At 32.8% G+C, this 144179-nt stretch overlaps 1 protein-coding gene across 1 annotated transcript; it reads left to right on the top strand.

Moving 5' to 3' along the window:
- The first annotated feature begins 34652 nt into the window (after positions 1 to 34652).
- LOC133188211 (mucin-17-like) lies at positions 34653 to 137319 on the top strand. Its single transcript, XM_061323589.1, has 6 exons — positions 34653 to 34658; positions 34924 to 35029; positions 36297 to 36416; positions 128107 to 128271; positions 132154 to 132251; positions 134317 to 137319. Exons 1-6 carry the CDS (start codon positions 34653 to 34655, stop codon positions 137089 to 137091), a joined length of 3270 nt encoding a protein of 1089 aa, XP_061179573.1. The 3' UTR covers positions 137092 to 137319.
- The last annotated feature ends 6860 nt before the right edge of the window (positions 137320 to 144179 follow it).

Raw genomic sequence — 144179 nt, 5'->3', positions numbered from 1 at the left:
TCTATGGGAGTTCCCATGTTAAATGGAAAATTGCACATGTCATGATATCTCCTAAACTAAATAAGATATTCTTGTGAAAATTGAGTGATATAATGACGTTCATATTTTTTCAATCTCTTTAGGGTCTGAAAATGAAATTCTGAAAAATAAGGGATTTAAAGGGGCTAATATTAAAAACAGATTTTCTCATGTAACTTTTTTATTTCTAAATAAATTTTTGAACAGTTTTCGGTTCTGAGTTCAGCATAACGGGTACAAATTGAAAATTAAGGTCCGTGGGGTCACTTTTTGACCCCTTATAGGTGTTTTAGGGACCTGAAATATAGTAACTTTTAGTAATTTCAAAAATAACAATGTAAGAGTTATCTCCCTTTGCAGGGCTCTATTTAGAATAACATACTCTTTAAGTTTCAATTTTCATAAGCTTCTGAAAACTAGATCCGGTCTGATAATTTTTTTATGTTTTTCGTTTTGTTAGAGTTATCGCTCTTTAAGGTCGTTTAAATTTCAAGCGTCGAAAAGCCCTCCGTTTTTGTTGAACGACAAAAAAGGTCTAGTTATTATTATTATTATTATTATTATTATTATTATTATTATACTGAACACTTTTTTCGTTCAGCATTTGAGGAGTACCTTTAGAAATAGGACTTTTCTCTTATAACCACTAAATAGCAAATGTAAATATCTCGCGTATGTAAGGTATTGAACTTCTGATTTAGTCACTTCCGGTTTCTACTAAAGAAAAACTGAAATACCTAAAGAAGCTAAAATCTTTCTCATTTTGAATGTCTAGACTCTCAAATTCAGGATATAAATTCTAGACACCAATACCTACAAAAAAGTCAGCGACGGTGATTTTCGACCACTGATACTTTCTGAGATATAAGACTTCAGACATTCAAAAAGGGGGATGAAATTTTTAAATGTCAAAATTAAGGTTTGAAAATTATTTTGAGCATTGAAATACGTTAAGATTAAAAAGTTCAACATATCCTGTAAGTTTCATATCGATCCGAGCCGAACTTCCGGTTTTACGGGTCTTTGAAAATTGTCTATGGGAGTTTCTATGTTAAATTGAAATCAGTCGTGGCACGTTTTCTCTTAAAATAATCAAGATATTCTTGTGAGATTTTAAGTGTAGAATGACCTTGATACGGTACCGACCTCATTAGGTCATGAAAAGTAAATTCGGGAAAATAAGGGATTTCTAGGGGCCAACATTGAAAACATACTTTTTCCTGTAACTTCTTTATTTCTCAATGAATTTTTAAACAGTTTTCTATTCTGGGTTCAGATCAAAGAGGACAATCTAAAAATTATGGTCCGTGGGGTCACTTTTTGACCCCTTATAGGAGTTACAGAAGACTGAAATAATGTAATTTTTATTTATTTCAAAAAGAATGGAGTAAGAGTTATCTCCCTTTGAACATCAATTAACAGCCTTACATACTCTTTAGGTTTCAAGTTTGGTATACATATGACAAGCACTTCCGGTTTTATGAATCTCTAAATTTGTCTATGGGAGTTCTCATGTTAAATGGAAAATTGCACATTTCACGATATCTCTTAAAGTAATCAAGATATACTTGTGAAAATTTAGTGATATAATGACTGTGATATTGTTTCAACCCCATAAGGGTTTGAAAATGAATTTCTGGAAAATAAGGGATTTCTAGGGGCCAAAGTTGAAAACTGACCTTTGTCCATAACTTTCTTAATTCTCAATGAATTTTTAAACAGTTTTCTATTCTGGGTTTATCTTAAAGATTACAATCTAAAAATTATGGTCCGTGGGGTCACTTTTTGACCCCTTATAGGAGTTACAGAGGACTGAAATAATGAAATTTTTATTTATTTCAAATATGATGAAGTAAGAGTTATCTCCCTTTGGACATCTGTTGGCGGGCTTACACACTCTTTAGGTTTTAAGTTTGGTATGCATATGACAAGTACTTCGGGTTTTATGAATCTCTGAATTTGTCTATGGGAGTTCCTATGTTAAATGGAAAAATGCACATATCACGATATCTCCTAAACTAAATAAGATATTCTTGTGAAAATTGAGTGATATAATGACTTTGATAATGTTTCAACCCAATAAGGGTCTGAAAATGAAATTTTGAAAAATAAGGGATTTCAAGGGGCTAATATTGAAAACTGATTTTCCCATGTAACTTTTTTATTTCTCAATGAATTTTTGAACAGTTTTCGATTCCGAGTCCAGCATAAAGGGTACAATTTAAAAATTATGGTCCGTGGGGTCACTTTTTAACCCCTTATGGGAGTTTTAGAGACCTGAAATATAGTAACTTTTAGTAATTTTCAAGATAACATTGTAAGAGTTACACCCCCTTTGCAGAGCGTTCGTGAGAATTACATGCTCTTCAGGTTTCCATTTTTAAGAGCTCCTGAAGACTTAATCCGTTTGATTATTCTTTTTATGTTTTTCATTTTGTTAGAGTTATCGCTCTTTAAGGTCCCTGTGATTTTAAGCGTTGAAAAGCCCTCCGTTTTTGTTGAACGACAAAAAAGGTCTAGTTATTAGGGCTTTTCGCTTTCAGGCGAAAAGCCCTATTGTTTTCGTCTTTTTTATTAGGGCTTTTCGCTTTCAGGCGAAAAGCCCTATTGTTTTCGTCTTGTTTTATTATTATTATTATTATTATACCTAACACTTTTTTTGTCACGGATTTAAGGAGAACCCTTAGATATATGTATTTTATTTCAGGACCGTTAGATTGCATTCCTAAATGTCTCGCGTATGTAAGGTTTTGTACTTCCGGAAACTTCACTTCCGGTATTTACAAGTAGAAAACTAAGATTTCTTTAGGAGCTTACAAAATTCTTATTTTATATGGAAATCCATTCAAATTTTAGGAATAAATTCTTCAAAGTAAATCCTACAAAAAAGTTAGCGACAGCGTTATTGTACCTATGATACATTTTTGTGCTACAAGACTCCAAAGTTAGGAAAAGGGGGGATGGAAATTTTTAAATTGAAATACTATGTCGGAAAAATATTTTGAAGACTACAAATTGTTAAGAATGATGAATAGAACATGTTCTGTTAGTTTCAACTCAATCCATGCGGTACTTCCGGTTTTATGAGTCCCCTAAAGTTGTCTATGGAAATTTTTATGTTAAACTGAAATGACGCATGTTCCATTATCTCAGATAGGAAGCAAGCAATTCTTGTAATATTTTAATGCATTACTTGCTTTTACATTGTCTTCAGGTGATTAGATGCTGAAAATAAAATTTTGAAAAATTAGGGATTTTTAGGGGCCAGTACAAAAAACAGTTTTTTCCCTGTAACTTTTTTATTTATTAACCAATTTCCAAACTGATTTCGGTTTTGAATTTAGCATGAAGAGATCAATTTAAAATTTTTTGTCCGTGGGGTCACTTTTTGACCCCTTATAGGAGTTTTAGAGAATTGAAATATAGTAAAATTTAGCAATTTCAAAAACGATCATGTAAGAGCTATCTCCCTTTGCACAACTGTTAATTGCCTTACATATTCTTTAATTTTCCAATTTGGTAAGAATCTGAAAAGTACTTCCGGTTTTATTAGTCTCCTAAAATTGTCTATGGGAGTTTCTATGTTAAATTGAAAATCACGCATGTTCCATTATCTCAAAATGGACGCATGCAGTTTTTGTAATATTTAAGTAGAATACTTCTTTTAACATTATCTTCAGGTGATTAGGTGATGAAAAGAATATTTTAAAAAATTAGGGATTTCAAGGGGCCAGTACAAAAAACACTTTTTCCAATGTAACTATTTTATTTATTAACCAATCTTCAAACTGATTTCGGTTTTGAATTAGGCATGAAGAGTACAAATTAAAAATTGTGGTCCGTGGGGTCACTTTTTGTCCCCTTATAGGAGTTACAAATATTGAAATATTAACTGTTTCCATTAAGAAAGAGGATTTTCTATTCCTGTCCTCTTTTTTTAAATTTAAAACGAAAAATGAAGACAGTGCAATTTCAGAAATCGACGATTTTTTTTATTCATTTTCCTGATTGAATAGATTAAGAATTGGTGAGAACACCAATTTTTATGTTAAAACAGATCAATAATGTATCGGTATTCTATTTAAACAGTCAAAGGATTGGTGAATACACCAATTGAATCATCAAATATCTTCAAATAAAGATTGATCTTGGTGGCTCCACCAAGAAAACAAGAGTGAATTTGACCATTCTACAATCCAATCAAAGAATATATGAACTTGACAACAAAACAATTAAATATCTTCATGAGAACTTGGTGATTCCACCAAAATTACAAATAGACAATTTGGCTTAAATTTATAAAAGCGATCTGGTGAAATTCTCAATATTACTTTTAATAATGATGATACTTTTTAAAACGACTTTGGTGAATCCACCAGTTTTAAGACACTGAAACAACCCATTGAAAGAAAATGACTGGTGAAGCCACCAAAAAAAAAAAAAATAAATAAAAAAAAATAAAAAAATAAAAAAAATTAAAAAAATCAACTAAAATTGTCCTTAATACAGAGTCGGTGGACTCACCAAAATGCAAAAATTCAACTAACAAGACATTCATACTTTCTCTTATAAATACTTGGTGGATCCATCAAAAATACAAACAGGAATACACAAGAATACTTGAATGATATACTGTAAACATTACGCGTGTATTTATCAGTAGTGGGAAGTTTGGTGGATCCACCAAAAGCATTAAAATCAAAAGGCATTCATAAGTTTCCTTTACAATGACTTAGTGACACTTCCTTAATATGTTTATATGCACAAGGGCAAAAGCTGGTGGATCCACCAGAAAAGTCAAAAATCTACAAGTAACCCAAAGTTCGACTAAATTGACCTTAAATACAGAGAGGAGTTTGGTGGACTCACCAAACTGTAAAAAAAAAAATCGAAAAAGAAAGCATTCTCAATTTCACTTACAAATACTTGGTGGATCCACCAAAATACAAACAGGAATACACAAGGATACCTGAATGATATACTGTCAAAATTGCCTTTGTATTTATTAAAATTGGGGGGTGGGGTGGTTGGGGGATCCACCAAAAGCATTAAAATCAAAAAGCATTCGTAGTTTTCCTTTACAAATGACTAAGTTCCTTTCTATGCATTAGGACAAAAAACTGGTGGATTCACCAGAAAAGTCGAAAATCTACATCTTTACTTTATGTTGATACATTCGGAATTCAACAATAAGTGGACCTATCAACACATGATCAAAATAAATACGAAATACAATGTCAAAGTTCAAAAACAAATGTGCATTCTCCAATTAAGGCACAATATTATATAAACAATACATAAAAATAACCCTCCATGTGCCTCCATATATACTGTTTTATCTGCACGCTAATAAATAGCTGAATGAAACACTTCTTTAACTGATGTTTTATAAACGAAAAAATACTTTGTTTCTTAAACTCCCCTTGCTATTTGAAAATTTTCCGTGCCTGCACCTACTGCACGTCCTGTAGTGGGGTGCGAACCCACGACGTATGGATTAACACTTAGTGCGTGATACTCGAGCAAACACTCTTACCATTTCGTTATAGGAGCCTCAAAAATTATCTTGAGCTAAACATTTCAATTCATACACTCCTCTGATGAAATCTGTGGGTGAAGCAATCAAAATACAATAACTTAGTATTCTCATATAAATATATTGAAAACGTAAGAAATTAATACTGCACATGTAAAAGGGGCAATGAGCTGTGAGGATCATCACCAATTTAAATAATGAACACCGCACACACTTTACGAATAAAAAAAAATAGACCATGTTTTAGTCTCCTATAGATTATGAAGTCATTCCAAATAGAAGTAAAATTATACATGCAAGCTCAACACAATCACAATATGCAAGAGTAGAAATTATGAATTTTTGTCTTTGTTATCCCTAAGATTGATGGAAATATATTTGTATCCCTTTTCACAACTTTGACATGCTTTGCGAGAGTCAAGGTCCAAATTACTGACTGTTCCAAATTCTGTTTGCGAAGTGGTTTTCCTTGTTCCAGTTCGTAGATAACATTGTGATAAAATCCTAGTGGTTGGGCCTTGATCTGTATCATTTGACATCTGATATGAATTTTCATTTACACGTTTTTAGCAATCCTTCCACTATGAACTGTTGAGTACTTCCCCTGATGTTTCTTGAATAAAAGGACCACTGTTGTTAACCATTTTACGTTAAACCCGTCATCAGATTGTTATTATACCGATGATTTCCTGTTTAATACTGTTCTCTTGTTCTTTATAAATGTATCTTTTAGACATCTATGTGTTTTCTGTTTTTACTCCTTAGACATTTTGGTGGCTGCGGTCCTGCTGGGTTGTTTACCTCCATCTTATGCCCTATGATAGAAGTACATGAACAAAGTCTGTGAATGGTGCACAAAATTCAAATGATTCTTATTTTCTGTTTTTTTTATATTCTATAGAATTTCAAATTTTGAACAAGTAATTAAATTCATTTCCAGTAAACAGAATTTAAAAAAGAGTCCCATAGGCCACATCGCTGAAATCAATTAAGTATTGAAAAGTTTAAATACAAAAGTTGTCCCGACATTTGATCTCCAGTGCATTGCCCTACACCAGGCAGATGATTTGAACACATTTGTATCTACACCACCTGAGGATGCTTCTCAATAAAGTTTACTTATTATACATTACGTATACATAAATTAACGCATTCAAATCGTACATGTGTGTTTGTTGTGGGAGAGAGGGCTACAAAATTATCTTGACAAAATGACTCTGCTTGAGAACACAGTTTTCACAATTTTGTTATTTGATTTATTTTGTTCTTTTTAATGTGAGAACATTAACATGACTACGAAAAATTCTTATAGGCCTGACTGCACCAGGTTTGTTCTCTGCTTTCAAAAATTGAGTTCTGGATTTTAATGTTCTGAAATTTGGTTTATTTGATTTTCACTTTCGAGGAACAAATTGATTTACAATAAATCATCAATTATTTCAATAGAATCTAAGCCAAATTTTATAGTTGGATGAGAATCACTAGCTAGATCTAGAATTTTATCTTTAATTCTAGCAATTTTAGATTTAACAACAGTAGGCTTTGACTCTCAGTACTCATGATCTAAAGTGAACGTACTTTGTTTGTTTGTTTGTTTTTTTTTTCACAATGCATGAAAATGAAAAAAATTCCAATCCCATTCCCTATAGCCCCAATTAAACAAATAAATACTAGTATATCCTGAATTCTTTGTTTTCTTTGAAAACGTTTTTTTTTTCACATTTGAACCCGGAAATCTTTGTGCTTGATATAAAATATACAGACATTTCTCTGGACAATGTTGTTTGTTTTAATCATTTTATGAGTGTGTTTGTCACATGTATCGATGTGTTAATTCAAAAAATTATACAGAAAGTTTTTCTATGATTCAAAAGTATTCGAATATAATTTTTAAAAATCAAATGGGCAAAGTAAAGGACGCGCGTATTAACATGACAATTGTGTGTACCAACACTATAGTAGATTGAACACACAAATAAAAAAAGGAAAATATATGTAGACCTTCATCAAATTATAAACCCATTTTGTTTACAAAAATTTCACTTGTCCCATTTTTTTAAAAATGTTCTTTACTTCTTTATCAACAAAATATCCAACAAGATAGACACACATTCTTCATATTACATTTCTGAGTTTCAAAAAAATGCGACTTACCATTATAACTCCAACAAATTCCATTAAAAAAACAATCAAATTTAAAGACATTTTTAAAATTCAACAGTATATCAAGTCTCAAAGTATCGCTCATCTTATTCCATTTAACTGAATTGTCTATAAATGGGTGGATTTAGACAGACTGTGTCTGATAGCCCTTAGCAACCTACATGTACCCAAATATGTCAAGCTTAAGGACGGATGATACAAACTTTTATCAAAAATTTAATTCATGATACGATTAAGATGAAATATTAACCGCGTTGAATTTTTTTTTTTTTTCAAAGTTTCAAAATAATTTAATTTAAAATGACAGAAATTTGTATAGAAAAATAAGGATGGTTGCAGAAAATGGAATTTTGGACATCGTAGAAATTTTACAATTTCTTAATTATAGCATTTTTTTTTTCAAATCATTAACAGCAAAAATATGTCGACGTCATAAATATATACCAATTTTTTGTATAATTTCTGTCTTTACGACAAGCAAATATTGAAAAATGAAGATTATGAAGAAATAGACAGATACGGTGTTCAAAACATTTTTTCTAGGACAGTTTAACATTCAAATTAAAATTCGCTATAAAATGTCACTAAAAATAAGACCAATTAATTTAATGAAATAATTTTATCTATGTTTCCTCCTGTGCACATTTTTCCTCTGGGTTCTTAATTAACAATGACGAGTACCACGATATTTAAAAAGAAGAAAAAAAACCTAATACTTTTAGTTAAAAAAAATACAGCAATAACTCTTTACTCTGTGCTAGAAAGAGGAGAGATACCTACCAACAGGTAAAACTTCTGACTGGAACTTTGGTGAAGATAAATGCTGTTTTTGTTCGTCAACGTCTCATTTATCTCCGTACTGCTGACGTTCCGCTTCAGTTGCACATGTAGATATGGTCAAATTTGAACTTTTCAAAATACTTTTCCACTATCTTCTCTGTCAGAAGCAGCTTTTGATACTCTAAAAGACTACAGTTTTTAGAGTGCTTTAGCATGTTTAGTAAATAGTAAAATATAACGGAGAAGTTGTTTCATCTTCGAAGAATAAGCAATGTTATAGAAATCCTCAAATAAGATTGCGATGATTCAACACAGAAAACGCGGATAAATTCTAGCCAAACCACTTAAATGCTGCACCACTTGAAATGTAAATCCAAGAATATAATTACATGTTCACTAAAGGATGTACGTGCTCCTTGAAATTCACCATCCTAAGTTCTTGCGTTTTCTTCTGCATTCCCATCTTTGATTTAAATTCACTCCCTGAAAATAGCGCATTAAACAGAAGTACAGTAAAGTTTTACTTCTAGAAGTTTCTGTTTCAACAAATAAATTGAGTCTGGCATCTTTTAAAAGAATTACCTTTAAATTAGAATTATTTCCATTCTCCTTCTGCATGGTCCAGTGGGCACATAAAACGTTATTTGTTGCTCTTGGATTTAATAATTAGTAGAAAGTGAAGACAAAGCTGAACATTTGTAAGATCCGTCCTGTGTACATTTCGTACGCCTAGCCCAGTCGAGACTATCACCAGTCACAGCATGTGGCCATTGCATACACAAATTTCCTGTATTGAGTTGTGTTGAACTTATTCCCACATTACCTAAGTGACTATTTCAGCTCTCGAATTCTCAATATTTACTCAATCTATATTTTATTTTCAGGGAACAGAATATTTTCAGTTTAATGCAGCGTCATTGATGTAAATTCATTTTAATGGGCTGATCTAAAGGGGGGTCTCCCCTGAAATCTGCAGAGTTACTAAATGTATATTATAAAGCAACTAAAAGTGATCTTGGACACCCCACTCCCTTAGAAACGCAGATCCCTGTTAAGTTTGTTAGAAAACTTATACATATGAAGCATAAGATTTGATCCCCCCCCCATGAAATATGTTTTTCACGTATGGAAAGGAGTTCACGTTTTTTGACTTGTCAAGGAATTGTGGTGTTTTTTTTTGGGGGGGGGGGGGTGGTGACCTCCTTGGAAAAAAATTCCTAGATCCGCACCTGTTTTCCTATTTTTTTATGTATGGAAATATTCATATACTTTTGCAACAAAATTGAAACAATAAATACAATTTGATGCAATTTGAGCAAAGAACGGATTGAATAACTAGATTACAAAAAACCAAAGTCTAAACAATTCCATAAATGAATGAATGGATCTTTACCTTGGAAGTTTTTTTAATGAGATTTACTTGTTATCTAATGTCTTGGCGTCAGATATTATAGACTTAATAGGTTTTGTTGGTCAGTTAGTTCTATAGAATTATTGCGATAATCAGTAGCATGAAGATCATAAGGATTAATGACCTAAAGGAAACAGAGCATAAGACCTGATGTCAATATATTTAGACTTTTGAAAGTCTTCACATAGTAGTAGTCATATCTTTCAGACCTTTGATTTCGCAGTACAGTTAAGGCTACACATGAAGATAATATGGTAATGAGGTCATAATGAGGTTTGACGTCATGACAGTTGCTCCGCCTTGATAGATCCATATAAGGAAATAGAGCTCAAAAAAGTCATTTAACGATGATTGCGAGAATTTGTAATGAATGACTGTATTTTCATGTTTAAATAAATAAACATTAGTGATTTTCTTTTATATAAAAACAAAACGTCTTCGAAATAATTCTCTTTTTTTGGTGTCGTTTGGCTGCATTCGGCTTCAGCCAAGCGCTTGCACTCGGTGACACGGAATGTTGTTTACATCTAAAAACGTGGCGACAGCAGCTGAGATATGCAATGGAGAAAAGCAACAAGCAGACAATCTTTAAAGAGAATATGGATAAAATGAGACCTAAGCCTTGTTTATCTCTTTGATAAGAAGATGATGGCGTTATTTCGGGAAATCATGGAAAACTGGGACGATCTGCACCAGCTCCATAAGTCCCTTTCTGTTCATTTATGTAGGTGTGTATGCGCATATGTATCAACATGTAGATATACTAGACCCCTATTGTTTACATCAATGTAAAATAACCGTGTATATGTACAATAAAATGTATTATTACAGTCCGTCACAAACTGTAATGCAGTGCCTTGTGTGTATGACACCCCCCCCCCCCCTTCCACACACACACATTAGGCCCTATAAAAGTAGCATATTTTTAACAATATAATTTGCGAATATACAGAATTCTTGTCATTCAGCTTATTTTTGAAACAATATGTGTAGCCATGGAAACCTGTAATGATACAAAAGTTATTTAATGCCTTAACAATTTAATTCATTTATATTATATAAGTATATTACTGTGGATTACCGTAATAATTTACTTCTTACATGTACAGTTTCAATCATTGATTCATTTAACATACAATGATGTTGTCTTTCGGCATAAAAACCTGTTACATAATATAAAATGCACAGCATGATATGATATCAAATAATAATTTAGATGCAGTCACACTTGTAGTGTATATGTACATGTGAAGTCAAACTGCTGCACAGTGCACAATGTATTTCACTGTACAAATACAAGAGTACAAGAGCCTATTAATTTTAATTTATACCTCTGGCAATCAAAAATACCAATCAAAATATTTATGAAATTTAAGATTTCAGGTTTTTACCAGTGCTTCATATTTTAAATTTATTTTTACAACTTTTATCTATCTGTATCATTAGGCTGTAAATTTGTAGTATTTCTATATCAATGAAGATAAAATATTTGAATTTTCATTTGTCTGACAGCACGTAATTATGTATATACATGTATTTATAAACTGTTTATATGTACAATTTTTTTTATCATTGTAGCTGCCAGGTGTTGTAGACTGAAAGAATAAATAAAACTGACATTTACAACACCCAGAATTATCAAAATAGACGCATCAATTTCTCCACTGGGTATGGACATTACTAATTATAAAAAGCATTTCACATTAATTTTATAATATTTTACATATATATTGTGTTGTAACTACTCCCAAACAATTTAAACAATTCATTCATTCAGGCAGCACATGTATTCACCAATCAAGTAAAAAGATATGCTCCTCATGGCCGTAAGAACCTGGGGGGGGGGGGGGGTTGCCTCCCAATACCGACATATAGAATACTATAAAAAGCATAGCTACAATATGCTTGTGCACCCTCAATAATAAACCACTGATGACCTTTTTTCTAGTTTTTTAAATTTATTTATTTATTTTTTGCTTGTCAAGGAATTTTTGGTAGTTGATAGTGCCCCCTAACTAAAAATGTATGGTCCCCCCCCTGTAATTGCTTCCTACAGGCCTGCTCCATATTAGCAACATGTATAAACATATTATACATATTCCAGGCAAGATTATTGAAATATTTTGATAATAAAAACAGTAGAATTAAAATATATACATGTAATATGCTTTCTATGTTACTCAACACCAATAGACTTTCCATAATGGTATTTCATTTCGTTTTTAGAATTGATTTCATCCAAAGGAACATGAACGAAAATATTTTGCACCTGCTCAGAATTCCCTTCACAACCTGCCTTTGAATTTGAAGAACTGTATTTATTAAAAATATTTTCTAGAAAAATAATGCTTTAACTTTTAAACTGTACAGTGGTGTGAAAGTTTGAAGGCTGTTAAAATGTGCATTTATTTTGTTGTTTGCATTGTTTGGTTTACCAAAAAGATTTATATTTCAGCAGGTATATTGTGTTCACTTGTTTTTTAACAGAGTATCTGTTTCTTGATTAGCCTACAAAATTTTTCCTTTGATTATCTTGTATGTGCATGGATTGATAGAAACTCAAAAAAAGGAGACCCCCCCCCCGTGATTTGTGCAAAAGTACCCAAAGAAGTAAAAACTGATGTTAGCATGGTATAATAATTTATTTTTAACATACAAGTACGGTATATGGTATCAAAGGAGCCAGAAGCAAACTGGTGGTGGTCGGGGGGGGGGGGGGGGGCTTAGATCTATAGAAAGGAAAACAGGTTATCAGGTTATTAATTACAGGTGTAAGCACTCCAATCCCTCCCTCCTGGTTCAACAAAACTTTTAACCTAGTCTAGAATCCCTGTTGGAATTTTTTTTTATTTGTCTGTGGGTGTAGAGCGGGGGGGGGGGGGGGGCTTAAATATTTTAATAATTGATAGCGGTTGTCCATTATTTATTATTAATGATTGAATCTTTCAATATTTTTAACCATGTGCATACATGATGGATGTTGCGTCAAATTTTAGGCCTATTGTGAACCAGGCCTCTGAATTTCTATCAATAAGCCGTTATATGATTGATCAGAGTGATATATATATCCCCTCTATACATGTATATAAATACATATATATGTATTTCTATATAATAGAGGGGATATATATATATTACTTCGATCAATCATATAACATCTTATTGAGAGAAATTCAGAGGCCCGTGCACATTAGTGCATGGAGGAAATGCGGAAGGTGTCAAAAACGTCTTGTGTACAGCGTATAAAAGAATGAAGTGATACAAAACAAAGTAAAGTCAAGGATTTTTTATGCATACCATTTTGATTTAGTGAAAATAGCCCAGCACAGTCCGTAGGTATTATTTGTTTAAACTTTGCGAGGTACACAAACTCTATGAAGTACTAGAGAGTTATCTCCCATGCTGGGTCAATGATGCGTTTGAAAACTATATTTAGAATGAATGTGTCAAGATTTCAATTTTTAATCAAAAAGTGCAAGGGCAAGGCGATAACCCAAGAAGTAGGTTTTTATTTTAAATTCTTTATTTTACTGTATAGTTTTTGAAAAGTGATGCTCATTTCTTTGTAATTCATTAGGTAATTTATAATTTCCGATGAAATTATGAAAATACCCTATTTTTTGAACACTTGTGTTTGTTTTCAATAAATAACTTAAATATATCAGAAATCTAACTGAATGAGCATCAGTTTTGAGATAGGATAGATTTCAAGGGACACACTGAAACATTGTGCCGTTTATTTTTTGTTTTCCTTGCCCTTGCACTTTTTGATTAAATTTGACAATTCATATTTTGACCCCAAATCGGATCCCACGTGACTATATAGGGTCACATGATGACAAAAAATACCGATATGAAAAGCGATGGACATACTCTTCAAAATGCCATTAAGATATTTCAAATAGAGTTTCATGCTAAAAAAATAAGACGGTTGAACTTAAAGTGTCTCATTTTTGGTGCCTTTTGATAGAAAATGTTGCCTTAACTGTACTGCGTTATTCATGATCAAAACTATAATATTCATGTGAAAGATATGGATGTTGATTTTTTTTGTGCTAAAATTCAAACTGAAAGTTGTTAATCTACGTACTAGTTACAAGTTTATTTAAAAAAATATTGCATGTCAACCAAAATCAAAAAAAGTTATAATTCACAAGATTTAGAAGACATATCAATATAAATAAGCTGTTTTCTGTAGTATACTAGACTAAGTATCATATCATGATTATTGGGGGGGGGGGGGCACGGTGATCCCCCTCCCGCTCTGACGCCCGATTTCTACGGCAAATAGAAAAGAAATTACAAGTAACTCTGTATTTAGAATAAATTAATATCTGAGTTTTATTCAATGTTGATGACAATGGAGTTAAACGTTTTCTAGACTCTCTACATTTAATTTGATTACGCTGGATTCAAGTTTGATTCTTCGCAAAATAAAGAATTTGCATTGTTTCATAGCGTTATGTGATACTTTCACATCTGCAGTATCGCTAAGACAGGATTAATGTGAACATTTACAATCGCATCAACCTTTCCAAATTGCATAACATTGATCCATTCTATCTCGAGTGAATTATTTTCCATGGTAATGTATTTCATGCCGAGCAAAACAGCAGGAATGAAGCTGGTCAGGTCAACACGTCCTAATTATCCAAAAAAGATAAATTTATGACTCCCTGCCTTGAAAATTTCACTTTAACTTGCGTAGAAGTATTAATAGTCCTGTGCTTTCTGTCGGGAGCGATTACTCCCATGTTTCTTTTAGAAAAAAAATTCCGTCGAAAAAAAATATTTTAAATAAATCAAAATTATCCTTGTTACCTGGTTTGCCAGTTTTATATCAAGGTGTTTTCCCCTGAATGATATCAGTTTCTACCCTGTTTTAAATTAATTTCATTCAACCCCCTCATTTTCTTCTGTTTTTTACCCATTTCCTTCACATTTGCTTTTAAAATGACAAATATTGACCATATATGAATATTTCTATTCAGAAAGTAAGTAGATGTAAATGAAATTAATCACACAATTTACAACACTCTATCTTCTTCACCTTTCAATAAAATTCATATTTTGAATGTTGATGACAGTGTTATCGTAATTAACATGATTAAGGCCTATGATACAGCTCTACAAAAAATACCAAATACTGCTCAAAATATTAGTCATTTATTTTTTTTACTATAGTTGTATATACACTGAATAAAAAATAAAGATTTACACCGTATTGCTGAAAAAGAAAAGTACGGCATAAAAATAAGTGGAAATTCAAAAAAAAAAAAAAAAAAAAAAAAAAAAGATACAGTCATTACAGTACAAGCCAATCAGAATTCAGCATATATCTAGCGATAAAGTGAGTAAAAATATAGTTAAAATAAGTATAAGAACAACTATGTATTCTAAATCCATGTTTCATAAACGGAGCCCCTCTCCCAAAATATATCTCTTTTACAGGTCATTCACTAGCCTAATAAAATTTATAATAAAACCCATGACAACAATTAATATGCGCCAAACGTTCCTATCCGATAAGTTTTCACCCGCAAATTCCCTAGTGAACGTTTCTCTTGTACATGTGTCAATAAACATAGACGGCCATTTACGATGATAAATATTCGTGTATATGTAGACTCCAAATATCCGGTATAAAATAGAAAAAAAGCACCAAACAACACATTAAAACGGACTTGCATATATAACACCTCACATTATGATGGTACTAGTACATTCTCGCAACAAATATGACATGACATGATTGAAAGACCAAACTCAATAAAAGACGGAAATCAAAACTGAAAAGAAAAAATGTGTCGTGTTAACTTTGTGAAGGGCGGGGAGGGGGTGTATCCTCTGCAAGCGCCAGCGGACAAATTTAATTGTAAAACTAGCACATGTCTGGTATTAATGCAAGCATTTAATCTAGATTATTTGAACCAGTATCTTTCTGTTAAAACAGGTAGATGGAATTGCACTCAAGAAATGAATAATTTGAAATATTCGAAAGTAAACAGATATGAAATGAATTTCATAATAGAGTGTTCAGAGAGTAACGATTTGAGTAATATGTAAATAGATTGTTTGAGAACTTTGTTCTGATCTAAAGCCTATGAATTTTTGAAGTTATGTACTCAAAAATACCGAAAATGTTATTTAAAACCGTGCACATTAATTTTATTCCTAAATTAAGAATAATTGTGCTTTCGAAAAAGTGTTGATCCGTATAATAATCACATAGATATGGCCGACCTTTACCTTCTCTCAAAGTCTCAGGTCGTCACGCCGGCTGGCGACGCTGACCCCCCCCCCCCTTTTCCACTTTTTTTTTACAGCTGAAAATGATATTCTTCTCTTGAAAATTTTACATGTATGTGGTATTTATTCGAGTTTTAGTTTTTCTTTTAAATTAATAGACACACTGTTCTAGTAATTATAAAGCATGCATATCCAAGAATGTCAGCAAGTCTAATTTACATTAAATTGTACAAAACAAAGCTGTTATTTTATTTAAAAATGGGGTAGTTAAAAGAAATTCCATGTCAATAAATCCTGTCTGATTTAAATTTCGGATGAACTCAATAAAAGTTTGGTTTATGTTTATAACAGATGTTTCCTTAAACATTTCCTTACTGGCAATATTGGTGCCATTTTACAATTTTAGTACCTGCAGCTGACCAAAACCCATTGGTGATTTCAAAAAAAAAAAAAAAAATACTCGCAATATAGGTGTTTTGGGTATTTATAAATGGATAGGTGTTGAATAGACAATTCCAGTCAAAAAGATTGGTGTTGATATATTGCGGAACGGAAAACGGCACGGAAGGGAAAACGGAAAATATGACTTTAGAATAAATCAATTAAAATACACAAATTATATCAGAAACGATATACATGTATATCTTATACAAGGATTTTCACATTTAATCCTTCATTGTTAAATACAAGTTTATTTAGTCAAGTTCAGTCTCTTATTCACGACAATCCCTGACAAAGGCAAAGAATAGGGATTAGAAAAGATATACAGAAAATGTATACCTTACATTTAAATGTACATGAAACATGTCGTTGTTACAGTAGTAAAATATGGAATAGTGCAATAACTTGGGTGTGACCGGTCAACAGGTGACGCTTACTCCTCCTAGGCGCACCTGATCCCACCTCTGGAATTCCCAGGGGTCCGTTTAACGGCTCTTCACAGTTTTGTATTGTTGATAGATTTTTTAAAGATCGGTCACTGTAGCAGTTCAATATCTCCGCCCTTCTCATTCTTAATTAAAGACCACCAATATATCAACATGGATGGCAAGTATTCGATATCTAGATGAACCATGGTAAAAAAAAAATGTAAACTAGATGCTGTCATAAGACAGTAATACCCGCACTAATGTGTTTGCCTCTAAATGCAGGCACGTAGCATCGGGGGGGGGGGGGAGGGGGGCAGAGGTGGCCTGCCCCCCCCCACTTTTTTCGAAACATAACTTTTTACTATTGAAAATGTTCATGAAAGGGTGGTTCCCCCCCCCCCCTACACTTTTTGTTGCATTATAGTCAAATAAAAGAAATGTAGTAGCGTACATATAAAATTGGCGTACTGAAAGAAGTTGGAACCCACCCCAACCCCACCCCACCCCACGAAATAGGATTTTTGAGTTTTGAAAAAAAAATTGGTTTGTCAAGTTTTTACAGGTAAGTTGATTTTTTTTTCTCTGGCTGCCCCCTCCCCCTTTCAAAAACGTTGCAACGTCCCTGAAATGTGCTCTGACTGCTCTCCTTCAAAATCTGTTAACCAGGGAGGAAGTACACATTTAAATCAAGCATAAAATGCTCAGGTGAACATGCAGCCCATATGGACCTCTTATGTAAATCAGGTGCGGATCCAGGAATTTTTTCCAGGGGGATCCAACCCAGAAATTTCTTGACATGCACTAAAAAATAAATAAAAATAAGTAAATAAAAAAAAAACACTTAAACTTCTCTCCCATATGTGAAAACCTATTTCATGGTGGTGGAGGGGGGGGGGGGGAGGGGGGTTTGGCTGCTCACTTTTTAAGCTTCATATGTTTAACTTTTCATACCAACTTAACAGAGGTCCGTGTTTTCTAAGAGGGAGGGGGTCCAAGGCCACTTTTAGTTGCTTTCGTAGATGGATTTCGTATATAGGTTGCGGACCCCCCTCCCCCTCTAGATCCGCGCATGTAAATATTTCATTATACCAGTCTGATATTACCTAATAATGTAAATTCTGATAAAGAGAGAATTTTTGCAAGATTTGTGTAAAAAAGGGGGGCTGGTTAATTTTCTACCCATAGTTGGAACTACTTGAATTTATTGTCAAAACAACAAATATTATTATTATTTTAGTGCATAGCTTTTTTGATGAACTTAAAAAAAATTAGATGCCAAAATGACAACTTGTGCAAGTTTTTATCAGTATTTGGGTAGGACTCTGAGAACCCCTTTCCAAATCTTGACCCAATCAACTTTGTCAAATATCAAACCTCATCCACGATTCACCCGTTTTCCTGTCATATTTAGAATAGATAGTACAAACTTATGAAAAAAAAATGTATGTAATTATAATATAAATTTTACAAATGTACACCTTTTTGGAAAATTTCTAGACTCGTGCGTGGAATTACGTCACACTGTGATCACTACTTTTACCGTTATCATTATTGTTTTGCAAATGGTGTGGGTACATCATTATTACCACTGGGATTATTGATATTTAGTGTGTGTTTTAATTGGATTTATTATTCTAGTTATTATTCAAGTTAACAGTACCTATAACAGGCGGTAAGTACATTATGAATATATTATTTTAAACGTTTAGTATAGAAGGGGGTTTGTTTGTTGTTTAACGTCCTTCTCGAGAATTTTTCACGCATATGGAGACGCCACCACTTGCCGGTGGAGGGCTGCAAATTTTAACCTATGGTCGACGTTAAGGTCATTGAGCAGTGAGGGATCTTTTTTTGTGCCAACAACTACTGCAACAAGGGATCTCGGTTTATACAGTCTCATCCGAAGAATTGGTCTCCACGTCCCGCAGAGGATTCGAACCCACGACTTTAATATTCTTATGCGATGATTATCATTTGCCAAGGAATTTAAGTGTGAGTCTTTTCAATATTAATCCTTAAGAATGAAAATCAGAACCCCATTTTTTTTTTTTTTAATTTTTTTTTTAAATAATTTTCTTGCTCTTCTTTACTCTAGATCTCGCGTGGCACTGCGTTTATTTCTGGCCTTGATTATATATATATATATATATATATATATATATATATATATATATATATATATATATATATATATATATATATATATATATATATATATATATATATATATATATCAAGCTGCTATTATTTTAATTGAACAAACGGAAGCTTAACTTCTATAAAATAAAGACTTTAAAAAAATTGCTTTAGGTACGTCTTATCTAACAGTCATAGTTAGATAATTGCAACTTGTAGTACGTAACTTTTGACGTCTAAATATTGCCTGGGTTGTACAACCATTCATCAACCGGTCAATTGTTTTTCTTCAACACTGTAACTTGTAATGATGTGCACAGCCCCCGTCCCCAAATTAATCAATATTGATTATACATGTAGCAAATTCATAACAAATGAAAAAAAAATTGTACAGTTTTAAATAATCACATTTCTGTCTTTACTTATTTCTAAAACTAGTTTATCATTCTAAATATTATATTTACTACCGCATTAATTTAACGGATATCCACCTTTCCGCAGACACAATTTAATGAAAATTCCATGTCCACGCAGAAGGGGAAGGTGGCCGAGGTGGAGGGGGGGGGGGGTTTACAAGTCAAGATGATAAATGTTTAAGCGATTTTTAAACCGCTATTTGGTATCAGTGATAACATCCTTTAAAGGGAATATTGACGACTACCCTCGCTCATCTCGAAAATCTTAAGCAGAATTTAATTCTAATGAATCAATTTCGACTTCTTTATCAAAATTTTCCCGAACTTTTTTTTTCGTAGACCTCTGACTTTTCCCTTAATTCTATAACACTCGGAACTCGTGAGTTACACGCTAGGTGTCGTTTTTGCATCACTTCCGTAATTTCTACTTTGACATTTCCAAATCTTGTAGCATTTTTCACGTTTGACGATGAATACTCGGATTATTATGGAGTGCCTGGGCAATTGAATAGCACGATTAAAGACAAAAATATCTACCGAAACAAGATATCATGACACATTTTGGTGACATGTATTAGGTAAATGATATTTCGGGCCTGATATCCAAGAGGGGTCCAGTGTAAGCAAATGGAAGTGACTTACCTTCTCTATTTTATAATACCTTTGTAATCCTGACAATGCAGTTCATTCTAGAAGGCTGTGCGAATTTTTACATGAATGTTTTGAATTGCGTTCTAAAATAGAGCACAATAATATATATTTAATGCATTAATTAGTTTATCTCTGTCCATATTATACTGTTTATACTATTTGCATAATGATTATGTATAACTTCAAGTTGTAAAAGTAGTTGACTTCACTGATTTGTACACTTGCATGTATGTATGTACTTTAGTATATGTTTTAGTAATCTGAAAACACACTGTATTTTTTTCATTTTGTTTGTAACATGGTTGTATGCCAACATGTTTGGTGAATCAATAAATTGAATTGAATTGAATTAATACCGCGGGTATGATTTTTTTTTATTAAAACGTTAATTCTACATTATTTTTTGGATTTTTCTTATGGAATTCATTGTAAATGTGTACTAGAAGAATAATTTATGAAAAAAAATACATAAAAATATTTTTGACCCGTGGGGTATATTCGGTTGGGGAGGGGAGGGGGGTCCTGTCCACAAGTACCTGTACGTGTTGCAAGTGGATAGATAGAGTTTTGAGTCTTTTCTGTGGTAAAATTAATTTATTGTAGTATGTACACCTTTAATGAACAGGCCCGTAGGAAGCAATTTCAGTTAAGGGGGGGGGGGGGGGCACAGACATACATTTTCTGTTAACAACTGCCAAAAATTTCTTGACGAGCAAAAAAAAGGTCATCAGACGTTTTTATTTAGGGGGCACAAGCATATGGTAGCTATGTTTTCTGTAGTATTCTATATATCGGCAAAATAATTGGGTGGGGGAATGGGGGCTTAAGGAAGCTCTAAACACTGCACACTAAAGAGTACTATTTGTAGGGTAGTTTTATTGAGTTAGAGTGATCTGCCCTTAGAAGAATAATAGAATAAATGGGAATCTACAGTTAATGACACAAATTGTTATGAATTAAAGTATTCTTAATGTTATGTTAGACTAAGATTAAGTAATTAAATACATCATTTCCATTAATTTTTCCGATGTAAGTAAACAACAGATAGTTCATTGTCTTTGAATATTTTTCCTGCAGAAATAGGGCAGGCACCCTATGTTGAAAATGAACTAGATACACTGAATATGTGCACCTGTATCGTGTTTATATGATATATTTTTCTCAAAGTCCAAAAAGCATTTTTATGCCCCCGGATCGAAAGATCCCGGGGGTATATTGTTTTTGTCCTGTCTGTCTGTTTGTCTGTTTGTTTGTCTGTTTGTCTGTCTGTCTGTTGTCAACTTTAACCTTGCCCATAACTTTTGATTGGTTGGAGCTATGACTCTCATATTTCACATGTGTATTCCTTGTGACAAGACCTTTCTTTGGGTACCATCATATTTGACCTTTTGACCTTGACCTTGGAGTTTGACCCACTTTTGCAAAATTTTATGAGACTTTAACCTTTGCCATAACTTCTGAACAGTTGGAGCTTGGGGTTTCAAACTTCACATGTGTATTCTTTGTGACAAGGCCTTCTTTTGGATACCAACCATTTTGACCTTTTGACCTTGACCTTGGACTTTGACCTACTTTTGAAAAACTTTAACCTTGGCCATAACTTTTGAACAGTTGGTGCTTAGGGTTTCAAACTTCACATGTGTATTCCTTGTGACAAGACCTTCCTCTGGATATCAACCACTTTGACCCTTTTGACCTTGACCTAGGAGTTTGACCTACTTTTGAAAAACTTTAACCTTGGCCATAACTTTTGAATGGTTGGAGCTAGGGCTTTCATACTTCACATATGTAATCCTTGTGACAAGACCTTCCTTTGAATACCAACGACTTTGACCTTTTGACCTTGACCTAGGAGTTTGACCTACTTTTGAAAAACTTTAACCTTGGCCATAACTTTTGAATGGTTGATGCTAGGGCTTTCATACTTCACATATGTAATCCTTGTGACAAGACCTTCCTTTGGATACCAACGACTTTGACCCTTTGACCTTGAACTAGGCGTTTGACCTACTTTTGAAAAACTTTAACCTTGGCCATAACTTTTGAATGGTTGGTGCTAGGGCTTTCATACTTCACATATGTAATCCTTGTGACGAGATCTTCCTTTGGATACCAACCACTTTGACCTTGACCTTGACGTTTGACTTTTATTTAAAAAACTTCAACCTTCACCATAACTTTTGAACAGTTGTATCTAGGTCTTTCAAATTCCACAGGTGTTTTCCTCGAGACAAGATCTTTCTTTGGGTATCAACATTTTTTATCTTTTGGCCTGGATTTTGACTTGCATTTGAGAAACTTTAACCTTCGACATAAGCTGCCATACGGGGGCATAGTGTTTCACAAACACATCTTGTTGTTTAGTGTTTAGAGCTTCCTTAAGTATTCTATATATCGGCAAAATTATTGGGGGGGGGGGGGCATGGCAACATAATGAAGCGCTGCTTTTTAAAGCAGAATATCACATTGTTTTCTGTGCTTGTAAAATAAAATTTATCCATCCACAAAAGTTATCTTTCCATTATTATTTTTAGAGAAAAAAAGATAGTTATTTGATTATAAAAATTCTGCATCTGAAATTTCTGTAACAATTACAAGACTTATATGTTCAGGATAGACAAATCTCAATTTTCATAGTATAAAATGTTTTAGGTAAACTATAATAAGTAATTAATAAAAATATTGGCAATAGAAAATATAGTTGCATTTTTTGCGGAGAGCTACAGTTCTGCAACTATAGAAAATAGAAATCATTACTGTACGATAGAACAGATTTGAATGAGTTGGTCTTCATTATTAAGTTCAGGGGATTGCTTGGAATAATTTCCAGGGTAAGTTTTCTCTCTTATCAGAGGATTTACACCTTAAAACAACTGATATCACCTCGCAACGGAGTTGGAGGGGATATAGTAACGCAAACGTGTGTGTTCGTTTGTGAGTGAGTAAGCGCTGTCCGAAACGGAAGTAAAGTTATTTGCATCGGGATCGATTTCAAATGCTGTTTTTGATTTTTTTTTTTTTAAACCTTATGATTACATTTTATTTGTAACATTTGTAACTTTATTCTCTTTCAGCGGACTACCGCTGCCCCACCCCTCCCACTGGATTTTTAGAGTTAAAAATTCCTATGCAAAATTGTGTAAAAGTATGGAGCTCCGACAACTTTAAGAATTACATGTAAATGGTCTTCCCCATAGCAGGTGTTAATAATGATCCTTAAATTCTGAGCAAGGGCAAAAAACAATTAAGAAAAATACTTTTATTTACCCTCATTTGGAGGTATCAGTCTTGTATTGCCGGTTTGCCACTTAATTTTTGAAAAAAAAAAGAATATCGCAGACCATATATAACCCCCCCCCCCGCTTAAAAAGCAGGGGGTATATAGTGATGGGGGTGTCCGTCCGTTTGTCTGTGCGTATTTTCCCGTATTCTGGGGTTATATCTGTATTGTTGGGTTAACCCCTCAATAACAGGGTTATTTATGCTTGATGTGACTGTGCGAGGTTAAAAAAAATAAATATATAGACTTAACCCCATAAGGATTTTCAGACATGTTACGGGCTTGTCTATAGTAGGTATGGACTTGAGGGACCTCATACTGAAATTCAACCCCATTCGGTAATAAATATATGAACATAAAACTGTTGCATGAAAGAATATACAGAAAAATCATTTGGACATATGCACCCTACAATAGACTTAACTACAAACCAGAGGTACTGTGACCACCGAGCTCACTAAATGATACCCCCATATGAGTTGTATAGGAGGAGTTGCAAATAAGAAATTAGTCTCCTTCAATATTATAGAAAGAATGGCAGTGTCCATGTTTTGCTATGGGAAACCCAAAATATGTGTCCTGATCAAAAAGTGAAACAGGAGGTGTACAATGGCACTATGTAACAAAGATTCTGTGAAAGTCTCATCATATCTATCTAATTTCGAAACTGACGAAATGAGTATTGATGCTAAAAATCTTATAGAACGTAGACCTTTACGGACTTCATATTTTTTTCATTTACGAAATATGATAAGAGTCTTTTGCAGACAAACATCCTGGTACGTTTGCTTAATTATGTTAATTTTGATAAATTACTCCTTTTAATAATACATGTAATTGCCAAGAATTATCATACATGTGCGTAATGCTCAACTTGTCCGAGCTATACAGTGAGTTTTGCTAATCTTTTTTACTGACAAACAATTCTATAAAAAATGTAGTGTGTAATGGCATGTCTTTATTGCCAGACCTACAGCTAATACGTAGAATTCACATTTGGCAGTTACTGTACTAGCATTCAGGTACGAAGTGTCGTTTTGGAGGGGGTGGGGTGGGGGGAGCTGTCTCAAGTTAAAAAAGGAAAAATGGTAAAATGTCAAAAATATTATTATATATTATATTATTTATCATTATAATTAGATGTAGTAATATCGTGCAGGCCCGTAGGAAGCAATTTCAGTTTGGGGGGCACAGCCAAACATTTTTCAGTTGACAGTTGAGGGGGCACTACCAAAAATTTTCTGACAAGCAAAAAGAAAAAAAAAAAAAAGAAAAAAAAAAGGTCGTCAACTACCAAATATTCCTTGACAAGCAAAAAAAAAAAAAAAAAAAAAAAAAAAAAAAAAAAAAAAAAAGGTCATCAGGCGGTTTTATTGAGGGGGCACATGCTGCTTATAGTATCTATGTTTACTATAGTAATCTATATATCGGCAAAATTATTGGGGGGCGCACGGCCTCCCCGTGCCCCCCCCCCCCCGGTTCCTACGGCCATGTCGTGTATGTATTGTGCCTTAATGTAGCTGTGTCTAATCCTTCATAATTGTAGAAAGATCTAGCCTGTTCGCGAAGTAAATGTCTCAGTCGGTACTTAAATCGGATCAGTTCGTCCTTCTATCGTATTTTGTGGAACAGAATCGTAGTATCACGCTCCAGCAAAAAATACCACACCCTATGGAACCAGAAGTCTCTGATGAGACTGTAGCTCTACTGGTCTGTTTGTATAACAAAAGAAAAGTAGCACTTGGATTTGAAACATTGCAACATGCAACAATAAATAGAATTATGTATCTTAATGTAGTCTACTTTTGTGACAAGTTATATTGAAATCAAATGAAAACTAGGAGTAGTAGCGTTTTGAAAGTATTTCACGGAAATTTCTATTTTTAGTACCGGTAACCATGACAACACCATTCACCCAAATAAAAAAAACAGAAATACATATTATGTATCGTAGTTTATTCTAACTGTGTGCCAAATTAGATTGAAATCAGACCAAAATTTTAGGAGGAGTAACGTTTTAAAGGAATTTCACAGAAATTTCTATTTTAAGTAACCATGGCAACACTGTTCATCGAATTCAAAAACCAATGCAATAAATTATGTATCTTAGTATAGTCTTCTTGTATGCCTATTTATATTAGAAGCAGACTAAAACTGTAGCAGGAGTAGTGTTTTAAAGGAATTTCACAGAAATTTCTATTTTTAGTAACCATGGCAACACCCTCCATTGAATTCAAAAACCGATGCAATAAATTATGCATCTTAGTGTAGTGTACTTGTGTGCCAAGTTATATTGAAATCGGACCAAAACTGTAGGAGGAGTAGCGTTTTAAAGGAATTTCACAGAAATTTCTATTTTTAGTAACCATGGCAACACCGTCCATCGAAATCAAAAACCGATGCACTAAATTATGTATCTTAGTGTAGTCTACTTGTGTGCCAAGTTATATTGAAATCGGACCAAAACTGTAGGAGGAGTAGCGTTTTAAAGGAATTTCACAGAAATTTCTATTTTTAGTAACCATGGCAACACCGTCCATCGAAATCAAAAACCGATGCACTAAATTATGTATCTTAGTGTAGTCTACTTGTGTGCCAAGTTATATTGAAATCGGACCAAAACTGTAGGAGGAGTAGCGTTTTAAAGGAATTTCACAGAAATTTCTATTTTTAGTAACCATGGCAACACCGTCCATCGAAATCAAAAACCGATGCACTAAATTATGTATCTTAGTGTAGTCTACTTGTGTGCCAAGTTATATTGAAATCGGACCAAAACTGTAGGAGGAGTAGCATTTTAAAGGAATTTCACAGAAATTTCTATTTTTAGTAACCATGGCAACACCGTCCATCGAAATCAAAAACCGATGCACTAAATTATGTATCTTAGTGTAGTCTACTTGTGTGCCAAGTTATATTGAAATCGGACCAAAACTGTAGGAGGAGTAGCGTTTTAAAGGAATTTCACAGAAATTTCTATTTTTAGTAACCATGGCAACGCCGTCCATCGAAATCAAAAACCGATGCACTAAATTATGTATCTTAGTGTAGTCTACTTGTGTGCCAAGTTGTATTGAAATCGGACCAAAACTGTAGGAGGAGTAGCGTTTTAAAGGAATTTCACAGAAATTTCTATTTTTAGTAACCATGGCAACACCGTCCATCGAAATCAAAAACCGATGCACTAAATTATGTATCTTAGTGTAGTCTACTTGTGTGCCAAGTTATATTGAAATCGGACCAAAACTGTAGGAGGAGTAGCATTTTAAAGGAATTTCACAGAAATTTCTATTTTTAGTAACCATGGCAACACCGTCCATCGAAATCAAAAACCGATGCACTAAATTATGTATCTTAGTGTAGTCTACTTGTGTGCCAAGTTATATTGAAATCGGACCAAAACTGTAGGAGGAGTAGCGTTTTAAATGAATTTCACAGAAATTTCTATTTTTAGTAACCATGGCAACGCCGTCCATCGAAATCAAAAACCGATGCACTAAATTATGTATCTTAGTGTAGTCTACTTGTGTGCCAAGTTGTATTGAAATCGGACCAAAACTGTAGGAGGAGTAGCATTTTGAAAAATTGTTTACAGACAGACGGACAGACAGACAGACAGACAGACAGACAGACAGACGGACGGACGACGGACACCTTACTATCGCATAAGCTCTTCTGGTCTCTGACCAGTAGAGCTAAAAATTAAAGACTGACCTGGCGAATAACGGCAATCATGGGTAATCGTAGCATAAATCGTGACAATGTAACAGGGTCTAAAGAAAATAATAACTTTTGCGGAAATTTGTAGTCCTAACGACACTGCAAGAACCCACGATATAATGCAAGTGTCCTTTAAACCAACAAAATGTTTACAATAAAAAGATACGGAAAAAGCCGTGCGATTAGATCAAGTAGGTCTATATCGATGCATACTTATACTCAAGAACGTTTCGTATTTAAGTAAATTTGGAGTGCGATCTGCAGGAATAATGCATTTTTTACAAATGCATTTTAGGTTGTTTTTTTTTTTTTTTAAGTAAAATGCAAACATATGACGTTTCAAAATCATGAAGAGATGACCCAGAGATAGCAAATTTTTAGAAAAACGTGTTTAAAAATGTAACTTTTTGTACCAAATGACTCATCTACCCAATTCAACATCGGGAAAATATTCCCCTTTCCTACTTGACAGGAACCCGATACATAAAAAATGCTAAAATTTTATTTGACAAATCAATGAAATTTTCACTTTTTAAGTGCGCTTATATTCTTACCGAATGCCAAACGAAAGCGCCCTCGTTCTTTACTTCCAATATAACTCGGTCTGGCAAAATCAAAGGTATGGAACGTTTGATTGAATAAATGATAAAAAAAATTAAACTTGAAACCTATGCCTATTGCAAGGACATTTAACAGTTTAAGTACCGTACAGTGCAGACCGTCTCTAGGTTTCTACTTTTTAGGAAAGGGAATGGTGAGAGGGGTCTTGACAGCTATCCCTTGAGCCAGGGAATTTTAAATAAATTGGTACAATTTTTATGTGTTCTTTAAGTTATCCTTTCCATTTAGAATCCATGATTAAAATCTAGAAGTGTTGATTTAATTAAACAAATGAATAATCAATTTAATTTAGTTTGTGAATGTTATTTTCGAAAACTACATAGACAGACAAATAAATTACACAAGATGACCATTATAACTTACTAAATTGATGCAGTGTTTTCCTTAACATGGGGGAGGGTGTGCAGATCGGTAGCTGCATGTTAAATAACTACGAAAAGAGAAGAAACAAAATGGAAAGAGGAATAAAAAAAAACAACAGATGTACATGTATACTTTTTCGTCCCCTATCGATTAAAACGAAGGCACTGTAGGTTTCATCCAAGTCTGTTCGTCTGTCTAGTCTGTTTAGCTGTCCCTTTGTCTGTCTGTTAGTCTGTCTCACTGAGTTTTCCGCACTGTTTCCTTACACGCTGGCAGTTATTAAGGTAATTGTCTATTTTACGAAGTTACACGTACATGTAAGACGAGGTTTAGATTTTTTCCACTTGGATGACTTTTGACGGGATTATGACCTTGTTGAGTTCTAAGATTTTATGTTACATCTTCCGGTAGAGGACTAGTATTGCTCAAGGCAATTTTCAGAAGAATATTTGTTTTATTAGAACTAAATGCATCACTATCAATTTCAAGGGCCGTTTGAAATCACTAAAAATACACTCAATCTTCGAAAGTAAAATAGAAGTGTGGTGTTTGTGTGTGAGAGATATGGAGTATTACTTCGTTGTGGCAAAGGGGCGGTGGGGAAGTGGGAGGGGGGGGGGGGGGCAAGGTCCTTATTAAATAATGTTTTGAGATAAGAGGATTTAGGAGCTGCATACCCCTCCTAGACCTCCCATCCCAATGTTGTTCCAACGTCAATGCATGTTCACAATGTTTTTGACACATTTATTGGACAATCTGATATGATTTTTTTTTTTTTTTTTTTGAAATGGCAGGCTCATATTGGTTTAACATTTACATCAATAACTAACTAAGATCTGTATTCAGTACAATCAACATTAATTAAATATTGCATATTAGAATAAATCTATTCATTAAACTAAATAGTGAAACTTGGAGTAAATATCACATCAAGATAAGTCAAAATGCATGTTCTATATAGTGAAATTCAAATGTTAATTAACATATTTTATTTGTGAAGAAGTTTATAACTCGAAATTTTTAATCGATAGGAAAAAAAATGTTTAATTACTAGTATCTGTACATGCACATGTATTACCTATAAAGTGTGATACAGAAATTGTGGTATAACATACGTGTACATGTACACGTATGTATCGAAAGTTAAAAATTTACGTATTAAATCGTTCAAAATTTTCAAACAAAAAACATTTTTTGTTACATTTTCACCACATTTCTGTGAGTTTTTTTGTGTACCCTATCAATTTAGAGCGAGGAGATTCAGGATTTAAGAAATATGTTGTTCACTATTGTTTAAAAGCGTAAAAAAGACCCACGAAGACTTTGAAAATAATTAAACAAGAAGGAAAAATATTATACGTTTCATCAGTAGCGCTTAAATTAATATCAGAGAGAGAGAGAGAGAGAGAGAGAGAGAGAGAGAGAGATTTCCTCTACTAACTGCTTGGATTCAGTTACGATGAAAGTAACACTCACTCATTCGTGCGTGGGAGAAACTCCACGACGCTGGTGATCTAATCATACAATCTTACAATTTACACAAACTATCGGTCATGTATCGTCGTCTGTGCGCATTGGGTGGTCAGTGAATTCAAAGTGACCATAACCGCGCAGAATGTAGTAAAGTGGTTTTTTTTAACGAACTAGACCATGTTGAACAAATTTACTTTTCATTGACAAAACCGAAATTCTCTGTTTCACAAGTTACCGGAACGATGCAGATTGATGCACATTGACGTGCCACGCATTAAATACGTGCACTCTCTACCTTTAGCAAAAATGAAAACTTTACTGGGTCAAAATGTCAAGCTTCATTGGCTGCTTAAAAAGTCTGCCAATTTGAACCTGCATATCGACTAATTTATGTTTTGGATGCTGCTATTTGTCGTTTTTGCAATTTATTGTCATTGCCCGATAAACTTTTTTCCCGAATATACGACTTTTGATGCACTAGATCTTTTCAACATAAATAAGCTATAAAAATCGAGGAAAGAAGTAAATTAAAAGGCATATTACATTGTATTTAATAATTTAATTCTTTGGAACATATCTTTGTAAGTTTTTTTTTTTTTTTGGAATATTTTGAAAAAGAGGAAACGAGTTAAAAATCAATATCGAAATTAAATATATTTAAGGAGTTACCCATTTTATATGGTACATGCATAAAGTGGTTTGGGACAGTTTACGCTTTAAAAACCGCGAAGTGGTTCATAAAAAAAGCGTTAACTGTTCCAACCCAGTTTATACCGTATAAGTTGGGTACCTATTGAATTCATTCCTCATAATTTAATTTTCATTCATTTAGTGTAAGAAAAATAGTTGATTGTCCTTAAAAAATGACTTCAATTTGTACAAAATTTGAATGTAACGTCAGGAGGATCGATACGTTTTTGATGCAAGTCATTGTGACGTACATGTAGGCAACCCATTTTATACGATATAAAGTAAATGTTTTATCCAATCAAATACAGCGTTACAACCATTACAACCACAATATCTATCTATCTATCTATCTCTCTCTCTCTCTCTCTCTCTCTCTCTCTCTATATATATATATATATATATATATATATATATAATATTCTATTTTGCTTTTTTCTGTTGAATGCAGTTTCACCCCAAGCTAGGGTAACGCTTGAAATTTTAAGAAAAAAAAAATAAATATTTAAGATTCACAGTTTGATTTTTAAGTTTCTAGGAGGTGTAATTAAAGAAAAGCACAATAGTGAAAAATCTCATTTATAAACACACAAATACATTACTTTTTTTAAAAATGTTATGCTCCGTCTAAGCGAGGAATGCGTTGCGCCCATCGATTAATTAACACATTGGTCATTTAGACGAAATTAACAGCTTGTATTATATAATTATGTAGTCGGAGTGGAAATAAAATGAATGTGCAGACTTTTCCAGTGCTGATGCCAGCTTCAAGCTAGGAGCATTAAACCACCTGTAAGAATAATTTCTGTGAGACCATATCCTATCGCTGTCATTAGGTCTTTTTCACCAACAGGAGAGTTCACTGGTTGCCGATGTGCGGACAAATTAGAACCAAATGCGTGTTACCTAACTCAAAGAAATTTCTTTACACACTCCAAAGTATCTGTACATTATTGTGTATTCACTAATAATATATTTTTTGGAGTGTTTTATGTTATATTTTACTTTTTATAAAGTTATTATGTTACATTTTAAAACCATTTAAAACCAACATTTCAGAATGAGAAACACAAAAGCATGTATCCTCTTCGGAATCAAGATAAGTCGATCCCTGATGCATGTACTAAAGCTTTGGCGGATTCTATAAGTATACTTTATTTTGCTTGATGAATGGAAATTTATCACAATAAGTGTGTTTTCTTTTGCTGTACGATTATAAAAACATAAAGTTAGATCACCAATATGACAAATTAAATGATTTTTTGTACGTCATTCCAGAACATCCTAAATGTGATCATTATTAGCTCTTCAAATGCAAAGACTCAAGGAGTTAATGCAATGACCTGGCGTGCTTGCGTAAGCCCCCTGCTTTGTAATAATCATTATGAAGCTTATGTTAATAAATCCTGATCAATACAACTACGGATTGTGTGTTTATGATATCATTAGACTTAGAATTGAATATCTCATTTAAAACCATTTAAGATGTGATTTGAAAGACATTAGAAATACATTTTATTCTTATTATTCTTACAGGCAGCCTAGCTTAATTAGCTATTTATCCAAGTCAACCCAGTTTACTTTACATTAATTAGCGAGAATAAGGAAATACAAGATCCACATCAGTTTATAGCAGTTCCAACTTCTTGCTCCTCGCAATACATATGACTATTTTTTGTGATAATGAATACTTGATACTTACAAGTTCATTTACTACACTCACACCAAAAATCAGTGGATGGAACATTGTTTAGAAAATAGACTGATTTTGTTTAGGGATCAGTTAATATAACGTTAAGGGTGTTGAAGCAGGGAATATCTTTTTGAATGCGAAAGCGTATTATATATTTTTGAAGATGGATTGGAAAAAAGTTAAAATTCAATATTCAAATACCACACTTAACGCAATGTATAATATAGTATAAGGTGGATAAGTTTGTTTCCCCTAAATCGGAGGGAGAGGGGGATCAAGAGGTCCTGAATTTATCCATACGACATCAATGACTTCGTGGCGCAGTGATATGATTGCTGGAATGTAAAAATGGTGATTGCAAGTTCGAGCCCCACATTTTTTTCTATTTATGTGTTTTGATTTTTTTTTTCTTCGTGCATCTTTTCTATGCTTTTCTTTATTATGTTTTATAAATGATTACAAACATGTATGTCTTGAATTGAAAAAGTACATTTATCTATAAATAGAAACAGGTGATTTCCTTTTAAATGCTTGAGTCGGCCGTGTCGTCGGTAAGGCAGCTATGGCTCTTTTAGCTATTTTGTTCAAGTTTATTTGCTTCTACCCCCTCCCCGTGTGAGACGCAAAAAGGTTTTATCTAAGCAGAAAAAAGGTTTTATCTAAGCAGTAAATCCGCCGAAACATGGCTGAAATATTGCCCACTCGGCGTTAAAAAATAAACAATCAATCTAAGCGGTAAATGTACAAACCGCCTTTATTGTTCAAATTTCTATAATAAGACCTCAAATATTGTGTTATGTGAAAAATGCACCATGAAATAAACAAGACTCGCATCTAACTTTTAGCAACTTTGATCCAATCTGATTTCCTGTTTATATTATAAGAGTGGTATGAAAATGTCTTACAGCTGCTAATTCGCTTGTTTTCTTCATGTTTATCTTTCACACTAAGTTACTGTAACAGTTGACCGGAAAGTTTGTTGAAGATTTTTTTTCTCCCAAAGTTATCTTAAATATCCAATTAATAGATAAGTAAAAAGATATACTAATATTTTTCAAATAAAAAATATCATTTGTAACATTTTTTATTCTTACATATACACCTTATAGAACATAATATAAATGTACAAAAGTTATAGAAAAAGAAATTTTTTTTGAGAGAGAGTGAGAATGAGAGAGATATTGAGTGATTGTAAGAGTTAAGTTATTTACATGTTCCAAAAAAAGTTTTTATACTGGAGAAAGGGGGATGAAACTAATAGCAATCTCTGTTGACCATCAGAGCCCGCACGTGTTACAACATCATAATTTGAATCGAATGAGAGTTGGAATTACGCATGTAACAGGAAGTAAGGCTGCGCATGGCATTGTTTATAGTAGACATGGAAGATCAAGTTTATATCTAAGCTTTTTGAATGGAATATACTAAAAACACTCAATGACAACTACCTGAATGATGGCAGAGTTACTGTATACATTGGATCATTAATGCATGCAGATGAAAAGGACTCATTTAACATGTTTAAAAAGATGAAGGCATTTGGAAGAATCAAAGAAGAATTTGTTGGTGTTATAATGGTAAGTCGCATTTATTTGGAAAGTTAGAAACGTAATATGAAGAATGTGTTTCTATCTTGTTGGATATTTTGTTGATAAAGAAGTGAAGAACATTTTAAAAAATATCAAGATAAATAAATGGAACTAGTGAAATTTTTGTAAACGAAATGGGTTTATATTTGATGAAGGTCTACATGTACTTTTCTTTTTTTACTTGTGTGCTCCCTCTACTAGTGTTGGTACACACAATTGTCATGTTAGTACGACGTGCGTCCTTTACTTTGCTCATTTGATTTTTTAAAATTATATATTTGAATACTTTTGAATCATAACAACACATTCTATATAATTTTTTGAATTAACGCATTGATACATGTGACAAAAACACTTATAAAATGATTAAAACAATCCTCATTTCCGATAGAAATGTCTGTATATGTTTTTATTATTATTGTTATTTATTATTATTTTATATTTATTATAATATCAAGCACGAATATTTTCGGGTTCTATTGTGAGAAAAACGTTTTCAAAGATTAGCCCGCTCTTTTTAAGAAAAACGCTTTTGAAATAGGATATACTAGTATTTATTTGTTTAACTGGGGCTGTAGGGAATAAGAATGGCAACCTTTCAATTTCATGTATTGTGAAAAAACAAAGTACGATCACAAATGTGTTCAATGCATCTGGGGGTAGGGCAATGCAATGGAGATTAAATGTCGGGACTTTTTTTAATTTAAACTCTTCAATAATTAACCGATTTAGCGATATGGCCTATCGGCCTCTATTTTAAATTCTGTTTACTTGTTTAGATTTAAGATTCTATAGAATATATATATATATATATATATATATATATATATATATATATATATATATATATATATATATATATATATATATATATATATATATATATATATATATATATATAAATATATATTTATATATAAAACAGAAAATAAGAGTCATTTAAATTTTGTGCACCATTCATAGACTTTGTACATGTACTTCTATCACAGGGTATAAGATGGAGGTAAACAACCCAGAAGGTCCGTAACCACCAAGATGTCTGAGGAGTAAAAACAGAAGACACATAGATGTGTAAAGGATACGTTTATATAGAGACCACAGAAAAGTATTAAACAAGAAATCATCGGTATAATATTCTGATGACGCTTTTAAAGTAAATTGGATATATAAACAATAGTGGTTCTTTTATTCAAGAAACATCAGGGAGAATTACTCAACTGTTCATAGTGGAAGGATTGCTAAAACGTGTAAGTGAAATTTCATATCAGATGTCAAATGATACAGATCAAGGCCCAACCACTAGGATTTTACCACAATGTTACCCACGAGCTGGAGCTAGGAAACCCACCTTACAAACAGAATTTGGAACAGTCAGTAATTTGGACCTTGACTCTCTCAAAGCATGTCAAAGTTGTGAAAAGGAATACAAATATATTTCCATCAATCTTAGGAGTAAAAAATGCATAATATCGACTCTTGCATATTGTGATTGTGTTAGACTTGTATCATTTTAATTCTATTTGGAATGACTACATAATCTATAGAAGACTAATACATGATCTATTTTTTTTTATTCTTAAAGTGTGTGCTGTGTTCATTATTTAAAGGGTGATGATCATCTCAGCTCCTTGTTCCCTTTTACATATACAGTATGAATTCCTAATGTTCTCTATATCTGTATATGAGAATACTAAGTTAATGTATTTTGATTGCTTCACCCAAAGATTTCATCAGGGGAGTGTATGAATTGAAATGTTTAGCTCAAGATAATTTTTGGGGCTCCTATGTCAAAGTATTAGAGCGTTTGCTCGAGAGTCACTCAGTTAAGTGTTAATCCTTACGTCGTGGTTTCCCACCCACTGCAGGACATGCAGACTAGGTGCAGGCAAGGAAAAATTCTCCGATTACAAAGGGACGTTAAAGAAACAAAGAAAAGTATTTTTTCGTTTGAAAAAATGAGTTAAAAGAAGTGTTTCATTCAGCTGTGTATTGGGGTGCAGATAAAACAGTACATGGAGGGTTATTTTTATATATTGTTTATAACTACTGTGCCTTATTGGAGGAAGCACATTTGTTTTTGAAATTGTATACACTTTTTTGACATTGTATTTAATACTTATTTTGATCACATGTTGATAGTACCAATTATTGTTGAATTGCGAACCTATCAACATAAAGAGGGGGTAAGATGTAAATTTTCGACTTTTCTGGTGAATCCACCAGCTTTCTGTCCTTGTGTATAGAAACGAACTTAGTCATTGTAAAGGAAAACTACGAATGCTTTTTGATTTTAATGCTTTTGGTGGATCCACCAAACTCCCCACTTTTAATAAATACACAGGCAATGTTGACAATATATCATTTAAGTATTCTTGAGTATTCCTATTTGCATTTTGGTGGATCCACCAAGTATTTGTAAGTGAAATCGAGAATGCCTTGCTATTTGATTTTTTTACAGTTTGGTGAGTCCGCCAAACTCCTCTCTGTATTTAAGGACAATTTAGTTGAACTTTGGGTTACATGTAGATTTTTGACTTTTCTGGTGGATTCACCAGCTTTTTGTCCTTGTGTACATAAATGTATTAAGGAAGTGTCACTAGGTAATTGTAAAGGAAAATTATGAATGCCTTTTGATTTTTAGCTTTTGGTGGATCCACCAAACTACCCACTATAGATAATTACACGCGTAATGTTGACAGTATATCATTCAAGTATTCTTGTGTATTCCTGTTTGTATTTTTGGTGGATCCACCAAGTATTTGTGAGTAAAATTGAGAATGTCTTGTTAGTTGATTTTTTGCATTTTGGTGAGTCCACCGACTCTGTATTAGGGACAATTTCACTCAGTTTCTCTCAATGGGTTGTTTCAGTGTCTTAACACTTGTGGTGATTCACCAACGTCGTTTTTAAAGTATCATCATTATCAAAAGTAATTGAGAATTTCACCAGATTGCTTTTATAAATTTGAGCTGAATTGTCTATTTTGTATTTTTGGTAGAATCACCAAGTTTTCTTGAAGATATTTCAGTTGTTTTGTTGGTAAGTTCACCAATTCTTTTAATGAATTGTAGAATTATGTATGGTCAAATTCACTCTTGTTTTCTTGGTGGAACCACCAAGATCAATCTTTATTTGAAGATATTTGATAATTCAAATTGGTGGATTCACCAATCCTTTGACTGTGAATATGGAATACCGATACATTATTGATCTGTTTTAACATAAATATTGGTGACCACACCAATTCTTAACTTATTCAATAACGAAAATGAATAAAAAAAAATTGTCGATTTCTGAAATTGCATTGTCTTCATTTTTCATTTTGAATTAAAAAAAGAGGACACGAATAGAAAATCCTCTTTCTTAATGGAAACAGTTTATTGTAATTTTTATTTATTTCAAAAATAGTGAAGTAAGAGTTATCTTCCTTTGCACATCTGTTGGCAGGCTTACATACTCTCTAGTTTTCAAGTTTGCTATGCATATGACAAGTACTTCCGGTTTTATGAATCTCTGTAATTGTCTATGGGATTTCTCATGTTAAATGGAAAATTGCATATGTCACGATATCTCCTAAACTAAATAAGATATTCTTGTGAAAATCAAGTGATACAATGACTTTAATATTGTTTCAACCCTATTAGGGTCTGAAAATGAAATTTGGAAAAATGAGGTATTTCAAGGGCTAATTTTGAAAAATGATTTTCCCATGTAACTTTTTTATTTCGCAATGAATTTTTGAACAGTTTTCGATCCTGAGTTCAGCAAAAAAGGCACAATTTCAAAATTATGGTCCGTGGGTCACTTTTTGACCCCTTATAGGTGATTTAGGGAGTTGACATATAGTAACTTTTAGTAATTTCAAAAATAACAATGTAAGAGTTACCCCCCCCCCCCCTTGCAGAGTTCTAGTGAGAATTACATACTTTTAAGGTTTCAATTTTTATAAGCCTCTGAAAACTTGATTCGGTCTGATTTCTTTTTTTATGTTTTACATTTTGTGAGAGTTATCGCTCTTTAAGGTCCTTGAGATTTAAAGCGTCGAAAAGCCCTCCGTTTTTGTTGAACGACAAAAAAGGTCTAGTTATTATTATTATTCTGAACACTTTTTCGTCTTAGATTTAAGGAGAACCTTTAGATATATACATTTTATATTATAACTGTCTTATAAAACATGAAAATATCTCCCGTATGTAAGGTTTTGGAAATCAGATTACGTCACTTCCGGTTTCCACCAAGAAAAAACAGAAATTTCTAAGAAAGGTAATAATTTGTTCATTTTGATACCCATGCCTCCCAATTTAAAGATATAAATTCTTGAAACCAATATCTACAAAAAAGTTAGCGACGGTGATTTTTGACCATTGATACTTTTTGAAATATACGACTTGAAACATTGAAAAAGGGGGGATGAATTTTATAAAGTCATAATTAACGACAGCAAAATAATTCTGACCATAGAAGTATGTTGAGACTGATGAGTAGAAGATACACTGTAAGATTCATGTCAATCCGAGCGGAACTTCCGGTTTTAGGGGTCTTTGAAAATTGTCTATGGGAGTTTCAATGTTAAATTGAAATCACGCATGTCACGTTTTCTCTTAAAATAATCAAGATATTCTGATGAAATTTTAAGTACAGAATGACTTTGATACTGTTCCGACCTGAAAATATTTTAAAAATGAAATTCGGGAAAATAAGGGATTTCAAGGGGCCAACATTGAAAACAGACCTTTGTCCGTAACTTTTTCATTTCTCAATAAATTTTTAAACAGTTTTCAGATTTGAGTTAAGCATAAAGAGTTCAATCTTAAAATAATGGTCCGTGGGGTCACTTTTTGACCCCTTATAGGAGTTATAGAGGACTGAAATAATGAAATTTTTATTTATTTAAAAAATAATGGAGTAAGAGTTATCTCCCTTTGAACATCAGTTAACAGGCTTACATACTCTTTAGGATTCAAGTTTGGTATGCATATGACAAGTACTTCCGGTTTTATGAATCTCTAAATTTGTCTATGGGAGTTCTCACGTTAAATGGAGAATTGCACATTTCATGATATCTCTTAATGTAATCAATATATTCTTGTGAAAATTAAGTGTTATAATGATTGTGATATTTTTTCAACCCCATTAGGATTTGAAAATGAATTTCTGGAAAATAAGGGATTTCTAGGGGCCAAAATTGAAAACTGACCTTTCCCCATAACTTTTTTAATTCTTAATGAATTCTGAAACAGTTTCCTACTCTGGGTTTAGCTTAAGGAGCACAATCTGAAAATAATGGTCCGTGGGGTCAATTTTTGATCCCTTATAGGAGCTACAGAGGACTGAAATAATGTAATTTTTATTTATTTCAAAAATGATGAAGTAAGAGTTATCTCCCTTTGGACATCTGTTGGCGGGCTTACATACTCTTTAGGTTTCAAGTTTGGTATGCATATGACAAGAACTTCCGGTTTTATGAATCTCTGAATTTGTCTATGAGAGTTCCCATGTTAAATGGAAAAATGCACATGTCACGATATCTCCTAAACTAAATAAGATATTCTTGTGAAAATTGAGTAATATAATGACTTTGATAGTGTTTCAACCCCTTTAGGGTCTGAAATTGAAATTCTGCAAAATACGGGATTTCAAAGGGCTAATATTGAAAACTGATTTTCCCATGTAACTTTTTTATTTGTAAATGAATTTTTGAACAATTTCCGATTCTGAGTTCAGCATAAAGGGTACAGTTTAAAAATTATGGTCCGTGGGGTCACTTTTTGACCCCTTATAGGTGTTTTAGAGACCTGAAATATAGTAACTTTTAGTAATTTTCAAAATAACATTGTAAGAGTTACCCCCCTTTGCAGAGCTCTATTGAGAATTTAATACCCTTTAGGTTTCCATTTTAATAAGCTCCTGAAGACTTGATCTGGTTTGATTATTTTTTTAAATGTTTTTTATTTCATTAGAGCTATCGCTCTTTAAGGTCCTTGTGATTTTAAGCGTCGAAAAGCCCTCCGTTTTTGTTGAACGACAAAAAAGGTCTAGTTATTATTATTATTATACCTAACACTTTTACGTTTCGGATCTAAAGAAAACCTTTGGTTATATGTATTTTATAATAAAACCGTTAGACAGCTTATCTGAATCTCTCCCGTATGTAAGGTTTTGTACTTCCGGAAACTTCACTTCCGGTATTTACAAGTAGAAAACTCAGATTTCTTTAGGAGCTTAAACAATTCTTATTTGATATGGAAATTCATTTAAATTTTAGGAATAGATTCTTCAAAGGAAATCCTACAAAAAAGTTAGCGACAGCGTTGTTGTACCTATGATACATTTTTGTGTTGTAAGACTCCAAAGTTAAGAAAAAGGGGGGATGGAAATTTTAAAATTTCAAAACCATATAGGAAAAATATTTTAAAGACTACATATTGTTAAAAGTGATTAATAGAACCTGTACTATAAGTTTCAAGTCCATCCAAGCAGAACTTTCGGTTTTATGAGTCCCCAAAAATTGTCTATGAGAGTTTCTATGTTAAATTGAAATCACGCATGTTCCATTATTTCAGAAAGGAAGCAAGCAATTCTTGTCATATTTAAGTGGAATACTTACTTTTACACTGTCTTCAGGTGATTAGGAGATGAAAACAAAATTCCACAAAATAAGGGATTTTTAGGGGCCAGTACAACAAAACAGCTTTTCCCTGTAACTTTTTTTATTTCGCAACAGATCTGTAAACAGTTTTCGGATTTGAGTTAAGCACGAAGAATACATTTTAAAAATTATGGTCCGTGGGGTCACTTTTTGACCCTTTATAGGAGTTTCAGAGGCCTGAAAAAACAGTACTTTTACAGTTCTCTTGATTTCATCGCGTAATTACAGTTATCGTTCTTTGCACGGTTGGCGAGCGTAGAAAGCGAAAGTAAGGTTTGGTCCCGTTGGCTGCGTAGCTATACTTTTTCAACAAGCACTCTGCTAGACTCGCCATGTATCCCATAATGGTTCCTTTCATTTTGCTACATCGAATATCACATCAAACATAAGAGATCTCAGTGTTTTAAGATATTTGACCGGGACTTTAGTACGAAACTAAATGCGCTGCCACCTGAAATTCGTAGAACTAAAATACGGGGGTGGATCCTGAAGTGTTTGGTAGACGGACTTTCATAAATTAAAGTCAAATCATGTAAAGTTAGAAGGTATAGGAAAAAAAAACCACATGAATTTCGTTTCATGATCACAAAAAGCATATTTTACAAGATGAATTAATTCTAAATAAAATTAAAATAAATTTGATGTTTGAAATAGAAGATAAATATCTGAGAGGAAAATAACTAATCATAACAGAAGAAACAAATGACATCAAAGATATTTGAAGAAATTCTAGATAAAATGTTTAACTTGTTTCTCCGATCATCAGTAAAGAAATTTTAGGCACTTCTGAATTTCTTGTTCTTGCCGATAAAGATTATATCTTCTGGGTAAATGAGACAATGACCTTTAAACTTTCCAGAAAGTTTTTATGGGGTGTTTTGTAAAGTATCCTGAAATTTTAGGTTAGTACGACGCCTGATTTGGATTTTAAATAAAAAATCTACGTTGCCATTGCGCAGGGGAAAAAAGGGGGGGGGGGGCGGAGGAAAGTAAAGAATGTTGATGTATATAAAGAATATACATTACAGAAATCTTAGCTTACTAAAGGGTTTATTGTGTTCAAAAGGTCAAAGGTCAAAGGTCAAGGTCCTCTGAATAAGAAGGAGGAAAGATTTTTTTTTTTTTTTTTTTTCAGGTTTGAATTATATTAATGGTAAACAATAAAAGGCTAAGGGAGCAGAGTCGAAAAGCACTTCAATTTTCGTTGAACAAGGAAAAAAGGTCTAGTTAGGGCTTTTCGCTTCAGGCGAAAAGCCCTATTGTTTTCGTCTTTTTTATTAGGGCTTTTCGCTTTCAGGCGAAAAGCCCTATTGTTTTCGTCTTTTTTATTATTATTATTATTATTATTATTATTATTATACTGAACACTTTTTTCGTTCAGCATTTGAGGAGTATCTTTAAAAATAGGATTTTTGTCTTATAACCTCTAAATAGGAAATATAAATGTCTCGCGTATGTAAGGTTTTGAACTTCCGGTTTAGTCACTTCCGGTTTCTACTAAGGAGAAACTAAAATACCTAAAGAAGCTAAAATCTTTCTCATTTTGAATGTCTAGACTTTCAAATTCTAGATATAAATTCTAGAGACCAATACCTACAAAAAAGTCAGCGATGGTGATTTTGGACCACTGATACTTTCTGAGATATAAGACTTCAAACATTCAAAAAGGGGGGATGAAATTTTTAAAAGTCACAATTAAGGTTTCAAAATTAGTTTGAGCATTGAAATACGTTAAGACTAATAAGTTGAACATATACTGAAAGTTTCATATCGATCCAAGCCGAACTTCCGGTTTTAGGGGTCTTTGAAAATTGTCTATGGGAGTTTCTATGTTAAATTGAAATCAGTCGTGGCACGTTTTCTCTTAAAATAATCAAGATATTCTTGTGAGATTTTAAGTGTAGAATGACCTTGATACGCTTCCGACCTCATTAGGTCATGAAAAGAAAATTCGGGAAAATAAGGGATTTCTAGGGGCCAAAGTTGAAAACTGACTCTTTCCTGTAACTTTTTTATTTCTGAATCAATTTTTAAACAGTTTTCTATTCTGGGTTCAAATCAAAGAGAACAATCTAAAAATTATGGTCCGTGGGGTCACTTTTTGACCCCTTATAGGAGTTACAGTAGACTGAAATAATGTAATTTTTATTTATTTCAAAAATAATGGAGTAAGAGTTATCTCCCTTTAAACATCAGTTAACAGGCTTACATACTCTTTAGGTTTCAAGTTTGGTATGCATATGACAAGTACTTCCGGTTTTATGAATCTCTAAATTTGTCTATGGGAGTTCTCATGTTAAATGGAAAATTGCATATTTCACGATATCTCTTAAAGTAAGCAAGATATTCTTGTGAAAATTTAGTGATATAATGACTGTGATATTGTGTCAAACCCATTAGAGCTTGAAAATGAATTTCTGGAAAATAAGGGAACTCTAGGGGCCAAAGTTGAAAACTGACCTTTGCCCATAACTTTTTTAATTCTTAATGAATTTTTGAACAGTTTTCTTTTCTGGGTTTAACTTAAAGAGTACAATCTGAAATTTATGGTCCGTGGGGTAACTTTTTGACCCCTTATAGGAGTTACAGAGGAGTGAAATGATGTAATTTTTATTTATTTCAAATATGATGGAGTAAGAGTTATCTCCCTTTGCACATCTGTTTGCGGGCTTACATACTCTTTAGGTTTCAAGTTTGATATGCATATGACAAGTACTTCCGGTTCTATGAATCTCTGAATTTGTCTATGAGAGTTCCCATGTTAAATGGAAAAATGCACATGTCACGATATCTCTTAAAGTAATCAAGATATTCTTGTGAAAATTGAGTGATGTAATGACTGTGATATTGTTTCAACCCCATTAGGGTTTGAAAATAAATTTCTTTGAAATAAGGGATTTCTAGGGGCCAAAGTTGAAAACTGACCTTTGCCCATAACTATTTTAATACTTAATGAATTTTTGAACAGTTTTCTATTCTGGGTTTAGCTTATAGAGTACAATCTAAAAATTATGGTCCGTGGGTTCACTTTTTGAATCCTTATAGGAGTTACCGAGGACTGAAATAATGAAAATTTTATTTATTTCAAAAATAATTGAGTAAGAGTTATCTCCCTTTGAAAATCAGTTGACAGGCTTACATACTCTTTAGGTTTCAAGTTTGGTATGCATATGACAAGTACTTCCGGTTTTATGAATCTCTGAATTTTTCTATGGGAGTTCTCATGTTAAATGGAAAAATGCACATGTCACGATATCTCTTCAACTAAATAAGATATTCTTGTGAAAATTGAGTGATATAATGACTTTGATAATGTTTCAACCCAATAAGGGTCTGAAATTGAAATTCTGAAAAATAAGGGATTTCAAGGGGCTAATATTGAAAACTGACTTTCCCATGTAACTTTTTTATTTCTAAATGAATTTTTGAACAGTTTTCGATTCTGAGTTCATCATAAAGGGTACAGTTTAAAAATTATGGTCCGTGTGGTCACTTTTTGTCCCCTTATAGGTGTTTTAGAGACCTGAAATATAGTAACTTTTTGTAATTTTCAAAATAACACTGTAAGTGTTATCCCCATTTGCAGAGCTCTAGTGAGAATTACATACTCTTTGGGTTTCCATTTTTATAAGCTCCTGAAAACTTGATCCGGTTTGATTATTTTTTTTTTGATGTTTTCCATTTTGTTAGAGTTATAGCTCTTTAAGGTCCTTGAGGTCTAAAAAGCCCTCCGTTTTTGTTGAACGACAAAAAAGGTCTAGTTATTATTATTATTATTAGGGCTTTTCGCTTTCAGGCGAAAAGCCCTATTGTTTTCGTCTTTTTTATTATTATTATTATTATTATACTGAACACTTTTTTCGTTCAGCATTTGAGGAGTACCTTTAAAAATAGGATTTTTCTCTTATAACCACTATATAGGAAATGAAAATATCTCGCGTATGTAAGGTATTGAACTTCCGGTTTAGTGACTTCCGGTTTCTACTAAAGAAAAACTAAAATACTTAAAGAAGCTAAAATCTTTCTCATTTTGAATGTCTAGACTCTCAAATTCAAGATATAAATTCTAGAAACCAATACCTACAAAAAAGTTAGCGACAGTGATTTTCGACAACTGATACTTTCTGAGATATAAGACTTCAAACATTTAAAAAAGGGGGGATGAAATTTTTAAAAGTCACAATTAAGGTTAGAAAATTATTTTGAGCATTGAAATACGTTAAAAGTAATGAGATAAACATATACTGTAAGTTTCATATCGATCCAAGCCGAATTTCCGGTTTTAGGGGTCTTTGAAAATTGTCTATGGGAGTTTCTATGTTAAATTGAAATCAGTCGTGGCACGTTTTCTCTTAAAATAATCAAGATATTCTTGTGAAATTTTAAGTGTAAAATGATCTTGATACGATACCGACGTCATTAGGTCATAAAAAGGAAATTCGGGAAAATAAGGGATTTCTAGGGGCCAACATTGAAAACAGATTTTTTCCTGTAACTTTTTTATTTCTCAATGAATTTTTAAACAGTTTTCTATTCTAGGTTCAGATCAAAGAGATCAATCTAAAAATTATGGTCCGTGGGGTCACTTTTTGACCCCTTATAGGAGTTACAAAAGACTGAAATAACGTAATTTTTATTTATTTCAAAAATAATGGAGTAAGAGTTATCTCCCTTTGAACATCAGTTAACAGGCTTACATACTCTTTAGGTTTCAAGTTTGGTATGCATATGACAAGTACTTCCGGTTTTATAAATTTCTGAAATTGTCTATGGGAGTTCCCATGTTGAATGGAAAATTGGACATGTCACGATATCTCTGAAAGCAAACAAGATATTCTTGAGAAAATTGAGTGATATAATGACTGTGATATTGTTTCAAATCCATTAGGGTTTAAAAATGACATTCTGGAAAATAAGGGATTTCTAGGGGCCAAAGTTGAAAACTGATCTTTGCCCATAACTTTTTTATTTCTTAATGAATTTTTGAACAGTTTTCTATTCTGGGTTTAGCTTAGAGAGTTCTATCTAAAAATTATGGTCCGTGGGGTCACTTTTTGATCCCTTAAAGGAGTTACAGAGGACTGAAATAACGTAATTTTTATTTATTTAAAAAATAATGCAGTAAGAGTTATCTTCCTTTGCAGATCTGATGACAGTCTAACATACTCTTTACATTTCAAGTTTAGTATGCATATGATAAGTACTTCCGGTTTCATGAGTCTCTGAAATTTTCTATGGGAGTTCCCATATTAAATGGAAATATGCACATGTCGCGATATCTCCTAAACTAAATAAGATATTCTTGTAAAAAATGCAGTAATATAATGACTTTGATATTGTTTCAACCCCATTAGGGTCTGGAAATGAAATTCTGAAAAATAAGGGATTTCATGGGGTTTACATTGAAAACAGATTTTCCCATGTAACTTTTTTATTTCTCATTGATTTCTCAAACAGTTTTCGATTCTGAGTTCAGCATAAAGGGTACAATTTAATAATTATGGTCCATTGGATCACTTTTTGACCCCTTATAGGTTTTTTAGAGACCTGAAATATAGAAACTTTTAGAAATTTCAAAAATAACAATGCAAGAGTTATCCCCCTTTGCAGAGCTCAAGTGAGAATTAAATCCTATTTAGGTTTCCATTTTTATAAGCTTCTTAAAACTTGATCCGGTCTAATTATTTTTTTTTGTTTTTCATTTCTTAGAGTTATCGCTCTTTAAGGTCCTTGAGATCTAAAGCATCGAAAAGCCCTCCGTTTTTGTTGAACGACAAAAAAGGTCTAGTTATTATTATTATTATTATTATTATACTGAACACTTTTTTCGTTCAGCATTTCGGGAGTACCTTTAAAAATAGGATTTTTCTCTTATAAACAGTAATTAGGAAATGTAAATATCTCGCGTATGTAAGGTACTGAACTTCCGGTTTAGTCACTTCCGGTTTCTACTAAAGAAAAACTAAAATACCTAAAGAAGCTAAAATCTTTCTCATTTTGAATGTCTAGACTCTCAAATTCAAGATATAAATTCTAGAGACCGATACCTACAAAAAAGTTAGCGATAGTGATTTTCGATCACTGATCCTTTCTGAGATATAATACTTCAAACTTTCAAAAAGGGGGGATGAAAATTCTAAAAGTAAAAATTAAGGTTTGAAAATTATATTTAGCATTGAAACACGTTAAGACTAATAAGTTGAACATATACTGTAAGTTTCATATCGATCCGAGCCGAACTTCCGGTTTTAAGGGTCATTGAAAATTGTCTATGGGAGTTTCTATGTTAAATTGAAATCAGTCGTGGCACGTTTTCTCCTAAAATAATCAAGATATTCTTGTGAGATTTTAAGTGTAGAATAACCTTGATACGCTTCCGACCTCATTAGGTCAGTAAAGGAAAATTCGGGAAAATAAGGGATTTCTAGGGGCCAACATTGAAAACATACTTTTTCCTGTAACTTTTTCATTTCTCAATGAATTTTTAAACAGTTTTGTATTCCGGGTTCAAATCAAAGAGTGCAATCTAAAAATTATGGTCCGTGGGGTCACTTTTTGACCCCTTATAGGAGTTCCAGAAGACTGAAATAATATAATTTTTATTTATTTCAAAAGGAATGGAGTAAGAGTTATCTCCCTTTGAACATGAGTTAATAGGCTTACATACTCTTTAGGTTTCAAGTTTGGTATCCATTTGACAAGTACTTCCGGTTTTATGAATCTCTAAATTTGTCTATGGGACTTCTCATGTTAAATGGAAAATTACACATTTCACGATATCTCTTAAAGGAATCAAGATATTCTTGTGAAAATTGAGTGATGTAATGACTGTGATATTGTTTCAACTCCATTAGTGTTTGAAAATGAATTTCTGGAAAATAAGGGATTCCTAGGGGCCAAAGTTGAAAACTGACCTTTGCCCATAACTTTTTTATTTCTCAATGAATTTTTAAACAGTTTTCTTTCCTGGGTTTAGCTCAAAGAGTACAATCTAAAAATTATCGTCCGTTGGACCACTTTTTGACCCCTTATAGGAGTTACAGAGGACTGAAATAATAAAATTTTTATCTATTTCAAATATGATGAAGTAAGAGTTATCTCTCTTTGCACATCTCTTGGTGGGCTTACATACTCTTTAGGTTACAAGTTTGGTATGCATATGACAAGTACTTCCGGTTTTATGAATCTCTGAATTTGTCTATGGGAGTTCCATGTTAAATGGAAAAATGAACATGTCACGATATCTCTTAAACTAAATAAGATATTTTAGTGAAAATTGAGTGATATAATGATATTGATAATGTTTCAACGCAATAAGGGTCTGAAAATGAAATTCTGAAAAATAAGGGATTTCAAGGGGCTTATATTGAAAAATGATTTTCCCATGTAACTTTTTTATTTCTAAATGAATTTTTGAACAGTTTTCGATTCCGAGTTCAGCATAAAGGGTACAGTTTAAAAATTATGGTCCGTGGGGTCACTTTTTAACCCCTTATAGGTGTTTTAGAGACCTGAAATTAAGTAACTTTTAGTAATTTCAAAAATAACAATGTAATTGTTATCCCCCTTTTGCAGAGCTCTAGTGAGAATTACATACTCTTTAGGTTTCCATTTTTATAAGTTTCTGAAGTCTTGTTCCGGTTTGATTATTTTTTTTTACGTTTTTCATTTTGTTAGAGTTATCGGTCTTTAAGGTCCTTGAGATTTAAAGCATCGAAAAGCCCTCCGTTTTTGTTGAACGACAAAAAGGTCTAGTTATTAGGGCTTTTCGACTTTTGGCGAAAAGCCCTATTGTTTTCGTCTTGTTTTATTATTATTATTATTCTGAACACTTTTTCGTTTCCGATTTAAGGAAAACCTTTAAAGTTATTGATCTCTTTTTATAACCCTTCGTTAGCAAATTCAAATGTCTCGCGTATGTTAGGTTTTGTACTTCCGGTTACCTTACTTCCGGTTTAAATACGCCAAAAACTGATTTTTTGAAAAGAACCTGAAACTCCCTTATCTTACATTCAAACTTATTCAAATTTTAAATATGAATTCTTCTGTTCATTTCCTACGAAAAACTTAGCGACAGCATTTTTCTATCTTTTACACTTTTTGAGATATACGACTCCAGAAATGAGAAAAGGGGGGATGAATTTCATAAAATCTGAAATCAATGAATAAAAATAAACTTTGAGATAACATGTCGTTTAAAATGATAACATTTAGATATATTTTAAGTTTCAAGTCAATCTGACCAGTACTTCCGGTTTTAGGAGTGTCTGAAAATTGTCTATGGGAATCCTATGTTAAATTTGAAATCACACGTGCAACTTTTTCTCAAAAGGAAAGCTAAGGATTTTTATGGGATTTTAAGTGGACTATCACAATACTGTTACAATGATCGGATAAGATTATAGAAGTGTAATTCTGAAAAATAAGGGACTGATAGGGGTCATTGCAGAAAACAACCCTTTTCTTATAACTTTTCTATTTTTCTTCCAATTTCAAAACCGTTTTCTGTTTTGTATTCAGCATTAAGAGTACAATTTAAAAATTATGGTCCGTGGGGTCACTTTTTGACCCCTTATAGGAGTTACAGAAGACTGAAATAATGTAATTTTTATTTATTTCAAAAATAATGGAGTAAGAGTTTTCTCTCTTTGAACATCATTTAACAGGCTTACATACTCTTTTGATTTCAAGTTTGGTATCAATATGACAAGTACTTCCGGTTTTATGAATCTCTAAATTTGTCTATGGGAGTTCTCATGTTAAATGGAAAATTGCACATTTCACGATATCTCTTAAAGTAATCAAGATATTCTTGTGAAAATTTAGTGATATAATGACAGTAATATTGTTTCCATCCTATTAAGGTTTGAAAATGAATTTCTGGAAAAGAAGGGATTTCTAGGGTCCAAAGTTGAAAACTGACCTTTGCCCATAACCTTTTTAATTCTTAACGAATTTTGGAACAGTTTTCTATTCTGGATTAAGCTTAAAGAGTACAATCTAAAAATTATGGTCCGTGGGGTCACTTTTTGACCCCTTATAGGAGTTACAGAGGACTAAAATAATAAAATTTTTATTTATTTCAAATATGATGAAGTAAGAGTTATCTCCCTTTGCACATCTATTGGCGGGCTTACATACTCTTTTGATTTCAAGTTTGGTATGCATATGACAAGTACTTCCGGTTTTATGAATCTCTGAATTTGTCTATGGGAGTTCCCATGTTAAATGGAAAAATGCACATGTCACGATATCTCCTAAACTAAATAAGATATTCTTCTGAAAAATGAGTGATATAATGACATTCATATTGTTTCAACCCCATTAGGGTCTGAAACTGATATTCTGAAAAATAAGGGATTTCAAGGGGCTAATATTGAAAACTAATTTTCCCATGTAGCTTTTTTATTTCTAAATGAATTTTTGAACAGTTTTCGATTCCGAGTTCAGCATAAAGGGTACAGTTTAAAAATTATGGTCCGTGGGGTCACTTTTTGATCCCTTATAGGTGTTTTAGAGACCTGAAACATAGTAACTTTTAGTAATTTTCAAAATAACATTGTAAGAGTTACCCCTCTTTGCAGAGCTCTAGTGAGAATTACATACTCTTTAGGTTTCCATTTTCAAAAGCTCCTGAACACTTGATCCGGTTTGATTATTCTTTGTATGTTTTTAATTTTCTTAGAGTTATCGCTCTTTAAGATCCTTGTGATTTAAAGCGTCGAAAAGCCCTCCGTTTTTGTTGAACGACAAAAAAGGTCTAGTTATTATTAGGGCTTTTCGCTTTCAGGCGAAAAGCTCTATTGTTTTCGTCTTTTTTATTATTATTATTATTATTATTATACTGAACACTTTTTTCGTTCAGCATTTGAGGAGTACCTTTAAAAATAGGATTTTTTTCTGATAAACACTAAATAGCAAATGTAAATATCTCGCGTATGTAAGGTATTGAACTTCCGGTTTAGTCACTTCCGGTTTCTTCTAAAGAAAAACTAAAATACCTAAAGAAGCTAAAATCTTTCTCATTTTGAATGTCTAGACTCTCAAATTCAGGATATAAATTCTAGACACCAATACCTACAAAAAAGTTTCCGATGGTGATTTTCGGCTAGTGATACTTTCTGAGATATAAGACTTCAAACATTCAAAAAGGGGGGATGAAATTTTTAAAAGTCACAATTAAGGTTTGAAAAATATTTTGAGCATTGAAGTACGTTAAAACTAACAAGTTGAACATATGCTATAAGTTTCATATCGATCCGAGCCGAACTTCCGGTTTTAGGGGTCTTTGAAAATTGTCTATGGGAGTTTCTATGTTAAATTGAAATCAGTCGTGGCACGTTTTCTCTTAAAATAATCAAGATATTCTTGTGATATTTTAAATGTAGAATGACCTTGATATGGTACTGACCTCATTAGGTCATTAAAAGATAATTCTTGAAAATAAGGGATTTCTAGGGGCCAACATTGAAAACATAATTTTTCCTGTAACTTTTTTATTTCTCAATGAATTTTTAAACAGTTTTCTATTCTGGCTTCAAATTAAAGAGAACAATCTAAAAATTATGGTCCGTGGGGTCACTTTTTGACCCCTTATAGGAGTTACAGAAGACTGAAATAATGTAATTTTAATCATTTCAAAAATAATAGAGTAAGAGTTATCTCCCTTTGAACATTAGTTAAGAGGCTTACGTACTCTTTAGGTTTCAAGTTTGGTATGCATATGACAAGTACTTCCGGTTTTATGAATCTCTAAATTTGTCTATGGGAGTTCTCATGTTAAATAGAAAATTGCACATTCCACGATATCTCTTAAAGTAATCAAGATATTCTTGTGAAAATTGAGTGATATAATGACTGTGATATTATGTCAAGCCCATTAGAGCTTGAAAATAAATTTCTCGAAAAGAAGGGAATTCTAGGGGCCAAAGTTGAAAACTGACCTTTGTCCATAACTTTTTTAATTCTTAATGAATTTTTGAACAGTTTTCTTTTCTGGGTTTAGCTTAAAGAGTACAGTCTAAAAATTATGGTCCGTGGGGTCACTTTTTGACCCCTTATAGGAGTTACAGAGGACTGAAATAATGAAATTTTTATCTATTTCAAATATGATGAAGTAAGAGTTATCTCCCTTTGCACATCTGTTGACATGCTTACATACTCTTTAGGTTTCAAGTTTGGTATGCATATGAAAAGTACTTCCGGTTTTATGAATCTCTGAATTTGTTTATGGAAGTTCCCATGTTAAATGGAAAAAAGCACATGTCACGATATCTCCTAAACTAAATAAGATATTCTTGTGAAAATCGAGTGATATAATGACTTTGATAATATTTCAACCCAATAAGGGTCTCAAAATGATATTCTGAAAAATAAGGGATTTCAAGGGGCTAATATTGAAAACTGATTTTCCCATGCAACTTTTTTATTTCTCAATGAATTTTTGAACAGTTTTCGATTCCGATTTCAACATAAAGGGTACACTTTAGAAATTATGGTCCGTGGGGTCACTTTTTGACCCCTTATAGGTTTTTAAGAGACCTGAAATATAGTAGCTTTTAGTAATTTTCAAAATAACATTGTAAGAGTTACCCCCCTTTGCAGAGCTCTAGTGAGAATTAAATACTCTTAGGTTTCCATTTTTATAAGCTCCTGAACACTTGATCCGGTTTGATTATTCTTTTTATGTTTTTCATTTTGTTAGAGTTATCGCTCTTTAAGGTTCTTGTGCCTTTTAAGCATCGAAAAGCCCTCCGTTTTTGTTGAACGACAAAAAAGGTCTAGTTATTATTATTATACTGAACACTTTTTTCGTTCAGCATTTGAGGAGTACCTTTAGTTATAGGATTTTTCCCTTATAACTATTAAATAGGAAATGTAAATATCTCCCGTATGTAAGGTTTTGAACTTCCGGTTTAATCACTTCCGGTTACTACTAAAGAAAAACTAAAATACTTAAAGAAGCTAAAATCTCTCTCATTTTGAATGTCTAGACTCTCAAATTCAAGATATTAATTTTAGAGAACAATATCTACAAAAAAGTCAGCGACGGTGATTTTTGACCACTGATACTTTCTGAGATACAAGACTTCAAAAATTCAAAAAGGGGGGATGAAATTTTTAAAAGTCACAATTAAGGATTTAAAATGATTTTGAGCATTGAAATACGTTAAGACTAATAAGTTGAACATATACTGTCAGTTTCATATCGATCGGAGCCCAACTTCCGGTTTTAGGGGTCTTTGAAAATTGTCTATGGGAGTTTCTATGTTAAATTGAAATCAGTCGTGGCACGTTTTCTTTTAAAATAAGCAAGATATTCTTGTGAGATTTTAAGTGTAGAATGACCTTGATACGGTTCCGACCTCATTAGGTCATGAAAAGATAATTCGGGAAAATAAGGGATTTCTAGGGGCCAACATTGAAAACATACTTTTTCCTGTAACTTTTTTATTCCTCAATGAATTTTTAAACAGTTTTCTATTCTGGGTTCACATCAAAGAGAACAATCTAAAATTTATGGTCCGTGGGGTCACTTTTTGAACCCTTATAGGAGTTACAGAAGACTGAAATAATGTAATTTTTATTTATTTCAAAAAGAATGGAGTAAGAGTTAATTCCCTTTGAACATCAGTTAACAGGCTTACATACTCTTTAGGTTTGAAGTCTGGTATGCATATGACAAGTACTTCCGGTTTTATGAATCTCTAAATTTGTCTATGGGAGTTCTCATGTTAAATGGAAAATTGCACATTTCACGATATCTCTAAAATTAATCAAGATATTCTTGTGAAAATTGAGTGATATAATGACTGTGATATTGTTTCAACCCCATTAGGGTTTGAAAATGAATTTCTTGAAAATAAGGGATTTCTAGGGACCAAAGTTGAAAACTGACCTTTGCCCATAACTTTTTTAATTCTCAATGAATTTTAAAACAGTTTTCTATTCTGGGTTTAGCTTAAAGAGTACAAACTAAAAATTATGGTCCGTGGGGTCACTTTTTGAACCCTTATAGGAGTTACAGAGGACTGAAATAATAATTTTTTTCTTTATTTCAAATATGATGAAGTAAGAGTTATCTCCCTTTGCACATCTGTTGGCGGGCTTACATACTCTTTAGGTTTCAAGTTTGGTATGCATATGACAAACACTTCCGGTTTTATAAATCTCTGAATTTTTTCTATGGGAGTTCCCATGTAAAATGGAAAAATGCACATGTCACGATATATCCTAAACTAAATAAGATATTCTTGTGATAATTGAGTGATATAATGACTTTGATAATGTTTCAACCCAATAAGGGTCTGAAAATGAAATTCGTAAAAATAAGGGATTTCAAGGGGCTAATATTGAAAACTGATTTTTCCATGTAACTTTTTTATTTCTAAATGAATTTTTGAACGGTTTTCGATTCCGATTCCAGCATAAAGGGTACAATTTAAAAATTGTGGTCCGTGGGGTCACTTTTTGACCCGTTATAGGTGTTTTGGAGACCTGAAATATAGTAACTTTTTGTAATTTCAAAAATAACATTGTAAGAGTTACCCCCCTTTGCAGAGCTCTAGTGAGAATTACATACTCTTTAGGTTTCCATTTTTATAAGCTCCTGAAAAGTTGATCCGGTCTGATTATTATTTTTTTTTTATGTTTTTCATTTTGTTAGAGTTATAGCTCTTTAAGGTCCTTGAGATTTAAAGCGTCGAAAAGCCCTCCGTTTTTGTTGAACGACAAAAAAGGTCTAGTTATTAGGGCTTTTCGACTTTTGGCGAAAAGCCCTATTGTTTTCGTCTTGTTTTATTATTATTATTATTCTGAACACTTTTTCGTTTGTGATTTAAGGAAAACCTTTAAAGTTATTGATCTTTTTTTATAACCCTTCGTTAGCAAATATAAATGTCTCGCGTATGTTAGGTTTTGTACTTCCGGTTACCTTACTTCCGGTTTAAATACGCCAAAAACTGATTTTTTGAAAAGAACATGAAACTCTCTTATCTTACAATCGAACTTTTTCAAATTTTAAATATGAATTCTTCTGTTCATTTCCTACGAAAAACTTAGCGACAGCATTTTTCTATCTTTTATACTTTTTGAGATATATGACTCCAGAAATGAGAGAAGGGGGGATGAATGTCATAAAATCTTAAATCGATGAATAAAAATAAACTTTAAGTTAACATGTCGTTTAGAATGATAACATTGAGATATATTTAAAGTTTCAAGTTAATCTGACCAGTACTTCCGGTTTTAGGAGTGTCTGAAAACTGTCTATGGGAATTCCTATGTTAAATTTGAAATCACACGTGCAACTTTTTCTCAAAAGGGAAGCTAAGGATTTTTATGGGATGTTAAGTGGACTATCACAATACTGTTACAATGATCGGATAAGGTTATAGAAGTTCAATTCTGAAAAATAAGGGACTGATAGGGATCATTGCAGAAAACAACCCTTTCCTTATAACTTTAATATTTTCCTTCCAATTTCAAAACCGTTTTCTGTTTTGTATTCAGCATTAAGAGTACAATTTAAAAATTATGGTCGGTGGGGTCACTTTTTGACCCCTTATAGGAGTTACAGAAGACTGAAATAACGTAATTTTTATTTATTTCAAAAATAATGGAGTAAGAGTTATCTCCCTTTGAACATCAGTTAACAGGCTTACATACTCTTTAGGTTTCAAGTTTGGTATGCATATGACAAGTACTTCCGGTTTTATGAATCTCTAAATTTGTCTATGGGAGTTCCCATGTTAAATGGGAAATTGCATATTTCACGATATCTCTTAAAGTAATCAAGATATTCTTGTGAAAATATAGTGATATAATGACTGTGATATAGTTTCAACCCCATTAGGGTTTGAAAATGAATTTCTGGAATATAAGGGGTTTCTAGGGGCCAACGTTGAAAACTGACCTTTGTCCATAACTTTTTTAATTCTTAATGAATTTTTGAACAGTTTTCTATTCTGGGTTAAGCTTAAAGAGTACAATCTAAAAATTATGGTCCGTGGGGTCACTTTTTGACCCCTTATAGGAGTTACAGAAGAATGAAATAATGAAATTTTTATTTATTTCAAATATGGTGAAGTAAGAGTTATCTCCCTATGCACCTCTGTTGGCGGGCTTACATACTCTTTAGGTTTCAAGTTTGGTATGCATATGACAAGTACTTCCGGTTTCAAGAATCTCTGAATTTGTCTATGGGAGTTCCCATGTTAAATGGAAAAATACACATGTCACGATATCTCCTAAACTACATAAGATATTCTTGTGACAATTGAGTGATATATTGACTTTGAAATTGTTTCAACCCAATAAGGGTCTTAAAATGAAATTCTGAAAAATAAGGGATTTCAAGGTGCTTATGTTGAAAACTGATTTTCTCATGTAACTTTTTTATTTCTAAATGAATTTTTGAAAAGTTTTCGATTCCGAGTTCAGCATAAAGTGTACAGTTTAAAAATTATGATCCGTGGGGTCACTTTTTGACCCCTTATATGTGTTTTAGAGACCTGAAATATAGTAACTTTTAGTAATTTTCAAAATAACATTGTAAGAGTTACCCCCCTTTGCAGAGCTCTAGTGAGAATAACATACTCTTTAGGTTTCTATTTTTATAAGGTGAAGACTTGATCCGATTTGATTATTTTTTTGTCATGTTTTTCATTTTGTTAGAGTTATCGCTCCTTAAGGCCTTGTGATTTTAAGCGCCGAAAAGCCCTCCGTTTTTGTTGAACGACAAAAAAAAGGTCTAGTTATTAGGGCTTTTCGCTTTCAGGCGAAAAGCCCTATTGTTTTCGTCTTTATTATTATTATTAGGGCTTTTCGACTTTTGGCGAAAAGCCCTATTGTTTTCGTCTTGTTTTATTATTATTATTATTATTATTATTATTATTATTATACCTAACACTTTTACGTTTCGGATTTAAAGAAAACCTTTGGTTATATGTATATTATAATAAAACCGTTAGACAGCTTATCTGAATCTCTCCCGTATGTAAGGTTTTGTACTTCCGGAAACTTCATTTCCGGTATTTACAAGTAGAAAACTCAGATTTCTTTAGGAGCTTAAACAATTCTTATTTTATATGGAAATTCATTCAAATTTTAGCAATAGATTCTTCAAAGGAAATCCTACAAAAAAGTTAGCGACAGCGTTGTTGTACCTATGATACATTTTTGTGTTGTAAGACTCCAAAGTTAAGAAAAAGGGGGGATGGAAATTTTAAAATTTCAAAACCATATAGGAAAAATATTTTGAAGACTACATATTGTTAAAAGTGATTAATAGAACCTGTACTATAAGTTTCAAGTCCATCCAAGCAGAACTTTCGGTTTTATGAGTCCCCAAATATTGTCTATGAGAGTTTCTATGTTAAATTGAAATCACGCATGTTCCATTATTTCAGAAAGGAAGCAAGCAATTCTTGTCATATTTAAGTGGAATACTTACTTTTACACTGTCTTCAGGTGATTAGGTGATGAAAGCAAAATTCCACAAAATAAGGGATTTTTAGGGGCCAGTACAACAAAACAGCTTTTCTCTGTAACTTTTTTATTTCTCAACAGATCTGTAAACAGTTTCCGGATTTGAGTTAAGCACGAAGAGTACATTTTAAAAATTATGGTCCGTGGGGTCACTTTTTGACCCCTTATAGGAGTTTCAGAGGCCTGAAAAAACAGTACTTTTCCAGTTCTCTTGATTTCATCGCGTAATTAGAGTTATCGTTCTTTGCACGGTTGGCGAGCGCAGAAAGCGAAAGTAAGGTTTGGTCCTGTTGGCTGCGTAGCTATACTTTTTCAACAAGCGCTCTGCTAGACTTGCCATGTATCCCATAATGGTTCCTTTCATTTTGCTACATCGAATATCACATCAAACATAAGAGATCTCAGTGTTTTAAGATATTTGACCGGGACTTTAGTACGAAACTAAATTCGCTGCCACCTAAAATGCGTAGAACAAAAATACGGGGGTGGATCCTCAAGTGTTTCGTAGACGGCCTTTCATAAATTAAAGTCAAATCATGTAAAGTTAGAAGGTACAGGGGAAAAAAAAAACATGAATCTCATTTCAGGATCACAAAAAGCATATTTTACAAGATGAATTAATTCTAAATAAAATTAAAATAAATTTGAGGTTTGAAAAAGAAGACAAATATCTGAAAGGAAATTAACTAATCATAACAGAAGAAACAAATGACATTAAAGATATTTGAAGAAGTTCTAGATAAAATGTATATCTTGTTTCTCCGATCACCAGAAAAGAAATTTTAGGCACTTCTGAATTTCTTGTTCTTGCCGATAAAGTTTATATCTTCTAGGTAAATGAGACAATGCCTTTTAAACTTTCCAGAAAGTTTTTATGGGATGTTTTGTAAAGTATTCTGAAATTTTAGGTTAATACGATGTCTGGTTTAGAGTTTGGAGAAAAAATCTACGTAGCCATTGCGCAGGGGAAAAAGAGGGGGGGGGGATGAAAGTAAAGTATGTTTATGTATATAAAGAATATACATTACAGAAATCTTAGCTTACTAAAGGGTTTATTGTGTTCAAAAGGTCAAAGGTCAAAGGTCAAGGTCCTCTGAATAAAAAGGATGAAAGTAAGTTTTTTTTTTTTTTTTTTTTTTTTTTTTTTTTCATGTTTCAATTATATTAATGGTAAATAATAAAAGGCTAAGGGAGTAGAGTCGAAAAGCACTTTAATCTTCGTTGAACAACGAAAAAAGGTCTAGTTATTAGGGCTTTTCGACTTTTGGCGAAAAGCCCTATTGTTTTCGTCTTGTTTTATTATTATTATTATTATTATTATTATTATTATACCTAACACTTTTACGTTTCGGATTTAAAGAAAACCTTTGGTTATATGTATATTATAATAAAACCGTTAGACAGCTTATCTGAATCTCTCCCGTATGTAAGGTTTTGTACTTCCGGAAACTTCATTTCCGGTATTTACAAGTAGAAAACTCAGATTTCTTTAGGAGCTTAAACAATTCTTATTTTATATGGAAATTCATTCAAATTTTAGCAATAGATTCTTCAAAGGAAATCCTACAAAAAAGTTAGCGACAGCGTTGTTGTACCTATGATACATTTTTGTGTTGTAAGACTCCAAAGTTAAGAAAAAGGGGGGGATGGAAATTTTAAAATTTCAAAACCATATAGGAAAAATATTTTGAAGACTACATATTGTTAAAAGTGATCAATAGAACATGTACTATAAGTTTCAAGTCAATTCAAGCAGAACTTCTCGGTTTTATGAGTCCCCAAATATTGTCTATGAGAGTTTCTATGTTAAATTGAAATCACGCATGTTCCATTATTTCAGAAAGGAAGCAAGCAATTCTTGTCATATTTAAGTGGAATACTTACTTTTACACTGTCTTCAGGTGATTAGGTGATGAAAGCAAAATTCCACAAAATAAGGGATTTTTAGGGGCCAGTACAACAAAACAGCTTTTCTCTGTAACTTTTTTATTTCTCAACAGATCTGTAAACAGTTTCCGGATTTGAGTTAAGCACGAAGAGTACATTTTAAAAATTATGGTCCGTGGGGTCACTTTTTGACCCCTTATAGGAGTTTCAGAGGCCTGAAAAACAGTACTTTTACAGTTCTCTTGATTTCATCGCGTAATTAGAGTTATCGTTCTTTGCACGCTTGGCGAGCGTAGAAAGCGAAAGTAAGGTTTGGTCCTGTTGGCTGCGTAGCTATACTTTTTCAACAAGCGCTCTGCTAGACTTGCCATGTATCCCATAATGGTTCCTTTCATTTTGCTACATCGAATATCACATCAAACATAAGAGATCTCAGTGTTTTAAGATATTTGACCGGGACTTTAGTACGAAACTAAATTCGCTGCCACCTAAAATGCGTAGAACAAAAATACGGGGGTGGATCCTCAAGTGTTTCGTAGACGGCCTTTCATAAATTAAAGTCAAATCATGTAAAGTTAGAAGGTACAGGGGAAAAAAAAAACATGAATCTCATTTCAGGATCACAAAAAGCATATTTTACAAGATGAATTAATTCTAAATAAAATTAAAATAAATTTGAGGTTTGAAAAAGAAGACAAATATCTGAAAGGAAATTAACTAATCATAACAGAAGAAACAAATGACATTAAAGATATTTGAAGAAGTTCTAGATAAAATGTATATCTTGTTTCTCCGATCACCAGAAAAGAAATTTTAGGCACTTCTGAATTTCTTGTTCTTGCCGATAAAGTTTATATCTTCTAGGTAAATGAGACAATGCCTTTTAAACTTTCCAGAAAGTTTTTATGGGATGTTTTGTAAAGTATTCTGAAATTTTAGGTTAATACGATGTCTGGTTTAGAGTTTGGAGAAAAAATCTACGTAGCCATTGCGCAGGGGAAAAAGAGGGGGGGGGGATGAAAGTAAAGTATGTTTATGTATATAAAGAATATACATTACAGAAATCTTAGCTTACTAAAGGGTTTATTGTGTTCAAAAGGTCAAAGGTCAAAGGTCAAGGTCCTCTGAATAAAAAGGATGAAAGTAAGTTTTTTTTTTTTTTTTTTTTTTTTTTTTTTTTTTTTTTTTCATGTTTCAATTATATTAATGGTAAATAATAAAAGGCTAAGGGAGTAGAGTCGAAAAGCACTTTAATCTTCGTTGAACAACGAAAAAAGGTCTAGTTATTATTATTATTATTATTATTATACTGAACACTTTTTTCGTTCAGCATTTGAGGAGTACCTTTAGAAATAGGAGTTTTTCCTTATAACCACTAAAAAGTAAATTTAAATATCTCGCGTATGTAAGGTATTGAACTTCCGGTCTCTTCACTTCCGGTTTCTACTAAAGAAAAACTAAAATACCTAAAGAAGCTAAAATCTTTCTCATTTTGAATGTCTAGACTCTCAAATTCAAGATATAAATTCTAGACACCAATATCTACAAAAAAGTTAACGACGGTGACTTTCCACCACTGAAACTTTCTGAGATATAAGACTTCAAACATTGAAAAAGGGGGGATGAAATTTTTAAAAGTCACAATTAAGGTTTGAAAATCATTTTGAGCATTGAAATACGTTAAGACTAATTAGTTGAACATATACTGTAAGTTTCATATCGATCCCAACCGAACTTCCGGTTTCATGGGTCTTTGAAAATTGTCTATGGGAGTTTCTATGTTAAACTGAAATTAGTCGTGGCATATTTTCTCATAAAATAATCAAGATAATTTTGTGAGAATTTAAGTGCAGAATGACCTTGATACGGTACCGACCTCATTAGGTCATGAAAAGTAAATTCGGGAAAATAAGGGATTTCTAGGGGCCAACATTGAAAACATACTTTTTCCTGTAACTTTTTTATTTCTCAATGAATTTTTAAACAGTTTTCTATTCTGGGTTCAAATCAAAGAGAACAATCTAAAAAATATGGTCCGTGGGGTCACTTTTTGACCCCTTATAGGACTTGCAGAAGACTGAAATAATGTAATTTTTATTCATTTCAAAAGTAATAGAGTAAGAGTTATCTCCCTTTGATCGTAAGTTAACAGGCTTGCATACTCTTTAGGTTTCAAGTTTGGTATACATATGACGAGTACTTCCGGTTTTATGAATCTCTAAATTTGTCTATGGGAGTTCTCATGTTAAATGGAAAATTGCACATTTCACGATATCTCTTAAAGTAATCAAGATATTCTTGTGGAAATTTAGTGATATAATGATTGTGATATTCTTTCAACCCCATTAGGGTTTGAAAATGAGTTTCTGGAAAATAAGGGATTTCTAAGGGCCAAAGTTGAAAACTGACGTTTGCCCATAACTTTTTTTAATTCTTAATGAATTTTAAAACAGTTTTCTATTCTGGGTTTAGCTTAAAGAGTACAATCTAAAAATTATGGTCCGTGGGGTCACTTTCTGACCCCTTATAGGAGTTACAGAGGACTGAAATAATGTAATTTTTATTCATTTCAAATATGATGAAGTAAGAGTTATCTCCCATTGCACATCTGTTGGCGGGCTTACATACTCTCTAGGTTTCAAGTTTGGTATGCATATGACAAGTACTTCCGCTTTTATGAATGTCTGAATTTGTCTATGGGAGTTCCCGTGTTAAATGCAAAAATGCACATGTCACGATATCTCCTAAACAAAATAAGATATTCTTGTGAAGATTGAGTGATATAATGACTTTGATAATGTTTCAACCCAATAAGGGTCTGAAAATGAATTTTTGAAAAATAAGGGATTTCAAGGGGTTTATGTTGAAAACTGATTTTCCCATGTAACTTTATTATTTCTAAATGAATTTTTGAACAGTTCTCTATTCCGAGTTCAGCATAAAGGGTACAGTTTGAAAATTATGGTCCGTGGGGTCACTTTTTGACCCCTTATAGGTGTTATAGAGGCCTGAAATATAGTAACTTTTAGTAATTTTCAAAATAACAGTGTAAGAGTTACCCCCCATTGCTGAGATCTAGTGAGAATTACATACTCTTTAGATTTCCATTTTTATAAGCTTCTGAAGACTTGATCCTGTCTGATTATTTTTTCATGTTTTTCATTTTGTTAGAGTTATCGCTCTTTAAGGTATTTGAGATTTGAAGCGTCGAAAAGCCCTCCGTTTTTGTTGAACGACAAAAAAGGTTTAGTTATTATTATTATACTTAACACTTTTTTCGTTCAGCGTTTAAGGAGTACCTTTGAAAATAGGTATTTTGTTTTATAATCTTAGAAAAGCTTACGTAAATGTCTCCCGTATGTAATGTTTTGAACTTCCGGTTTACTCACTTCCGGTTTCTACTAAAGAAAAACTGAAGTTTCTAAAGAAGCTAAAATCTTTCTCATTTTTAATGATTAGACTCTCAAATTCAAGATATAAATTCTAAAGATCAATACCTACAAAAAAGTAAGTGACGGTGATTTTTGACCATAGATACTTTTTGAGATATAAGACTTCAAACATTGAAAAAGGGGGGATTAAATTTTTAAAAGTCGCAATTAAGGTTTGAAAATTATTTTGAGCAATGAAATACGTTAAGACTAATAAGTAGAACATATACTGTAAGTTTCATATCGATTCGAGCCGAACTTCCGGTTTTAGGGGTCTTTGAAAATTGTCTATGGGAGTTTCTATGTTAAATTGAAATCAGTCGTGGCACGTTTTCTCTTAAAACAATCAAGATATTCTTGTGAGATTTTAAGTGTAGAATTACCTTGATACGGTACCGACCTCATTAGGTCATGAAAAGAAAATTCGGGAAAATAAGGGATTTCTAGGGGCCAAAGTTGAAAACAGACTTTTTCCTGTAACTTTTTTATTTCTCAATGAATTTTTAAACAGTTTTCTATTCTGGGTTCATATCAAAGAGAACAATCTAAAAATTATGGTCCGTGGGGTCACTTTTTGACCCCTTATAGGAGTTACAGAGAACTGAAATAATGTAATTTTTATTTATTTCAAAAATAATGCAGTAAGAGTTATCTCCCTTTTCACATCTTTCGACAGGCCTACATACTCTTTAGGTTTCAAGTTTCGTATGCATATGAGAAGTACTTCCGGTTTTATGAATCTCTCAATTTGTCTATTGGAGTTCTCATGTTAAATGGAAAATTGCACATTTCACGATATCTCTTAAAGTAATCAAGATATTCTTGTGAAAATTGAGTGATATAATGACTGTGATATTGTTTCAACCCCATTAGGGTTTGAAAAAGATTTTTTGGAAAATAAGGGATTTCTAGGGGCCAAAGTTGAAAACTGACCTTTCACAATAACTTTTTTAATTCTTAATGAATTTTAGAACACATTTTTATTTTGGGTTTAGCTTAAAAATTGCAATCTAAAAATTATGGTCCGTGGGGTCACTTTTTGACCCCTTATAGGAGTTACAGAGGATTGAAATAATGTAATTTTTATTCATTTCAAATATGATGAAGTAAGAGTTATTTCCCTTTGCACATCTATTGGTGGGCTTACATACTCTTTAGGTATCAAGTTTGGTATGCAAATGACAAGTACTTCCGGTTTTATGAATCTCTGAATTTCTCTATGAGAGTTCCCATGTTAAATGGAAAAATGCACATGTCACGATATCTCCTAAACTAAGTAAGATATTCTTGTGAAAATTGGGTGATATAATGACTTTGATAATGTTTCAACCCCTTTAGGGTCTGAAAATGAAATTCTGAAAAATAAGGGATTTCAAGGGGCTAACATTGAAAACTGATTTTCCCATGTAACATTTTTATTTCTCAATGAATTTTTGAACAATTTCCGCTTCTAAGTTCAGCATAAAGGGTAGAATTTAAAAATTATGGTCCGTGGGGTCACTTTTTGACCCCTTATAGGTGTTTTAGAGACCTGAAATATAGAAACTTTTAGTAATTATCAAATAACATTGTAAGAGTTATCCCCCTTTGCAGAGCTCTAGAGAGAACTACATACTCTTTAGGTTTCCATTTTTATAAGCTTCTGAAGACTTGATCCGGTTTGATTATTTTTTAAAGTTTTTCATTTTGTTAGAGTTATCGCTCTTTATGGTCCTTGAGATTTAAAGCGTCGAAAAGCCCTCCGTTTTTGTTGAACGACAAAAAAAGTCTAGTTATTAGGGCTTTTCGCTTTCAGGCGAAAAGCCCTATTGTTTTCGTCTTTTTTATTATTAGGGCTTTTCGCTTTCAGGCGAAAAGCCCTATTGTTTTCGTCTTTTTTATTATTATTATTATTATTATTCTTTTTCTTAACACTTTTTTAGTTCAGCGTTTAAGGAATACCTTTGAAAATAGGTATTTTGTTTTATAACCACTGGAAAGCAAACCTAAATGTCTCGCGTATGTAATGTTTTGAACTTCCGTTTTACTCACTTCCGGTTTCTACTAAAGAAAAACTGAAATTTCTAAAGAAGCTAAAGTCTTTCTTATTTTCAAAGACTAGACTCTCAAATTCAAGATATAAATTCTAGACACCAATACCTACAAAAAAGTTAGCGATGGTGATTTTCGGCCACTGATACTTTCTGAGATATAAGACTTCAAACATTGAAAAAGGGGGGATGAAATTTTTAAAAGTCACAATTAAGGTTTGAAAATTACTTTGAGCATAGAAATATGTTAAGACTAATAAGTAGAACATATAGTGTAAGTTTCATATCGATCCAAGAAGAACTTCCGGTTTTAGGGGTCTTAGAAAATTGTCTATGGGAGTTTCTATGTTAAGTTGAAATCAGTCGTACCACGTTTTCTCTTAAAACAATCAAGATATTCTTGTGAGATTTTAAGTGTAGAATGCACTAGATACGGTACCGACCTCATTAGGTCATGAAAAGGTAATTCGGGAAAATAAGGGATTTCTAGGGGCCAACATTGAAAACATACTTTTTCCTGTAACTTTTTTATTTCTCAATGAATTTTTAAACAGTTTTTTATTCTGGGTTCAGATCAAAGAGAACAATCTAAAAATTATGGTCCGTGGGGTCACTTTTTGACCCCTTATAGGAGTTACAGAAGACTGAAATAATGTAATTTTTATTTATTTAAAATATAATGGAGTAAGAATTATCTCCCTTTGAACATCAGTTAACGGGCTTACATGCTCTTTAGGTTTCAAGTTTGGTATGCATATGACAAGTACTTCCGGTTTTATGAATCTCTAAATTTGTCTATGGGAGTTCTCATGTTAAATGGAAAATTGCATATTTCACGATATTTCTTAAAGTAATCAAGATATTCTTGTGAAAATTGAGTGAAATAATGACTGTGATATTGTTTCAACCCCATGAGTTTTTGAAAATGAATTTCTGGAAAATAAGGGATTTGTAGGGGCCAAAGTTGAAAACTGACCTTTGCCCATAACTTTTTTAATTCTTAATGAATTTTTGAACAGTTTTCTTTTCTGAGTTTAGCTTAAAGAGTACAATCTAAAAATTATGGTCCGTTGGGTCACTTTTTGACCCCTTATAGGTGTTTTATAGACCTGAAGTATAGTAACTTTTAGTTATTTTCAAATAACATTGTACGAGTGATCCCCCTTTGCAGAACTCTAGTGAGAAATACATACTCTTTAGGTTTCCATTTTTATCAGCTTCTGAAGACTCGATCCGGTTTGATTATTTTCTTTTTTAAGATTTTCATTTTGTTAGAGTTATTGCCCTTTAAGGTCCATGAGATTTAAAGCGTCGAAAAGCCCTCCGTTTTTGTTGAACGACAAAAAAGGTCTAGTTATTAGGGCTTTTCGCTTTCATGCGAAAAGCCCTATTGTTTTCGTCTTTTTTATTAGGGCTTTTCGCTTTCAGGCGAAAAGCCCTATTGTTTTCGTCTTTTTTATTATTAGGGCTTTTCGCTTTCAGGCGAAAAGCCCTATTGTTTTCGTCTTTTTTATTATTATTATTATTATTCTTTTTCTTAACACTTTTTTCGTTCAGCGTTTAAGGAGTACCTTTGAAAATAGGTATTTTGTTTTATAACCACTAGAAAGCAAACCTAAATGTCTCGCGTATGTAATGTTTTGAACTTCCGGTTTACTCACTTCCGGTTTCTACTAAAGAAAAACTGAAATTTCTAAAGAAGCTAAAATCTTTCTCATTTTCAAAGACTAGACTCTCAAATTCAAGATATAAATTCTAGACACCAATACCTACAAAAAAGTTAACGATGGTGATTTTCGGCCACTGATACTTTCTGAGATATAAGACTTCAAACATTGAAAAAGGGGGGATGAAATTTTTAAAAGTCACAATTAAGGTTTCAAAATTATTTTGAGCATAGAAATATGTTAAGACTAATAAGTAGAACGTATAGTGTAAGTTTCATATCGATCCAAGAAGAACTTCCGGTTTTAGGGGTCTTAGAAAATTGTCTATGGGAGTTTCTATGTTAAATTGAAATCAGTCGTACCACGTTTTCTCTTAAAATAATCAAGATATTCTTGTGAGATTTTAAGTGTAGAATGACCTAGATACGGTACCGACCTCATTAGGTCATGAAAAGGTAATTCGGGAAAATAAGGGATTTCTAGGGGCCAACATTGAAAACAGACTTTTTCTTGTAACTTTTTTATTTCTCAATGAATTTTTAAACAGTTTTCTATTCTGGGTTCAAATCAAAGAGAGCAATCTAAAAATTATGGTCCGTGGGGTCACTTTTTGACCCCTTATAGTAGTTACAGAGGACTGAAATAATGTTATTTTTGTTTATTTCAAAAATAATGGAGTAAGAGTTATCTCCCTTTGAACATCAAATATCTGCCTTACATACTCTTTAGGTTTCAAGTTTGGTATACATATGACAAGTACTTCCGGTTTTATGAATCTCTAAATTTGTCTATAGGAGTTCTCATGTTAAATAGAAAATTGCCCATTTCACGATATCTCTTAAAGTAATCAAGATATTCTTGTGAAAATTTAAAGATATGATGACTGTGATATTGTTCCAACCTCATTAGGGTTTGAAAGTATATTTCAGGAAAATAAGGGATTTCTAGGGGCCAAAGTTGAAAACTGACCTTTGCCCATAACTATTTTAATTCTTAATGAATTTTTGCACAGTTTTCTATTCTGGGTTAAGCTTGAAGAGTCCAATCTAAAAATTATGGTCCGTGGGGTCACTTTTTGACCCCTTATAGGAGCTACGGAGGACTGAAATAGTGAAATTTTTATTTATTTCAAATATGATGAAGTAAGAGTTATTTCCCTTTGCACATTTGTTGGCGGGCTTACATACTTCTTAGGTTTCAAGTTTGGTATGCATATGACAAGTACTTCCGGTTTTATGAATCTCTGAATTTGTCTATGGGAGTTCCCATGTTAAATGGAAATATGCACATGTCACGATATCTCCTAAACTAAATAATATATCCTAGTGAAAATTGAGTGTTATAATGACTTTCATAATGTTTCAAACCAACAAGGGTCTGAGAATGAATTTCTGAAAAATAAGGGATTTCAAGGGGCTAATATTGAAAACTGATTTTCCCATATAACTTTTTTATTTCTTAATGAATTTTTGAACAGTTTTCGATTCCGAGTTCAGCATAAAGGGTACAGTTTAAAAAGTATTGTCCGTGGGGTCACTTTTTGATCCCTTATAGGTCTTTTAGACACCTGAAATATAGTAACTTTTAGTAATTTTCAAAATAACATTGTAAGAGTTACCCCCCTTTGCAGAGCTCTAGTGAGAATTACATACTCTTTAGGTTTTTATTTTTTAAAGCTCTTGAAGAATTGATCAGGTTTGATTTTTTTTTTTTGATGTTTTTCATTTTGTTAGAGTTATCGCTCTTTAAGGTCCATGTGATTTTAAGCGTCGAAAAGCCCTCCGTTTTTGTTGAACGACAAAAAAGGTCTAGTTATTATTATTATTATACTGAACACTTTTTTCGTTCAGCATTTGAGGAGTACCTTTAAAAATAGGATTTTTCTCTTGGAACCACTAAATAGTAAATGTAAATATCTCGCGTATGTAAGGTAATGAACTTCCGGTTTACTCACTTCCGGTTTCTACTAAAGAAAAACTAAAATACCTAAAGAAGCTAAAATCTTTCTCATTTTGAATGTCTAGACTCTCAAATTCAGGATATAAATTCTAGAGACCGATACCTACAAAAAACTTAGCGACGGTGATTTTCGACCACTGATACTTTCTGAGATATAAGACTTCAAACATTCAAAAAGGGGGGATGAAATTTTTAAAAGTCACAATTAAGGTTTGAAAATTATTTTGAGCATAGAAATACGTTGAGACTAATTAGTTTAACATATACTGTAAGTTTCATATCGATCCGAGCCGAACTTCAGGTTTTAGGGGTCTTTGAAAATTGTTTATGGGAGTTTCTATGTTAAATTGAAATCAGTCGTGGCACGTTTTCTCTTAAAATAATCAAGATATTCTTATGTGATTTTAAGTGTGGAATGACCTTGATGCGGTACCGACCTCATTAGGTCACCAAAAGATAATTCTGGAAAATAAGGGATTTCTAGGGGCCAACATTGAAAACAGACTTTTTCCTGTAACTTTTTTATTTCTCAATGAATTTTTAAACAGTTTTCTATTCTGGGTTCAGATCAAAGAGAACAATATAAAAATTATGGTCCGTGGGGTCACTTTTTGACCCCTTATAGGAGTTACAGAAGACTTAAATAATGTAATTTTTATTTATTTCAAAAATAATGGAGTTAGAGTTATCTCCCTTTGAACATCAGTCAACAGGCTTACACACTCTTTAGGTTTCAAGTTTGGTATGCATATGACAAGAACTTCCGGTTTTATGAATCTCTAAATTTGTCTATGGGAGTTCTCATGTTAAATGGAAAATTGCACATTTCACGATATCTCTTAAAGTAATCAAGATATTCTTGTGAAAATTGAGTGATATAATGACTATGATACTGTTTCAACCCCATTAGGGTTTGAAAATGAAATTGTTGAAAATAAGGGATTTCTAGGGGCCAACATTGAAAACATACTTTTTCCTGTAACTTTTTTAATTCTTAATGAATTTTTGAACAGTTTTCTATTCTGGGTTTAGCTTAAAGAGTACAATCTAAAAATTATGGTCCGTGGGGCCACTTTTTGACCCCTTATAGGAGGTACAGAGGACTGAAATAATGACATTTTTATTTATTTCAATAATGATGAAGTAAGAGTAATCTCCCTTTGTACATCTGTTGGTGGGCTTACATACTCTTCAGGTTTCGAGTTTGGTATGCATATGACAAGTACTTCCGGTTTTATGAATCTCTGAATTTGTCTATGGGAGTTCCCATGTTAAGTGGAAAAATGAACATGTCACGATATCTCCTAAACGAAATAAGATATTCTTGTGAAAATTGAGTGATATAATGACATTGATAATGTTTCAACCCCATTAGGGTTAGAAAATGAATTTCTGGAAAATAAGGGATTTCAAGGGGCTAATATTGAAAACTGATTTTCCATTGTAACTTTTTTATTTCTAAATAAATTTTTGAATAGTTTTCGATTCCGAGTTCAGCATAAAGGGTACTGTTTAAAAATTATGGTCCGTGGGGTCACTTTTTGATCCCTTATAGGTGTTTTCGAGACCTGAAATATAGTAACTTTTAGTAATTTTCAAAATAACATTGTAAGAGTTACCCCCCTTTGCAGAGCTCTAGTGAGAATTACATACTCTTTTGGTTTCCATTTTTATTATCTCCTGAAGACTTGATCCGGTTTGATTATTTTTTTTATATTTTCATTTTGTTAGAGTTATCGCTCTTTTAGGTCCAATAAGTTTTAAGCGTCGAAAAGCCCTCCGTTTTTGTTGAACGACAAAAAAGGTCTAGTTATTATTATTATTCTTTTTCTTAACACTTTTTTCGTTCAGCGTTCAAGGAGTACCTTTGAAAATAGGTATTTTGTTTTATAACCACTGGAAAGCAAACATAAATGTCTCGCGTATGTAATGTTTTGAACTTCCGGTTTACTCACTTCCGGTTTCTACTAAAGAAAAACTGAAATTTCTAAAGAAGCTAAAGTCTTTCTCATTTTCAAAGACTAGACTCTCAAATTCAAGATATAAATTTTAGACACCAATACCTACAAAAAAGTTAGCGAGGGTGATTTTCGGCCACTGATACTTTCTGAGATATAAGAGTTCAAACATTCAAAAAGGGGGGATGAAATTTTTAAAAGTCACAATTAAGGTTTCAAAATTATTTTGAGCATAGAAATATGTTAAGACTAATAAGTAGAACATATAGTGTAAGTTTCATATCGATCCAAGAAGAACTTCCGGTTTTAGGGGTCTTAGAAAATTGTCTATGGGAGTTTCTATGTTAAATTGAAATCAGTCGTACCACGTTTTCTCTTAAAACAATCAAGATATTCTTGTGAGATTTTAAGTGTAGAATGACTGTGATACGGTACCGACCTCATTAGGTCATGAAAAGGTAATTCGGGAAAATAAGGGATTTCTAGGGGCCAACAATGAAAACATACTTTTTCCTGTAACTTTTTTATTTCTCAATGAATTTTTAAACAGTTTTCTATCCTGGGTTCAAATCAAAGAGAGGAATCTAAAAATTATGGTCCGTGGGGTAACTTTTTGACCCCTTATAGGAGTTTCAGAAGACTGAAATAATGTAATTTTTAATTCTTTCAAAAATAATGGAGTAAGAGTTATCTCCCTTTGAACATCAGTTAACAGGCTTACATACTCTTTAGGTTTCAAGTTTGGTATGCATATGACAAGTACTTCCAGTTTTATGAATCTCTAAATTTGTCTATGGGAGTTCTCATGTTAAAGGGAAAATTGCAGATTTCACGATAGCTCTTAAAGTAATCAAGATATTCTTGTGAAAATTTAATGATATAATGTCTTTGATATTGTTTCAACCCCATTAGGGTTTGAAAATGAAATTATGGAAAATAAGGGTTTTCTAGGGGCCAAAGTTGAAAACTGACCTTTGCCCATAACTTTTTTAATTCTTAATGAATTTTTGAACAGTTTCCTATTCTGGGTTTAGCTTAAAGAGTACAATCTAAAAATTATGGTCCGTGGGTTCACTTTTTGACCCCTTATAGGAGTTACAGAGGAATGAAATAATGAAATTTTTATCTATTTCAAATATGATGAAGTAAGAGTTATCTCCCTTTGCACATCTGTTGGCGGGTTTCCATACTCTTTAGCTTTCAAGTTTGGTATGCATATGACAAGTACTTCCGGTTTTATGAATCTCTGAATTTGTCTATTGGAGTTCCCATGTTGAATGGAAAAATGAACATGTCACGATATCTCCTAAACTGAATAAGATATTCCAGTGAAAATTGAGTGATATAATGACATTGATAATGTTTGAACGCAATAAGGGTCTGAAAATGTAATTCTGAAAAATAAGAGATTTCAAGGGGCTAATATTGAAAACTGATTTTCCCATGTAACTTTTTTATTTCTAAATGAATTTTGAACAGTTTTCGATTCCGAGTTCAGCATAAAGGGTACAGTTTAAAAATTATGTTCCGTGGGGTCACTTTTTGACCCCTTATAGGTGTTTTAGAGGCCTGAAATATAGAAAGTTTTAGCAATTTTCAAAATGACATTGTAAGAGTTATCCCCCTTTGCAGAGGTCTAGTGAGAATTACATACTCTTTAGGTTTCCATTTTCAAAACCTGCTGAGGACTTGATCCGGTTTGATTATTCTTTTTATGTTTTTCATTTTGTTAGAGTTATCGCTCTTTAAGATCCTTGTGATATCAAGCGTCGAAAAGCCCTCCGTTTTTGTTGAACGACAAAAAAGGTCTAGTTATTATTATTATTATTCTTTTTCTTAACACTTTTTTCGTTCAGCGTTGAAGGAGTACCTTTGAAAATAGGTATTTTGTTTTATAACCTCTGGAAAGCAAACCTAAATGTCTCGCGTATGTAATGTTTTGAACTTCCGGTTTACTCACTTCCGGTTTCTACTAAAGGAAATCTGAAATTTCTAAAGAAGCTACAATCTTTCTCATTTTCAAAGACTAGACTCTCAAATTCAAGATATAAATTTTAGACACCAATACCTACAAAAAAGTTAGCGACGGTGATTTTCGGCCACTGATACTTTCTGAGATATAAGACTTCAAACATTGAAAAAGGGGGGATGAAATTTTTAAAAGTCACAATTAAGGTTTGAAAATTATTTTGAGCATAGAAATATGTTAAGACTAATAAGTAGAATATATAGTGTAAGTTTCATATCGATCCAAGAAGAACTTCCGGTTTTAGGGGTCTTAGAATTGAAATTGAAATTTAAATTGAAATCAGTCGTACCACGTTTTCTCTTAAAATAATCAAGATATTCTTGTGAGATTTTAAGTGTAGAATGACCTAGATACGGTACCGACCTCATTAGGTCATGAAAAGGTAATCGAGGAAAATAAGGGATTCCAAGGGGCCAACATTGAAAACTTACTTTTTCCTGTAACTTTTTTATTTCTCAATGAATTTTTAAACAGTTTTCTATTCTGGGTTCAGATCAAAAAGAGCAATCTAAAAATTATGGTCCGTGGGGTCACTTTTTGACCCCTTATAGGAGTTACAGAAGACTGAAATAATGTAATTTTTATTGATTTCAAAAATAATGGAGTAAGACTTATCTCCCTTTGAACATCAGTTTACAGGCGTACATACCCTTCAGGTTTCAAGTTTGGTATGCATATGACAAGTACTTTCGGTTTTATGAATCTTTAAATTTGTCTATGGGAGTTCTCATGTTAAATGGAAAATTGCACATTTCACGATATCTCTTAAAGTAATCAAGATATTCTTGTGAAAATTTAGTGTTATAATGACTGTGATATTGTTTCAACCCCATTAGGGTTTGAAAATGAAATTATGGAAAATAAGGGATTTCTAGGGACTAAAGTTGAAAACTGATCTTTGCCCATAACTTTTTTAATTCTTAATGAATTTTGGAACAGTTTGCTATTCTGGGGTAAGCTTAAAGAGTACAATCTAAAAATTATGGTCCGTGGGGTCACTTTTTGACCCCTTATAGGAGTTACAGAGGACTGAAATAATGAAATTTTTATCTATTCAAATATGATGAAGTAAGAGTTATCTCCCTTTGCACATCTGTTGGCGGGCTTACATACTCTTTAGGTTTCAAGTTTCGTATGCATATGACAAGTACTTCCGGTTTTATGAATCTCTGAATTTGTCTATGGGAGTTCTCATGTTAAATGGAAAAATGCACATGTCACGATATCTCCTAAACTAAATAAGATATTCTTATGAAAATTGAGTGATATAATGACATTGATAATGTTTCAACCCCATTAGGGTTTGAAAATGAATTTCTGGAAAATAAGGGATTTCAAGGGGCTAATATTGAAAACTGATTTTCCCATGTACCTTTTTTATTTCTAAATAAATTTTTGAACAGTTTTCGATTCTGAGTTCAGCTTAAAGGGTACTGTTAAAAAATTATGGTCCGTGGGGTCACTTTTTGACCCCTTATAGGTGTTTTAGAGACCTGAAATATAGTAACCTTTAGTAATTTTAAAAATAAGATTGTAAAAGTTATCCCCCTTTGTAGAGCTCTAGTGAGAATTACATGCTCTTTAGGTTTCCATTTTTATTATCTCCTGAAGACTTGATCCGGTTTGATTATTTTTGTTATGCTTTTCATTTTGTTAGAGTTATCGCTCTTTAAGGTCCAATTAGTTTTTAGCGTCGAAAAGCCCTCCGTTTTTGTTGAACGACAAAAAAGGTCTAGTTATTATTCTTTTTCTTAACACTTTTTTCGTTCAGTGTTTAAGGAGTACCTTTGAAAATAGGTATTCTGTTTTATAACCACTGGAAAGCAAACCTAAATGTCTCGCGTATGTAATGTTTTGAACTTCCGGTTTACTCACTTCCGGTTTCTACTAAAGAAAAACTGAAATTTCTAAAGAAGCTAAAGTCTTTCTCATTTTCAAAGACTAGACTCTCAAATTCAAGATATAAATTCTAGAGATCAATACCTACAAAAATGTTAGCGACGGTGATTTTTGACCACTGATATTTTCTGAGATATAAGACTTCAAACATTGAAAAAGGGGGGATGAAATTTTTAAAAGTCACAATTAAGGTATGAAAATTATTTTGATCATTGAAGTATGTTGACACTAACAAGTAAAACATATACTGTAAGTTTCATATCAATCCAAGCGGAACTTCCGGTTTTAGGGGCCTTTGAAAATTGTCTATGGGAGTTTCTATGTTAAAATAAAATCAGTCGTATCACGTTTTCTCTAAAAGTACCCAAGATATTCTGGTGAAATTCAAAGCTTACAATATCTCTGACATTGTTCCGACCTGATTAGATTCTGAACACAAAATTACGAAAAATAAGGGATTTCAAGGGGCCAGTGTTGAAAACAGACTTTTTCCTGTAACTTTTTTATTTCTCAATGAATTTTTGAATAGTTTTCTATTCTTGGTTCCAGTTAAAAAATACAATTTAAAAATTATGGTCCGTGAGGTCACTTTTTGACCCCTTATAGGAGTTACAGAAGACTGAAATAATGTAATTTTTATTGATTTCAAAAATAATGGAGTAAGAGTTATCTCCCTTTGAACATCAGTTGACAGGCTTACATACTCTTTAGGTTTCAAGTTTGGTATGGATATGACAAGTACTTCCGGTTTTATGAATCTCTAAATTTGTCTATGGGAGATCTCATGTTAAATGGAAAATTGCACATTTCACGATATCTCTTAAAGTGATCAAGATATTCTTGTGAAAATATAGTGATATAATGATTGTGATATAGTTTCAACCCCATTAGGGTTTGAAAATGAATTTCTGGAAGATAAGGGGTTTTTAGGAGCCAAAGTTGAAAACTGACCTTTGCCCATAACTTTTTTAATTCTTAATGAATTCTTGAACAGTTTTCTATTCTTGGTTTAGCTTCTAGAGTACAATCTAAAAATTATGGTCCGTGGGGTCACTTTTTGAACCCTTATAGGAGTTTCAGAAGAATGAATTTATGAAATTTTTATTTATTTCAAATATGATGAAGTAAGAGTTATCTTCCTATGCACATCTGTTGGCGGGCTTACATACTCTTTAGATTCGAAGTTTGGTATGCATATGACAAGTACTTCCGGTTTTATGAATCTCTGAATTTGTCTATGGGAGTTCCCTTGTTAAATGGAAAAATGCACATTTCACGATATCTCCTAAACTAAATAAGATATTGTTGTGAAAATTAAGCGATATAATGACTTTGATAATGTTTCAACCCAATAAGGGTCTTAAAATGAAATTCTGAAAAATAAGGGATTTCAAGGGGCTAATATTGAAAATTGACTTTCCCATGTAACTTTTTTATTTCTAAATGAATTTTTAAACAGTTTTCGATTCCGAGTTCAGCATAAAGGGTTAAGTTTAAAAAGTATGGTCCGTGGGGTCACTTTTTGACCCCTTATAGGTGTTTTAGAGACCTGAAATATAGTAACTTTTAGTAATTTTCAAAATAACATTGTAAGAGTTACCCCCCTTTGCAGAGATCTAGTGAGAATTACATACTCTTTAGGTTTCCATTTCTATAAGCTTCTGAAGACTTGATCCAGTTTGATTATTTGTTTTAAGTTTTTCATTTTGTTAGAGTTATCGCTCTTTAAGGTCCTTGAGATTTAAAGCGTCGAAAAGCCCTCCGTTTTTGTTGAACGACAAAAAAGGTCTAGTTATTATTATTATTATTATTATACCTAACACTTTTACGTTTCGGATTTAAAGAAAACCTTTGGTTATATGTATATTATAGTAAAACCGTTAGACAGCTTATCGGAATCTCTCCCGTATGTAAGGTTTTGTACTTCCGGAAACTTCACTTCCGGTATTTACAAGTAGAAAACTCAGATTTCTTTAGGAGCTTAAACAATTCTTATTTGATATGGAAATTCATTCAAATTTTAGGAATAGATTCTTCAAAGGAAATCCTACAAAAAAGTTAGCGACAGCGTTGTTGTACCTATGATACATTTTTGTGCTGTAAGACTCCAAAGTTAAGAAAAAGGGGGGATGGAAATTTTAAAATTTCAAAACCGTATAGGAAAAATATTTTAAAGACTACTTATTGTTAAAAGTGATTAATAGAACCTGTACTATAAGTTTCAAGTCCATCCAAGCAGAACTTTCGGTTTTATGAGTCCCCAAAAATTGTCTATGAGAGTTTCTATGTTAACGTGAAAGCACGCATGTTCCATTATTTCAGAAAGGAAGCAAGCAATTCTTGTCATATTTAAGTGGAATACTTACTTTTACACTGTCTTCAGGTGATTAGGTGATGAGAACAAAATTCCACAAAATAAGGGATTTTTAGGGGCCAGTACAACAAAACAGCTTTTCCCTGTAACTTTTTTATTTCTCAACAGATCTGTAAACAGTTTTCGGATTTGAGTTAAGCACGAAGAGTACATTTTAAAAATTATGGTCCGTGGGGTCACTTTTTGACCCCTTATAGGAGTTTCAGAGGCCTGAAAAACAGTACTTTTACAGTTCTCTTGATTTCATCGCGTAATTAGAGTTATCGTTCTTTGCACGGTTGGCGAGCGTAGAAAGCGAAAGTAAGGTTTGGTCCTGTTGGCTGCGTAGCTATACTTTTTCAACAAGCACTCTGCTAGACTCGCCATGTATCCCATAATGGTTCCTTTCATTTTGCTACATCGAATATCACATCAAACATAAGAGATCTCAGTGTTTTAAGATATTTGACCGGGACTTTAGTACGAAACTAAATGCGCTGCCACCTGAAATTCGTAGAACTAAAATACGGGGGTGGATCCTGAAGTGTTTGGTAGACGGACTTTCATAAATTAAAGTCAAATCATGTAAAGTTAGAAGGTATAGGGAAAAAAAAACACATGAATTTCGTTTCATGATCACAAAAAGCATATTTTACAAGATGAATTAATTCTAAATAAAATTAAAATAAATTTGTTGTTTGAAATAGAAGATAAATATCTGAGAGGAAAATAACTAATCATAACAGAAGAAACAAATGACATCAAAGATATTTGAAGAAATTCTAGATAAAATGTATAACTTGTTTCTCCGATCATCAGTAAAGAAATTTTAGGCACTTCTGAATTTCTTGTTCTTGCCGATAAAGATTATATCTTCTGGGTAAATGAGACAATGACCTTTAAACTTTCCAGAAAGTTTTTATGGGGTGTTTTGTAAAGTATCCTGAAATTTTAGGTTAGTACGACGCCTGGTTTGGATTTTAAATGAAAAATCTACGTTGCCATTGCGCAGGGGGAAAAAAAAGGGGGTGGGGGGAGGAAAGTAAAGAATGTTGATGTATATAAAGAATATACATTACAGAAATCTTAGCTTACTAAAGGGTTTATTGTGTTCAAAAGGTCAAGGGTCAAAGATCAAGGTCCTCTGAATAAGAAGGATGAAAGATTTTTTTTTTTTTTTTTTTTTTTTTTTTTTTTTTTTTTCCAGGTTTGAATTATATTAATGGTAAACAATAAAAGGCTAAGGGAGTAGAGTCGAAAAGCACTTCAATTTTCGTTGAACAACGAAAAAAGGTCTAGTTATTAGGGCTTTTCGACTTTTGGCGAAAAGCCCTATTGTTTTCGTCTTGTTTTATTATTATTAGGGCTTTTCGCTTTCAGGCGAAAAGCCCTATTGTTTTCGTCTTTTTTATTATTATTAGGGCTTTTCGCTTTCAGGCGAAAAGCCCTATTGTTTTCGTCTTTTTTATTATTATTATTATTATTATACTGAACACTTTTTTCGTTCAGCATTTGAAGAGTACCTTTGAAAATAGGATTTTTCTCTTATTACCACTAAATAGCAAATTTAAATATCTCGCGTATGTAAGGTACTGAACTTCCGGTTTAGTCACTTCCGGTTTCTACTAAAGAAAAACTGAAATACCCAAAGAAGCTAAAATCTTTCTCATTTTCAATGGCTAGACTCTCAAATTCAAGATATAAATTTTAGAGACCAATACCTACAAAAAAGTTAGCGATGGTGATTTCCGACCACTGATACTTTCTGAGATATAAGACTTCAAAGATTGAAAAAGGGGGGATGAAATTTTTAAAATGTCACAATTAAGGTTTGAAAATTATTTTGAGCATTGAAATACGTTAAGACGAATAAGTTGAACATATACTGTAAGTTTCATATCGATCCAAGCCGAACTTCCGGTTTTTGGGGTCTTTGAAAATTGTCTATGGGAGTTTCTATGTTAAATTGAAATCAACCGAGGCACGTTTTCTTTTAAAATAATCAAGACATTCTTGTGAGATTTTAAGTGTAGAATGACCTTGATACCGTGCCGACCTCATTAGGTCATGAAAAAGAAATTCGGGAAAATAAGGGATTTCTAGGGGTCAACATTGAAAACATACTTTTTCCTGTAACTTTTTTATTTCTCAATGAATTTTTTAACAGTTTTCTATTCTGGGTTCAAATCAAAGAGAACAATCTAAAAATTATGGTCCGTGGGGTCACTTTTTGACCCCTTATAGGAGTAACGGAAGAGTGAAATATTGTAATTTGTATTTATTTCAAAAATAATGGAGTAAGAGTTATCTCCCTTTGCACATCTGTTTGTGGGCTTACACACTATTTAGGTTTCAAGTTTGGTATGCATATGACAAGTACTTCCGGTTTGATGAATCTCTGAATTTGTCTATGGGAGTTCCCATGTTAAATGGAAAAATGCACATGTCATGATATCTCCTAAACTAAATAGGATATTGTTGTGAAAATTGAGTGATATCATGACTTTGATAATGTTTGAACCCAATAAGGGTCTGAAAATGAAATTCTGAAAAATAAGGCGAAAAGCCCTATTGTTTTCGTCTTTTTTATTATTATTATTATTCTGAACACTTTTTCGTCTTAGATTTAAGGAGAACCTTTAGATATATACATTTTATATTATAGCTGTCTTATGGAACATGAAAATATCTCCCGTATGTAAGGTTTTGGAAATCAGATTACGTCACTTCCGGTTTCTACCAAGAAAAAAACTAAAATTAATAAGAAAGGTAATAATTTGTTCATTTTGATACCCATGCCTCCCAAATTGAAGATATAAATTCTTTAAACTAACATCTACAAAAAAGTTAGCGACGGTGATTTTTGATCATTGATACTTTTTGAAATATACGACTTGAAACATTTAAAAAGGGGGTATGAATTTTATAAAGTCATAATTAACGAAAGCAAAATATATCTGACCAATGAAGTATCTTAAGACGGATGAGTAGAAGATACACTGTAAGTTTCATGTCAATCCGAGCGGAACTTCCGGTGTTAGGGGTCTTTGAAAATTGTCTATGGGAGTTTCTATTTTAAATTGAAATCACGCATGTCACGTTTTCTCTGAAAATAATCAAGATATTCTGATGAAATTTTAAGTACAGAATGACTATGATACTGTTCCGACCTGAAAATATTTTAAAAATGAAATTCTTGAAAATACGGGATTTCAAGGGGCCAACATTGAAAACAGACCTTTGTCCGTAACTTTTTTATTTCTCAATGAATTTTAAAACAGTTTTCAGATTTGAGTTTAGCATAAAGAGTTCAATTTAAAAATTATGGTCCGTGGGGACACTTTTTGCCCCCTTATAGGAGTTACAGAGGACTGAAATAATGAAATTTTTATTTATTTCAAATATGATGGAGTAAGAGTTATCTCCCTTTGAACATCAGCTTAGAGGCTTACATACTCTTTAGGTTTCAAGTTTGGTATGCATATGACAAGTACTTCCGGTTTTATGAATCTCTAAATTTGTCTATGGGAGTTCCCATGTTAAATGGAAAATTCCACATTTCACAATATCTCTTTAAGTTATCAAGATATTCTTGTGAAAATTTAGTGTTATAATGATTATGATATTGTTTCAACCACATTAGAGTCTGGAAATGAATTTCTGGAAAATAAGGGATTTCAAGGGGCAAAAGTTGAAAACTGACCTTTGCCCATAACTTTTTTAATTCTTAATGAATTTTTGAACAGTTTTCTATTCTGGGTTTATCTTAAAGAGTACAATCTAAAAATTATGGTCCGTGGGGTCACTTTTTGACCCCTTATAGGAGTTACAGAGGACTGAAATAATGTAATTTTTATTTATTTGAATATGATGAAGTAAGAGTTATCTGCCTTTGCACCTCTGTTTGCGGGCTTACATACTCTTTAGGTTTCAAGTTTGGTATGCATATGACAAGTACTTCCGGTTTTATGAATCTCTGAATTTGTATATGGGAGTTCCCATGTTAAATGGAAAAATGCACATGTCACGATATCTCCTAAACTGAATAAGATATTTTTGTGAAAATTGAGTGATATAATGACTTTGATAATGTTTCAACCCCTTTAGGGTCTGAAAATGAAATTCTGAAAAATAAGGGATTTCAAGGGGCTAGCATTGAAAACAATTTTTCCAAAGTAACTTTTCATTTCTCAATGAATTTTTGAACAGTTTTGGATTCTGAGTTCAGCATAAAGGGTTCAGTTTAAAAATTATGGTCTGTGGGGTCACTTTTTTTTTTTACCCCTTATAAGTGTTTTAGACACCTGAAATATAGTAACTTTTAGTAATTTTCGAAATAACATTGTAAGAGTTACTCCCCTTTGCAGAGCTCTAGTGAGAATTACATACTCTTTAGTTTTCCATTTTTATCAGCTTCTGAAGACTTGATCCGGTCTGATAATTTATTTTTATGTTTTTCATTTTGTTAGTTATCGCTCTTTAAGGTCTTTGAGATTTTAAGCGTCGAAAAGCCCTCCGTTTTTGTTGAACGACAAAAAAGGTCTAGTTAGGGCTTTTCGCTTTCAGGCGAAAAGCCGTATTGTTTTCGTCTTTTTTATTATTATTATTATTATTATACTGAACACTTTTTTCGTTCAGCATTTGAGGAGTACCTTTAGAAATAGGATTTTTCTGTTAAAACCACTAAGTAGCAAATGTAAATATCTCGCGTATGTAATGTTTTGAATTTCCGGTTAAGTCACTTCCGGTTTCAACTGAAGAAAAACTGAAATACCTAAAGAAGCTAAAATCTTTCTCATTTTGAATGTCTAGACTGTAAAATTCAGGATAAAAATTCTAAACACGATTACCTACAAAAAAGTTAGCGACGGGGATTTTCGACCACTGATACTTTCTGAGATATAAGACTTCAAGAATTCAAAAAGGGGGGATGAAAATTTTAAAAGTCACAATTAAGGTTTGAAAATTATTTTGAGCATTGAAATACGTTAAGACTAATAAGTTGAGCAAATACTGTAAGTTTCATATCGATTCGAGCCGAACTTCCGGTTTTAGGGGTCTTTGAAAATTGTCTATGGGAGTTTCTATGTTAAATTGAAATCAGACGTGGCACGTTTTCTTTTAAAATAAGCAAAATATTCTTGTGAGATTTCAAGTGTAGAATGACCCTGATACGGTACCAACCTCATAAGGTCACTGAGAGATAATTCGGGAAAATAAGGGATTTCTAGGGGCAACATTGAAAACATACTTTTTCCTGTAACTTTTTTATTCCTCAATGAATTTTAAAGCCGTTTTCTATTCTGGGTTCAGATCAAAGAGATCAATCTAAAAATTATGGTCCGTGGGGTCACTTTTTGACCCCTTATAGGAGATACAGAAGACTGAAATAACGTAATTTTTATTTATATCAAAAATAATGGAGTAAGAGTTATCTCCCTTTGAACATCAGTTAGCAGGCTTACATACTCTTTAGGTTTCAAGTTTGGTATGCATATGACAAGTACTTCCGGTTTTATGAATCTCTAAATTTGTCTATGGGAGTTCTCATGTTAAATGGAAAATTGCACATTTCATGATATCTCTAAAAGTAATCAAGATATTCTTGTGAAAATTTAGTGATATAATGGGTTTGATATTGTTTCAACCCCATTAAGGTTTGAAAATGAATTTCTCGAAAATAAGGGATTTCTAGGGGCCAAAGTTGAAAACTGACCTTTGCCCATAACTTTTTTAATTCTGAATAAATTTTAAAACAGTTTTCTATTCTGGGTTTAGCTTAAAGAGTACAATCTAAAAATTATGGTCCGTGGGGCCACTTTTTGATCCCTTATAGGAGTTAGAGAGGACTGAAATAATAAAATTTTTATCTATTTCAAATATGATAAAGTAAAAGTTATCTCCCTTAGCACATCTGATGGCGGGCTTGCATTCTCTTTAGGTTTCAAGTTTGGTATGCATATGACAAGTACTTCTGCTTTTATGAATCTCTGAATTTGTCTATGGGAGTTCCCATGTTAAATTGACAAATGAACATGTCACGACATCTCCTAAACTAAATAAGATATTCTATTGAGAATTGAGTGATATAATGACATTGATAATGTTTCAACGCAATAAGGGTCTGAAAATAAAATTCTGAAAAATAAGGGATTTCAAGGGGCTAATATTAAAAACTGATTTTCCGTTGTAACTTTTTTATTTCTCAATGAATTTTTGAACAGTTTTCGATTCCGAGTTCAGCATAAAGGGTACAGTTTAAAAATTATGGTCCGTGGGGTCACTTTTTGATCCCTTATAGGTGTTTTAGAGAGCTGAAATATAGCAACTTTTAGTAATTTTTCAAAATAACATTGTAAGAGTTACCCCCCCTTTGCAGAGCTCTATTGAGAATTACATACTCTTTAGTTTTCCATTTTTAAAATCTCCTGAACACTTGATCCGGTTTGATTGTTCTTTGTATGTTTTTAATTTTGTTAGAGTTATCGCTCTTTAAGATCCTTGTGATTTAAAGCGTCGAAAAGCCCTCCGTTTTTGTTGAACGACAAAAAAGGTCTAGTTATTATTATTATTATTATTATTATACTGAACACTTTTTTCGTTCAGCATTTGAAGAGTACCTTTAGAAATAGGATTTTTTCCTTATAACCACTAAATAGGAAATGTAAATATCTCGCGTATGTAAGGTACTGAACTTCCGGTCTCTTCACTTCCGGTTTCTATTATAGAAAAACTAAAATACCTAAAGAAGCTAAAATCTTTCTCATTCTGAATGTCTAGACCCTCAAATTCAAGATATAAATTCTAGAGACAAATACCTACAAAAAAGTCAGCGATGGTGATTTTGGATCACCGATACTTTCTGAGATATAAGACTTCAAACATTGAAAAAGGGGGGATGAAATTTTTAAAAGTCACAATTAAGGTTTGAAAATTATTTTGAGCATTGAAATACGTTAAGACTAATAGGTTGAACATATACTGAAAGTTTCATATCGATCCGAGCCGAACTTCCGGTTTTAGGGGTCTTTGAAAATTGTGTATGGGAATTTCTATGTTAAATTGAAATCAGTCGTGGCACGTTTTCTCTTAATATAATCAAGACATTCTTGTGAGATTTTAAGTGTAGAATGACCTTGATACGGTACCGACCTCATTAGGTCATGAAAAGAAATTTGGGGAAAATAGGGGATTTCTAGGGGCCAACATTAAAAATATACTTTTTCCTGTAACTTTTTTATTTCTGAATGAATTTTTAAACAGTTTTCTATTCTGTATTTAGATCAAAGAGAACAATCTAAAAATTATGGTCCGTGGGGTCACTTTTTGTCCCCTTATAGGAGTTACAGAAGACTGAAATAATGTAATTTTTAATGATTTCAAAAATAATGGAGTAAGAGTTATCTCCCTTTGAACATCAGTTAACAGGCTTACATACTCTTTAGGTTTCAAGTTTGGTATGCATATGACAAGTACTTCCGGTTTTATGAATCTCTAAATTTCTCTATGGGAGTTCTCATGTTAAATGGAAAATTGCATATTTCACGATATCTCTTAAAGTAATCAAGATACTCTTGTGAAAATTTAGTGATATAATGACTGTGATATTGTGTCAAACCCATTAGAGCTTGAAAATGAATTTCTGGAAAATAAGGGAATTTTAGGGGCCAAAGTTGAAAACTGACCTTTGCCCATAACTTTTTTAATTCTTAATGAATTTTTGAACAGTTTTCTTTTCTGGGTTTAGCTTAAAGAGTACAATCTAAAAATTATGGTCCGTGGGGTCACTTTTTCACCCCTTATAGGAGTTACAGAGGACTGAAATAATGAAATTTTTATCTATTCAAATATGATGAAGTAAGAGTTATCTCCCTTTGCACAACTGTTGGCGGGCTTACATACTCTTTAGGTTTCAAGTTTGGTATGCATATGACAAGTACTTCCGGTTTTATGAATCTCTGAATTTGTCTATGGGAGTTCCCATGTTAAATGGAAAAATGCACATGTCACGATATCTCCTAAAGTAAATAAGATATTCTTGTGAAAATTGAGTGATAGAATGACTTTGATAATGTTTCAACCCGTTAAGGGTCTGAAAATGAAATTCTGAAAAATAAGGGATTTCAAGGGGTTAATATTGAAAACTGATTTTCCCATGTAACATTTTTATTTCTCAATGAATTTTTGAACAGTTTTCGATTCCGAGTTCAACATAAAGGGTACAGTTTAAAAATTATGGTACGTGGGGTGATTTTTGACCCCTGATAGGTGTTTTAGAGACCTGAAATATAGTAACTTTTAGTAATTTTCAAAATAACATTGTAAGAGTTATCCTCCTTTGTAGAGCTCTAGTGAGAATTACATACTCTGTAGGTTTCCATTTTTAAAAGCTTCTGAAGACTTGATCCGGTTTCATTATTTTTTTTTTATGTTTTTCATTTTGTTAGAGTTATCTCTCTTTAAGGTCCTTGAGATTTAAGCGTCGAAAAGCCCTCCGTTTTTGTTGAACGACAAAAAAGGTCTATTTATTATTATTATACTTAACACTTTTTTCGTTCAGTGTTTAAGGAGTACCTTTGAAAATAGGTATTTTGTGTTATAATCACTAAAAAGCTTATTTAAATGTCTCCCGTATGTAATGTTTTGAACTTCCGGTTTACTCACTTCCGGTTTCTATTAAAGAAAAACTGAAATTTCTGAAGAAGCTAAAATCTTTCTCATTTTTAATAACTAGACTCTCAAATTAAAGATATAAATTCTAGAGATCAATACCTACAAAAAAGTAAGCGACGGTGATTTTTGACCATAGATACTTTTTGACATATAAGACTTCAAACATTGAAAAAGGGGGGATGAATTTTTTAAAAGTCGCAATTAAGGTTTGAAAATTATTTTGAGCAATGAAATACGTTGAGAATAAAAAGTAGTACATATACTGTAAGTTTCATATCGATCCGAGCCGAACTTCCGGTTTTAGGGGTCTTTGAAAATTGTCTATGGGAGTTTCTATGTTAAATTGAAATCAGTCGTGGCACGTTTTCCCTTAAAATAATAAAGATATTCTTGTGAGATTTTAAGTGTAGAATGACCTTGATACGGTACCGACCACATTAGGTAATGAAAAAGAAATTTGGGAAAATAAGGGATTTCTAGGGGCCAACATTGAAAACATACTTTTTTCCTGTCACTTTTTTATTTCTCAATGAATTTTTAAACATTTTTCTATTCTGGGTTCAGATCAAAGGGAACAATCTAAAAATTATGGTCCGTGGGGTCACTTTTTGACCCCTTATAGGAGTTACAGAAGACTGAAATAATGTAATTTTTATTTATTTAAGAAATAATGCAGTAAGAGTTATCTCCCTTTGAATATCAGTTAACAGGCTTACATACTCTTTAGGTTTCAAGTTTGGTATGCATATGACAAGTACTTCCGGTTTTATGAATCTTTAAATTTGTCTATGGGGGTTCTCATGTTAAATGGAAAATTGCACATTTCACGATATCTCTTAAAGTAATCAAGATATTTTTGTGAGAATTTAGTGATATAATGACTGTGATATTGTTTCAACCCCCTTAGGGTTCGAGAATGAATTTCTGGAAAATAAGGGATTTATAGGGGCCAAAGTTGAAAACTGACCTTTGCCCATAACTTTTTTAATTCTTAATGAATCTTTGAACAATTTTCTATTCTGGGTTACGCTTGAAGAGTTCAATCTAAAAATTATGGTCCGTGGGGTCACTTTTTGACCCTTTATAGGAGTTACAGAGGACTGAAATAATTAAATTTTTAATTATTTCAAATATGATGAAGTAAGAGTTATCTCCCTTTGCACATCTGTTTGCGGGCTTACATACTCTTTAAATTTCAAGTTTGGTAGGCATATGACAAGTACTTCCGGTTTTATGAATCTCTGAATTTGTCTATGGGAGATCCCATGTTAAATGGAAAATTGCACATGTCACGATATCTCCTAAACTAAATAAGATATTCTTGTGAAAATTGAGTGATATAATGACTGTGATATTGTTTCAACCCCATTAGGGTTTGAAAATGAATTTCTGGAAAATAAGGGATTTCTAGGGGCCAAAGTTGAAAATGACCTTTGCCCGTAACTTTTTTAATTCTTAATGAATTTTTGAACAGTTTTCTATTCTGGGTTAAGCTTAAAGAGAACAATCTAAAAATTATGGTCCGTGGGGTCACTTTTTGACCCCTTGTAGGAGTTACTGAGGACTGAAATAATGTAATTTTTATTTATTTCAAATATGATAAAGTAAGAGTTATCTGCCTTTGAACATCAGTTAACAGGCTTATATACTCTTTAGGTAAAAAGTTTGGTATGGATATGACAAGTACTTCCGCTTTTATGAATGTCTGAATTTGTCTATGGGAGTTCCCGTGTTAAATGCAAAAATGCACATGTCACGATATCTCCTAAACTAAATAAGATATTCTTGTGAAGATTTAGTGATATAATGACTTTGATAATGTTTCAACCCAATAAAGGTCTGAAAATGAAATTCTGAAAAATAAGGGATTTCAAGGGACTAATATTGAAAACTGATTTTCCCATGTAACTTTTTTATTTCTAAATGAATTTTTGAACAGTTTTCGATTCCGAGTTTAGCATAAAGGGTTAAATTAAAAAATATTGTCCGTGGGGTCACTTTTTGACCCCTTTTAGGTGTTTAAGAGATCTGAAATATAGTAACTCTTAGTAATTTTCAAAATAACATTGTAAGAGTTACCCCCCTTTGCAGAGTTCTAGTGAGAATTACATACTCTTTAGGTTTCCATTTTTAAAATCTCCTGAAGACTTGATCCGGTTTGATTATTCTTTTTATGTTTTTCATTTTGTTAGAGTTATTGCTCTTTAAGGTTCTTGTGATTTTAAGCGTCGAAAAGCCCTCCGTTTTTGTTGAACGACAAAAAAGGTCTAGTTATTATTATTATTATACCTAACACTTTTACGTTTCGGATTTAAAGAAAACCTTTGGTTATATGTATATTATAATAAAACCGTTAGACAGCTTATCGGAATCTCTCCCGTATGTAAGGTTTTGTACTTCCGGAAACTTCACTTCCGGTATTTACAAGTAGAAAACTCAGATTTCTTTAGGAGCTTAAACAATTCTTATTTGATATGGAAATTCATTCAAATTTTAGGAATAGATTCTTCAAAGGAAATCCTACAAAAAAGTTAGCGACAGCGTTGTTGTACCTATGATACATTTTTGTGCTGTAAGACTCCAAAGTTAAGAAAAAGGGGGGATGGAAATTTTAAAATTTCAAAACCGTATAGGAAAAATATTTTAAAGACTACTTATTGTTAAAAGTGATTAATAGAACCTGTACTATAAGTTTCAAGTCCATCCAAGCAGAACTTTCGGTTTTATGAGTCCCCAAAAATTGTCTATGAGAGTTTCTATGTTAACGTGAAAGCACGCATGTTCCATTATTTCAGAAAGGAAGCAAGCAATTCTTGTCATATTTAAGTGGAATACTTACTTTTACACTGTCTTCAGGTGATTAGGTGATGAGAACAAAATTCCACAAAATAAGGGATTTTTAGGGGCCAGTACAACAAAACAGCTTTTCCCTGTAACTTTTTTATTTCTCAACAGATCTGTAAACAGTTTTCGGATTTGAGTTAAGCACGAAGAGTACATTTTAAAAATTATGGTCCGTGGGGTCACTTTTTGACCCCTTATAGGAGTTTCAGAGGCCTGAAAAACAGTACTTTTACAGTTCTCTTGATTTCATCGCGTAATTAGAGTTATCGTTCTTTGCACGGTTGGCGAGCGTAGAAAGCGAAAGTAAGGTTTGGTCCTGTTGGCTGCGTAGCTATACTTTTTCAACAAGCACTCTGCTAGACTCGCCATGTATCCCATAATGGTTCCTTTCATTTTGCTACATCGAATATCACATCAAACATAAGAGATCTCAGTGTTTTAAGATATTTGACCGGGACTTTAGTACGAAACTAAATGCGCTGCCACCTGAAATTCGTAGAACTAAAATACGGGGGTGGATCCTGAAGTGTTTGGTAGACGGACTTTCATAAATTAAAGTCAAATCATGTAAAGTTAGAAGGTATAGGAAAAAAAAAAACACATGAATTTCGTTTCATGATCACAAAAAGCATATTTTACAAGATGAATTAATTCTAAATAAAATTAAAATAAATTTGATGTTTGAAATAGAAGATAAATATCTGAGAGGAAAATAACTAATCATAACAGAAGAAACAAATGACATCAAAGATATTTGAAGAAATTCTAGATAAAATGTATAACTTGTTTCTCCGATCATCAGTAAAGAAATTTTAGGCACTTCTGAATTTCTTGTTCTTGCCGATAAAGATTATATCTTCTGGGTAAATGAGACAATGACCTTTAAACTTTCCAGAAAGTTTTTATGGGGTGTTTTGTAAAGTATTCTGAAATTTTAGGTTAGTACGACGCCTGGTTTGGATTTTAAATGAAAAATCTACGTTGCCATTGCGCAGGGGGAAAGTAGGGGGTGGGGGGAGGAAAGTAAAGAATGTTGATGTATATAAAGAATATACATTACAGAAATCTTAGCTTACTAAAGGGTTTATTGTGTTCAAAAGGTCAAGGGTCAAAGATCAAGGTCCTCTGAATAAGAAGGATGAAAGATTTTTTTTTTTTTTTTTTTTTTTTTTTTCCAGGTTTGAATTATATTAATGGTAAACAATAAAAGGCTAAGGGAGTAGAGTCGAAAAGCACTTCAATTTTCGTTGAACAACGAAAAAAGGTCTAGTTATTAGGGCTTTTCGACTTTTGGCGAAAAGCCCTATTGTTTTCGTCTTGTTTTATTATTAGGGCTTTTCGACTTTTGGCGAAAAGCCCTATTGTTTTCGTCTTGTTTTATTATTATTATTATTATTATTATACCTAACACTTTTACGTTTCGGATTTAAAGAAAACCTTTGGTTATATGTATTTTATAATAAAACCGTTAGACAGCTTATCGGAATCTCTCCCGTATGTAAGGTTTTGTACTTCCGGAAACTTCACTTCCGGTATTTACAAGTAGAAAACTCAGATTTCTTTAGGAGCTTAAACAATTCTTATTTGATATGGAAATTCATTTAAATTTTAGGAATAGATTCTTCAAAGGAAATCCTACAAAAAAGTTAGCGACAGCGTTGTTGTACCTATGATACATTTTTGTGTTGTAAGACTCCAAAGTTAAGAAAAAGGGGGGATGGAAATTTTAAAATTTCAAAACCATATAGGAAAAATATTTTGAAGACTACATATTGTTAAAAGGGATTAATAGAACATGTACTATAAGTTTCAAGTCAATCCAAGCAGAACTTTCGGTTTTATAAGTCCCCAAAAATTGTCTATGAGAGTTTCTATGTTAAATTGAAATCACGCATGTTCCATTATTTCAGAAAGGAAGCAAGCAATTCTTGTCATATTTAAGTGGAATACTTACTTTTACACTGTCTTCAGGTGATTAGGTGATGAAAACAAAATTCCACAAAATAAGGGATTTTTAGGGGCCAGTACAACAAAACAGCTTTTCCCTGTAACTTTTTTATTTCTCAACAGATCTGTAAACAGTTTTCGGATTTGAGTTAAGCACGAAGAGTACATTTTAAAAATTATGGTCCGTGGGGTCACTTTTTGACCCCTTATAGGACTTTCAGAGGCCTGAAAAACAGTACTTTTACAGTTCTCTTGATTTCATCGCGTAATTAGAGTTATCGTTCTTTGCACGGTTGGCGAGCGTAGAAAGCGAAAGTAAGGTTTGGTCCTGTTGGCTGCGTAGCTATACTTTTTCAACAAGCACTCTGCTAGACTCGCCATGTATCCCATAATGGTTCCTTTCATTTTGCTACATCGAATATCACATCAAACATAAGAGATCTCAGTGTTTTAAGATATTTGACCGGGACTTTAGTACGAAACTAAATGCGCTGCCACCTGAAATTCGTAGAACTAAAATACGGGGGTGGATCCTGAAGTGTTTGGTAGACGGACTTTCATAAATTAAAGTCAAATCATGTAAAGTTAGAAGGTATAGGAAAAAAAAAAACACATGAATTTCGTTTCATGATCACAAAAAGCATATTTTACAAGATGAATTAATTCTAAATAAAATTAAAATAAATTTGATGTTTGAAATAGAAGATAAATATCTGAGAGGAAAATAACTAATCATAACAGAAGAAACAAATGACATCAAAGATATTTGAAGAAATTCTAGATAAAATGTATAACTTGTTTCTCCGATCATCAGTAAAGAAATTTTAGGCACTTCTGAATTTCTTGTTCTTGCCGATAAAGATTATATCTTCTGGGTAAATGAGACAATGACCTTTAAACTTTCCAGAAAGTTTTTATGGGGTGTTTTGTAAAGTATTCTGAAATTTTAGGTTAGTACGACGCCTGGTTTGGATTTTAAATGAAAAATCTACGTTGCCATTGCGCAGGGGGAAAAAAGGGGGTGGGGGGAGGAAAGTAAAGAATGTTGATGTATATAAAGAATATACATTACAGAAATCTTAGCTTACTAAAGGGTTTATTGTGTTCAAAAGGTCAAGGGTCAAAGATCAAGGTCCTCTGAATAAGAAGGATGAAAGATTTTTTTTTTTTTTTTTTTTTTTTTTTCCAGGTTTGAATTATATTAATGGTAAACAATAAAAGGCTAAGGGAGTAGAGTCGAAAAGCACTTCAATTTTCGTTGAACAACGAAAAAAGGTCTAGTTATTAGGGCTTTTCGACTTTTGGCGAAAAGCCCTATTGTTTTCGTCTTGTTTTATTATTAGGGCTTTTCGACTTTTGGCGAAAAGCCCTATTGTTTTCGTCTTGTTTTATTATTATTATTATTATTATTATACCTAACACTTTTACGTTTCGGATTTAAAGAAAACCTTTGGTTATATGTATTTTATAATAAAACCGTTAGACAGCTTATCGGAATCTCTCCCGTATGTAAGGTTTTGTACTTCCGGAAACTTCACTTCCGGTATTTACAAGTAGAAAACTCAGATTTCTTTAGGAGCTTAAACAATTCTTATTTGATATGGAAATTCATTTAAATTTTAGGAATAGATTCTTCAAAGGAAATCCTACAAAAAAGTTAGCGACAGCGTTGTTGTACCTATGATACATTTTTGTGTTGTAAGACTCCAAAGTTAAGAAAAAGGGGGGATGGAAATTTTAAAATTTCAAAACCATATAGGAAAAATATTTTGAAGACTACATATTGTTAAAAGGGATTAATAGAACATGTACTATAAGTTTCAAGTCAATCCAAGCAGAACTTTCGGTTTTATAAGTCCCCAAAAATTGTCTATGAGAGTTTCTATGTTAAATTGAAATCACGCATGTTCCATTATTTCAGAAAGGAAGCAAGCAATTCTTGTCATATTTAAGTGGAATACTTACTTTTACACTGTCTTCAGGTGATTAGGTGATGAAAACAAAATTCCACAAAATAAGGGATTTTTAGGGGCCAGTACAACAAAACAGCTTTTCCCTGTAACTTTTTTATTTCTCAACAGATCTGTAAACAGTTTTCGGATTTGAGTTAAGCACGAAGAGTACATTTTAAAAATTATGGTCCGTGGGGTCACTTTTTGACCCCTTATAGGACTTTCAGAGGCCTGAAAAACAGTACTTTTACAGTTCTCTTGATTTCATCGCGTAATTAGAGTTATCGTTCTTTGCACGGTTGGCGAGCGTAGAAAGCGAAAGTAAGGTTTGGTCCTGTTGGCTGCGTAGCTATACTTTTTCAACAAGCACTCTGCTAGACTCGCCATGTATCCCATAATGGTTCCTTTCATTTTGCTACATCGAATATCACATCAAACATAAGAGATCTCAGTGTTTTAAGATATTTGACCGGGACTTTAGTACGAAACTAAATGCGCTGCCACCTGAAATTCGTAGAACTAAAATACGGGGGTGGATCCTGAAGTGTTTGGTAGACGGACTTTCATAAATTAAAGTCAAATCATGTAAAGTTAGAAGGTATAGGAAAAAAAAAAACACATGAATTTCGTTTCATGATCACAAAAAGCATATTTTACAAGATGAATTAATTCTAAATAAAATTAAAATAAATTTGATGTTTGAAATAGAAGATAAATATCTGAGAGGAAAATAACTAATCATAACAGAAGAAACAAATGACATCAAAGATATTTGAAGAAATTCTAGATAAAATGTATAACTTGTTTCTCCGATCATCAGTAAAGAAATTTTAGGCACTTCTGAATTTCTTGTTCTTGCCGATAAAGATTATATCTTCTGGGTAAATGAGACAATGACCTTTAAACTTTCCAGAAAGTTTTTATGGGGTGTTTTGTAAAGTATTCTGAAATTTTAGGTTAGTACGACGCCTGGTTTGGATTTTAAATGAAAAATCTACGTTGCCATTGCGCAGGGGGAAAGTAGGGGGTGGGGGGAGGAAAGTAAAGAATGTTGATGTATATAAAGAATATACATTACAGAAATCTTAGCTTACTAAAGGGTTTATTGTGTTCAAAAGGTCAAGGGTCAAAGATCAAGGTCCTCTGAATAAGAAGGATGAAAGATTTTTTTTTTTTTTTTTTTTTTTTTTCCAGGTTTGAATTATATTAATGGTAAACAATAAAAGGCTAAGGGAGTAGAGTCGAAAAGCACTTCAATTTTCGTTGAACAACGAAAAAAGGTCTAGTTATTAGGGCTTTTCGACTTTTGGCGAAAAGCCCTATTGTTTTCGTCTTGTTTTATTATTAGGGCTTTTCGACTTTTGGCGAAAAGCCCTATTGTTTTCGTCTTGTTTTATTATTATTATTATTATTATTATACCTAACACTTTTACGTTTCGGATTTAAAGAAAACCTTTGGTTATATGTATTTTATAATAAAACCGTTAGACAGCTTATCGGAATCTCTCCCGTATGTAAGGTTTTGTACTTCCGGAAACTTCACTTCCGGTATTTACAAGTAGAAAACTCAGATTTCTTTAGGAGCTTAAACAATTCTTATTTGATATGGAAATTCATTTAAATTTTAGGAATAGATTCTTCAAAGGAAATCCTACAAAAAAGTTAGCGACAGCGTTGTTGTACCTATGATACATTTTTGTGTTGTAAGACTCCAAAGTTAAGAAAAAGGGGGGATGGAAATTTTAAAATTTCAAAACCATATAGGAAAAATATTTTGAAGACTACATATTGTTAAAAGGGATTAATAGAACATGTACTATAAGTTTCAAGTCAATCCAAGCAGAACTTTCGGTTTTATAAGTCCCCAAAAATTGTCTATGAGAGTTTCTATGTTAAATTGAAATCACGCATGTTCCATTATTTCAGAAAGGAAGCAAGCAATTCTTGTCATATTTAAGTGGAATACTTACTTTTACACTGTCTTCAGGTGATTAGGTGATGAAAACAAAATTCCACAAAATAAGGGATTTTTAGGGGCCAGTACAACAAAACAGCTTTTCCCTGTAACTTTTTTATTTCTCAACAGATCTGTAAACAGTTTTCGGATTTGAGTTAAGCACGAAGAGTACATTTTAAAAATTATGGTCCGTGGGGTCACTTTTTGACCCCTTATAGGACTTTCAGAGGCCTGAAAAACAGTACTTTTACAGTTCTCTTGATTTCATCGCGTAATTAGAGTTATCGTTCTTTGCACGGTTGGCGAGCGTAGAAAGCGAAAGTAAGGTTTGGTCCTGTTGGCTGCGTAGCTATACTTTTTCAACAAGCACTCTGCTAGACTCGCCATGTATCCCATAATGGTTCCTTTCATTTTGCTACATCGAATATCACATCAAACATAAGAGATCTCAGTGTTTTAAGATATTTGACCGGGACTTTAGTACGAAACTAAATGCGCTGCCACCTGAAATTCGTAGAACTAAAATACGGGGGTGGATCCTGAAGTGTTTGGTAGACGGACTTTCATAAATTAAAGTCAAATCATGTAAAGTTAGAAGGTATAGGAAAAAAAAAAACACATGAATTTCGTTTCATGATCACAAAAAGCATATTTTACAAGATGAATTAATTCTAAATAAAATTAAAATAAATTTGATGTTTGAAATAGAAGATAAATATCTGAGAGGAAAATAACTAATCATAACAGAAGAAACAAATGACATCAAAGATATTTGAAGAAATTCTAGATAAAATGTATAACTTGTTTCTCCGATCATCAGTAAAGAAATTTTAGGCACTTCTGAATTTCTTGTTCTTGCCGATAAAGATTATATCTTCTGGGTAAATGAGACAATGACCTTTAAACTTTCCAGAAAGTTTTTATGGGGTGTTTTGTAAAGTATTCTGAAATTTTAGGTTAGTACGACGCCTGGTTTGGATTTTAAATGAAAAATCTACGTTGCCATTGCGCAGGGGGAAAGTAGGGGGTGGGGGGAGGAAAGTAAAGAATGTTGATGTATATAAAGAATATACATTACAGAAATCTTAGCTTACTAAAGGGTTTATTGTGTTCAAAAGGTCAAGGGTCAAAGATCAAGGTCCTCTGAATAAGAAGGATGAAAGATTTTTTTTTTTTTTTTTTTTTTTTTCCAGGTTTGAATTATATTAATGGTAAACAATAAAAGGCTAAGGGAGTAGAGTCGAAAAGCACTTCAATTTTCGTTGAACAACGAAAAAAGGTCTAGTTATTAGGGCTTTTCGACTTTTGGCGAAAAGCCCTATTGTTTTCGTCTTGTTTTATTATTAGGGCTTTTCGACTTTTGGCGAAAAGCCCTATTGTTTTCGTCTTGTTTTATTATTATTATTATTATTATTATACCTAACACTTTTACGTTTCGGATTTAAAGAAAACCTTTGGTTATATGTATTTTATAATAAAACCGTTAGACAGCTTATCGGAATCTCTCCCGTATGTAAGGTTTTGTACTTCCGGAAACTTCACTTCCGGTATTTACAAGTAGAAAACTCAGATTTCTTTAGGAGCTTAAACAATTCTTATTTGATATGGAAATTCATTTAAATTTTAGGAATAGATTCTTCAAAGGAAATCCTACAAAAAAGTTAGCGACAGCGTTGTTGTACCTATGATACATTTTTGTGTTGTAAGACTCCAAAGTTAAGAAAAAGGGGGGATGGAAATTTTAAAATTTCAAAACCATATAGGAAAAATATTTTGAAGACTACATATTGTTAAAAGGGATTAATAGAACATGTACTATAAGTTTCAAGTCAATCCAAGCAGAACTTTCGGTTTTATAAGTCCCCAAAAATTGTCTATGAGAGTTTCTATGTTAAATTGAAATCACGCATGTTCCATTATTTCAGAAAGGAAGCAAGCAATTCTTGTCATATTTAAGTGGAATACTTACTTTTACACTGTCTTCAGGTGATTAGGTGATGAAAACAAAATTCCACAAAATAAGGGATTTTTAGGGGCCAGTACAACAAAACAGCTTTTCCCTGTAACTTTTTTATTTCTCAACAGATCTGTAAACAGTTTTCGGATTTGAGTTAAGCACGAAGAGTACATTTTAAAAATTATGGTCCGTGGGGTCACTTTTTGACCCCTTATAGGACTTTCAGAGGCCTGAAAAACAGTACTTTTACAGTTCTCTTGATTTCATCGCGTAATTAGAGTTATCGTTCTTTGCACGGTTGGCGAGCGTAGAAAGCGAAAGTAAGGTTTGGTCCTGTTGGCTGCGTAGCTATACTTTTTCAACAAGCACTCTGCTAGACTCGCCATGTATCCCATAATGGTTCCTTTCATTTTGCTACATCGAATATCACATCAAACATAAGAGATCTCAGTGTTTTAAGATATTTGACCGGGACTTTAGTACGAAACTAAATGCGCTGCCACCTGAAATTCGTAGAACTAAAATACGGGGGTGGATCCTGAAGTGTTTGGTAGACGGACTTTCATAAATTAAAGTCAAATCATGTAAAGTTAGAAGGTATAGGAAAAAAAAAAAACACATGAATTTCGTTTCATGATCACAAAAAGCATATTTTACAAGATGAATTAATTCTAAATAAAATTAAAATAAATTTGATGTTTGAAATAGAAGATAAATATCTGAGAGGAAAATAACTAATCATAACAGAAGAAACAAATGACATCAAAGATATTTGAAGAAATTCTAGATAAAATGTATAACTTGTTTCTCCGATCATCAGTAAAGAAATTTTAGGCACTTCTGAATTTCTTGTTCTTGCCGATAAAGATTATATCTTCTGGGTAAATGAGACAATGACCTTTAAACTTTCCAGAAAGTTTTTATGGGGTGTTTTGTAAAGTATTCTGAAATTTTAGGTTAGTACGACGCCTGGTTTGGATTTAAAAGAAAAATCTACGTTGCCATTGCGCAGGGGGAAAAAAAGGGGGTGGGGGGAGGAAAGTAAAGAATGTTGATGTATATAAAGAATATACATTACAGAAATCTTAGCTTACTAAAGGGTTTATTGTGTTCAAAAGGTCAAGGGTCAAAGATCAAGGTCCTCTGAATAAGAAGGATGAAAGATTTTTTTTTTTTTTTTTTTTTTTTTTTTTTTTATTTTTTCCAGGTTTGAATTATATTAATGGTAAACAATAAAAGGCTAAGGGAGTAGAGTCGAAAAGCACTTCAATTTTCGTTGAACAACGAAAAAAGGTCTAGTTATTAGGGCTTTTCGACTTTTGGCGAAAAGCCCTATTGTTTTCGTCTTGTTTTATTATTAGGGCTTTTCGACTTTTGGCGAAAAGCCCTATTGTTTTCGTCTTGTTTTATTATTATTATTATTATTATTATACCTAACACTTTTACGTTTCGGATTTAAAGAAAACCTTTGGTTATATGTATTTTATAATAAAACCGTTAGACAGCTTATCGGAATCTCTCCCGTATGTAAGGTTTTGTACTTCCGGAAACTTCACTTCCGGTATTTACAAGTAGAAAACTCAGATTTCTTTAGGAGCTTAAACAATTCTTATTTGATATGGAAATTCATTTAAATTTTAGGAATAGATTCTTCAAAGGAAATCCTACAAAAAAGTTAGCGACAGCGTTGTTGTACCTATGATACATTTTTGTGTTGTAAGACTCCAAAGTTAAGAAAAAGGGGGGATGGAAATTTTAAAATTTCAAAACCATATAGGAAAAATATTTTGAAGACTACATATTGTTAAAAGGGATTAATAGAACATGTACTATAAGTTTCAAGTCAATCCAAGCAGAACTTTCGGTTTTATAAGTCCCCAAAAATTGTCTATGAGAGTTTCTATGTTAAATTGAAATCACGCATGTTCCATTATTTCAGAAAGGAAGCAAGCAATTCTTGTCATATTTAAGTGGAATACTTACTTTTACACTGTCTTCAGGTGATTAGGTGATGAAAACAAAATTCCACAAAATAAGGGATTTTTAGGGGCCAGTACAACAAAACAGCTTTTCCCTGTAACTTTTTTATTTCTCAACAGATCTGTAAACAGTTTTCGGATTTGAGTTAAGCACGAAGAATACATTTTAAAAATTATGGTCCGTGGGGTCACTTTTTGACCCCTTATAGGAGTTTCAGAGGCCTGAAAAACAGTACTTTTACAGTTCTCTTGATTTCATCGCGTAATTAGAGTTATCGTTCTTTGCACGGTTGGCGAGCGTAGAAAGCGAAAGTAAGGTTTGGTCCTGTTGGCTGCGTAGCTATACTTTTTCAACAAGCGCTCTGCTAGACTCGCCATGTATCCCAGAATGGTTCCTTTCATTTTGCTACATCGAATATCACATCAAACATAAGAGATCTCAGTGTTTTAAGATATTTGACCGGGACTTTAGTACGAAACTAAATTCGCTGCCACCTAAAATGCGTAGAACAAAAATACGGGGGTGGATCCTCAAGTGTTTCGTAGACGGACTTTCATAAATTAAAGTCAAATCATGTAAAGCTAGAAGGTACAGGGGGGAAAAAAACATGAATCTCATTTCATGATCACCAAAAAAAAAAAAAAAGCATATTTTACAAGATGAATTAATTCTAAATAAAATTCAAATAAATTTGAGGTTTGAAAAAGAAGATAAATATCTGAAAGGAAATTAACTAATCATAACAGAAGAAACAAATGACATCAAAGATATTTGAAGAAGTTCTAGATAAAATGTATATCTTGTTTCTCCGATCACCAGAAAAGAAATTTTAGGCACTTCTGAATTTCTTGTTCTTGCCGATAAAGTTTATATCTTCTAGGTAAATGAGACAATGCCTTTTAAACTTTCCAGAAAGTTTTTATGGGGTGTTTTGTAAAGTATTCTGAAATTTTAGGTTAATACGATGTCTGGTTTAGAGTTTGGAGAAAAAATCTACGTAGCCATTGCGCAGGGAAAAAGGGGAGGGGGGGGGGGGTGAAAGTAAAGTATGTTTATGTATATGAAGAATATACATTACAGAAATCTTAGCTTACTAAAGGGTTTATTGTGTTCAAAAGGTCAAAGGTCAAGGTCCTCTGAATAAAAAGGATGAAAGTAGTTTTTTCTTTTTTTTTTATTTTTTTTTTTTCCCAGGCTTGAATTATATTAATGGTAAATAATAAAAGGCTAAGGGAGTAGAGTCAAAAAGCACTTCAATTTTCGTTGAACAACGAAAAAAGGTCTAGTTATTAGGGCTTTTCGACTTTTGGCGAAAAGCCCTATTGTTTTCGTCTTGTTTTATTAGGGCTTTTCGCTTTCAGGCGAAAAGCCCTATTGTTTTCGTCTTTTTTAGGGTCTTCCGTCTTCTGCGGAAGACCCTTCTATTATTCTATTGTTGATTTTTCACTTTTCTTATTATTATTATTATTATTATTCTTTTTTTCCTTACCGATTTTGTGCAGAAGATTTCTCGGAGATCGCTCGATCGATTTGCTTCAAATTTTCAGGGTTAATGCGTTGCTATCTGAAGTTTATAACGCCGCTTCAGTTTTTGAGAAATCACTTCCGGTCGGAAGTTATCGCCCTTTGATCGATTTTTTGATAGACCTTGTGTCTGCACAAAAACTCAAGAACGACAAAAGCTAGAGTGCTGAAACTTTCAGTGGTGATAGAGGACATGTTCTAGTTGTGCACCTTGGTTTTCAAATTTTCCGGAAGTGCGAAGTATGGAAGCTCGGTAGGGGTCAAAATTTACGACGTGATTTATGAGTGAATTTTAGAGACATTTCTTATAATAACATTTTAAATAAAAGTATTTTGTTAAAACATATTGAACAAAAAGTCTTTAAAATCACAAGACCTTTTATTTGATATCAAGAAAAAGGGGTCGACTCCTCAAATTTGGGGCTCAGAAGGACCAAAAGTCTTTCATCCATAACTCTTTAATGATCAATATTTTGTTATAAATTACTGAAGCAAAAATGTTTATCTTAACACTCTGCAACTATATATTATAAAATTTTGATCATATGTTACGTAATAAGGGGCCATAAGGGGCCAGAATGCTAAATCTTTGACACATTATATCTCGAAAAGGGGAAATATTTTGATAAGCAATATTGAACAAAAGATGTTCAGAATAATGTTCTACACAATATACACCCTTTTATTTTTTGCAAGACATCCCCATTAAGGACTTGGAGGGCTGGCCCCTAAATATTGTTATTCTATATATCTCTTAAACTAAAGGAAATTTCTGAATAGTTGTTGAACAAAAAGTCTTCAAAATCACAAGACCTTTCATTTGATATCAAGAAAAAGGGGCTAACCCCTCAAATTAGGGGCTCAGAAGGGCCAAAAGTCTTTCATCTATAACTCTTTAATGATCAATATTTTGTTATAAATTACTGATGCAAAAATGTTCATCTTAACACTCTGCAACTATATATTATAAAATTTTGATCATATGTTACGTAATAAGGGGCCATAAGGGGCCAGAATGCTAAATCTTTGACACATTATATCTCGAAAAGGGGAAATATTTTGATAAGCAATATTGAACAAAAGATGTTCAGAATAATGTTCTACACAATATACACCCTTTTATTTTTTGCAAGACATCCCCATTAAGGACTTGGAGGGCTGGCCCCTAAATATTGTTATTCTTTATATCTCTTAAACTAAAGGAAATTTCTGAATAGTTGTTGAACAAAAAGTCTTCAAAATCACAAGACCTTTCATTTGATATCAAGAAAAAGGGGCTTACCCCTCAAATTAGGGGCTCAGAAGGGCCAAAAGTCTTTCATCTATAACTCTTTAATGATGAATATTTTGTTATAAATTACTCAAGCAAAAATGTTCATCTTAACACTCTGCAACTATATATTATAAAATTTTGATCATATGTTACGTAATAAGGGGCCATAAGGGGCCAGAATGCTAAATCTTTGACACATTATATCTCGAAAAGGGGAAATATTTTGATAAGCAATATTGAACAAAAGATGTTCAGAATAATGTTCTAAACAATATACACCCTTTTATTTTTTGTAAGACATCCCCATTAAGGACTTGGAGGGCTGGCCCCTAAATATTGTTATTCTATATATCTCTTAAACTAAAGGAAATTTCTGAATAGTTGTTAAACAAAAAGTCTTCAAAATCACAAGACCTTTCAATTGATATCAAGAAAAAGGGGCTAACCCCTCAAATTAGGGGCTCAGAAGGGCCAAAAGTCTTTCATCTATAACTCTTTAATGATCAATATTTTGTTATAAATTACTGAAGCAAAAATGTTCTTCTTAACACTCTGCAACTATATATTATAAAATTTTGATCATATGTTACGTAATAAGGGGCCATAAGGGGCCAGAATGTTAAATCTTTGACACATTATATCTCGAAAAGGGGAAATATTTTGATAAGCAATATGGAACAAAAGATGTTCAGAAAAATGTTCTAAACAATATACACCCTTTTATTTTTTGCAAGACATCCCCATTAAGGACTTGGAGGGCTGGCCCCTAAATATTGTTATTCTATATATCTCTTAAACGAAAGGAAATTTCTGAATAGTTGTTGAACAAAAAAACTTCAAAATCACAAGACCTTTCATTTGATATCAAGAAAAAGGGGCTTACCCCTCAAATTAGGGGCTCAGAAGGGCCAAAAGTTTTTCATCTATAACTTTTTAATGATCAATATTTTGTTATATATTACTGAAGCAAAAATGTTCATCTTAACATTCTGCAACTATATATTATAAAATTTTGATCGTATGTTACGTAATAAGGGGCCATAAGGGGCCAGAATGCCAAATCTTTGACACTTTATATCTCGAAAAGGGAAATTATTTTGATTAGCAATATTGAACAAAAGATGTTCAGAATAATGTTCTAAACAATGTACACCCTTTTAATTTTTGCAAGACATCCCCATTAAGGACTTGGAGGGCTGGCCCCTAAATATTGTTATTCTATATATCTCTTAAACGAAAGGAAATTTCTGAAAATCACAAGACCTTTCATTTGATATCAAGAAAAAGGGGTTGATCCCTCAAATTAGGGCCCAGAAAGGCCAAAAGTCTTTCATTTATAACTTTTAAATAATCAATATTTTGTTATAAATTCCTGAAGGAAAAATGTTTATCTTAACATTCGTTAACTATATATTATAAAACTTTGATCATGTGTTCAAAATAATGGGCCATAAAGGGCCAGAATGCCAAATCTTTGACACCTCGAACAAGGGGAAATATTTTGATCAGTAATATTGAACAAAAGATGCTCAGAATAATGTTATAAACAATATGCATCCTTTCACTTTTTATAGACGAATATCTCAGTCAAGATCTTGACTTATCTCATCCAAAATCAGACGGAAGACCCACTCGTTGCTCGCAACGAGAACCATCTAGTATTCTTAATATTATTGTATAGACGAAATTTGGTAAAGGACTATGTCCGCTCCATTTCTCCAGAACAGCTTAAGATATGAAAGTTAACTTTGTCAGATATCATAGATAATGACTTGTAGATGTCACCATGAATATTCTTTCCGTCGTCATTACTTCCGGTCGTCACAGAAATTGGATTAAAAAGTCGATTTTTTCTATTTCTTCGTCTTTCTAACTTCTTTTTTCTGTAATATTCATAGGGTATGTAAAGGCCTCTCTTTGAAGATTTTACGTATTACCAGTTTCCTGATAGGATTAAGAAGGAATTAAATATCTTTAAATATCTTAGAATTTCCGAAAACGTAGGACCAACGTTTCTTAAACACTACAGAATATTGATTTTTCCCCCGTATATATAGTTTGCGAGGACTGCTCAGTGCTCATTTACGTAGGAACTGGTGTAGAGTTAAAACCTACTGGGTGATTGGGATAGGCCAGAAAAACCTTGCCGTTGCCATGGAAACGAGTTTATATTAAATAAAAACGGTAGTATATGATATGTGTGTGCATTTTATTCGCCCCTATTTTTGTCAACTGTAGAAGACATTGCCATCTTTACACCCCACCCCCCTTTTTCTCTTTTTCGCTTTTATGTTTTGCATTCTTTATAAAATGACCTTGACTTTCATATCACAAGCAACTCTTCTTGACGTTTTTAAAATTATAAGCCTTAATTCTTTCTACAAAGTAATGCTAATTTACATGTTTATGTTCAAGACCCCCCCCCCCTTTCCTCGAAGCAACCAGGTAGAATACACAGATATAAAATTTACAACTTATAAGGAACTTCTTAAGAGTTTCATTAATAAAGTTCGGTTCCCCTGATGTGATTTGATATTTTACTACCATTCATTCTTCTTCTGTTTTGTCTTTAGAATTTATAATTATTTTATTTAGAATTAATTAATCTTTAGAAAGTAGTGATTGTCAGCTGCATTCATTAGCATTTCGCGTTTTCTTCTATAGCTATTACTTGCATATTAATAATTTCATTAAATAATATTTAAAAGTATTAAAACTTCATTTCTATTAAATTTTATTCATTTGTAAATCCTTGGATCCGCTCCTGCAGGTGCGCGAAAGCCTCATCACTACTGTAAACAAATTATTCATCACGCCGAAAATGTTCATGATTCCGCTAAACTAAGAAAGCTTACACATAGTTTTTCATCTCATAAACAACCATCAGCCCTGTCCAATGCAGAAATGCTCGAATTGAAGGGGAAAATTCAGGAATTGTTTTGCGTCAACCATGTTTTGACGTGAACCTTACACCGCATTCTGTTATTAAGGTCTTCCGTCTCCAACGGAAGACCTTATTGTTTTCGTTCGGTTTCTTTTTCCCTATTATTATTATTATTATTCTTTTTTTTTCTTACCGATTTTGTGCAAGCGAGTTCTCGGAAACGACTCGATCGATTTTCATGAAAATTTCAGATCTGATAGATATTGATCTGAACCTTATTGGAAATTTTTTATATTGATGACGTCACTTCCGGTCGTGAGATATAGACAATTATCTGATTTTCAGAGGGTCGGCTTGTCCTGGTAATCACTCCAAAACGAATAAAGATATTGAGTTGAGATTCTCAGTGAAGGTAGAGGAGGGATTGTAGATGTGCTTTTTTGCGTCCATATTTTTCCAGCGCAAAAGGCGCCAAAGCTCGCCTGGGCTCGAAAAATAGGCTCACAAGCATCTCGCAAAATTTGACAAGTTTTCTATCATATCTTTATACCTGTAAATATTTTGTTAAAACATATATAACAAAAGTTGTGGAGAATGATAAGTGCTTTCATTTGATATCAAGAAAAAGGGGCTGACCCCTCAGGTTAGGAGCTGAGAGGGGGCAAAAGTCTTTCATCTATAACTCTTTAACGATCAATATTTTGTTATATATTACTGAAGCAAAAATGTTTATCTTAACAATTTACAACAATATATGATAAGATTCTGATCATATGTTACGTAATAAGGGGTCACAAGGGGCCAGAATGCTGAATCTTTGACGCTTTATATCTCGAAAAGGGAGAATATTTTGATAAGCAATACTGAACAAAAGATGGTCAGAATAATGTTCTAAACAATATGTACCCTTTCAATTTTTGTCAAACAGCCCCATTAAGGACTCGGAGGGGTGGCCCCTAAATATTTCCATTCAGCATATCTCCACAACAAAAAGAAATGTCTGAATAGTTGTTGAACAAAAAGTCTTCAAAATCACAAGGCCTTTCATTTGATATCAAGAAAAAGGGGCTGACCCTTCAAATTAGGGGCTGAGAAGGGCCAAAAGTCTTTCATCTATAACTCTTTAACGATCAATAATTTGTAATACATTACTGAAGCAAAAATGTTTATCTTACGATTTACAACAAAATATGATAAGATTCTGATCATATGTTACGTAATAAGGGGTCACAAGGGGCCAGAATGCTAAATCTTTGACGCTTTATATCTCGAAAAGGGAGAATATTTTGATAAGCAATACTGAACAAAAGATGGTCAGAATAATGTTCTAAACAATATGCATCCTCTCAATTTTTGTCAAACGGCCCCATTAAGGACTCGGAGGGGTGGCCCCTAAATATTTCCATTCAGCATATCTCCACAACGAAAAGAAATGCCTGAATAGTTGTTGAACAAAAAGTCTTCAAAATCCTAAGACCTTTCATTTGATATCAAGAAAAAGGGGCTGACCCTTTAAATTAGGGGCTGAGAAGGGCCAAAAGTCTTTTATCTATAACTCTTTAACGATCAATTATTTTTAATACATTACTGAAGCAAAAATGTTTATCTTAACGATTTACAACAAAATATAATAAGATTCTGATCATATGTTACGCAATAAGGGTCACAAGGGGCCAGAATGCTAAATCTTTGACACTATATATCTCGAAAAGGGAGAATATTTTGATAAGCAATACTGAACAAAAGATGGTCAGAATAATGTTCTAAACAATATGCACCCTTTCAATTTTTGTCAAACGGCCCCATTAAGGACTTGGAGGGGTGGCCCCTAAATATTTCCATTCAGCATATCTCCATAACGAAAAGAAATCTCTGAATAGTTGTTGAACAAAAAGTCTTCAAAATCGCAAGACCTTTCATTTGATAACAAGAAAAAGGGGCTGACCCCTCAAATTAGGGGCTCCGCGGGGCCAAAAGTCTTCAACCTATAACTCTTTAACGATCAATAATTTGTAATACATTACTGAAGCAAATATGCTTATCTTAACGATTTACGACAATATATGATAAGATTCTGATCATATGTTACGTAATAAGGGGTCACAAGGGGCCAGAATGCTAAATCTTTGACGCTTTATATCTCGAAAAGGGAGAATATTTTGAAAAGCAACACTGAACAAAAGATGGTCAGAATAATGTTCTAAACAATATGCACCCTTTCAATTTTTGTCAAACGGCCCCATTAAGGACTTGGAGGGGTGGCCCCTAAATATTTCCATTCAGCATATCTCCACAACGAAAAGAAATCTCTGAATAGTTGTTGAATAAAAAGTCTTAAAAATCACAAGACCTTTCATTTGATATCAAGAAAAAGGGGCTGACCCTTCAAATTAGGGCTCAGAGGGGCCAAAAGTCTTCAACCTATAACTCTTTAACGATCAATAATTTGTAATACATTACTGAAGCAAATATGCTTATCTTAACGATTTACGACAATATATGATAAGATTCTGATCATATGTTACGTAATAAGGGGTCACAAGGGGCCAGAATGCTAAATCTTTGACGCTTTATATCTCGAAAAGGGGGAATATTTTGATAAGCAATACTGAACAAAAGATGGTCAGAATAATGTTCTAAACAATATGCACCCTTTCAATTTTTGTCAAACGGCCCCATTAAGGACTTGGAGGGGTGGCCCCTAAATATTTCCATTCAGCATATCTCCACAACGAAAAGAAATCTCTGAATAGTTGTTGAACAAAAAGTCTTCAAAATCACAAGATCTTTCAATTGATATCAAGAAAAAGGGGCTGCCCCTCAAACTAGGGGTTCAGAGGGGCCAAAAGCAATTCATCGATAGCTCTTTGATAATGTATATAAAATCAAAGGATTGAAATCTAATTAGGGAAGTCTATATATATTATTATCTTTTAACAAAGATCATAGTCAAAATTATATCTCATCTTATCGAAAAATCGGACGGAAGACCTACTCGTTGCTCGCAACGAGATCTCATCTAGTTATTATTATTAGGGCTTTTCGCTTTCAGGCGAAAAGCCCTATTGTTTTCGTCTTTTTTATTATTATTATTATTATTATTATACTGAACACTTTTTTCGTTCAGCATTTGAGGAGTACCTTTAGAAATAGGATTTTTCTCTTATAACCGTTATATAGGAAATGTAAATATCTCGCGTATGTAAGATATTGAACTTCCGATTTAGTCACTTCCGGTTTCTACTTAAGAAAAACTAAAATACCTAAAGAAGCTAAAACCTTTCTCATTTTGAATGTCTAGACTCTCAAATTTAAGAAATAAATTCTAGAGACCAATACCTACAAAAAAGTTAGCGACGGTGATTTTCGACCACTGATACTTTCTGAGATATAAGACTTCAAACATTGAAAAAGGGGGGATGAAATTTTTAAAAGTCACAATTAAGGTTTAAAAATTAATTTGAGCATTGAAAAACGTTAAGACTAATAAGTTGAACATATACTGTAAGTTTCAAATCGATCCGAGCCGAACTTCCGGTTTTATGGGTCTTTGAAAATTGTCTACGGGAGTTTCTATGTTAAATTGAAATCAGTCGTGGCACGTTTCCTCTTTAAATAATGAAGATATTCTTGTGAGATTTGAAGTGTAGAATGACCTTGATACGGTACCCACCTCATTAGGACATTAAAAGATAATTCGGGAAAATAAGGGATTCCTAAGGGTCAACATTGAAAACATACTTTTTCCTGTAACTTTTTTATTTCTCAATGAATTTTTGAACAGTTTTCTATTCTGGTGTCGGATCAAAGAGAACAATCTAAAAATTATGGTCCGTGGGGTAACTTTTTGACCCCTTATAGGAGTTACAGAAGACTGAAATAATGTAATTTTTATTTATTTCAAAAATAATGGAGTAAGAGTTATCTCCCTTTGAACATCAGTTAACAGGCTTACATACTCTTTAGGTTTGAAGTCTGGTATGCATATGACAAGTACTTCCGGTTTTATGAATCTCTAAATTTGTCTATGGGAGTTCTCATGTTAAATGGAAAATTGCACATTTCACGATATCTCTTAAAGTAATCAAGATATTCTTGTGAAAATTGAGTGATATAATGACTGTGATATTGTTTCAACCCCATTAGGGTTTGGAAATGAATTTCCGGAAAATTAGGGATTTCTAGGGGCCAAATTTGAAAACTGACCTTTGCCCATAACTTTTTCAATTCTTAATGAATTTTTAAACAGTTTTCCTTTCTGGGTTTAGCTTAAAGAGTACAATCTAAAAATTATGGTCCATGGGGTCACTTTTTGACCCCTTATAGGAGTTACAGAAGACTGAAATAATGAAATTTTTATTTATTTCAAATATGATGAAGTAAGAGTTATCTCCCTTTGCACATCTCTTGGCGGGGTTACATACTCTCTAGTTTTCATGTTTGGTATGCATATGACAAGTACTTCCGGTTTTATGAATGTCTGAATTTGTCTATGGGAGTTCCCATGTTAAATGGAAAAATGCACATGTCACGATATCTCCTAAGCTAAATAAGATATTCTTGTGAAAATTGAGTGTTATAATGACTATGCTATTGTTTCAATCCCATTAGGGTCTAAAAATGAAATTCTGAAAAATAAGGGATTTCAAGGGCCTAATATTGAAAACTGATTTTCCCATGTAACTTTTTTATTTCTCAATGAATTTTTGAACAGTTTTCGATTCCGAGTTCAGCATAAAGGGTACAGTTTAAAAATTATGGTCCGTGGGGTCACTTTTTGACCCCTTATAGGTGTTTTAGAGACCTGAAATATAGTAACTTTTAGTAATTTTCAAAATAACATTGTAAGAGTTACTCCCCTTTGCAGAGCTCTAGTGAGAATTACATACTCTTTAAGTTTCCATTTTTATAAGCTCCTGAAGACTTGATCCGGTTTGATTATTTTTTAAAAAGTTTTTCATTTTTGTTAGAGTTATCGCTCTTTAAGGTCCTCGAGATTTAAAGCGTCGAAAAGCCCTCCGTTTTTGTTGAACGACAAAAAAGGTCTAGTTAGGGCTTTTCGCTTTCAGGCGAAAAGCCCTATTGTTTTCGTCTTTTTTATTATTATTATTAGGGCTTTTCGCTTTCAGGCGAAAAGCCCTATTGTTTTCGTCTTTTTTATTATTATTAGGGCTTTTCGCTTTCAGGCGAAAAGCCCTATTGTTTTCGTCTTTTTTATTATTATTATTATTATTATACTGAACACTTTTTTCGTTCAGCATTTGAGGAGTACCTTTAAATATAGGAATTTTCTCTTATCATCGCTAAATAGCAAATGTAAATATCTCGCGTATGTAATGTTTTGAACTTCCGGTTTACTCACTTCCGGTTTCTACTAAAGAAAAACTGAAATTTCTAAAGAAGCAAAAATCTTTCTCATTTTCGATGGCTAGACTCTCAAATTCAAGATATAAATTGTAGACACCAATACCTACAAAAAAGTTAGCGACGGTGATTTTGGACCACTGATACTTTCTGAGATATAAGACTTCAAACATTGAAAAAGGGGGGATGAAATTTTTAAAAGTCACAATTAAGGTTTGAAAATTATTTTGAGCATAGAAATACGTTAAGACTAATAAGTAGAACATATACTGTAAGTTTCATATCGATCCGAGCCGAACTTCCGGTTTTAGGGGTCTTTGAAAATTGTCTATGGGAGTTTCTATGTTAAATTGAAATCAGTCGTGGCACGTTTTCTCTTAAAATAATCAAGATATTCTTATGTGATTTTAAGTGTGGAATGACCTTGATGCGGTACCGACCTCATTAGGTCACCAAAAGATAATTCTGGAAAATAAGGGATTTCTAGGGGCCAACATTGAAAACAGACTTTTTCCTGTAACTTTTTTATTTCTCAATGAATTTTTAAACAGTTTTCTATTCTGGGTTCAGATCAAAGAGAACAATATAAAAATTATGGTCCGTGGGGTCACTTTTTGACCCCTTATAGGAGTTACAGAAGACTTAAATAATGTAATTTTTATTTATTTCAAAAATAATGGAGTAAGAGTTATCTCCCTTTGAACATCAGTCAACAGGCTTACACACTCTTTAGGTTTCAAGTTTGGTATGCATATGACAAGAACTTCCGGTTTTATGAATCTCTAAATTTGTCTATGGGAGTTCTCATGTTAAATGGAAAATTGCACATTTCACGATATCTCTTAAAGTAATCAAGATATTCTTGTGAAAATTGAGTGATATAATGACTATGATACTGTTTCAACCCCATTAGGGTTTGAAAATGAAATTGTGGAAAATAAGGGATTTCTAGGGGCCAACATTGAAAACATACTTTTTCCTGTAACATTTTTAATTCTTAATGAATTTTTGAACAGTTTTCTATTCTGGGTTTAGCTTAAAGAGTACAATCTAAAAATTATGGTCCGTGGGCCACTTTTTGACCCCTTATAGGAGGTACAGAGGACTGAAATAATGACATTTTTATTTATTTCAATAATGATGAAGTAAGAGTAATCTCCCTTTGTACATCTGTTGGTGGGCTTACATACTCTTCAGGTTTCGAGTTTGGTATGCATATGACAAGTACTTCCGGTTTTATGAATCTCTGAATTTGTCTATGGGAGTTCCCATGTTAAGTGGAAAAATGAACATGTCACGATATCTCCTAAACTAAATAAGATATTCTTGTGAAAATTGAGTGTTATAATGACTATGCTATTGTTTCAATCCCATTAGGGTCTAAAAATGAAATTCTGAAAAATAAGGGATTTCAAGGGCCTAATATTGAAAACTGATTTTCCCATGTAACTTTTTTATTTCTCAATGAATTTTTGAACAGTTTTCGATTCCGAGTTCAGCATAAAGGGTACAGTTTAAAAATTATGGTCCGTGGGGTCACTTTTTGACCCCTTATAGGTGTTTTAGAGACCTGAAATATAGTAACTTTTAGTAATTTTCAAAATAACATTGTAAGAGTTACTCCCCTTTGCAGAGCTCTAGTGAGAATTACATACTCTTTAAGTTTCCATTTTTATAAGCTCCTGAAGACTTGATCCGGTTTGATTATTTTTTAAAAAGTTTTTCATTTTTGTTAGAGTTATCGCTCTTTAAGGTCCTCGAGATTTAAAGCGTCGAAAAGCCCTCCGTTTTTGTTGAACGACAAAAAAGGTCTAGTTAGGGCTTTTCGCTTTCAGGCGAAAAGCCCTATTGTTTTCGTCTTTTTTATTATTATTATTAGGGCTTTTCGCTTTCAGGCGAAAAGCCCTATTGTTTTCGTCTTTTTTATTATTATTAGGGCTTTTCGCTTTCAGGCGAAAAGCCCTATTGTTTTCGTCTTTTTTATTATTATTATTATTATTATACTGAACACTTTTTTCGTTCAGCATTTGAGGAGTACCTTTAAATATAGGAATTTTCTCTTATCATCGCTAAATAGCAAATGTAAATATCTCGCGTATGTAATGTTTTGAACTTCCGGTTTACTCACTTCCGGTTTCTACTAAAGAAAAACTGAAATTTCTAAAGAAGCAAAAATCTTTCTCATTTTCGATGGCTAGACTCTCAAATTCAAGATATAAATTGTAGACACCAATACCTACAAAAAAGTTAGCGACGGTGATTTTGGACCACTGATACTTTCTGAGATATAAGACTTCAAACATTGAAAAAGGGGGGATGAAATTTTTAAAAGTCACAATTAAGGTTTGAAAATTATTTTGAGCATAGAAATACGTTAAGACTAATAAGTAGAACATATACTGTAAGTTTCATATCGATCCGAGCCGAACTTCCGGTTTTAGGGGTCTTTGAAAATTCTCTATGGGAGTTTCTATGTTAAATTGAAATCAGTCGTGGCACGTTTTCTCTTAAAATAATCAAGATATTCTTATGTGATTTTAAGTGTGGAATGACCTTGATGCGGTACCGACCTCATTAGGTCACCAAAAGATAATTCTGGAAAATAAGGGATTTCTAGGGGCCAACATTGAAAACAGACTTTTTCCTGTAACTTTTTTATTTCTCAATGAATTTTTAAACAGTTTTCTATTCTGGGTTCAGATCAAAGAGAACAATATAAAAATTATGGTCCGTGGGGTCACTTTTTGACCCCTTATAGGAGTTACAGAAGACTTAAATAATGTAATTTTTATTTATTTCAAAAATAATGGAGTAAGAGTTATCTCCCTTTGAACATCAGTCAACAGGCTTACACACTCTTTAGGTTTCAAGTTTGGTATGCATATGACAAGAACTTCCGGTTTTATGAATCTCTAAATTTGTCTATGGGAGTTCTCATGTTAAATGGAAAATTGCACATTTCACGATATCTCTTAAAGTAATCAAGATATTCTTGTGAAAATTGAGTGATATAATGACTATGATACTGTTTCAACCCCATTAGGGTTTGAAAATGAAATTGTGGAAAATAAGGGATTTCTAGGGGCCAACATTGAAAACATACTTTTTCCTGTAACATTTTTAATTCTTAATGAATTTTTGAACAGTTTTCTATTCTGGGTTTAGCTTAAAGAGTACAATCTAAAAATTATGGTCCGTGGGCCACTTTTTGACCCCTTATAGGAGGTACAGAGGACTGAAATAATGACATTTTTATTTATTTCAATAATGATGAAGTAAGAGTAATCTCCCTTTGTACATCTGTTGGTGGGCTTACATACTCTTCAGGTTTCGAGTTTGGTATGCATATGACAAGTACTTCCGGTTTTATGAATCTCTGAATTTGTCTATGGGAGTTCCCATGTTAAGTGGAAAAATGAACATGTCACGATATCTCCTAAACTAAATAAGATATTCTTGTGAAAATTGAGTGTTATAATGACTATGCTATTGTTTCAATCCCATTAGGGTCTAAAAATGAAATTCTGAAAAATAAGGGATTTCAAGGGCCTAATATTGAAAACTGATTTTCCCATGTAACTTTTTTATTTCTCAATGAATTTTTGAACAGTTTTCGATTCCGAGTTCAGCATAAAGGGTACAGTTTAAAAATTATGGTCCGTGGGGTCACTTTTTGACCCCTTATAGGTGTTTTAGAGACCTGAAATATAGTAACTTTTAGTAATTTTCAAAATAACATTGTAAGAGTTACTCCCCTTTGCAGAGCTCTAGTGAGAATTACATACTCTTTAAGTTTCCATTTTTATAAGCTCCTGAAGACTTGATCCGGTTTGATTATTTTTTAAAAAGTTTTTCATTTTTGTTAGAGTTATCGCTCTTTAAGGTCCTCGAGATTTAAAGCGTCGAAAAGCCCTCCGTTTTTGTTGAACGACAAAAAAGGTCTAGTTAGGGCTTTTCGCTTTCAGGCGAAAAGCCCTATTGTTTTCGTCTTTTTTATTATTATTATTAGGGCTTTTCGCTTTCAGGCGAAAAGCCCTATTGTTTTCGTCTTTTTTATTATTATTAGGGCTTTTCGCTTTCAGGCGAAAAGCCCTATTGTTTTCGTCTTTTTTATTATTATTATTATTATTATACTGAACACTTTTTTCGTTCAGCATTTGAGGAGTACCTTTAAATATAGGAATTTTCTCTTATCATCGCTAAATAGCAAATGTAAATATCTCGCGTATGTAATGTTTTGAACTTCCGGTTTACTCACTTCCGGTTTCTACTAAAGAAAAACTGAAATTTCTAAAGAAGCAAAAATCTTTCTCATTTTCGATGGCTAGACTCTCAAATTCAAGATATAAATTGTAGACACCAATACCTACAAAAAAGTTAGCGACGGTGATTTTGGACCACTGATACTTTCTGAGATATAAGACTTCAAACATTGAAAAAGGGGGGATGAAATTTTTAAAAGTCACAATTAAGGTTTGAAAATTATTTTGAGCATAGAAATACGTTAAGACTAATAAGTAGAACATATACTGTAAGTTTCATATCGATCCGAGCCGAACTTCCGGTTTTAGGGGTCTTTGAAAATTCTCTATGGGAGTTTCTATGTTAAATTGAAATCAGTCGTGGCACGTTTTCTCTTAAAATAATCAAGATATTCTTATGTGATTTTAAGTGTGGAATGACCTTGATGCGGTACCGACCTCATTAGGTCACCAAAAGATAATTCTGGAAAATAAGGGATTTCTAGGGGCCAACATTGAAAACAGACTTTTTCCTGTAACTTTTTTATTTCTCAATGAATTTTTAAACAGTTTTCTATTCTGGGTTCAGATCAAAGAGAACAATATAAAAATTATGGTCCGTGGGGTCACTTTTTGACCCCTTATAGGAGTTACAGAAGACTTAAATAATGTAATTTTTATTTATTTCAAAAATAATGGAGTAAGAGTTATCTCCCTTTGAACATCAGTCAACAGGCTTACACACTCTTTAGGTTTCAAGTTTGGTATGCATATGACAAGAACTTCCGGTTTTATGAATCTCTAAATTTGTCTATGGGAGTTCTCATGTTAAATGGAAAATTGCACATTTCACGATATCTCTTAAAGTAATCAAGATATTCTTGTGAAAATTGAGTGATATAATGACTATGATACTGTTTCAACCCCATTAGGGTTTGAAAATGAAATTGTGGAAAATAAGGGATTTCTAGGGGCCAACATTGAAAACATACTTTTTCCTGTAACATTTTTAATTCTTAATGAATTTTTGAACAGTTTTCTATTCTGGGTTCAGATCAAAGAGAACAATATAAAAATTATGGTCCGTGGGGTCACTTTTTGACCCCTTATAGGATCTACAGAGGACTGAAATAATGAAATTTTTATTTATTTCAAATATGATAAAACAAGAGTTATCTCCCTTTGCACATCTGTTGGTTGCCTTACATACTCTTTAGGTTTCAATTTGGTATGCATCTGATAAGTACTTCCGGTTTTATGAATCTCTGAATCTGTCTATGGGAGTTCCCATGTTATATGGGAAAATGCACATGTCACGATATCTCCTAAACTAAATAAGATATTCTAGTGAAAATTGAGTGATAGAATGACTTTGATAATGTTACAACGCCATATGGGTCTGAAACTGGAATTCTGAAAAATAAGGGAATTTCAAGGGGCTAATATTGAAAACTGATTTTCCCATGTAACTTTTTTATTTCTCAATGAATTTTTGAACAGTTTTCGATTCTGAGTTCAGCATAAAGGGTACAATTTAAAAATTATGGTCCGTGGGGTCACTTTTTGACCCCTCATAGGTCTTTTAGAGACCTGAAATTAAGTAACTTTTAGTAATTTCAGAAATAACAATGTTAGAGTTATCCCCCTTTGCAGAGCTCTTTGAGAATTACATACTCGTTAGGTTTTAACTTTTATAAGCTTCTTAAAACTCGATTCCGTCTGATCATTAATTTTGGTTTTTCATTTTGTTAGAGTTATAGCTCTTTAAGGGCCTTGAGATTTGAAGAGTCGAAAAGCCCTCCGTTTTTGTTGAACGACAAAAAAGGTCTAGTTATTATTATTATACTGAACACTTTTTTCGTTCAGCATTTGAGGAGTACCTTTAAAAACAGGATTTTTTTCTTATAACCACTAAATAGATAATGTAAATATCTCGCGTATGTAAGGTTTTGAACTTCCGGTTTAGTCACTTCCGGTTTCTACTAAAGATAAACTAAAATACCTAAAGAAGCTAAAATCTTTCTCATTTTGAATGTCTAGACTCTCAAATTCAAGATTTAAATTCTAGAGACCAATACCTACAAAAAAGTTAGCGACGGTGATTTTCGACCACTGATACTTTCTGATATATAAGACTTCAAACATTGAAAAAGGGGGGATGAAATTTTTAAAAGTCACAATTAAGGTTTGAAAATTATTTTGAGCATTAAAATACGTTAAGACTAATAATTAAAACATATTCTGTAAGTTTCGTATCGATCCGAGCCGAACTTCCGGTTTTAGGGGTCTCTGAAAATTGTCTATGGGAGTTTCTATGTTAAATTGAAATCGGTCGTGGCACGTTTTCTCTCAAAATAATCAAGATATTCTTGTGAGATTTTAAGTCTAGAATGACCTTGATACGGCTCCGACCTCATTAGATGATGAAAAGTAAATTCGGAAAAATAAGGGATTTCTAGGGGCCAACAATGAAAACATACTTTTTCCTGTAACTTTTTTATTTCTCAATGAATTTTTGAACAGTTTTCTATTCTGGGTTCATCTTAAAGAGTACAATTTAAAAATTATGGTCCGTGGGGTCACTTTTTGACCCCTTGTAGGAGTTACAGAGGACTGAAATAATGTAATTTTTATTAATTTCAAATATGATGAAGTAAGAGTTATCTCCCTTTGCACATCTGTTTGCGGATTTACATACTCTTTAGGTTTCAAGTTTGGAATGCATATGACAAGTACTTCCGCTTTTATGAATGTCTGAATTTGTCTATGGGAGTTCCCGTGTTAAATGCAAAAATGCACATGTCACGATATCTCCTAAACAAAATAAGATATTTTTGTGAAGATTGAGTGATATAATGACATTGATAATGTTTCAACCCGATAAGGGCCTGAAAATGAAATTCTGAAAAATAAGGCATTTAAAGGGGCTAATATTCAAAACTGATTTTCCCATGTAACTTTTTTATTTCTAAATGAATTTTTGAACAGTTTTCGATTCCGAGTTATGCATAAAGGGTACAGTTTAAAATTATGGTCCGTGGGGTCACTTTTTGACCCCTTATAGGTGTTTTAGAGACCTGAAATATAGTAACTTTTAGTAATTTTCAAAATAACATTGTAAGAGTTACCCCCCTTTGCAGAGCTCTATTGAGAATTACATGCTCTTTAAGTTTCCATTTTTATAAGCTGCTGAGGATCCGGTTTGATTATTTTTTTTTTTGATGTTTTTCATTTTGTTAGAGTTATCGTTCTTTAAGGTCCGAGAGATTTAAAGCGTCGAAAAGCCCTCCGTTTTTGTTGAACGACAAAAAAGGTCTAGTTATTATTATTATTATTATACCTAACACTTTTACGTTTCGGATTTAAAGAAAACCTTTGGTTATATGTATATTATAATAAAACCGTTAGACAGCTTATCGGAATCTCTCCCGTATGTAAGGTTTTGTACTTCCGGAAACTTCACTTCCGGTATTTACAAGTAGAAAACTCAGATTTCTTTAGGAGCTTAAACAATTCTTATTTGATATGGAAATTCATTCAAATTTTAGCAATAGATTCTTCAAAGGAAATCCTACAAAAAAGTTAGCGACAGCGTTGTTGTACCTATGATACATTTTTGTGCTGTAAGACTCCAAAGTTAAGAAAAAGGGGGGATGGAAATTTTAAAATTTCAAAACCGTATAGGAAAAATATTTTAAAGACTACTTATTGTTAAAAGTGATTAATAGAAGATGTACTATAAGTTTCAAGTCCATCCAAGCAGAACTTTCGGTTTTATGAGTCCCCAAAAATTGTCTATGAGAGTTTCTATGTTAAATTGAAAGCACGCATGTTCCATTATTTCAGAAAGGAAGCAAGCAATTCTTGTCATATTTAAGTGGAATACTTACTTTTACACTGTCTTCAGGTGATTAGGTGATGAGAACAAAATTCCACAAAATAAGGGATTTTTAGGGGCCAGTACAACAAAACAGCTTTTCCCTGTAACTTTTTTATTTCTCAACAGATCTGTAAACAGTTTTCGGATTTGAGTTAAGCACGAAGAGTACATTTTAAAAATTATGGTCCGTGGGGTCACTTTTTGACCCCTTATAGGATTTTCAGAGGCCTGAAAAACAGTACTTTTACAGTTCTCTTGATTTCATCGCGTAATTAGAGTTATCGTTCTTTGCACGGTTGGCGAGCGTAGAAAGCGAAAGTAAGGTTTGGTCCTGTTGGCTGCGTAGCTATACTTTTTCAACAAGCACTCTGCTAGACTCGCCATGTATCCCATAATGGTTCCTTTCATTTTGCTACATCGAATATCACATCAAACATAAGAGATCTCAGTGTTTTAAGATATTTGACCGGGACTTTAGTACGAAACTAAATGCGCTGCCACCTGAAATTCGTAGAACTAAAATACGGGGGTGGATCCTGAAGTGTTTGGTAGACGGACTTTCATAAATTAAAGTCAAATCATGTAAAGTTAGAAGGTATAGGGAAAAAAAAAACACATGAATTTCGTTTCATGATCACAAAAAGCATATTTTACAAGATGAATTAATTCTAAATAAAATTCAAATAAATTTGAGGTTTGAAAAAGAAGATAAATATCTGAAAGGAAATTAACTAATCATAACAGAAGAAACAAATGACATCAAAGATATTTGAAGAAATTCTAGATAAAATGTATAACTTGTTTCTCCGATCATCAGTAAAGAAATTTTAGGCACTTCTGAATTTCTTGTTCTTGCCGATAAAGATTATATCTTCTGGGTAAATGAGACAATGACCTTTAAACTTTCCAGAAAGTTTTTATGGGGTGTTTTGTAAAGTATCCTGAAATTTTAGGTTAGTACGACGCCTGGTTTGGATTTTAAATGAAAAATCTACGTTGCCATTGCGCAGGGGGAAAAAAGGGGGGGTGGGGGGAGGAAAGTAAAGAATGTTGATGTATATAAAGAATATACATTACAGAAATCTTAGCTTACTAAAGGGTTTATTGTGTTCAAAAGGTCAAGGGTCAAAGATCAAGGTCCTCTGAATAAGAAGGATGAAAGATTTTTTTTTTTTTTTTTTTTTTTTTTTTTCCAGGTTTGAATTATATTAATGGTAAACAATAAAAGGCTAAGGGAGTAGAGTCGAAAAGCACTTCAATTTTCGTTGAACAACGAAAAAAGGTCTAGTTATTAGGGCTTTTCGACTTTTGGCGAAAAGCCCTATTGTTTTCGTCTTGTTTTATTATTAGGGCTTTTCGCTTTCAGGCGAAAAGCCCTATTGTTTTCGTCTTTTTTATTATTATTATTATTATTATTATTATTATACTGAACACTTTTTTCGTTCAGCATTTGAAGAGTACCTTTAGAAATAGGATTTTTTCCTTATAACCACTAAAAAGGAAATGTAAATATCTCGCGTATGTAAGGTTTTGAACTTCCGGTCTCTTCACTTCCGGTTTCTACTACAGAAAAACTAAAATACCCAAAGAAGCTAAAATCTTTCTCATTCTGAAAGTCTAGACTCTCAAATTCAAGATATAAATTCTAGAGACAAATACATACAAAAAAGTCAGCGACGGTGATTTTCGACCACTGATACTTTCTGAGATATAAGACTTCAAACATTGAAAAAGGGGGGATGAAATTTTTAAAAGTCACAATTAAGGTTTGAAAATCATTTTGAGCATTGAAATTCGTTAAAACTAATCAGTTGAACATATACTGTAAGTTTCATATCGATCCGAGCCGAACTTCCGGTTTTAGGGGTCTTTGAAAATTGTCTATGGGAGTTTCTATGTTAAATTGAAATCAGTCGTGGCACGTTTTCTCTTAAAAGAATCAAGATATTCTTGTCAGATTTTAAGTGTAGAATGACCTTGATGCGGTACCGCCCTCATTAGGTCATAAAAAACAAATTCGGGAAAATAAGGGATTTCTAGGAGCCAACATTGAAAACAGACTTTTTCCTGTAACTTTTTTATTTCTCAATGATTTTTTAAACAGTTTTCTATTCTGGGTTCACATCAAAGAGAACAATCTAAAAAATATGGTCCGTGGGGTCACTTTTTGACCCTTTTAAGGAGTTACAGAAGACTGAAATAATGTAATTTTTATTCATTTCAAAAGTAATGGTGTAAGAGTTATCTCCCTTTGAACATTAGTTTACAGGCTTGCATACTCTTTAGGTTTCAAGTTTGGTATACATATGACAAGTACTTCCGGTTTTATGAATCTCTGAATTTGTCTATGAGAGTTCTCATGTTAAATGGAAAATTGCACATTTCACGATATCTCTTAAAGTAATCAAGATATTCTTGTGAAAATTGAGTGATATAATGACTGTAATATTGTTTCAACCCCCTTAGGGTTTGAAAATGAATTTCTGGAAAATAAGGGATTTCTAGGGGCCAAAATTGAAAACTGACCTTTGCCCATAACTTTTTTAATTCTTAATGAATTTTCAAACAGTTTAATATTCTGGGTTTAGCTTGAAGAGTACAATCTAAAAATTATGGTCCGTGGGGTCACTTTTTGACCCCTTATAGGAGCTACAGAGGACTGAAATAATGAAATTTTTATCTATTTCAAATATGATGGAGTAAGAGTTATCTCCCTTTGCACATCTGTTGGCGGGCTTACATACTCTTTAGGTTTCAAGTTTGGTATGCATATGACAAGTACTTCCGGTTTGATGAATCTCTGAATTTGTCTATGGGAGTTCCCATGTTAAATGGAAAAATGCACATGTCACGATATCTCCTAAACTAAATAAGATATTCTTGTGAAAATTGAGTGATATATTGACTTTGATAATGTTTCAACCCAATAAGGGTCTGAAAATGAAATTCTGAAAAATAAGGGATTTTAAGGGGCTAATATTGAAAACTGGTTTTCCCATGTAACTCTTTTATTTCTAAATGAATTTTTAAACAGTTTTCGATTCCGAGATCAGCATAAAGGGTACAGTTTAAAAATTATGGTCCGTGGGGTCACTTTTTGATCCCTTATAGGTGTTTTAGAGCCCTGAAATATAGTAACTTTTAGTAATTTTCAGAATGACATTGTAAGAGTTACCCCCCTTTGCAGATCTCTAGTGATAATTACATACTCTTTAGATTTCCATTTTTATAAGCTCCTGAAGACTTGATCCGGTTTGATTTTTTTTTTTTTAATGTTTTTTATTTAATTAGAGTTATTGATCCTTAAGGTCCTTGCGATTTTAAGCGTCGAAAAGCCCTCCGTTTTTGTTGAACGACAAAAAAGGTCTAGTTATTATTATTATTATTATACCTAACACTTTTACGTTTCGGATTTAAAGAAAACCTTTGGTTATATGTATATTATAATAAAACCGTTAGACAGCTTATCGGAATCTCTCCCGTATGTAAGGTTTTGTACTTCCGGAAACTTCACTTCCGGTATTTACAAGTAGAAAACTCAGATTTCTTTAGGAGCTTAAACAATTCTTATTTGATATGGAAATTCATTCAAATTTTAGCAATAGATTCTTCAAAGGAAATCCTACAAAAAAGTTAGCGACAGCGTTATTGTACCTATGATACATTTTTGTGCTGTAAGACTCCAAAGTTAAGAAAAAGGGGGGATGGAAATTTTAAAATTTCAAAACCGTATAGGAAAAATATTTTAAAGACTACTTATTGTTAAAAGTGATTAATAGAAGATGTACTATAAGTTTCAAGTCCATCCAAGCAGAACTTTCGGTTTTATGAGTCCCCAAAAATTGTCTATGAGAGTTTCTATGTTAAATCGAAAGCACGCATGTTCCATTATTTCAGAAAGGAAGCAAGCAATTCTTGTCATATTTAAGTGGAATACTTACTTTTACACTGTCTTCAGGTGATTAGGTGATGAGAACAAAATTCCACAAAATAAGGGATTTGTAGGGGCCAGTACAACAAAACAGCTTTTCCCTGTAACTTTTTTATTTCTCAACAGATCTGTAAACAGTTTTCGGATTTGAGTTAAGCACGAAGAATACATTTTAAAAATTATGGTCCGTGGGGTCACTTTTTGACCCCTTATAGGACTTTCAGAGGCCTGAAAAACAGTACTTTTACAGTTCTCTTGATTTCATCGCGTAATTAGAGTTATCGTTCTTTGCACGGTTGGCGAGCGTAGAAAGCGAAAGTAAGGTTTGGTCCTGTTGGCTGCGTAGCTATACTTTTTCAACAAGCACTCTGCTAGACTCGCCATGTATCCCATAATGGTTCCTTTCATTTTGCTACATCGAATATCACATCAAACATAAGAGATCTCAGTGTTTTAAGATATTTGACCGGGACTTTAGTACGAAACTAAATGCGCTGCCACCTGAAATTCGTAGAACTAAAATACGGGGGTGGATCCTGAAGTGTTTGGTAGACGGACTTTCATAAATTAAAGTCAAATCATGTAAAGTTAGAAGGTATAGGAAAAAAAAAAACACATGAATTTCGTTTCATGATCACAAAAAGCATATTTTACAAGATGAATTAATTCTAAATAAAATTCAAATAAATTTGAGGTTTGAAAAAGAAGATAAATATCTGAAAGGAAATTAACTAATCATAACAGAAGAAACAAATGACATCAAAGATATTTGAAGAAATTCTAGATAAAATGTATACAGTACCGACCAGACACAACCTAACAGAAAGCGAACCCAGAGCGAACCCCGGGTTCGCTGTCTGGGTTCGCTTCGGGTTCGCTTGGGGTCCGCTAAGGCGGACCCCAAGCGAACCCGTAGCGAACCCGAAGCGAACCCAGAGCGGACCCAGAGCGAACGCAGATAGCGAACCCCAAATTCAGTAGCGATCCCAGAGAGCGAACGCGCGTTTGGTGTTGCGTAACAGAGCTGTCAATCAGGATTAGTGATTAACCAATCAGCGCGTCGACCAATCAACATGTTAAACAGGTCTGTCAATCAGGATAAGTTATAAAATGCGTTGATCAATCAGCGCGTCGACCAGTTAACATGTCATTTGTCATCTAAACATTGTACAAGAAAAGCGTGTGAATGTACAGTGTAAAAATATTATTATTTAATGTAATTTTTAAACATAATTTTATATCCATATATTTTAAATCTCCAGACAGCATGCAAGATTTACATATTTATTTTCATTTTTTTTATCATTATTTTTAAAATCCTTTGATACAATATATATTTTTATTATCCAGGTAGCATGTTACATGTATTATTTTTTTTTTTTATTTAATCAGTATTTTATTATGTAAAGTCAGTTTACATAATTGGATTGGACATCAGGCATGGCCTATGTAAGTCCTCTCCATGTATAGTTACATATTTCTTTTCTTTATATTTTTAAAATCCATTTATAATATATAAAATATACGTTGGTAAAATCATCAGACTATACGTACTTTAATGCATAAAAGAAAAAAAAGAAGATAATAATGGGTATAACAAATGTTACAAAAAAAAAAAACAAAATGTTACAAAAAAAAAAAAAAAAAAAAAAAAAAAAAACTGGTCTTCGACAAATTATAGAATTTCATTATCTCAAGATACAGTATAAGAACATGTACGTGCTTTAGTTTAATTATTTTATTTTTATTAATTCAATTTATATGTACGTTTTAATTTATCCAGATCAACATCGAAATTAACAATTAACGATCTTAATAATTGATCATGAAAAAAATTAAATGTACATTGTACAAAATAATCTCAATTTTTTTTAAAACTATATACCATGATATTTTTTTTAATTAATCTTTTACCAAAATTTAATAAATAGTTTGATTTAAATACATGAAGGGAAAGATTATTTTGTTACATGTAATTCTAATTATCCGACATATAGACCTTGTAGCGTATAGTGTATGTTTTTGAATTTTTATAACTACTTGCAAGTCAGTCCAAAAAAAAAACACAAAAATGCTTATCACTTTCTTTCACGTCGATATATATACTGTATATACATACAGGTGTACATGTACACGAATCTCTTACATGTGCTACACTTTATTTTTTAAATACTTTATATAAAAAAACTAGACGTTTACGTTTTGTACTTGTGCATGAAAAGTACACGTAATTTCGACATTAGTAAATTGAACTTGCAAAGATACCTTGATACGAAAACTAACATATATTTTTCATTACATAGGTACATGTACCTTTTTTGAACTTTTTTAATTGTCATAATTATTTAATTTTATCACTTATAACGAGAGATTCAAAAGGAAGCCAGGGTCATCACGTGTCGGTAATCATCCACCTGTTGAGGAGATATTGCGGGTGTAAAGAACAATTACGGTGTTTTTTTAACTGACACTTGCAAGCTGGATGTATACTGTCTCCATGGTCACGGTATACCTGAGTATTTACTCCCCCTACATTCGAACCTTCCATGAAACCTTCCAACCCTTAAAGTTACCTCGTCTGGACACGTGATCAATGAGAAATCCAATATTTTTTTTTTTTGGATTTTTGAATTTGGAAACGTCATAGTTCTTTGGTACCTTGCATGAGGAGTGCATGTAATTTGCTGCCAAAACAACATCATGGCACAGAGACCAAAGAGGTCAATTTCAGGTACAGTAAAATTGTTTTACTAAGCACTGTATATTATGTGAAAAGTGAAATTGCTACATGTACATCAGGCCCATAGAAAACAATTTGAGGACGGGGCTCATAGAAATTTTACCCAAAAATCATGGGGCGTTATTATTAAAATTTCTAATCTAGTTAATTTGATTAATCTAGTTAATCATGCGGGTTTACAGTTATTGATTTTTTGTTTGGTTTGTTTTTTTTTTCTTGTGTTTATTTATGTTTAAATATTTAGAATCTACATGTATATTTCATTTTTGTATGTGAAGTGTGTGTGTGGTGGGGGGGGGGGGGTCATGAACCAGTAAAGAACACAAACTCTTAAAATTTATTTGAAAATAACTTGAAAAAATATTAACATATTCTTATCAGGGAACAATTATAATTATTATTATTTTGATAAATTGGCCGTTAAACTCGCCTTATAAACAAGATAAAACAATGATTTACATGTAGCATGTTGCTAGCATGGAATTTAATTCTAAATGATGTGTAAAATGGAACCCAAGGTACACTGTGTGAGAATGTTCTTAGTGATTATCACGACATATATGTACTTGTATGTATAATGAACCGTGATGTGAAACTGCTATAAATGAAAATTTAGCATATGAGGTGTACAATATGTCTCATTTATTTCATAGAAAAGGTAATATCAGTATTTACATGTTTGCCTTTCAAACATTTAAACAACGACTTAGCAATAGCAATTATAAATTGATTTCACGCATGAATAATGTTAACAAATGCATTTGAAAGGCTTTTGTTTTAGATGCTCTCATTAATTTCACTCCATCCGATACATCGAAAATAAATTCAACACATTCTCTTCTCCTTTTTTTCGCGATAAAAGTTAAGAAAAATAAATGAAAAATAGCCCGCTGTTTCAAATAAAACTTTGAATTTCTCGGGATCGACATTCCGAGTGCGGACAGAAATGAGAAATGAACATGATGATGATTAGTCTGATCAGACCAGTAGAACAGGGTCCAGGGACCTACAGTAATAGTGATTTTAGTCATATGAAGGGTGTCTGGTATAAGTTTTAACAAAAAATGACGTTAGACCTGCATACAGTATACGTGTACAAAGTCCTGGCACTGGCTGCATACATGCCTAGCGATTGTATGGTTCCGTGCTTGAGAGGTACCATGCATGTAGTTTGTAGCTTTAGCCACCAAAGTGTTTCCTCTACATGCAGCATTGAGATATACGGAGTTAAAAAAAGTTTTCGTTTAACCCGAATTTTCTCCGTTTGTACATATTATCTAAGAATTGAGCTTTCATATTAGGCTCATATCAATATTGAAGTGAACTTATGATGGGTGCCTTTACTGCAAAGGTAATAATAACCACACTAAAATATCTGAGTCATTACAACTACTCATTGTTTCCAAAACACTTACTGTACATGCAGGGCTAGAAAAAATTTTTTTCACTGGTCACGGGGCTATCACCTTAAATTTTTACTGGTCAATTCAGTACTTTCACTGTTCCACTGGGCCAGTAGATTTTAAGATGACTGGCCCAAATGCATAATTATAATAGTAATATTTTGTTTATATTATGATACTTAAAAGTACAACATAAAAAAACAAGAAAAACAACAGAACTTATACACACAACCCTGACAAGTAAACTATCCCCACTATGAATGCATTTTGTTACATTTAAAAAACCCACACATCCAATGAACACATGTCCTCTGCAATGTACTGGCCCAGATGAAAAGTAATTCACTGGCCCGGGTCGCCCCAGACCAGCAGGACATCAATTATTTTGAGCCCTTAGATGTACCATGCTTGCAATGTCTAGGAAAAGAGGCTGGTCGGTTGATACATGCACATGAACAATGAATGTCCCATTATTTTGTTTATTTTGTGAATACACCAGGATGATATATAATTCTGAGATATTAGATTATGGTATCGATGTAATAAGAACATTTATCTTTTAGCATTCCCTCCTTTAGTCTACAATTAATTTTTTAGCTCACCTGTCAGTGAGATGATCGAAAGCTCAAATGAGCTTTCTGATCACATTTTATCTGACATCCGTCTGTCTGTCTGTCTGTCAAGCTGTCTGTAAACTTTCACATTGTCGACTTCTCAAGAACAACTGGGCAAGTTTGGATCAAACTTGCCAGAAAGCAGTGTGGGTTAAGGGGGCTTAAATTTGTTCAAATGAAGGGCAACATCCTCTATCAAGGGGGGATAAATAAGAATAAGTAAAAATTTGTTGTCATCTTTCAAAATTCCCCTTCTCAAGAACCATTGGGCCAGAAAAGTTAAAACTTATGTGAAACCTTCATTACATAGTGTAGATTCAATTCTTTTTTTCAAATCATGACACCAAGTGTTAGGGTGGGGTACATCAAAATGGGGGATTAAAGTTTTACATATTAAGAATATATAGGAAAAAATATTCAAGAACAACTAAGCCCTGTTAAGTCATATTGATATTGTACTTCATTTTAAATAATCATAACACGTACTGTATACTCAGATACCAATGACATTTGTTTCTGCATGCTCTAATTAAGTAAAATATCCCTCTGTTCCAATTTTCACAGTTTTTTTTTTTTTTAAATTCCCAACATTGATTTTGATTTTCATCAACAACAATAGCCTAAGATTCAAATGGAAAATAGTTTGAAGTATGAAGCATTGCTTACTTTTTCAGAAAGATTATTATGTCTAATCATGATAAGAAGAAAATTTGATATGGTGAATAGAAAGATCAATATTATCTCAGCATGCTCAGCATAAAATTAAAAATATGAAGCATATATGAAAATAATATTTACTGTCATACCTATTTAATTCATATTAGAAAACTAATGAAGCGTTGCTTTTCAAATCAGAATATCGACACAGTTTTCTGTGCTTGTAAAATAAAAATGCTTCCATCTACAAGAGTTAACATTCCATCTACAGGAGTTATCTTTCTTCAAAAATATTTTTAAGAGAAAAAAAAATTAATAAATTGATCATGTTGATTGTAAAAATTCTGCATCTAAAATACCTGTAACAGTTAAGAGAATTACATGTTAAGAGATTGAAATATCTCAAATTTAACAGTTTAAAGGAGCTGAGTATAAATATTGTAAGTAAACTATTGTAAGTAATTAATAATTAAAACATATTGACAATAAAAAATAGAAATTAATATTTGTAACAAAATTCAGATTTGATTGAATTTACTACACAATGGTCCTCATCAGTAATCTCTGGTAGGGCAATTCATTGGATTGCTTGGAATAATTTCCTTCGAAAGTTGTCTTTCTTATCAGAAGGACATTTACACCTTAAGTCATATGTAGTCTCTAAATGTCCATGAAATGAACCTGAAGATCCCATTTGGATTTTTTTATGTAACTTAAGAAGGATCTAAGAAAATTGTTAAGTCTAGAATATAGTGTAAATATCAAATCTAAGGAGAAGCCTTTCAGTTCTACTAACTTGAGGTATTTATCCTTCAAAACAGGATCACAAAACTGCCCAGAGTGTCACATGCTGGAACAACATGATTGATTTTAATTGATTGACTTTTTAGTGCTTATAGAAGGATTAAAACAAGTATATTTAATTTGTTCTTGGATTCATAATTAATAAACTTTATAATTTTATTAAACTGAAATAAACCTTGAATCAAAGAACTTCAGTTTTGTTCTTAAAATACAATCGGGGAAACATGTTCTGCTACAGAATGTTTATGGGTAGGGGACCTGCCGACCTGGAGTAGTGATATACACTAAGTATATTAATTCAAATTGCAGTACGAAACGTTTTCAATTTTATTCATTTTCTGTTTTTATGTTCATTTTATTTATGAATTTAGTATAAGATTAAATGAATAAAAGGAATAAAGCCTTAGATTTTGTATTTCCAAGTATTTCCCAGTTTAGTGAAAATTTGTAGTATTTACCAGGATGGGAAATACTGTATTTACCACCAGTAATTCCCACCACTTGTATTTCCCGTCCAACCCTGATAATAATTTCCCTAATATCTTTGAATATAAATGGACCATTTCTAAGTTTTCTATTTTTGTACAAAGCTGTACTATATATTTTTGCAAGAGTTTTACAGTGAGGTAGGGTAAATGATGAAATTACTGAAATAAGTTAACATTTATTGTGAAATATAAAGATACATGTAGTCTCGATTACTTTTACTGCCACATGTGCCATGAACCTTTTCTTCTTTATACTTAAGATTTTCAAAAAGAATAAATCAATATAAGGTTTGAAGGGTCTGAAACTAAGGTACATCAGACCAATCCAGTCTAGTGGTTGAGTGGTCCATTCATATAAAATGTACGTGAACTAGACCATTTGGACATGCATGCTGTTAAATAAATAATAAACTCCCATTGCAGTCTTTCAACATGTTCAAATAAATAGTCATAACTTTTCAAGAAAGTTTCTTATTTCTTTAACGCCATCACTGTGTGAAGAAAAAAAAATCCCCACATGACACATTCCCTACTTTTCGCCACTGCTGTAATTGAGAAGTTGAAACTACTGTTCACTATCAACATGGTAAAAATATAGTATAATAGTTTTTAAATTAATTTTTAATACATGTATTTACAATAATTATAATGCTGTAATGTCCTGATGAACCCAACTCAATTGGCTTAAAAGGACCTATCCAAAAGTCTGTCAAAAATATTGACACATGCAAAAGACAATATCCTTATAACATATGGTTTCAAAAGTTCTCATTAAAATTCTTGATGAAGTAATTTTGCATGTTTGGTCAGGGCTAGTGAATTTTTGGCCAGGACTAGTAATAATTATAGGAATGAGCCCGATTGAAAGTCACTCATTTCCATCATATTTATATATATATGCTGTAATATACAGGTGTACTGCTGTTCGAATATTTCCAGATAAAAGATATGCATTTTAGAAGACTAAAGCAAATATAATTTCTTACAGCTAAAATTCCAACTTTGGCTGCAGTATATTATCCAGAAGAAGATGCTACTGGTGTTATTCCTACAAACAGAATACTTGACATCTCCTCCTGTGAGGTGAATGCCAAAGTCACCATTCGCTGGAGTAAAGACACGCTTCTACCTGCTCGTATCATTGCATTGTCAGGTAAATACATATGTATTTTATAGAGGTGTTTAACAATATATGACACACAGGCAGAAAGAAAAATGAAAACAAAAGCTACATATTATTTTAATCAACAGGTATTCAAAATTATTATTTAAAGTCAGAAGTATCCAATATTCTTCATTCCAGTTTCTATGGCAATGATTTCCTAAAATGTTATACTTACAGTGTTTTCCTTACTATTGTCCTTAATAACTTGAAAGACTCATGTTCAGAAATTTTTGACCACTGTTTTGTACGTTTTCACTGGATACTTGACAGATTTCTTGTTTTAAATCTAGCCTTTTAGACCCCGCAAAGTGTATATACATATATTAATTTTGTTATTTAAAGATGCATTTAAATAAAGGTTTTTTTTTTTTTTTTGGGGGGGGGGGTGGCAGGATTTAACTGTTTTTCAACTTAACATTATATTTTGTTCAAACTTTTTAATTATCCTTAACGAATGAAAACTAGGCAGCGCTTTCTGGTTAGGACATTTTTCTCCATCATCCCTGTACAATTTTTATCGTGCTTATAATAAAAGTTTACAAATTCAAATATTTGTTGCTAGTTGTACTCCATTTTTGAGAACAGCCGGAATTATGACATCACTGATTACATCATCCGTGACTTCCTGGTATTATAACTTTCCCGATATTTTACATTATCATAATTTTAGATTAACATGATTAATATGATTGTCTATGGTGTTTTGGTATTTTTGGTATCATGCTTGATATTCAGATTATGTCCATTTATATGTGTGACATGTGTGATATATATCATGTATATTATGAAACACCCTGTATTACTCCTTCTAAGATGGTTTAAAAATGGTACATGTATTGCTAAACGTTGGTTAATTTGTATTCCAAGTAGTAGACTAGTAGTTATTAGTCCCCTACCGGTGAAACCGGAGGGGACTATAGGTTTCCTCGGAGTCTGTCCGTCCGTCTGTCTGTCTGTCTGTCAGTCTGTCCTACTTGGTTTTCCGCATTTTTTTCCTAAACGCTTGCAGATATTGAGCTAATTTTTGGTATGTGTGTGTATCTTGATGAGTTACAGATCAAGTTTGCATTTCGTTCCGCTTTATTGATTTTTGACGGAATTACGGCCTTTTCAATTTTTACGGGTCTTCTGCAATTTTCTTCTAAACGCTTGTAGATATTGAGCTGATTTTTGGTATTTGGCTTTACCTTGATAAGTTATAGATCAAGTTTGCATTTCGTCTCACTTCATTAATCTTTAACGGAATTATGGCATTTTCAATTCTTAATGGGAACGGAACCAGATTACACTTGCCGGTAGGAGACTAGTATTGCTAATGCAATACTCTCAGAATGATTGTTCACATAGCAAAACATGGACTTTAGCATTGTACACATATGGGGAAGAGGGGTAGCATTGCTTGGGCTCATTGCTTACAGTACCTCTAGTTAATTTTTGATCATGTATTAAAAATGAATACCGGTAACTTATCAACTTGAAATTTCATTTCATTTTGAATTATTTTTTTTTTCTTCCAATATTAAAAAAATGTGCAAAAATAAGCCTTTTTGATCACGTAGATGTCTGCTTATTGTTATTTCTCTGTATTTCCTTTTTAGCTCACCTTTTACCTCAGCTCTTCTGATTAAAATTTGTCAGTTGTCATCATTGCCATAAACTTTCCAAATTTTCACTTTCATCTAATGACTCCAAATCAAAATCGTAAAACTAAAAACCAGATGCTGAGGCATCAGTCATTCTGGTGTGGTGTAAAAAATGACGCATTAGACCAGAGGCACTGCTCATCGGTCAGGTCCGATGTCTTTCACATAGACTGTACTTTCAGTGTAAACAGTAATATATGAAACATTTTATTCAGAAAAAAACATTAAATACAGAAATAATTTGAAGTCTGATGCAAGTTCATACAAAATAATATCTGATAAGTTATGTCAGAGAAAAGATAAAACATAAGTCACGTTAAATTATACTATTTCCAAATATTAAATGGTGTGGTTTGTGATAAAATTGTAAGAATATGTTAATAGGTAGAGTATTTATAATTACAAATGTTTTTGTTCCACTGCATTGCACCACAACAGATTATTTTGGTAGCCATTTTTAGCTCAACTGAGCTAAAAGCCCAATGGAGCTTTTCTGATCACTTTTTGGCATCAGTCTGTGTTCATCTGTAAAGTTTTCACATTTTTGACTTCTTCTCCAGAACCACTGGTCCAATGTCAACCAAACTTGCCACAAAGATGGGCTAGAAAAATTGCATTGCCCGATGCCCTTTGATAACCAATATTGTTTGGTGGACAAGTTATTTGATAAGTGGTACCTGCCCACTGACAAGAGCTTTTCCAGTTAACAAAAAATCATAAACGCAAATGTTACTTATTTTACCACTGTTAAAATATAATGAACTATAATGATGAACTAATGAATTATATCTATCTTCAATGCAGCTGACAATATTGAATACTCAGTTGGAACTCCTCTAGAATTAACACATTCATGTGTTGTTAAAAGAGCTAGGTTCACTTTATGCATAAAATGGCCCTGTTCTTATATCAATTACTTGATTATCACTTTCTGCCCCATGTCATATATCAAAATAAAGTAGAGACTTAGCACTCTCATCTCCTATAACAAGATTTCTTTTGGAGAATTCGGGTATTGGAAAACAGGCTTTGTGAAAATGCAATGTTCTTGAATTTTGCAGAAAACAGGCATATTTGACTACATTCAGCAAATAATTAAAATATGAGCACAGTCCTCGATCCAAAAATTAAAACATGTTTTATGATCTTAAGAAACAGACCTTTCATTATGTAATTGCATATTTTGGATCAGAGGTTGTGTTCTATATGAAATATTGAAAAAATACTCCAACTTTTGGCCATTTTTAAAGGAATTTACAGGATATGGTAAAAATGACGCATTTTATGACGTCATAATGCATTGACTAGAAAGAAAATTACGTCATGTTCAATAGATAAACGGTCACCAAGGGTCCAAGTAATAAATTCTGCATTTTCAACCAAAACTGAGCAGTTTCGATTTTTCAGAAATTCTCAGGGCCAAAAAAGGCCCTAAATGGCTCTTGCTCTTTGCACAAGACTAAATATGGCAGGTATCAATATCATGTCTAAAAATTTGAAGAGGATTTATGACCTTTTTTAAATTCAACCGTGAATACACACAATACAAACACTTGCTTTAATTATTAATTGGAGGTGTTGACTGGCAGTCATGACACACAGTCATGAAGTCGATCCTTTGATCAACAATCAGGATTTTTTTAAATAATAAAATAATATACATGTGCATATTTTTTTTCATTTAAATAATACAGAAAAATATACACATTAACATGTATTTAAAATTTTAACTTTGATAATCAATACTTACTGCAAACACTTAGAAGCCTCCCTAGAATTAGAAATTTCCCCCTAAATTTCTGGGAGAGTTAAGTGATTTGGGATCTAGGTGGGTCCTAGATGCTACTGATAATGCTTTAATGTTGTGTTATTTAAGAAAAAGGTGGGACAAGAACTACTGGGATAAAAATGTTTTGAATCTATAGGGAAAATGCATTATTTCTTTTGCCTCATCTAGTAGGCAAACAAAGTACAAGATTGTAATAAGGAAGGGTATGTTTATTTATAAGATTTTTGAAATTGTTTGGCAACATAGCTTCATCTTTAAATCAATTTTCTTTTATACTTCTATGGATTCTTACAGTGTAGTATCATACTCAGGTGACCGTTAAGGCCTTTTGGTCTCTTATTGAAATTGTGTTTCAGACTTCACAAATATTTTCAAATACATGTAGAGCACAGGTTACAAATATGTGTAACATGTAGATAACTAGTCCATTAATTTCAGATTCCAGACAGAAGCTTGAGGAGGCCATTGACAATTTTGAGCAGGACATGGATGAAAATGATTTAGATACATGCACAGCCTTAAAACAGGACAAAAAGGTGAGTAAATTCATTATGTCTGAGTTTACTGGAAAAGAAATGGTGCATTTTTAGCTCTACTGGTCAGAGACCAGAAGAGCTTATGCAATACTGTATACAGGGATATTTTCGCCCCATGTTTTTTTTTTTTTTTTTGCCCTTTTACACTTGTAAATAAATTTGTCCCATTTTAATTTCGCCCAATCACAGTTCTGTTTAAGAAATTATATTGTGTTTACTTAATTCACCCTGTTTTAAATTCACCCACCTGTGAGTAGGGCGAAAGGTGCAAAAATAAAACAGGGGCGAAAATTTCCCTGTATACAGTAGTAAAGTCTCAGTCTGTCTGTCTGGCTGTCCGTCCATCTGTAAACAATTTTTCAAAATGCTACTCCTCCTACAGTTTTGGTCTCATTTCAGTATATAATTACTTGGCACACAAATAGACTACACTAAGATACAAATTCTTTATATCGTTTTTTTATTTTGATGAATGGTGTTGCCAACGTTAATAATAATAGAAGCTTCTGTGAAAAACTTTCAAAATGCTACTCCTCCTACATTTTAGTATAACTTGGCACACATGTAGATTACATTAAGATAGATATTTCTCTAGTATATCGCTTTTTTGATTTCAATGAATAGTGTTGCCTTGGTTACTAAAATTAGATATCTCTGTCAGTCATCAACAACAGTTTCTGTTCATTTTCATTGCAGAAGTTGCACATTTTTGGTATTTTGATTTATCATGAAAATATCTAGGTCAAGTTCTGTTTTGGGTATGATAGAGCAATTTTTGACAGAGTTATGCCCCTTGGACTTTGAAAAATTCCAATTATATGCAGTTTCCGTTTATTTTCTTCACAGAGGTTGCAAAAACTGACATAGAATTTGGTATATGGATTTATCATAAAAATATCTGGGTCAAGTTCTGTTTTGGGTATGACCGAGCAATTTTTGACAGAGTTATACCCCTTGGACTTTGAAAAATTCCAATTATTTGGGGGGGGGGGCATAAGTGTTTCACAAACATCTCTTTTTCTGTATAGTTCTTTTAATAGGCTACTCCTCGTAAAACTTTTAGTCTGATTGCAATCTTGCCACAAAAAGAGACTTAATCAAGGATCATTATTCTATTTATTGCTGTTGCAAAGATTCAAGTACAACCTCTATTTTTCTCTTCCTTTGTTTTTAGTACAAACAAGTAGAGTTACAATCTCGACAGAAACTTCTCGTTTCTGAATAATTGGACTACATTAAATGTAAATGATGGTTTCTGGTGAACCATTGAATTGATTGATAAACTCATTAAAAAATTGGTTTGCATGCAGGTGAGAATTTTTTTCCCCTGAAATTTTTAACATTAAAATTAATGCTAAATTTTTGAAATCTTTTAAAATTGAAGATATTTATAAAATTAAAACATATGTAGATTGGATAAGATTCTGAAACAAGTTGTCATTCATGATTAGTTACAAACTGATGTGTTTGGTTTCATTTGATTTGTCAAGATTTGACAATATATATATATATATATATATATATATATATATATATATATATATATATATATATATATATATATATATATATATATATATATATATGTGTGTGTGTGTGTGTGTGTGTGCGTGTGTGTATATGTGTATATATATATATATATATATATATATATATATATATATATATATATATATATATATATATATATAAATTGGACATTGAGTCTTCTTTAGATTGAATTCTTCAGCACCTATAAGCCCAGCTTTCATATTTCACATGAGCATTTCCTGTGACAAGACCTTTATGAATGTGCATTTTGAACCCATGACCTTAAAGTTTGACCTATTTGTCAATTTTAAAGTATATGATAAAGAATGGCAACCCATCCACTAAGACCCCTAGAGTGGGGGACCACAGTTCTCTGAATTTGCTTGTTATTCCACATATATATATAGAAGAATAACACATATTGTATATCATTTTGTTATTGATTTATTTACAAGTTTGATAAATTGTATAAAAGACTACTAATTTAAATAGGATTCTCTTGAAAACTCCCTAGTAATGCCTCAATCTCTTTCAGGGAATAAAGAAGAAGCGAACTGTAAAAAGCTTAAAAATGGATTCAATGGAAGTCAAAGACAAGAAAAAGGCAAAAGTATTACGGACCGTGCAGCACCCAAACATTGCCATTCCATGTACTTCAAGATCAGAGGACCATCCAAGATACCAACTGACAACAGATCTCCAGGCTAAAATCAACTCCTTACTCAACAACACCTCTTCTAGTGTTATCAGTTCAGTGAATTTTTACTCAAAGAGTGCTGTTAATCCTGTCTTCAAAAATTCTTCACTAAAAACTGTTGCCCAACCTCTAGAGGGAATAACAGATCCAACAGTCACTCGTGAAAAAACCTGCCTTGAGAAATCACCAATAATACCCAGTGAGCCATCTGTCGAACACCATACATCCTCAGATTGCGCAACAAATGTGGCCATCTCGGAAGGAGCTTACACAGACAGTGTCATTTTGTCAACCACCATAGAGGACATTCCGACTACTGTTTTGCAGGCTACACAAGAGGAAACTTGCCTCGGAAATACTACATCACAAGATTTTATGAACGGTACAAAAGCAGACCAGGAGACATGTGCAGAAATAGCCACACAGACTGCCTCTACAGAAATTTCCACACACACAGCAATGTTCGACAGAGCCACCATAGACAATTCCACACAGATGGACTCTCCTGCAACAGCCTCTGCTGAGATTGCCATACAGACCGCCTGCATAGATACAGACTCTACAGAAGTTTCCACACAAACAGCGGTGTTCGACAGAGCCACCATAGACAATTTCACACAGATGGACTCTCCTGCAACAGCCTCTGCTGAGATTGCCATACAGACAGCCTGCCTAGATACAGCCTCAAAAGAAGTTTCCACACAAACAGCGGTGTTCGACAGAGCCACCATAGACAATTTCACACAGATGGACTCTCCTACAACAGCCTCTGCTGAGAATGCCATACAGACAGCCTGCCTAGATACAGCCTCAGCAGAAGTTTCCACACAAACAGCAGTGTTCAACAGAGCCACCATAGACAATTCCACACAGATGGACTCTCCTACAACAGCCTCTGCTGAGAATGCCATACAGACAGCCTGCCTAGATACAGCCTCAGCAGAAGTTTCCACACAAACGACATGTATGCAGATACTTACCACAGCAGTTACTACTCAGACAGCCCTTCCAGACACAGCTTCTGCAGAAACTAGCACACAGGATTTATACTCTCAGATGGATGTCACAAATAATGCTACACAGACATCTAGTCAAGAGACAATCTCTGTAGAAATTGCTTCACAGACATCACCACAAACAGCCAATGAAGACATTGACAGAGAGACAACTCTACAGCAGACAACATCTCTAGGAATTTCCATGCAAGGTGCCACTGAAGAAGAAACTTTTGCTACAAGCAGGTGTCAACTTTCAGCTCTTCAGAAAACTTTCTTGGGAAATGTGATTCAGTCACCCTCTCCTACATTGACACTATTAGAGGATGTTACACAGCCAGAATCATCAACACCAGATCCAGATGTACAGAACACCAGTCTCCCTGTCCTGAACTTGTCAGATTGCTTTCCAGAGTTGGATGACCCATATGTGGAGAGACAGCATCGCATGATGAGAAATGTTGAAGACAATCATTCAGCTCTAAAACAACTTCAAAAAAGCATGGATGAAATTAAAAAACTGCTGGAGAAAATAGTATCCCATCCAGTGGAAGCAAATCCCTCTCCAAGCCAACTCATGCAACAGTCCATATCAACAGCTGCTTGGACCACCATTTCGGGCAGAGAAAACATCCCTGCTTGTAAATCACCACCAAAGAAACCAGAGACAGCAGCAAAGGCAGTGCCAAGTTCCATCTTTACTAATATGGACACATTAATCGCTAAGTCACCACAATCATCGGAACAAGCAGCAACACAGGCATTGCCCACGTCTATTTTCACAAGTATAGAAACTCTTGCCACTTCATCAGATCCAAATCAGAAATCCATATCAGAGGCAACAATTCATGTAGCGAAATCCATCTTTAGAAGTGTCGATTTCCTTGCTGCCAGTTCGTGTCAAACTTTGTCTGGTCTAGTACCAAGCGACAACTCAACTACCGAAAGTCAACCAGAAGTCCAACATCAACCAGAAACTGTCGACACCTTGGATTTTTTAGAGGTGCGTGGAGATGAAATTGTGGAAAGGATGAGTCGTGATGTTGATGGCCCGGTGGATGAAGTGGATGAAGCAGACAAACAGCCTGAGAATACCATCAATGACAGGTCTTTGGATGTTGATGACAGCCAGCAGGAGCATGCCAGTACCTCACTTGATGGTTCAAAAATTATTATCTCAAAACCAGATTTTTGGAAAATGACTATCAAGTCTGTGATTTCATGTGGAGCAAAACATGTACAGGATCAAGGCCACATATTGCCAGAGTATGAGAAGAACAATCCTGTGTTTTTGGAGTTGGTGGAGGACATAAGGGGCCAAAAACAGGAACACCGACAGAAATTCGCAACATCACTTTTTCGTGCCATGTGTACAGTGGAGGATGTCTACAAGAAGAATGTAAATGGCCGAGTGTTCTGTGGAGGCAATGTGGAAAAAGCAAAAGTGAATCCTGTCAAAGTTAAGGATATCAAGGAAATCTGTTTCAGATGTTTTCCCTGTACACCTGCAGAGGAGGAGAAAGCCACCAGGGTGATTGAGCGGACACTCAACAAGGTCATATGGAAATTCAATAAATACCTAGCTGACCATTTCGATTTGACACCAATTCTTTCATGAACATTTGGGAAACCTATCTGACCATTTTGATTTGGCACCAAATCTTACTTGAAAATCTGAGACATTAACAATTGGATTTTTCTAAACACTGTATACACTGCTCTTGAGTAATAATAGATAAGAAATGTACCAAGTTTTCATTAGAAAATGACAGAAGATAGAAATATAATTTCTCTTTATCATAGAATGTTATCAGCATAATCATGAAGCGAGATAAAAAAAATTAATGTCTACCAAAGAAAAAAATTGTTCAAATACTTTTTGGTAGGTTGATAAAAAGCTCTAGAAGTTGTTGTTTGATATCAATAAAAACCAAAATTATATATTATGAGAATTTAAGTATTGATATCTGAAATGTTTTTTCATCAGCTTAAAGAACTGTCAATTATAGTGTATTGAATATTAGTACACATGTACTTGATAATCAGTATTCATGAAGGAAGGGGTTCTTAATAAGAATTATGTTAGTTTTTTGTCAGACATTGAATCTTTGATCTTTATTGCCCCTCATAGTACCTAATTGATATTATGACAAGTGACTTGTTTAAAAACATGTCTGAATTTTTTAATAACTCTGACACCTTCCTGTACTGAATAGCAGTTACATGTATAATGTGAAATTTTATCAATGAATTTTTCTGATTTTTGTAGATAGTAGTGTTTTCTACATTGAATTGAGCCATAAATCATAATTTATCTGACTTGTTATTCACTTTTAATAAAATGTTTTTATTCAGAGTTTATGAATTGGTATTAACCATTATTGTTGCTATTATTCAGTGATGAAATCATGGAAGCCATCATTGTTTGTCATATTGTATTTTAATTTTTAATTGTTCAAGTACCATGTTCTCCTAATCAATTAACCCCAAAAAGTCATAAGGTGACAAACATGCAAGCTATTATTAACAACCAGTCTGATTTTATTTTTATTTTTTTATATTGACAAAATATGAGAGCAATCATACTGGGCCTCTATTTTTAAGACTAATGAAAATAGCAAAGGGAGAATGTGGTACCAGACACTTCTGTACTTCCTTAGCACAGTGTTATTTTCAATAATCTTGTTGTGTTATTCTAGCATTGAATAAATTACTGAAAATCATTAGTTTAATTGTGTTAATTTTGTCCAGTTATATTTGAATAAGGCCAAAAAAAATGATTTGTTTAATGTACTCTGACCAACTTCTCAAAATACTGTTACTCAATCATTTTTATCCTTCAAAATGGTACTTTAAATTCTTTTTTTTCAGTTAAGAAAGATTATTTATACTATTTTTAAAGTTAAGGTCTATAATTTTACAAAGATTCTTTTTCCATTAAAAGATTTATCTGAAAAAAAAAATATTAAACCTGTTTAGCTGTCAGGTGTACAAAATGAAAATTTCTTGATTTGTGCTTTTTATAACAACTATAAAAGTCTTAGCCAATTTCTTATAAAACCTACATATCTTGAAAAATGTGGAACAGAGTACATCAAACAAATAATTTTTTTTAAATAATGGCCTTAATCATACAGGCATAGTGCATTCAAAGAAACCGTACAAGGTTCAGAATCCCTCAACCTTCGTAAATCAATATGTTCTGATGCAAATAGATGACTTCCACATTTATAAGAATTATTTCCCTTTGTTGACACAACAACCATTTTTTTTTCACTATATTCTTTAATTCACATGTACCTGTACAAATTTTAGATATTCATAAACATAAAGCATAATATAGATCAAAGGAAATATTCATCTTATATTGCCTTATAGGGTTGGTGATGTAATATACCTTTGTCAGTTGACCCAAGAATGATAATGCAAAGGGATAAAATTTTTGTAAATGTGAATACCATCTATTCATACTCACACCTTAGGGAAATGAGATAATCAAACAAGAAAAATGTGTTCTTGAATTTAATGGAATACATTGCAAGGTATCAATAATATTATTTTGCTATAACACATGTATAAAATTTCATGCAAACTTTTCTTTTCAAGCAATCCTTACTTTTTCATTCTCTGCTTAAACCATACCTTCAAATGTAATACATGTCAAACAGCAAAAAAATTTCCTTCAAGATTTTTTGAATATCATTTTTGGTATATATATAAAATTGATTTTCATGGTTACATGATCACATAATCTTGATGACAGGAAATTGAGAGTATATTCCAAGAAAAAGAAAGATACTTGAAGTGTTCTGTTTTTAAAGGAAAATATTTCACAAATTTCATTAATTATTTTTGAATTTTAGTACAATGAATCTAAAGATTTATCATATTGATGAATAAATAGAGTGTAAAAGAAAAAGGGTATGATTTGTTACTTGCTATAAAAATTATTACAAGTTATGAAAACAGGTTAAGTATGTACTAAATAAAGAACATCTATACCTCCCTTTTACTAAGTTATATGCACACCCTCATCATGCTCGTGTAATGAACTGTCTCTCAACACATAAAAACAGTGAGTATATTATACAGTTACATGTATATACATGTATAAATTTTTGCAATGTCTATAGGCAATAATAGTAACAATTAATAATAAATTGCATGAAGTTTCAAATTCAACTATCAAGTATTTGTGAAAGAAGAAAGTGATTGTAAAAAATAACAGAATTCAAACAATAATGTCCACCATATTTAGACACTAAAGGAAGGTCTCAATCACAATTCTCACGATTATTCAATTTGATGAAATGCATTGTTCTTCTGTCGTAACAACACAGTTAAATCAATCCCTGGTCATCAGCAAAAACACAGTCACAGTTTCTTAAAATCCAGAAGCATTGCCATCCTTTTCAATAACTTTTGGAACAACTTTGTACAAGTGGTCTATGTATTTATTGCACTGTTCCACAGTTAGCCCATTCCAGAAATCCACAATTCCATTGATGAGTTCATCTTGGTTTCGTGGTTTCACTCTACGTCTGATGTGGTACTTCAGAGCTGCCCATATGTTCTCAATCGGATTCATATCCGGAGACTCTGGTGGTGTTACCCAGTGGTTGATATTGTGGTCTTCCATCCACTGTTTGGTTGATCGACTGACGTGTTTGGGATCGTTGTCCTGCATAAGTCTGTGTCCATCCGGGTAATGTTGCTGCAGGAATGGGAGTAAAGTTGTTTCCAGGATCTGTTGGTAGTAGATGCTGTCCATGATCCCAGTAAATATATGGATTCCTGTTGGCCCCCGCCTGGAAATACCAGCCCATACATGCACCTGCAATATTTGGAAAAAAAATGATTATTAAAACATTTTTAGAACATGTACTAAGAAACAAAATTTTTAATAATACATGTTTACTTATTATTTTTTAGGCTACAGGTTGTTTTAAGATGTTTTTACATGTAAAAGGGTGGAAATTTGTATACAGCACTCATTCTTTTACACACCAGCAGGGTTATTCGATCTCTATTGAGAAGTTGATGGCTGGTTTTAATACCCCCCCCCCCCCCAAGCGGGAGTATTAAACGAGCCATCAACTTCTCAACAGAGAATGCAGAAGTGCTAGTACAATTTAATCTAGGTCCCGGAACTAAACTCAAAGAATCATGACAATACTGCATTTGAGTAATTTTTTTTAGATGCTTGCCTACAGCAAAACGAAAGTAGATTCGCTCCGGTACGATTTTGGGGAATACATTTAACATTACATACATGTACGAAAAAGTTGAATAAAAATTAACCACGTTTACTAAAAAATTACCTTTTTTTAGTTTGTGCAGTATATGTACCTTCCACTTAAATAATAAACTGATAAAACCACAAATAGGAGTTTTTAGGTAGGCCCCTGAAATGGCTGAATCAATCTTGACATTCGGAACTCTCTGAATTGTTCATTCTGATCATACTTGTACGAACTTTTTGACCCCCATGCAATTTATAAACTTTTGATTCATCTAACACATGGGGGTGGGGAGAGGTTTAGAATTTTAGCAAAAATCAAGAATAAACAAAGTTTTCATTGTTTCTTTGTAAAAATAATGTGAATACATTTATTTTTAATTTAACACACCCGGGGGGGGGGGGGGGGGGGGGGGGTAGATTAGAGTAAGCAAGGTTTTCATTTTGTCTTTGTAAAAATAAAGTGACTACATTTATTGTTTTATTTATTTATTTTTGCTTCGGTCGATTGCAGTAATTTACATGTATTATTTTTTTTTCCTCGTCGGAACCCACGGGTTTTTCGGCTCTCCGTTCATTCATTGAATGTTGCCAGTGTAGCGGAGTCGGGGAGAAAAACTCGTGTGTTCAGACGATGTATTATGTTTTTTATATCAAAAATTACCAAAAAGGAAATAAATAAAGATTAAAAATGGTATTTATAGTGTACATGGATTGTCTATGTATGTCTGTATTTTGTTTTACTTATGTGCGATTCTATCATTTACGGTGTGGATTAAAAAAGATAGATATTCAAAACTTGTTATTTACGTGTGACATACATATACATTTTAATAATTACGTCTCTGTTTTTTACAAAATAAATAAATATGATATGAAAAACAGACCTGATATGGATGTTTTGGCTTTGGGCGTTGGGTTATCTCTTCCCCGTCTTTCCAAAAGGAATAGTTTGTAGAATTCTGAATTTTAACTGTTGTTTCATCGGTAAACACGACGTCTTGAAATTGTTCATTACTTGTCACGCACCGTAAAGCAAAGTCCAATCTTTTTGGTTTGTTGGCGACTCTAACTTGCTGGCAATATTTCACGGCACGTCTTTTCCATCCCATTTTTTGTCTCGCTCTTTTAATTGTACTGTCACTTACTGTAATTCCAAATCTTTGCCGAACTACACGGGACACTTCTGAGGCAGATCTTTCACGGTCATCCGACATGGTATTGTCTATGAATTGTAAATGTTCCTGTGTAAGTTTTTTCCTTGGATCTTCACCATTACGTCTATTTTGATCGTCAATTGCACCAGTTGTTCTATATCTCTTCAAAAATAATGAAATACCGGGTCGTGAAACACAAACATTGTCCTCTCTAATGATTGAGTCCCTGATTTTTGAATTGTTTAATCCACTCTCGCTCAAAGTGATAATTCTACGTCGGATGTACGGTGGAATTCTCGAAAATTTATCAACGTTCTCCATATTCACTGTAAACATGTACATGCAAAAACAACAATGATCGATTTCACTACTGTATCTGGAATATACAATGGGCGGGGCTTACTGGCGGCAAGATTAAAGCGGGGTCCGCTTCACGCATGAGTGCGTAAAGCGAACCCAGAAAGCGAACGCCGGGTTCGCTCTAGCGGACCCAGAGCTGACCCCGAGCGAACGCAGAGCGAACCCGAAGCGAACCCAGAGCGGTCCCAAAATTTCTGAAAGCGAACCCGCAGCGGACCCCGAGCGAACCCAGGAAGCGAACCCGGGGTGCGCTTTGGGTTCGCTCTGGTGTTAGGTTGTGTCCGGTCGGTACTGTAGGTGTTTTAGAGACCTTAAATATATAGAAACTTTTATTAATTATAAAATAACATTGTAAGAGTTATCTCCCTTTGCAGAGCTGTAGAGAGAACTACATACTCTTTTGGTGTCCATTTTTATAAGCTCCTGAAGACTTGATCCGGTTTGATTATTTTTTTTATGTTTTTCATTTTGTTAGAGTTATCCCTCTTTAAGGTCCTTGTGATTTTAAGCGTCGAAAAGCCCTCCGTTTTTGTTGAACGACAAAAAAGGTCTAGTTATTATTATTATTATTATTATTATACTGAACACTTTTTTCGTTCAGCATTTGAGGAGTACCTTTAAAAATAGGATTTTTCTCTTATAACCAATAAATAGGAAATATAAATATCTCCCGTATGTAAGGTATTGAACTTCCGGTTTACTCACTTCCGGTTTCTACTAAATAAAAACTGAAATACCTAAAGAAGCTAAAATCTTTCTCATTTTGAATGTCTAAACTCTCAAATTCAAGATATAAATTCTAGAGACCAATACCTACAAAAAAGTTAGCGACGGTGATTTTCGACCATTGATACTTTCTGAGATATAAGTCTTCAAACATTCAAAAAGGGGGGATAAAATTTTCAAAAGTCACAATTAAGGTCGGAAAATTATTGTGAGCATTGAAATACGTTAAGACCAACAAGTTGAACATATACTGTAAGTTTCATATCGATCCAAGAAGAACTTCCGGTTTTAGGGGTCTTTGAAAATTGTCTATGGGAGTTTCTATGTTAAATTGAAATCAGTCGTGGCACGTTTTCTCTTAAAATAATCAAGATATTCTTGTGAGATTTTAAGTGTAGATTGACCTTGATACGGTTCCGACCTCATTAGATCATGAAAAGATAATTTGGGAAAATAAGGGATTTCTAGGGGCCAACATTGAAAACATACTTTTTCCTGTAACTTTTTCATTTCTCAATGAATTTTTAAACAGTTTTCTATTCTGGGTTCAAATCAAAGAGAACAATCTAAAAATTAATGTCCGTGGGGTCACTTTTTGACCCCTTATAGGAGTTACAGAAGACTGAAATAATGTAATTTTTAATTATTTCAAAAATAATAGAGTAAGAGTTATCTCCCTTTGATCATCTGTTATCAGTCTTACATACTCTTTAGGTTTCAAGTTTGGTATGTATATGACAAGTACTTCCGGTTTTATGAATCTCTGAATTTGTCTATGGGAGTTCCCATGTTAAATGGAAAATTGCACATTTCACGATATCTCTTAAAGTAATCAAGATATTCTTGTGAAAATTTAGTGATATAATCAGTGTGATATTGTTTCAACCCCATTGGGGTCTGAAAATGAATTTCTGGAAAATAAGGGATTTCTAGGGGCCAAATCTGAAAACTGATCTTTGCCCATAACTTTTTTAATTCTTAATGAATTTTTGAACACTTTTCTATTCTGGGATAAGCTTAAAGAGTGCAATCTAAAAATTATGGTCCGTGGGGTCACTTTTTGACCCCTTATAGGAGTTACAGAGGACTGAAATAATGTAATTTTTATTTATTTCAAATATGATGAAGTAAGAGTTATCCGCCTTTGCACATCGGTTGGCGGGCTTACATACTCTTTAGGTTTCAAGTTTGGTATGCATATGACAAGTATTTCCGGTTTTATGA

This window comes from Saccostrea echinata, unplaced genomic scaffold (genome assembly GCF_033153115.1).
Source record: "Saccostrea echinata isolate AGI-Se365-2 ecotype Australia unplaced genomic scaffold, CSIRO_AGI_Sech_v1 ptg000016l, whole genome shotgun sequence".
Classification (NCBI taxonomy): Eukaryota; Metazoa; Mollusca; class Bivalvia; order Ostreida; family Ostreidae; genus Saccostrea; species Saccostrea echinata.
The sequence above is the reverse complement of the archived record's forward strand: the minus strand, read 5'-3'. Positions and strand labels throughout refer to the sequence as shown.

Bases quoted from the DNA above. Each gene is read 5' to 3' on its own strand.
- LOC133188211 (XM_061323589.1), top strand. The intron at 128,272-132,153 runs GTAAATACATAT...CATTAATTTCAG, and splicing joins TCGTATCATTGCATTGTCAG to ATTCCAGACAGAAGCTTGAG. The intron at 132,252-134,316 runs GTGAGTAAATTC...AATCTCTTTCAG, and splicing joins CCTTAAAACAGGACAAAAAG to GGAATAAAGAAGAAGCGAAC.